This window comes from Mytilus galloprovincialis, chromosome 6, assembly GCF_965363235.1.
Source record: "Mytilus galloprovincialis chromosome 6, xbMytGall1.hap1.1, whole genome shotgun sequence".
In the NCBI taxonomy this organism is placed as follows: Eukaryota; Metazoa; Mollusca; class Bivalvia; order Mytilida; family Mytilidae; genus Mytilus; species Mytilus galloprovincialis.
Genome location: NC_134843.1, coordinates 98,674,574 through 98,799,297, shown reverse-complemented (window position 1 = coordinate 98,799,297; position 124,724 = coordinate 98,674,574). Strand labels below are relative to the sequence as shown.

General features: G+C 32.2%; 6 protein-coding genes across 8 annotated transcripts; 2 read left to right on the top strand and 4 right to left on the bottom strand.

Moving 5' to 3' along the window:
- Window positions 1-6,294: 6,294 nt before the first annotated feature.
- Window positions 6,295-10,949, bottom strand: LOC143080909 (uncharacterized). The gene is made up of 4 exons (XM_076257064.1): window positions 10,562-10,949; window positions 9,974-10,066; window positions 8,027-8,217; window positions 6,295-6,421 (listed from the first exon to the last, which is right to left on the bottom strand). The coding sequence occupies exons 1-4, from the start codon at window positions 10,821-10,823 to the stop codon at window positions 6,341-6,343; spliced, it is 627 nt and encodes a 208-aa protein (XP_076113179.1). The 5' UTR covers window positions 10,824-10,949; the 3' UTR covers window positions 6,295-6,340.
- A 6,714-nt stretch (window positions 10,950-17,663) lies between these two features.
- LOC143080908 (dolichol-phosphate mannosyltransferase subunit 1-like) lies at window positions 17,664-29,623 on the bottom strand. 2 transcript variants are annotated; one of them, XM_076257061.1, is made up of 9 exons: window positions 29,478-29,623; window positions 28,058-28,157; window positions 26,827-26,860; window positions 25,086-25,162; window positions 24,588-24,613; window positions 23,787-23,882; window positions 23,048-23,116; window positions 20,161-20,275; window positions 17,664-17,788 (listed from the first exon to the last, which is right to left on the bottom strand). In XM_076257061.1, the coding sequence occupies exons 1-9, from the start codon at window positions 29,579-29,581 to the stop codon at window positions 17,684-17,686; spliced, it is 726 nt and encodes a 241-aa protein (XP_076113176.1). In that variant the 5' UTR covers window positions 29,582-29,623; the 3' UTR covers window positions 17,664-17,683. The 2 variants fall into 2 exon arrangements, with proteins under 2 accessions (XP_076113176.1, XP_076113177.1); XM_076257062.1 differs by lacking the exons at window positions 28,058-28,157; window positions 29,478-29,623 and adding an exon at window positions 27,380-27,497.
- A 213-nt stretch (window positions 29,624-29,836) lies between these two features.
- LOC143080905 (protein FAN-like) lies at window positions 29,837-60,602 on the top strand. The gene is made up of 32 exons (XM_076257059.1): window positions 29,837-29,920; window positions 35,217-35,315; window positions 36,728-36,806; window positions 37,642-37,697; window positions 38,913-39,006; window positions 39,930-40,043; window positions 40,768-40,820; window positions 41,374-41,506; window positions 41,778-41,849; window positions 42,243-42,351; window positions 43,072-43,165; window positions 43,776-43,858; window positions 44,171-44,250; window positions 44,604-44,694; window positions 46,233-46,296; window positions 49,761-49,866; window positions 50,318-50,387; window positions 50,605-50,736; window positions 52,096-52,138; window positions 52,781-52,983; window positions 53,292-53,382; window positions 53,907-53,965; window positions 54,208-54,275; window positions 54,694-54,761; window positions 55,139-55,200; window positions 55,632-55,693; window positions 56,099-56,155; window positions 56,509-56,644; window positions 57,173-57,211; window positions 57,808-57,910; window positions 58,265-58,374; window positions 58,723-60,602. Exons 1-32 carry the CDS (start codon window positions 29,883-29,885, stop codon window positions 58,803-58,805), a joined length of 2,751 nt encoding a protein of 916 aa, XP_076113174.1. The 5' UTR covers window positions 29,837-29,882; the 3' UTR covers window positions 58,806-60,602.
- A 1,369-nt stretch (window positions 60,603-61,971) lies between these two features.
- Window positions 61,972-75,545, bottom strand: LOC143080907 (organic cation transporter protein-like). The gene is made up of 10 exons (XM_076257060.1): window positions 75,396-75,545; window positions 74,001-74,212; window positions 69,172-69,399; window positions 68,577-68,779; window positions 66,863-67,126; window positions 66,152-66,286; window positions 65,193-65,278; window positions 64,100-64,220; window positions 63,779-63,851; window positions 61,972-62,228 (listed from the first exon to the last, which is right to left on the bottom strand). Exons 1-10 carry the CDS (start codon window positions 75,526-75,528, stop codon window positions 62,067-62,069), a joined length of 1,617 nt encoding a protein of 538 aa, XP_076113175.1. The 5' UTR covers window positions 75,529-75,545; the 3' UTR covers window positions 61,972-62,066.
- Window positions 75,546-81,909: 6,364 nt separating this feature from the next.
- On the bottom strand, window positions 81,910-110,670 carry LOC143080903 (putative D-lactate dehydrogenase, mitochondrial). Of its 2 annotated transcripts, none has more exons than XM_076257056.1 (12): window positions 110,515-110,670; window positions 106,823-106,947; window positions 106,008-106,149; window positions 101,580-101,721; window positions 99,984-100,143; window positions 98,394-98,499; window positions 97,746-97,839; window positions 89,529-89,657; window positions 88,111-88,238; window positions 87,753-87,843; window positions 86,174-86,288; window positions 81,910-84,772 (listed from the first exon to the last, which is right to left on the bottom strand). In XM_076257056.1, exons 1-12 carry the CDS (start codon window positions 110,599-110,601, stop codon window positions 84,604-84,606), a joined length of 1,488 nt encoding a protein of 495 aa, XP_076113171.1. In that variant the 5' UTR covers window positions 110,602-110,670; the 3' UTR covers window positions 81,910-84,603. The 2 variants fall into 2 exon arrangements, with proteins under 2 accessions (XP_076113171.1, XP_076113172.1); XM_076257057.1 differs by lacking the exon at window positions 86,174-86,288 and adding an exon at window positions 86,309-86,420 and having other exon boundaries at window positions 110,515-110,669.
- On the top strand, window positions 110,614-122,171 carry LOC143080904 (large ribosomal subunit protein eL14-like). Its single transcript, XM_076257058.1, has 5 exons — window positions 110,614-110,745; window positions 111,225-111,320; window positions 112,689-112,883; window positions 121,407-121,460; window positions 122,040-122,171. The coding sequence occupies exons 1-5, from the start codon at window positions 110,731-110,733 to the stop codon at window positions 122,139-122,141; spliced, it is 462 nt and encodes a 153-aa protein (XP_076113173.1). The 5' UTR covers window positions 110,614-110,730; the 3' UTR covers window positions 122,142-122,171.
- The last annotated feature ends 2,553 nt before the right edge of the window (window positions 122,172-124,724 follow it).

Here is a 124,724-nt window from a genome sequence, read left to right as displayed (position 1 = left end):
ATCCACTTGCCTTTAAAAACTGATTTTGCTGTTATTGTCATGTCAACCCCGGCCGAATGCTATTGTTAATGGTTGACTGACCACAGATTACATAACTGGTCATCTTCTCTGCTTATTTTACTAGTAGATGCATGCTGCTTAGAAAAGAACTACTGGTATGGTACATCTTGAACAATCTTTATGAAAACGTTTGTATGTTTGAGACACCCTAGTACTCCTGATACTGCACCTTTCTGAACTGAGGTGTCAATATAGTTTTCGACAAGCATGTATATTTTGTAACCAGCTTTGCCAAGATTGCCAGACAAAGTTTTACCATATAGCTGAGAAGTGATATGGTTCTAAACTGTTTCAGCTCTTTCCAAGCTTCCTACTTTGGAATTAAATAACCATCGGATTTTTGTAACCGATTTCTTCTCCATATCACTTAGACAAGTATCCATAGTTGATTTGCGAGGTTTTGACAGTCCTCATAGACACTGTATGGAATGTCGTTTGGTCCTGGTGCTGATGCTGCTCTCGCTTTCTTCAAAATCTCGTAAAATGTGAGTCCGACATATCAAACTCTATTGTTGGCTTATTTGGACTTATCAATCTATGTTGGTCTCCAAGATCTTTTTCTCTGTCCGGATCACTTTAGTAACTCATAATGTCAAATTACTTCATTTGGGCAATACCTGATCTTTCATCTCCGAGAAGTTTCTCTATAAAGCCGTAATAATAAGTTAAAATTTTGATTTCATTCGTAGCCCCTACCTTTTGGTTCTTTCTAAGGTTCTTTGCTCTCCTAAGTGTTTGCATTCTTTCCCAGTTTACATTTCTTAGCTCTTTCAATGCCTCTCGTTTGTGTATGTCTGCTTTCTTTTAGCACTTTGTTAAGTTGCGTTGTTCTCTCGTCAGTTTGTCAATTTTTACTTACTCCTCTGTTCTCCTTCGTGTTCTGGATTTCACCATTTTTGTTTTTCTATTCTAAACCTATAAGGGAGCTACCATTTAATTTTTAATGCATTGATAATGATACACATTGCTTTTTATCTTTCTGTCTACATCTACTCCGAGTGATGAATGTAACACATGTCTACATCTACTCCGATTGATGAATGCAACACTTGTAATACATCCTCATCAAACTGGATTCATTCTTTCTTACAAGCTGATGGTGGTATCGGTGTTGGTGGGTCATTTCTTTCCCATGATGTTTTCCCTCCTTCCTGTTGACTGTTTATATTCATTCGTAACTTATTCATTGCTTTTAAAAATTTTCATCTTGTACATAGAGGTGTTGAAAACTGTGGTATGTTTCCTGCTTCATCTTCTCCTCTGTCTCATCAAGCAATGAGTCCTTTCTCATTATTGCATATCTTTCAACACCTACAAACTCGATATGAGTCCATTGTCTTGTTGTCAGTGTGTAAGTTTTTGTCAAACTGTTGAATGCCTTGGTACCGGTCTTCCTCGATTGCCAAGTCTTTCCTTGTTGACACCATCATATCCATGGTTGTCAATTAGTCTTTCCTAATAGTCACTGGAGTGTGATTACCTTAAATACAGCGGCCACAGAGCTCAGCTGGTTCTATTATCAAGTGGATCCTCTCTTCTTGACTGGTTTGGCGCTTTCCTCGACAATCTCCAAGGGGTGCACCGACTGAGGTGATTAACTTCAGACACGAACCCACTAACTCTTCCACTGTTTTTCTCTCTTCCTCCATACCCATTTAGAAGCTTCCTCTGCTTGTCTCCCACTATTACAAATTCAAAAGTAAAAATCTTGTAAAAGATACAAGTAAGCTTCCGATTTTGTCATAATCTCCAAAAAAAAAAATTATTTTGAAACCAAATGTCGTTATTTAATGATATTTCATCAATTAAAAAAAGTGACAATATAGGTGTTTCATTAAACATTCAAATTGACAATTTATAAATTTTTTATTTTGCCATTTCTTTTTTTGCATGCCGAATCAATGTGCACGCAACTTCGGAGCTACGATCTTTTTCTGAATGAACAGCTTCATCAACACTTGTAACTAGGTTGTCAAACTAATATCCGGGATAGACGGAAAAGACACCAACAGTCTCCGATCCGATTGACCAAATCATCTCTCTCTCTTCTGATTTTTTTTTTTGTGAAAACGACGTGGATGCACGTGCTGTCGTGCCTCCGGGTAGCTACGCCCCTGGTATTACAAATTCAAAAGTAAAAATCTTGTAAAAGATACAAGTAAGCTTCCGATTTTGTCATAATCTCCAAAAAAAAAAAATTATTTTGAAACCAAATGTCGTTATTTAATGATATTTCATCAATTAAAAAAAGTGACAATATAGGTGTTTCATTAAACATTCAAATTGACAATTTATAAATTTTTTATTTTGCCATTTCTTTTTTTGCATGCCGAATCAATGTGCACGCAACTTCGGAGCTACGATCTTTTTCTGAATGAACAGCTTCATCAACACTTGTAACTAGGTTGTCAAACTAATATCCGGGATAGACGGAAAAGACACCAACAGTCTCCGATCCGATTGACCAAATCATCTCTCTCTCTTCTGATTTTTTTTTTTTGTGAAAACGACGTGGATGCACGTGCTGTCGTGCCTCCGGGTAGCTACGCCCCTGCCCTGCTTTTCTAACTAAGCTTCTTCTTACTGGTCCAGTTAGTCCTAGGGACTCCAAGACATCCCTGATTATCAATTGCTGATCAAAGCTTGTTATTGTAAACTGGCTAAATCTTCTTTAATCTGGTGATTTTCCGTGTTAGTTTATGGATTATCTTGTTTTGGAAAATGGTCCCCTATCAGTCATTTATTGTTATTACATAGATCGATGATATGCTCGCCATTTTCATTTCTCATATGGCAATTATGTCTGTCTAGGAATAAGATTTATGCCAGAATTTTTCCGCGACAGACGGTTTTCCTCAATTTCCCCAACTTATATACATGTATAGGCATATTAAAAGCACAAACATAACATAAATAAGACAAGATGTGCAAGGGTACTGGTAGTTACTGAAAACTTATTCAAAGGCCATTGTCGCCAATAACAACATACATGTATAAAAATACCCAGATTTTCAAGACAAATATAAACAATCAGTACACAGAAGTGAAAGAAAACATGTTGTATGATCTTGTATGTATTAGTCTTGGAAAGTGTGACCTTGTATTAGTTTGTTCCATTAATGTTTTATTTCTGGTTTTATAATTTTTTAAGTGAATGAATATTATGTGATGAATGTGTAGATTTTATCTGATAAAAGGTTTAAGATGTGTTTATATATCTTGGGCTTTCCATATACTTCGGACTCGGAGTGTTGCTGATAAAAACTTATCTACAAGTTGGAGTGCTTCATATGCACGTTAGTCGAAATGTAAATATCGGATAAAAGGTACTTAACAATATGTGCAACAACGATCAAACCACATAATCCCGAGCTAGGACTTTTTATATATAGTAAATGGAATCGATGGATTAGTTGATAAATTATGTGTACAATTGTATTAGCATATACTACACGTTAAACATTGAAATTTTGTTTTGTATATTGTCCTATATTTTATGATGGAGAACACTATTGCATATCAGTTATCTTGATAAAAAAAATCTGGTACTAATTGTGTTCAACGTCAAGCGGCAAATATTAAATGTTTATCAGGACAAGAACATGCTATGCATGATCTATTTGCTCAGTCGAATTTTACAAAGTTACAGTCCACAGCCTAGAAGCAATGTTACCCTAACCAGTCACACATCATTCTGCCATCGATTTTTATCATTCTATCGTGCCTCGTAGCAAGTTTTCTGTTATAAACATAGCATGATCTTAGATCTCTCTCTTTTTTAAAATATAGCTACTAATTGCAAGGACCTTTGTGGAGAAGCACCACACACAAGACATCCCCCCTTGAGGCCACCTTGAGGCCAGTGTGCTATCATTCTATCGAGGAGATGAAAATTGGAAGCAACGATACAAGTGAAATCATAATTGAAAATAAAATAATGCGATAAATATGCTTGACTAACGGATATAGTTTCCTTTATAGCGGTATTATAAAAACAGACTCAGTAAGGGACGACATCAAAAGTTCAATGTAGGATGAAAAACTTAATTCATATAGTTTTTTCACTGACCCTCCTCCTCCTCTTAACTTAATTTGGGGAAAAAAGGATTGACCAATAAGGATATATATATATAAGTTGATGTCAATTTAACAAAACTTGCAGCAATTTTGACCCCTACCCCCATCCCCAAAATATTTGAATTAAGTGTTTTTATCCTTCATTGATTTTTTTGATGTCGTCCCTAATAAATAAAAAAATATGTCATCAAAAACATTTCAGACATCAGTTCAAACCAATTACCAGCGCCACAATTCTAACACAAAAGTATGGAAACTGATCACCTCGAATGATGATTATGATCAACATTGAAACTGTTTTAAAATTCATCAACTTGATATTCATCGGTTTTTTAATAACATAAGCAACACGATGGGTGCCACATGTGGTGCAGGATCTTCTTGCCCTTCCGGAGCAACTAGGATCCCCCAGATGTTGATGGGGTTCGTGTTGCTTAGTCTTATGGTTTCTGTGTTGCGTCTTGTGTACTATTATTTGTATGTTTATCTTTTTTCTTTTTTAGCCATGAGGTTGTCAGCTTATATTCTATCTATGAGTTTGAATGTCGCTGTGGTATCTTTCGCCCCTCTTTCATAGCTATTTAGTAGCTACATTTTTGTTCATCAAGTTTGCAATTAAATAGTGTCTGCATTAAGAATTTGTTATGCATTTCATGCAGGCATGTTTGTGATATAACATTGTAGTATATTAGGTTGCGTTAAACAAAAGTTGACCTATGACATTTTATCATTTATTTTGACAGGATGTTGAAAGTCGTATACATATATGTTTACTAAGTACTGCTGTACTATAATCATAATACTATAATCAGAGGGTACATGTACCTATTGCTTTTAAAATGGGGTAGTGGTTTATAAGAGTTATTACCACTTTTCTAAAATAAGTCAACATTGAAGGACTGTCTGTTTGTTAAGTTCACGCATCATTATGTATACATATAATTTAATTTGATGCGACTGTCGTACAAGTGAGAGGTTTAGCGCTATAAAACCAGGTTCAAATCTAGCATTTTCTACATTTGAAAATGCCTGTACCAAGTCAGGTATGACAGTTCTTGTCCATTCGTTTTTATGTGTTTTGTCATTTGATTTTGCCATGTGATTATGGACTTTCCGATTGGATTCTCCTCTGAGTTCATTATTTTTGTGATTTTACTTTTTACTCCTATAAGAAGTAGTTTGACATTTATCGTCGGTATATTCTAAAAAAATTAACATGTTTGCCTCTGTCAGATTCTTCTCTATCTGTGACGGTTTTCAAGATAATAGACATAACTTGCATTTTACCCTATGCTATATTGTCACGTCGATCATGTTGGTTAGCATTCGGAAAAGTTTAACAGACCAAGGAATTGTATATTTAAATTTAAATATACAATTCCTTGAACAGACGGACAACGTACGAAGATGACAAGACAGTGGACGCCAAGTTATGAGAGGTCAGCTGAAAATGAATTAAAAAAAAATGAACACAACATGTATCCCCAACTGTAAAGATTGAATTACAAATCATTAAGTAAAACATCTAATGTCGGGCACAAAATATAAGTGATAAGCCCGGTGATAAAGAATATTTTAATGATTAATATTAACTTTTGAAATTGCGTTGCTATAATAAGACTTATAAAGCTAGTCTCAATAAATAATAATGTAGTATGTTACAATGCTAAGATGACAAATAATATCATATATATTTACGATGTGGCATATATCCAAGGTCATTAGCAATTCATTTAATGTACAAATTCACTTATCTACATCTTTAAGGACATTTATACTTTAGTACACTAATACGACTATTGACACCATCCTCTATCATGGTACTTATTAGAAGTACTAGTTGATATATGTTACTTTCCACTTATGTTTTATATTTGTGTATTGTAATTTACACAGATCTAACTCATCTAAGATTAAGGCGCTTGTTGGAATTATACAGTATCAACCCGAATAAAACTCACGTGAAAATTAGAATAAAATCTCTACAACATATACAACAATAATTTTCAACTCTGCAAGTTTATAATTGAACAAATATACAACTTTGAGAATCTATCCAATAACTTAATAAAAAAAATGGCACTTGTCCATCTCATATTCATTCAAATTTTCTGATTCGCTCACGCTCAGTAACAAAATGTTTGGTTTTGTTAATACAAAACTATATTTCAGATCTCATAAAAACTAGCACTATAATATGTCACTATAGTACAAATTCTGAGAATCCACAGGCAACGAGTTCCCCGTCCCCATCTGTTAACCAAGTCTTCGAGAAATATGTGCCCTAAAAAAGAATTACATAAATATTTATAATCTGTATATCAGAGGTTAACAATTTATTTATCTGACCTCCTATATATACATTTGTAGGAATATTCTTGGTTAAAAGCGACCGCGTTGAGACAGAATAGATGTAATATGGGGTTAGCAGGCTTGGTTTATTTAATCCACGGCTAGTATTTGGGTTACGTGCCTTTATTTGTATGTAAAAAAAAAAACACGACGTTGGAGAGATCTGAAACGTTTCGCCTTGACAACAGATGAAGAAATTGATGATGAACGATTAAAATAAACGCAGAAAGCACATTAAAATGCTAATTCGCTGTTATTGTCGACATTTGTTTTTAGTACTTTTTTGTTCACGGTACTTTTCTATCCCAAATTCATGTATTTGGTTTTGATGTTATATTGGTTATTCTCATCGGATGTTGTCTAATGCTAGTCCGTTGCTGTGTGTGTTACATTTAATGTTGTGTCGTTGTTCTCCTCTAATATTTAATGCGTTTGCCTCAGTTTTAGTTTGTTACCCCGATTTTATTTTTTGTCCATATATTTATATGTTTTGAACAGCGGTATACTACTGTTGCCTTTATTTGTATGCACCAATGGAAGTAGGTTCTGTATAATGAAGACTTGATCACTTGGATAGGCTTCTAGTCTAAAATGCCGCATGTTCGGAAAGTTGATAAGATAAATTCGTAACAGAGTGTCCTAATGACCTACTAGTACTACGATTTACGTGGGGCAGTAAATTCGATAAGGGGTGAGAGCGAATCACGTATGTAATTTTCTTATCCCTCTATATATATTTATATATATGGGATCATATTAGGTCACTAGAACACTGTGAAACTAATAATACCTGGTAAATTGTGTAGGAAACTTTCGACTGTCTATATTATATACTAGTATACTTCGGTTTTAATATTTGGAAGAAACGCATTCATGGTGCTTCTATCTTTGATGGTCGAAATGCAGTGTGATGGCCTGAATTCCGACGATATGCAATGTTGACTTAGCGATGGTTTGAAGCGAATATTGAAAAAGATGCTCCAGTAAATGTATGGTCTCAATGATGATCGTTAGGCGAAAAAGTATGTAAATTATGCCATATGTATAACCCAAAAACACAACAGCAATAAAAGAAGTTATAAATACAAATAAATTCTATGAAGACCTACGAATGATTACCTGGAAAAAGTTAACATAGGTTTCATATTTTGTCCTGTTCATACGTAAACATACGATATTGGTTTTGCTCATTATTGACAATCTCTTTTTCTCTAGTTGTTTAAATCCTCGTCATTTGGTCTCTGGTGGGTACTATAATTTGTCTCGTTTTTAATTATACCACCTTCACCTATTTTTATTTTGGATTGTTTGGCTATCCTGCTTGTTAATTATACTGTTATGTTTAGAAAGGTTAAATTTTGTTTGATATAGTCACCTTTTTGTGTGTAATTTATGCGCAATATAAAAAAAAATCCCATAGGTAATTTGCGTTTCAATATTTGTAATAGTTATCAATATGTATGCGATAAAAATATGCATAAAATATCAACCAATGACAATAATATACGTATAACCTAAGTCCTTTCTATTGTATTACCTTTGGTAGATATTTGGGAACCTTCCTATCTGTGATCCATGCGTGAAATCCCGGTTTGTATGGACAGAACACTTGTCTGTCTTCCTCCTCCTCGTTCTCATCAATACTACAGAAGTCCCATTTATTATCATATAGGTCTTTACCATTATACTTCACAGATATACCTAACTCTCCTCCGTTGTATTCCTCATCTGTAAAAACAAACAGATATTATATGTTACGCTGACATTTTTTTGTGCGGACGAAAATTGGGGAGAACTACGGCAACATTTGCGTATGAGATACTGTCTCGTTGATGTGTGCAGTACGTAGCATGTTTGAAACTACCTAAGAAAATTAATCGAGGGAGGGTTGGAAATTACCTATACAAAGATTACAACTTAGATAGATTTTGTTCTTCTTTCTTGTCTATTAGGTCATATAGATCCTAAAATTTCTACGTTTTTATACGTCATTCCTGACTTTGAAATGTTTGGCTTTGGTATTCGTTATGGAAAGCGCTCCAGACGCACGGAATTTATAAAATGTTATTTTCGTCATCTATATTTATGTTACTGTAAAGTGAATAATGTTACATTTGTCTCAATTTTATGAATATTTTTTTTAATGCCTAAGTCAAATACTAATTTAAGCTGGTTAACGCATATACTATCAAATATTTTCAACATCCAGATAATTCCATTTTATCATTGTTCTTATAAGTACGGTTTATACATCAAATGTAAATTGGGTTTACCATAGATTATATCGATAACGATACAGATTTGATAGCGATAAAAAAAACAACAACATTGGAACGTCCTACCTAGTAATGTGATAGGTTATTTTAAAATAAAATTGCAGGCTTTGAAAACCTCCAATCATTTGCAATCGATTTAAAAATAGCATCTTGAAGAGGACAATGTCACATAAACCTGGTTTTCGATATGTTTTTAGTCATTTACCAAAACCACTCTGATTTTTTTATCCCCAGTGCTTTTCCACTTTGCATTTCATTATTATTTTTTTTAACTTTTTTTTTTTTACTTTTTTTAATTCGAGCGTCACTTACATGTCTGTTGCATAACACAATCTTAAGTATAGTATCTATGATGAGTTTATTTTGAGGACAATGTCAAATATACGTATTCAAACACGCAATTATATTCTGTGCGATTATGTATGTATACTTTCAGTGTTCTTATACTGTTTTGTTGTGTTCTGTCTGCTTAAACGTGTACTATCATTGTGCTTGCACTGTTTTGTTGTATACTGTGCGATTATACATGTATACTTTCAGTGTTCTTGCCCTGTTTTGTCGTGCTCTGTGTGGTTATACGTGTACTATCAGTGTGCTTGCACTGTTTTGTTGTATTCTGTGCGATTATACATCTACGTTCAGTGTGCTAGCCGACTGTTTTATGAGTACTACATATATCAGTATGTGTGCACTGTTTAGTTGCACTTTGTGTGGTTATACATGCACTGAGTACATGCACTATCATTGTGGTTGCACTGTTCTGTGAGTATGTACTATCAGTGTGTTTGTACTATTTTGTTGTATTCTGTGTGGTTAGACATATACTCAGTTTGTTTGCCCTATATTTTGTATTCTGTGTGATTAAATATGTACTTTCGGTTTGTTTGCCCCGTTTTATTCTTTGAGGTTATAAATGTATTATTAGTGTTTATACACTATTTTGTTGTATTTTGTGGTTATAAATGCATTTTCCGTGTTTCTTTGTCTGATTTGTTTGTCATCTGCGAGGTTCGGTGTTTTTGCACTGTTATTTTGTATTATACTTTGCTTTACGTATACAAATAACGTATTTTCACAGTTTTTTGGTAACCTTTGCGGCTGTGCGTGTAATATGAATGATGTTTACACTGTGTTTGTGCATGTAGATAATTATTCAATGTCATTTTATTTGATAACGACACATCACGTAAAATAAGTTATAGCCTTACCAAAAGTTACATTCACAAAAGTTCGAGATTTGATTCCTCCTGATTGTTTATCTGGCAGTAGAATAACTTTACCAATAGTATCTTTGTCGCCATCTGTAATCAAACAAAATTATGACTGAGAAAAAAAGTCGTTTTACTTCATGGTTTAAAGATAGTCATCCATACACATTTTAAACACTTTATTGTTAACTTAATGTTGTTTTTTTTGTTGCTTTTAATAATCAAGAATGCTATGATAATAGCATGTAAATTTACTGATCTGATAGAAGAAAAACTACATTATTGTCTAAACTTGACGCGACATTGTCTTGGATCGCTTACGAAGTTTGCATATTATGAATATCTTTTGCTGTTTTTCGCAAAATCAAAAAAATAACTATAACACAAAGTTGGTCGTCGCACTTGGTCTCACACCCCTAGAGGATCATGTGCACGTGATTATCTATTTTTTTTTAAAGCTTTATTCTAAAATGTAAACTACTGTCGCCTAGGCCTAATGCATAAATAGTCTTCCCTCCAGCATCTTTTTTCTGTACCATAGAAGTCTTGATAAAAAGAACTGTTAAACTTATTATTTTCCATACTCACCACAAGAATCCCACAAGGTTCCTATAGCAACATAGTTATTGTCTTTTATGAACTTTCTCCATGCTATTTCTGAATCAGTTAATTCATCTACATCCTCGTTAACCTTTTTTCCAGCAGACTTTTTAAGATTTGTTTTTAAAATTTCCTCTGGTGGACCATGATTGAAAAAGATCATATAAAGACTGAACACAGAACACATCAATATCAGCAAAATAATTAGCGGAATTTTACGGCAGTTCATTTTTATTCCAAATATGCGCATTCCTTTAAAAAGCACAAACGGTACTAATTTTAATGTACCAATTCAAAGTTTCAAACAATTATAAAAATCCGTCGTTGCAAAAGTTATTCATGACAGTCCCACTATTTATGATACTATTAATTGCACTGATAAGTTTTTAACAACACAATTACATTTAGAGTTTGACCCTGTATTTAATCACATGATAAACTTATGTATACATGTACAAATGAGTGACATAATAATGACTGTTCCATGAACTAGTTTCTTCATTTGGAGTTGAGTTTTCCGGTTTTAGCGTCAATGTATCGTCTTTCAAGAGTCGTACCAAACTAAGTGCAACACAACTATCCAAAATTGTCAAGATCTCTTTAAAAGAGATTGTGTATGAAAGCTAATAAAGGAAGCTTTTCGACACCTTTTATAGTTTTTATCTACCTATTAGGGAAAAATTTATCTGTTCTGTTGCCATTAACTGCAGTGGCGGATCCAGTGGGGGTTCCGGGGGTTGGAACCCCCCTTTTTTTTGGCCGATCAATGCATTTGAATGGGAGCATATAGTTGGAATCCCAAGATAAGTTATTGGAGGGCTGTCGAGATTAATTTTGCATATTTGGGATAAAAAAAAATAACTGCCGTAAAATCCACTGATTATTTTGCTGATATTGATGTGTTCTGTTTCACTGAAAGGTCGTTATTTTTAATAAGTATAATAGAACACTTTTATAATCGCCGACTAAACCTAAATGTTATGCCGACGCCGACGAGATGTATGATCGCTATGTCTCGCTTCATAGACTAAATATCAGACTCGACAAAAATCTAAAATATATTGAACTAACTACATCTAACCATTATCTAATTCCTCAAACATACTTGTGGTAAAAACTAACCTAAGCCATACATGTGTGAAGTCTAGGTAAAGAATACCTAAATTAAGTGTGGAACTTCTTACTAAAACTCCGTGTTTCAACTGACGAAAGTAAAGATTTCTATGATTTGAAACTGCTTTGGTCTTGACCTTAATGTAAAACCGAATCAATGGCATGCAATCATACTTAATACAACAACAACAACAACAATTTTTATTTGTCAATCAAGACGCCCCGAGGAGCAGTACAATTACAGTTTAAATTAAAGTGTACAAATAATTGTGGTGATTTTTTTCATTGAAATTACAATATAAAGGCCAAGGTCACATACAGGTTAGTGTTGACCTTAACATTCCATTCCTCTATGATTGGTACTAGCTCATATCTCGACCTCGAAAGACGGGCAAAATGTTATATCCCTACCCTGGTTAGTTTGGTAAGAAAATAATGAATGACAGGTTTTACAGTCACATACTTTTGAAAGGATACTATGTCACAGTGCGATGTAGAATATTTACTCAAAATAGTAAGAATATATAAATTATAAATGATTTTGATTTAGACAAAACAAAGCAATTTAATTAAGGTGCCAGCTGAAGGACGCCTCCGGGTGCGGGATTTTCTCGCTACATTGAAGACCCATTGGTGGCCTTCGGCTGTTGTCTGCTCTATGGTCGGGTTGTTGTCGCTTTGACACATTCCCCATTTCCTTTCTCAATTTTAATAATGAAATTTATAAAGAAATTTTTTAAATCATAATTCTAATAAGTATATATGTATTTACCAGTGGCGGATCCAGAAATTTTCATATGTGGGGGCCCACTGACTGACCTAAGAGGGGGCCCGGCCCGCTCCAGTCACGCTTCAGTGATTCCCTATATAAGCAACCAAATTTTTTCCCAAAAAAGGGGGGGGGCCGGGCCTCCTGCCCCCCCCCCCCCTAACTCCGCCTCTGCTTATTTATCTGTATTAATCAAATTCAATATAACGTAAAGTCTGGCGCAAGCACTGCTGTCAAGTTAGTAACACAAAACGTTTTGAGAAAAGTACAATTAATGGGGTTAATGAATATCAAAAATTATGTGCAGGTGTCCTATCTACATAAACAACTTCAAGAGTGTTAAATACTATATTATGTAACAGGAAATTTGATAAAACTTTACTTAATAATAAACATGTCAACCTTGAGCCTTGTTTTTTCAGACAGGTAATTCTTATCAATTATAGTAGATAGCGTAGCAAAGAAGACAAAGCGATTATATATTAAAAGTAATCCTTATTCCTGATATCAAAAATTTGCACAGAAAGCTAAAAATTGAACAGAAAAAATACATTGTCGGCAACAAATGAGAAAACAATGAATTATTTAGCTTTCGTGGATTCTCATTAATCCACGAGTGTATACTGGTACAATTGGGACTGGGGAGTGTAGACTGGGACTAGTGGTCTAGTGGTTAAGACCGATGGCTACAGTGCTGAAGGTCCTGAGTTCGATTCTCACTCGGGGTGCTAAAAATATCAGTACATCAGAAGGGTAATTTTCACCCTCTCACACACATCTCTGGTACACAGACCGGAGTTCAAACTAGAATGGGTACTTTGGGGGCCTCGGTTGGTCAAAGTTGTCCCCTACTTTGACCTGGAGATCAATCTTCTGATATCTCTCTGGTTTGTCTGTTTCCACCAAGTGGCCCGGTGGTTCTCTCCGAGTACTTCGGCTTCCTCCGCCATAATAACAGACTTCCCGGTGTCCTACACGTTCCCTTGGGCGGTGTTGGGTGGGGATTGTTCTGGTGGTGGGATAATATTGTAAAGGACACCATTAATCCTTAGGGAGTGTACATGGATCCGGTGTACCCTTGCAGTCATTCAAGGGGTGCGTCTTAATTGGCGGAATCTCAGTACATACATACATATACCCGTACAATTGGGACTTTGGGGAGTGTATACTGGTACAATTGGGACTTTGGGGAGTGTATACTAGTACAATTGGGACTTTGGGCGAGTGTATACTGATACATTTGGGACTTTGGGGAGTGTATACTGGTACAATTGGGACTTTGGGGATTGTATACTGGTACAATTGGGACTTTGGGGATTGTATACTGGTACAATTGGGACTTTAGTGAGTGTATCCTGATACAATTGGGACTTTGGGAGTGTATACTGATACAATTGAGACTTTTGGGAGTGTATACTGGTACAATTGGGACTTTAAGGAGTGTATACTGGTACAATTGGGACTGGGGATTGTATACTGGTACAATTGGGACTTTAGGGAGTGTAAACTGATACAATTGCGACTTTGGGAGTGTATACTGATACAATTGAGACTTTTGGGAGTGTATACTGGTACAATTGGGACTTTAGGTAGTGTATACTAATGCAATTGGGACTTTTGGAAGTGTATACTGATACAATTGGGTATTTGGGGGAGTGTATACTGATGCAATTGTGTATAATGATGCAATTAGGACGTTAGATTTCGTATACTGATGTAATTGGGACTTTGGGGAGTGTATACCGGTACAATTGTGACTTTGGGGAGTGTATACTGGTACAATTGGGACTTTGGAGAGTGTATACTAATACGATTGGGACTTTGGGGAGTATATACTGATGCAATAGGGACTTTGGGAGTGTATACTGATACGATTGGGACTTTGGGGAGTGTATACTGATACGGTTGGGACTTTGGGGAGTGTATACTGATACGGTTGGGACTTTGGGGAGTGTATACTGATACGGTTGGGACTTTGGGGAGTGTATACTGATACGGTTGGGACTTTAGGGAGTGTATACTGATACGGTTGGGACTTTGGGGAGTGTATACTGATACGGTTGGGACTTTAGGGAGTGTATACTGGTACAATTGGGACTTTATGTAGTGTATACTGGTACAATTGGGACTTTAGGTAGTGTATACTAATGCAATTGGGACTTTTGGGAGTGTATACTGATACAATTGGGTATTTGGGGGAGTGTATACTGATGCAATTTGGACTATAGGGAGTGTATAATGATGCAATTAGGCCGTTATATTTCGTATACTGATGTAATTGGGACTTTGGGGAGTGTATACCGGTACAATTGTGACTTTGGGGAGTGTAGACTGGTACAATTTGGACATTGGGGAGAGTATACTAATACGGTTGGGACTTTGGGGAGTGTATACTGATACTGTTGGGACTTTGGGGAGTGTATACTGATACGGTTGGGACTTTAGGGAGTGTATACTGATACGATTGGGACTTTGGGGGAGTGTATACTGATACGGTTGGGACTTTGGGGAGTGTATACTGATACGGTTGGGACTTTGGGGAGTGTATACTGATACGTTTGGGACTTTTGGGAGTGCATACTGATACGGTTGGGACTTTAGGGAGTGTATACTGATACAATTGGGACTTTGGGGTGTATACTGAAACGGTTGGGACTTTGGGGAGTGTATACTGATAAGGTTGGGACTTTAGGGAGTGTATACTGACACAATTGGGACTTTTGGGGTGTATACTGATACGATTGGGACTTTGGGGGAGTGTATACTGATACGATTGGGACTTTGGGGAGTGTATACTGATATGGTTGGGACTTTAAGGAGTGTATACTGATACAATTGGGACTTTGGGGGTGTATACTGATACGATTGGGACTTTGGGGGAGTGTTTATTGATACGGTTAGGACTTTTGGGAGTGTATACTGATACGGTTGGGACTTAAGGGAGTGTATACTGATACAATTGGGACTTTGGGGAGTGTATACTGTTACAATTGGGACTTTGGGGAGTGTATACTGGTACAATAGGGACTTTGGGAAGTGTATACTGGTACAATTGGGACTTTGGGGAGTGTATACTGATACAAATGGGACTTTGTGGTGTATACAGGTACAATTGGGAGGTACACTTGGGACTTTGTTGAGTGTTTACCAGTACAATTTGGACTTTGGGTGTATACAGGTACAATAAGGACTTTGGGGGTATATACAGGAACAATTAGGAGTATATACTGGTACAATTGGGACTTTGGGGAGTGTATACTGTTACAATTTGGACTTTGGGTTGTATACATATACAATTGGGACTTTGGGGAGTGTATACTTGTACAATTGGGACTGATGGGGAGTGTATACTGTTACAATTGGGACTTTGGGGAATGTATACTGGTACAATTGGGACTTTGGGGAGTGAATACTGGTACAATTGGGATTGGGGAGTGTATACTGGTATAATTCGGACTTTAGTTAGTGTATACTGGTGCAATTGGGACTTTTGTGAGTGTATACTGATGCAATTGGGTCTTTGGGGGACTATACGGAGTGTATAATGATGCAATTAGGATGTTAGATTGCATATACTGATGTAATTTAGACTTTGGGGAGAGTATACCAGTACAATTGTGACTTTGGGAAGTGTATACTGGTACGATTGTGACTTTGGGAGTGTATACTGATGCAATTGGGACTTTGGGAGTGTATACTGATACAATTGGGACTTTGGGGAGTGCATACTGATACGAGTGTGACTTTGGGGAGTGTATACTGATACAGTTGAGACTTTAGGGAGTGTATACTGATACAATTGGGACTTTGGGGGAGTGTATACTGATACAATTGGGACTTTTGGGAGTGTATACTGATGCAATTGGGTCTTTGGGGGAGTGTATACTGATGGAATTGCGACTATAGGGAGTGTATAATAATGCAATTAGGACGTTATATTGTGTATACTGATGTTATTGAGACTTTGGGGAGTGTATTCTGGTACAATTGTGACTTTGGTTAGTGTATACCTGTACAATTGTGACTTTTGGTGGTGTATAGTACTGATACGATTGGGACTTTGGGAGTATATACTGATGCAATTGAGACTTTGGGGAGTGTATACTTGTACAATTGGGACCTGGGGGAGTGTATACTGATGCAATTGGGATTTGAGGGGGGTGTAAATTGATACAATTGGTGAGTGTAAACTGATACAATTGGGACATGGGGAGTGTATACTGATGCAATTGGGATTTGGGGGAGTGTAAATTGATACAATTGGGGAGTGTATACTGATACAATTGGGACTTTGTGGAGTGTATACCTGTACAATTTTGACTTTAGGTGTGTGTATTCTGATATGTATGGACTTTGGGGAGTGTAGACTGATGCAATTGGGACTTTGGTGAGTGCAAACTGATGCAATTGGGACTTTAGGGAGTGTATACTGATGCAATTGGGATTTGGGGGAGTGTAAATTGATACAATTGGGGAGTGTATACTGATACAATTTGGACTTTGGGGAGTGTATACCTGTACAATTGGGACTTTGGATGTGTGTATTCTGATATATATGTATGAACTTTCATGAGTGCATACTGATGCAATTGGGTGTTTAGGGAGTATATACTGATGCAATTGGAATTTATGGGAGTGTAAATTGATACAATTGGGGAGTGTATACTGATACAATATGGACTTTGGGGAGTGTATACCTGTACAATTGGGACTTTGGGTGTGTGTATTCTGATATGTATGGACTTTGGTGAGTGCAGACTGATGCAATTGGGACTTTAATGAGTGTATACTGATACAATTGGGTCTTTGGGGAGTCAGACAGACATATCATCACTATAAACCACCTACTTCTGAAAGCTTGAGTATTTTTGAAATTAAATAAAAGCTGTTCTAAAACATAATAAAACAAAAATGTGTCCCCAGTACACGGATGCCCCATCTGCACTATCATTTTCTATGTTCAGTGGACCGTGAAAATGGGGGAAAATCTCTAATTTGGCATTGAAATTAGAAAAATCATATCATAAGGAACATGTGTACTAAGTTTCAAGTTGATTGGACTTCAACTTCTTCAAAAACTACCTCGACCAAAAACTTCAACCTGAAGCGGGACGAAAGGACGAACAGAATAACGGACAAACAAATGGACGAACGGACGCACAGACCAGAAAACATAATGCCCATAAATGGGTCATAAAAACCAACGAATAAATAATATTTTTATTGGATTAAGTTGTAGCAAATAAATATAAGAGTCCTTTAAGAAAGTAAAATATTTCAGATCCTCCCAGCTTAGATGTTCCGTACACTCGGTCAACAAATGATATTGGAACCTGTAAAATACAAAACAACAGTAATTATACATTTAGAATACATAAGTCAAATTGTACCTATAAATAGCATCTGTTATTATGTAAATCACAGTACCATAAACTGCTGAATCTGCTAATATTTGAATTCATTTTATATGGTAAATGTCAACAATGATGGGTAATATGTGGTATTTAAAATTGTACAAATTTGCCTAGGACAAATACACCTTAAACCTTCTTTACTTCTTTATTTTTATTGGCATTTTGAGACAGCAACCAAACAAAACAAAAGAAAACCAGACATCATTAACTAATGTATAACAAGGCCAAACCAATAGCTAATTGTCTATACATGTACAATAAGTTGAGCTCTCAATATCATAAGTCTAAAATAAATATAAATAAATCCACTTGAATGGTGAGTTGTCTCATTGGCACTCATACCACATCTTCTTATATCTATTAGTATATATTCCTAACCAGGTGCTCCACAGGGCACAGCTTTATACGACTGCAGAGGTCGAACCCTGAACAGTCCGGGCAAGTATGGGCAAAACATTCAAGCTTGATACAGCTCTGAATTTGGATTGTGATCAAATTTTTGACATAATATGGGTTTATTACACAAAACAAATGTTAAGATCTTACAAATTTATTGCACAATATTTTGTAATTAAAGATTTCTTCTTCAAACTTTTCACAATTTGAAATTTGAAAAATTTGGAAAAAAAAAATGAAAACTACCACCACCACCTTTTTTTTCAATTAGTCCAAAGCCTTAAATTTCTTTAAAGATTATTTACTAGTAGTGTAAGGGAGGTAAAGACGAACATACCCAACATGGTATGTTAAATGTTTTTGAATTACCTCCCTTACACTGCTTTTAAATTGTCTTAATTGTCCATTGTCCTCTTTTTTTTGCCCCTTATTCCAAAATATTTTGAGCCATAACCCCCCAAAGTCAGAACTAACTATCCCTTCATGGTTTGGAAAGTTGTGGTATAATTTCAGAGAGATTCATACACTTAAACACAAGTTATTGTTTGAAAATTACAAAAATGCTTATTTTAGGCCCCCTTTTTGGCCCCTAATTCCTGAACTATTGGGACCATATCCCCTAAAATCAATCCCAACCTTCCTTTAGTAGTAATGAACCTTCTGGTAAAAATTTATAAAGATCCATTCACTAAAACTAAAGTTATTGTCCGGAAACTAAATGCGTCTTCTGACGACGCAGACGACGACATGATAGCATTATAAGACGCCAAAAAAAATTTGTGGTTGTATAAAAATATTTAAACCTCTCTGCTTCTAAAATAACATATTCTGATAATTAAATCAAGTAAATGTTCTACACACCAGTGTAATAAAGCAAATATCATAATCAGATATCACATATCAAATCAAATACAAAGTAATGGTGATATCTCTGCCTTGATAGCAGTCAAGTCATTTTTAATCTTTACATTTGAAAATGTGGAGAAAACCAAATACAAGGTATTCACAAAGAATCAGTGGCGGATCCAGAAATTTTCATAAGTGAGGGTCCACTGACTGCCTAAGAGGGTGCACGCTCCAGTAGTTCTTCTGTTATTCCCTAAATAATCAACAAAAGTTTTACCACAAAAAAAAAGGGTTTGGTATATCAGGTCCCCTAGGCCCCATCCTAAATTCACCTCTGATTTAGAACAAAATATACAAACATGCTACATTTTCAAACCTAAAAAAAAACCAAAATCACAAATTCCTCCAAATATGTCATAAAGTTAATAAATAGATGCATAAATAAAAATTCCTGAATTTAATCTATATGACAATTGTTATCTTTTATTTGTACACTACTGTGTTATCTAATATTGTACACATTTACACCTATCTATTACTTGATAACTGTTGACATATACTGATAACCTATAATATTCAGGATTCTGACAGCGTAAATTCTGTGACCTTGAGCTTAGATGACCCTTGTCCTTTTGTAGAACATTTTACTATAGTTTTACTTTTTAATCACCTCTTATAACTAAAACAAGTTAAATACTAATCTAAATGGTACAGTAAATATGATAATCAGACATTTTTACAACACTTATATATGTACTTGATTACTTTGTGCTATTCTTATATTCACTCTTTCTTATATTGTATCCAATCCTTGCATGAATCAGAACAGAGCAGGAAAATGTGTTCAAATGACACCAAACTCGTTCTCATAATGCACTAATAGTTTCCTTGTTCAGTGCACATTAAATTTCCGTAACTTTACATATATTTAACAGTTCTATCTCCCCTGTAACTGTATCATATGCCCATAAAGAAATTCAATTGACAATTAATAAAATTGTACCTCTCCTATAGTACTGAAATTAAATTCACAATAAATAAAAGCATACCTCTCCTATACTGCAACCAAACTGTGTAGCTCTTACAATCATCTCCATTTGGAAGACATATCCTTTAGACACACAGGCATTTATTAATTTCTCTAAAATTTCTTTTTTATAAAGCCTGTAATAAAAAAAGTATTTACTCTTACAACATAATATTAAACATGGTAAAATGGAATCGTTTTCAGACAACTGATCTAACTTGTTTTGCAGTTTGAGAGCTTTCTCATATTTTAAAAACCAATTAGAATTCAATAATCCATTTCTTTCTGCTACTTATGCAACTAAACTGTACAGAAAAGCATCATAGATTCTGTTACAATTAATCAAATATTTTTTCAACAGGACAGTATTGAGAAAAGGTGCAGTTTAGTCATAATTGAATTAAAGTGCTAATTGATCGTTGTTTTAAATTCAGTCAGTTAGACTAAACTCCTTGAGATATGTAACTTATTAAGCTAATCTAATATTTCCCCCGAGGCAAACACTGAGCTGTTTAGGAAATTGTTTGCTTATACTGGAACATTCCTATGGAATGGACTAACATTTGTTATTCATCATTGCTATTTCAGGAAGGACTGCATGCAGATGAATTTATCTGATATCAGAATGTGACTTCTTGTCATTGAGTAGCTCACCATGCCACATTATTCACATTAATTAAAAAATTGTATTTATTTCTGAATTCATAGCACTTGAAGAAAATATAAAGAAAAAACATTCAAAAGCTATAAGCTTTATAATTTTTTTTTTTAGAAAGTATTAAGTTGATTTATATAATTTTTATAAATTTTATCACATATACCTCTTGAACTGTTTTATCTTTACATGTGACACATTGAACTACAAATGTATATATTGCTAACTGTTAACATTTATTTTCATAATTATTAGTCAGCAGAATATAAATAATACACAGTCAGAATGATAAGCTGTTAATAAATACTACTATTACTAGTTGGGATTCCAACGAGTACTTGAGTATCACTTCTTGGTACAGAGTATTGAATACCAAAATGATACTCGACTAATCAGTTTTCTATTAGAATGTTATTGTTAAGTGAAAAAGATAATATTTTAAATAAGAACACAATTTTTGCACCCTGTGTCCTTTCCTCAGAAAATGATTATAGCTATCAGAAAGTTCTAATCATCACCCCTTTTTATTAATAAATGTGTTTTTTTACGATTCCCAAATACTGTTGTTTGAGTAATAATTTTTCTAAGGACATCAATTAATAATTCTTATATGATTTGCATATCTATAAATAATTGAATTGGATTGGTCAATCAGAATTTTTCTCTTGGTTTACACTTTGAAAAGCCATATTCCGAAACTACTTTCATAAACATCACTGTGATCTATTCATGCGCAATACACATACATAAAGGGATCCTGGGATTTCAGTCAGCAAATTGAAATTGAAGAACAAAAAACATAACAGTAGACTTGTTTCTATTTTAAGGCATATATAACAGAAAAGAAATAATGCATTAAAGCTTTGAAAATGTATAAAATGTAGATTCATATAAAATTTCGGGAAATTCACAAATGATTTTGCCAATTTACGTCATGACAAAACACGACGTCATAAGATTGAAAACTTTCAAAGGAAAGATTATTTCGTTACTTGTACGCTTCAAATTCGGATAATTTTTAATTAAACTGAAGTTTTTGAGGTAGGTGCTATTTCATTTTAGATTCTGTTGCATTTATCAGACATTTATAGTTTTTAGAAAGTCAAGATGGCGGCGTAATCCTTAGTTACGACATGCCATATTTTGCTTTCGATGGTAATTGTAGTAGCCATCAAACAAAACATGTTAATAAATAATCATGTATGTTTGGCTGAAAAATTATAAGGATTAAAACACATTTTTTCTAGATGTTATTGATGTGTAAACCGGGTCTCTTACTCTCAAAATTGACATAAAAGTCCAAAAGTTTGTGAGTTAATCGCCCCTGTTTACACATCAATAACCTCTAGAAGATGTGTTTAATTCTATAATAACATGATTATATTATTGACAATTTACATAATTAGTACATGCATGTAGTAAAGGAACCATTGATTTTGGTATATAATTCCTTGGACTATCATCTAATCTTTAGTAGGTAATAAATTGTTGAGGGTTTTACACTTATAAGACAACAACCCAAATTACATAAAATGGGTGTAATTTTGTGTTTCCATTTTGTAAATGGTTTACAGAGAGAGTACTCGTTCTGTAAATCCAACGAGTACTCGATTCGAAAATCTTCACAGACTTGACATCCCTTATAAATACATAAATTTGACAGTTAGTCATATAAAAACTTATATTTCTCATGGAAATAAATTTGTTATAGTAACACTTTTGCCATCATACAACTATAGGTGTTGTCGAGATATTGTCCATGCAGTTACATTCATTCTCATTAAGAACACATACAAAAAAGAAATGGTTTCTTTCATTTTCTACTTCATTTACATAAAAATTTAATGTAATATAAGATAAACAGCAGTGCCAAGAGTGCATAATTCACTCTTATTGTCTTGGGGATATACCACTTTCTTGTGGTAGTTTTATTATTTGCGACTAAGATTGACCAAAGCACCCTCAGATAACAGAAATTGTGGCAAGAATAAAAAATTATTTCTAAGGCATTAAATTATAAGCAAATAAAATGATTTTTATGTTGGCATAAAAACATAAGAAATCAGATGGAATTATATTAAAAGTTACTTCCAAAAAAGCTAAATATTTTAAATTTGCAGTATTTTCAACAAAAGCAGCTAGTCTAGATTAGTTGTTAAATTTTTTTGATGATATATTTGACCTAAAATAAAATTTATGCTGACTCAACAACAATAAAAATAAGTAAAGTCAGTAACAAGGTAATTAGACTTACCTGAAGCTTCCTGTGACATCTGATGCACCTGGTCTAAGTAATACTTGTGTAATATAATTAGCTGTTCGACTGAAACAAACAAAAAACAACTGGTTTGTTCTTTATTTTAAGATTAGACAGCAACTCAACACAAAAAAAAATCTAAAGATCAACATAATGTTTTCAATAATAGACAAGAGTTTTAACTATATAGCAAGCTCCAAATCACCATTAATTTAGTCAAAATAAGAATAAATGTAATAGAGTTTCAAAGAAATGCCATCAACACCAAATTCTGATAAGGACAAATTGCACTATGTAAAAAAGAAAACCACATATATCTCTACACCTATTTCATTTCAATAGATATTAATCTTGGAATATTTACCACTTGTACAAATTTAGTGTAAGACGTGATAAACAATCTGAGAAAAGCATGACCTTCTTCGTGAATAAATTTTTATTGTCGCTATTTTGTGCATTTTTCCTTTGATCTTTTTTTGTGATAATTTTTCAAATTATGCTACTCGCTTCAGATGGAAAATTATCGCTAGAAACTAAGCAGGCACGTGGCGTTGCTAACGAAATTGACATGAAATTGACAACGTCGTCATAGGAAAAATAGCGATAAACAGATTACCATTGGTCATCTCAACTCGGCTCAAGCGAGAAAATCAATCCCATTGAGATGATCAACAATAATCTATAATTATACAATAGAATACTCAATAATTTCAGACCATCTTGATATGACTATTACCTCACTACTTTTCTTTTTATATCCCATCCATACACTCCACCATCTCCACTATATCTGGTCCCTGATACTACATCATAATCTCCTTCTTTTTGTTTTCTAAAAGATAAACATAGCAAATGTTGATAGTGTAACAAATACAAAACTGCATAAATAACTCTTCATTTCAGGGGAGATAATTAAACTGGAAGCAAAAAGCAACAAAGTTTACTCCATTTTGTGAAATAGCATATTGTGAATAATTGTTGCAAGGTTATGATAAGGAAACTGACCAAATATTTGGTAATTACTATACCATGGTGTAAACCTACACAATATCTTAAGAGGGACTAATTTAAAAAAAATTAATGTTTAAATCTTACCTCAGATGGTTTTATCCATTTAAAAAGATAATCAACATTTTAATTTTATTTTGAGAACCAATTTACAATACTTTCTTTATCATTTTGTTAAATAACTATACAGAAAATAAATCCCTAAACTACAAAGTTCCATACGAGAGCACTGTAACAACAATACTCAAAATGTGTTCATGAACCTTTTTAATATAAGACAATGCAACTGTATAGTAATTATATAAATATAAGACAATGCTACTGTATAGTAATTATATAAATATAAGACAATGCTACTGTATAGTAATTATACTGTAGGTCTGTTCATGCTACTGTATAGTAATTATACTGTAGGTTTGTTCATGCTACTGTATAGTAATTATACTGTAGGTTTGTTCATGCTACTGTATAGTAATTATACTGTAGGTTTGTTGATAAAGTGTTATGTTTATAGATACAATGTACTTACTTTATAAATTCTGGTATAAACTTTGGCTGAAAAACAAAAAAAATAGACTGATACCATTGCCATAAAATCCTAGGTACAATTTGACTTCTTATTTGCAAAGATATTTGTGCTTTACTGTTCTCTTTAATCCAATATCTTTTAAATAATTTAGATGCTCCTAATGTGTCTCTAGTGTCTATAAATTGTAGTAGTCAATTTGGAACTCAAATGGTTGATGTGGATTTTACTAGTAACTATTATAAAAATGCAATTCATGAGTATATTTTCATAAAACTTTTGTTTGTCACAAATGTTTACAAAATTTTATAAATAAGGGGAGGCAACTCAGATGACTTAATTTCAGAATGAACTGTACTGAAATTTGCAAATTTTGTTGTACCGGTAAATCAGAATAATCAAAACAAAATGAACCCTTTTATATTGTCATTTTCTAAAATTATCATTTATTAATAGCACGATATACACAGTTGACCACTTATCTACATGATCTAAACTTACATGATGGGACAGATCAGCATCCATTATGACAATAAAATTTCCAGTAGCATGTTTCATTCCATGAATGTAGGCAGTCCCTGAAGTATAGCAATATTCAATACTTTTAGAATGATTCAATAGTCTATTTGCCAATTCCCGTTATTGATCCTGTAATTAGAAATCCCTTTTTTTGTTGTCTTCCTTAGGGGAAAGAGCAAATTTACCTGTGCATAATGTGAGTAACCTTTAAGTTTTTCAAATCTTTTAATAACATTAATTTGTTGTTTAGCTAAATACTTTTGTCACCCAAAGTTATTTTCATGAAAAATTAAAGAACCTTAGTGAGCACGCTCACATACCCCACGTCCCCACATTGTCATTGGAGAAATTAAATAAGTATAAGAAAAAAAAATTGTATAAGAAAAAATATTGAATAATAATTTCCTGTCAATAAACATAGTATGTCCTTATTATCTACAAAATTTCATGAAATTCTGTTGTGTGTTTTCAGAGGAGTTGAGATGACAAACTGTTGCAGAAGTACATTGAAGCAAATAAGTTCAAAGGGGCATAACTCCTAGAAAAAAAATTGAACCGTAATTTCCTGTTGATATGCACATCTACATAGTATGTCCTTATTATCTACAAAGTTTCATGAAATTCTGTTGTGTGGTTTGAGAGGAGTTGCGATGACAAACTGTTGCAGAAGTACATTAAAGTAAATAAGTTCAAAGGGGCGTAACTCCTAGAAAAAAAATTGAATCGCAATTTCCCGTCGATATGCACAACTACATAGTATGTCCTTATTATCTAAAAAGGTTTCGTGAAATTCTGTTGTGTGGTTTGAGAGGAGTTGCGATGACAAACTGTTGCAGTAGTACATTAAAGTAAATAAGTTCAAAGGGGCGTAACTCCTAGAAAAAAAATTTAATTGCAATTTCCCGTCGATATGCACAACTACATAGTATGTCCTTATTATCTGAAAAGGTTTCGTGAAATTCATTTGTGTGGTTTGAGAGGAGTTGCGATGACAAACTGTTGCAGTAGTACATTAAAGTAAATAAGTTCAAAGGGGCGTAACTCCTAGAAAAAAAATTGAATCGCAATTTCCCGTCGATATGCACAACTACATAGTATGTCCTTATTATCTGAAAAGGTTTCGTGAAATTCTGTTGTGTGGTTTGAGAGGAGTTGCGATGACAAGAAACAGGACTGACGGACTGACGGACGGACGGACGGACTGACGGACGGACGGACGGGTCAAAAACATTATACCCTCCGCAACCCGTTGCGTGGGGTATAATTAGTTGAACGGCCAAAACATCACTTTGAACTTATTATGCTTTGCATTGACAAAAGCCAATTTATTACGGTATAGAACCAGTCTCAACTGATAAAGGGAAGTAATTTGTTTAAAAAGTGCGTAATAATAGAATCAAATCGGTAATTGGCAAATGGACTTTTATGTTTACAAAGAATAGCATAATTCTATGTGCTTACAAATTAAAGCGCACAACATTCCCAAGTAAATTGAATTTATGGGACATCCATAAAATTAGTACAGAAATTATTTCATGAATTTTGAAGTTATTGAGAATTTGCTTAAATGAAGTTACATCACTTAAAGTTGAAACATGTGACTTATATTCTGGATGACTAAATTTATAATTCTGTGCATGGAACATTTGATTTTACTAAGGCTTGACAACACAGTGATGATCAATAAGTAGTAATAGTTAAAAATAACAGATTCTATATTTACCTAATCCTAGTTTTTTCTCTCTTGGTCTCAATACCTGTAAACAATGATCAAAGTTATACACAAGTCTACAGGATCTGAAATATGGACCTGGCTGCATATGCGAACAAGAAGGAACAAGGAGAAATGGTAAAAGTACAAGTCTTTTCATAACATGAATTTTACCAAAATGTGCACTCAAATCTAAATTATGATTAAAAAACAGATTTTCTTATAGGAAAGGTTTATTTTTGATTAATAATGATTGACCTATAAAAATTAAAGTTATCCATACATGTATAAACAATCATATTGACATGATTGATGGTTTTTCAAAAGTCTTAGAAATTAAAGATACTTTTTTTCAAATTTTGCAATTTATCTAAAATGACGTTGCAGGTTATTCTCTTTTCTATAATTCAAAAAGAATAATATGGTCAACAAATCTTTATAAAAGAAGTTTCTTTATGGAACGATTGGATAACACTGGTTGAAATGCATCTGAAGTTATAAATTACAATTTTTTCTTTGCCATATATTTTCTCAAGTTGTATTGCCACCTCTAAGGATAACTTACAATTTTGTCTTTGCCATATATTTTCTCTAGTTGTTTTGCCAACTCTAAGGATAACTTACAATTTTGTCTTTGCCATATATTTTCTCTAGTCATGCTAGTTGTTTTGCCACCTCTAATGATAACTTACAATTTTGTCTTTGCCATATATTTTCTCTAGTTGTTTTGCCACCTCTAAGGATAACTTACAATTTTGTCTTTCCCATATATTTCCTCTAGTTGTTTTGCCACCTCTAAGGATAACTTACAATTTTGTCTTTGCCATATATTTTCTCTAGTCATGCTAGTTGTTTTGCCACCTCTAATGATAACTTACAATTTTGTCTTTCCCATATATTTTCTCTAGTTGTTTTGCCACCTCTAAGGATAACTTACAATTTTGTCTTTGCCATATATTTTCTCTAGTTGTTTGGCCACCTCTAAGGATAACTTACAATTTTGTCTTTGCCATATATTTTCTCTAGTTGTTTTGCCACCTCTAAGGATAACTTACAATTTTGTCTTTGCCATATATTTTCTCTAGTTGTTTTGCCAAATCTAAGGATAACTTACAAATGACTTACAATTTTGTCTTTGCCATATATTTTCTCTAGTTGTTTTGCCACCTCTAAGGATAACTTACAATTTTGTCTTTGCCATATATTTTCTCTAGTTGTTTGGCCACCTCTAAGGATAACTTACAATTTTGTCTTTGCCATATATTTTCTCTAGTTGTTTTGCCACTTCTAATGTTCCATCAGGACTGCCATCATCAATTACAATGATTTCAAAATCATATTTACTGCAATCAAACAAAATTTTGGTGTGCTACTTTGAGAAGTTGGATATATATTTATAAACATTATAGATATAAAAGATAGAGAGGTGTGGCAGTGCAGTTAAGAATGGGTTAACCACATATCATTCTGCATGATCTGTGCATGTACTAAATTTGGCTACCGGTATCTCTAATTTAATGTTGTTTGTCTTTTACATTGTATGTCAGTTAACTTTTGTGAGAGTTGGTATTTGCTGTTTGTACTGTACATGTACATTAGTTTTTGTGCTTCAAGTTATACTTGTACTAATCAACAGCATCATTACCATTTGAACAGGTACAAAATGTATATGTACAAATTATTCAACTGATCATGATGATATTTATTTTCAAAAGATTTGTCATACTTTTAAATCAGCTACATTTGTTTCTTCTTATCTATAGTCCAGAAATTCATTCTTTTTATATATATACATATGTAAGAAGATTTGGTATGAGTGCCAATGAGACATCTCTCCATTCAAGTCACAATTTGTAAAGTAAACCCTTATAGATGTTTGTAGAGAACAATTATATAACATTTATATTAGATATACTTGTATGTGGTTCAGAAACTGACAAGTGCAGTACATTTTACTACATCTTTAAGTACCAGTTTTTAATATTGTTGAAGGCTAAAGTGAATATTCAAATTATTGATTGTTGGTTGCTACATGTACATGTATATGATGTAGTTAACATCCAGTGTCAAATATTTCATTATTCAAATGAGAATTTAGTGTGCTTTTAAGGTATATATATATAACTATTCTAAATCCTATATGCTCTTTCCAATTTCACTTTTAACAATGATCTGCCCCAATGACTTGAAGACTGTGTTTTCTGATGCAATAATGTGATGGTTGTAGACAATAGACAATATTTTACATATTTATTGGCACAAACGCATTTACAATAAATGGTAATGACCAAATGGATAAACAATTTACAATATATGGTAATAAAATACAAACAATTGTATATAAGTGAATAAAAAATTAAAGGTATAATGAAAATCTATTGCAATAGATCACTTCTTCCAAGTAGATCATAAAAAAAACTTATCATTATGAGAAAGTATTTTTTAAATTCTTTCAATAAATTTTAATAAATTCCTTTTTAGGCAACAATTTTCTAGTCATTTTTTGTTTTGCCTACTAAAAAGTTTCTTCGTAAGAATGCATAGCTTGACATCTACAAGGAAACATTACAGACATAGTAAAGAATATTCATAAAAATGTTTTTTTTACTACAACAATTTATGTAAAATGGATTTATTCATTTCATGACATCATTATTTGTTACCTCTCTGTAAAATATTTCACAATAAGCCACACTATTAGAGGTAGATTGTCCTTTTCGTTGTAAGTTGGAAGGAGAACAGAATATTTGTTTTTCTTCTCAGCCATGTTGGCACTTTTTAGGGACAGGCTATTTCTCAAGAATGATATATTTACTTTTATGTGGATATATCGAACCAAAATATAAAAAAAGTTAAAACATTTGTTTAAAATCTGATAAAATTGAATTGTACAAGCAAATTAACAAGAATTCAAACGTTACAGCATTTAAAAAATATTTGTTTTATTGATAAAATCACTTGTCCCCAAATTTAACCTTCAAACCGGAAGTAGAATAAAACTCTAATCAACCCGGAAACAGACCAAATGGATACAGACTGAATTTTCACATTTATGAATTCTTTGAATAATGTCTTTTCTAGAAAATGACACTGCTTCAAAAGAAAGGTTTATGATTTTTTTATATGTATATATCATGAAGTTTCATAAGAATTTATACACATTCACTTACAAATGACTTAGTTTTTCTTTGTTGGGTTATGTCTTATGATCTCTTATGACTTATAAATCGTCATCGTCTCACTGTCCAGCCTTCATTCGCTTTATCAACCAACATAAATTTAGAAACTGTATCTAACCATATATATACATTCAACATGAAAATCCTTTTCCTTAATACTCAATCTTTTAAAACAGCAACTGGACTCAAAGAAATTTGTGAAAAATATAATGTTGACATCTTATGTATTAATGAATCCTTTGAATCTGAAAAAAATCCACTCTCATTTGGTGATTGGAAACCAATAACATCACCTAGACCAAATAAAGCAAGGGGAGGATCTGCAATATTTTTAAAGCCAAGCAATCATTTCATAGGACAAAGACAGGAACATTTGGAACTAAAAGACATTGAAATGGTCAGTATCGAGGTAAAAGACAGCAAAAACAAAACATTTCATCTTTGGGTTCCGTACATCCCACCAGAAAAACCAGAGTTAATGAAAAAGCTTTGTACACATATTGAACAACAAAATTTAAACAATTTAATATTGGTAGGTGATCTAAATGCTAAATCCTTCGAATGGAACAATGCAGTTGAAAATAAACATGGAGAATTACTAGAACAATGTATGACGACTTCTAAGCTGATTTGTGTTAATGATGATCAGGCTACAAGAAGAGCAAGTAGTTCTGTAATAGACTTATTTCTAATTTCAAGGCAACTATTTAATGATGTTAAAAATTGTATAACCCTAACTCATGAAAAGGTACAATCAGACCATATTGCAGTATTGTTAGATTTTAATGCAGGTAATCCTCACGAAGAAAATACATCAGAAGAGGAATATTGGAATATCAAAAAATGTGATTGGAATGCATGGAAAGAAACAGCAAAAGACTCATTTTCAAAATTATCCTTTCCACAAAATGAAAATATAGAAAATAACTACAACCGATTTGAAGAAACTTTAACAAACTGTATGACAAAATGCATTCCCTTAGTCAAACCAAAGAAAAAGACGATAATACAACACCCCCCATGGTGGAATGATGATATCAGAGAAATGAAAGGAAAACTAAACAAAGCTCAAAAGAAATTTAAATTAAGAAGTACACCAGAAAATTTTGAAAATGTTGCAAAAGCAGAAAATGATTTTGAAATGACAAAAAAAGATGCCCAAAATAAATGGTCTGAAGACTTGTGTGAAAAAATTGGAGAAGCAAAATCTTTAAGGGAAAAATGGTCAAATTTCAAAAAATTAACTAAAAAGAAATCTGAAAATTTAGTACATCCATTGCAAGGAAATAATGGAAATATTCTTTTCACTGAATCAGAAAAATCTAACATCCTGAAAAATACCTTCTTTGGAGGTTACCATTTAAAAGCAAATAATTTTAATCAACAATTCTATGATGACATCACACAGCAATACATCAGCATTAGTACTTCTAATCAAGAAGAAAATACAGATAACATCAAGTACAATGATTATATTACAATGGAAGAGTTAGAAGGATCCATTTTTAAATTAAAAAAAGAATCAGCACCAGGTCCAGACTTCTTTTTTACTGAACTTTTCATCAATGGTGGAAGCGAATTAAAATCCAAACTTTTGGACATCATTAACCAGTCATGGGAAGAAGGAATTATACCATTAAATTGGAGAAATATAGATTCTTACACTGCAACAAGTGTATTACGATATTTCTCCACTCGAGACAGTTAAATTTTATTATTTAAAGAGCGAGGCTTGCCGAGCCCTTTAAATAATAAAATTTAACTGTCGAGAGTGGAGAAATATCGTAATACACGAGTTATAGTGTCTGAATCTGTTTCTCTAATGCTTTTTATCGTTCTTTTTCAAAGATTTTCAGAAAATTGTGCTCTTTATATGCGACGTCATCAGGCAAGGTCGCCTTTTTCCATGACGTCACAATAGGAAAATTGAGAAGAAAACAAAACATTTTGACGTCATAATCAAATTTCGACTAATCATTTGCCGAGAACAGATTTTTCACTAGTGAGGAGAAATATTTTTCTCACACCGGTCAGGAAATGTGAAAATAGCACAAAAATTAGAGAAGAGCAAATGTCAAATTTATTAAAAAATTATATAAACCAAATTACAATTTACCATCATCTTACAGACCTATCAGCTTAACTAGTGTAGTGGCAAAATTAATGGAAAGAATTATAACATACAGGTTAGAAGGATTTGTAGAAATGAACAACATCATGGACCAAGAACAAGAAGGTTTTCGACATTTTAGAGGTACAACAAATGCCTTATTATCTTTAACACAAGCTATTTTTAATGGATTTAACAAAGACAAAACCACTATTGTCATTTTTATCGATTTTGAAAAAGCTTATGATAGCGTTTGGAGAGAGGGTTTAATGGTAAAGTTACACAATGACGGCATCAAAGGGAAAATGTGGATGTGGATTAATGCCTTCCTCAGTCACCGAGAAGCTAGATGCATGGTGAACAATTACAAAAGTCCTTGGTTTCAAACCAGTATTGGTCTGCCACAAGGATCTGTTATCTCCCCAATCCTGTTTAATATTTTTATAAAAGATATTTTTAAATCCGTGTCTGCAGACTGCTGTAAGTTTGCAGATGATGCAACTATTTGGCACTCACATTCAGATCCAAAAGGTATACAAGAAAAATTGCAAAAAGATCTCAATCAAATACAAAAATGGAGCAATGATTGGAGAATGAAACTTAGCATTCAAAAAACAGAGTACAGTATTTTCAGTAAAGAAAAAAATAAAGTCCAAAATATCAAACTAAAGCTTGGAAACACAATTCTAAAATACAACCCTAATCCAGTTATACTTGGATTAAAATTAGATGAACAACTAAATTTCAATAGTCACATAGAATCTACAGTAAAGAAAGCCAAAAGATCTTTAGGAATTATAAGAGAAATCAAGGGAATAGCATTAATACCAACAAAGACACTCATTCAAATATATGACAGCTTAGTATGTTCAATTTTTAATTATGCTAGTAGTATTTGGCAATCCAGCACTTCAAGTCATCTGGACAAATTAAATGAAATACAAAGAAAAGGGTTAGCATTGTGTTTAGATCTACCATCTCAATCATCCCTTGAAGCATTAGAAGTACTTAGTGGAACATTACCAATAGATTTAAGAAGAGAGGAAATGGCCATCAGAGAGTTAGGAAAAATTAATTCTTATAGTAATAATGTCCCAATTAAAAGAAAATTTGAAATTTGGAAAGAGGAGAAAAATCCAGAAAAATTTATATCACCACTAGGAAAAATGTACCAACAAACTGAAGATATGAAAGATACAGAATTGGTTGATATAGACAAGATAGAACCGCAGTATGAATACCAAGGTCTAGTATCAGTCATTAGAGCCCCTGACTACTGGCGTAACATAGGCAGCTCAAAATCCAGAACAACAGCCCAAATAGAGGAAGGAAAACAAATCATTTCGGAACAAGTCCAATCTCAAACACCAAACACAGCAGTTGCTTTTACAGATGGGTCATGTTTAGGAAATCCAGGCCCCTGCGGTGCAGGAGCTATAATTTACATTAATGATAAAGAAGAAAAATTAAAAAGACCTGTCTCTAACAAAGGATCAATCTTGCTAGCTGAACTTATAGCAATAAAAATGGTTCTGGACTACATAGAATCTATTTCAAAAGAGCAAATTAATACTTTAACTTTATTTTCGGACAGTCAGACAGCATTAGGTATCTTAACTCTCAATTGGAAAAGTGACAGCTATCATCAAACCATTAACGAAATCAAAGGGAAAATAAAAAATTTAAACGAACATGGATTTTTAATAAACTTAAACTGGACACCAGGACATGCCAACATAAAAGGAAATGACGAGGCAGACTCCTTGGCAAAAGAAGCTGCTAAAGAAGCAGAAACGCTAGCCAGTGATGACATAGTGTTTACAAAACAAGATGTAAAAAAAGCAGCTAAAAATTCTGTTACAAAAAAATGGCAACGCAGATGGGAAAATAGTAATACTGGACGTCACTATTTCAGATTTCATCCTGAAGTTAAAGATAAAGTAAAAAAAGACTTCCCGTCAAAAAAAATGTACAACATAATCAACAGTTTACGAACAGGTTATTCTAAATTAAATGCATACCAATTTATAATTAACCAGCACATCAACTCGGAAACCTGTCATCACTGCAAACAAAAAGAAAATGTACAACACTACCTTTTTGAATGTGACCTGTATTCAGATGCCAGAGACAAATTATTTCATCAAATATACTTCATAACAGGACAAATTCCAACAGATCTAGACAATTTATTAACAATCAATTTGCCAAATGCAGAAAATATCAATCAACTATTAGCGGAGTACATAGAGGAAACAAACCGTTTTAGTGGATAATTTGATACAAATTTCTTTAAATTATTTATATTTTTAATTTTTCATGCCATTTCAATAACCTAATAAACCATTTTTTAAATTTATTTCACTTCATACAATAATTCTATAATATTTTTAAAGCGCCACCTACAATATATAAGTACAAAGGAGAAACTACATTTGTGATAATTATTTTACAAGAGAGGATAATTTACAAGAGAGATTACTCTGTCATCACGACAAAGATTGAAGATTGAAGATTGTGTTATTTCTATGAAGATTTTTATGGCTTATAGCTGAGGGAGGTAATGGGGGTACTTTCATAACGAAAAAACTGTAATAATTCTTGCCAAATGACATTAACAGTAATTTTTGGGGCATGACAATAAAAATGTACAAAAGAATCGACCGATTTAGACGAAACACTTTCATTTTTTTCTAAAATGTCAACATGGTCAATAATGATAACTATTTGAGACCTCTGACGAATCATGATAAGCATAATTTGACGAATCATGGTAAAATTTTAACCAATTTGACGCTAATGGTAACCAAAAATTACCATTTGACGCCTGACGGTAAAGGGCATTAGCCAAGAAATCAAACATCCACCCAAAATGCAATTTTCCTGAATCAACAAAAATTGGTATCCACAAAAGCACAAATATCTTACAACTCCAACCAATGCAAAATGTACAACTATGATGGAGAGTAAGATTGGCATACTTAACTATGTTTGTGCTTCTGATTATTAAACTTTATTTTAAAACTAAACATGCTAAATGTCATCATGTGTTATAAATTATTTAACTATGTTTTTATAACTTGTATATTAGAAGGTTATCCATTCTTTTCCAGGTTTAATCTGTTATTACTAGATCCAGGAGAGATCTATTTTGAAGACTACAGTGTTTTCTATTATCCTTGTGGTCTTCCAGAACCAGAAGCTGTCAAAAGGTACACAATGTTTTTATGTTTCCAATTATCATGATTATATTATTCAAATGATTTTACAAAAATATTTGTTCTGACCTTTCTCATTTAAATGAATGTGACTTCTATGATAGATAATGGAGACATCATGAAAACATGTAAGTTGCAATTTAGTCAAGTCAATCTAGCATAAATTAGTCCAGTTAATCCAGCATAAATTAGTCCAGTCAATCTAGCATAAATTTGACCCTAACCTTAATGTAATTTCAACAGAAGATTTTAAAGTTTTAATCTTTAGCATTATACCCCAAATATACACAGAAAAAAGTCCCATACAATATTACTTGAGGAAGACTAAAAAAATCACCATTTAATATTCAATTCATATTGAGATTTGCATTAAAAAGGGAGATAACTCTGCAAAAAGACAGAAATATCAATAAAAATTGATACAAAATTATAACTATACCGCTTCTATTCATCAGAATGTAATGATTCTTGATTTTAAGCCGTCTTTAGAGTATAACAAACAACTCTAAAGGTGTTTTCCCATCTTTTATCATGCTATTATCTAGATTTCGTAATTCATTAGTTGACCATTTATTGAATTTTCAACATATCAAGGTAAAGAATCTCACATTTAATAAAATTAATTAAGCATGTATTCTTCTTTTTGTAGTTTAAAGTTTCTTTAAACAAGTAAGATGCTGAAAAAATATAATATACAGATATAAACAATACCAAATTTTCACATTATTTTTTCAAAATGGTCACAAAGCTACATATTTACAATTTCTTTAATGAAAAATGCACACAAAAAAAAATAAAACTACACATAACACTTCTGTTTTGTACATTTCATTAGCAGAAGGTTATATAATTTAGTCAAATACAAACTTATTACCCCATCAAAGTATCATACTTAACATAAATTATAAGAAAATCAACCAAAAACTGACCCAAAAAAAGACTCATTTTTGCGTATTTATCTCCCCTTCCAATGTTAATTTCCATAGGAAACTAAAAATGCTGATTTTGAGTTTTCCTCAAGTTAGATTTTATTGGACTCTTTTCTATGTATATTAAGGGCTTAAAACTATAGATTAGAACTAAAACATTTTCTGTTGCAATTTGTTTGGGGTTAAATCTTAGTTTGACTGGACTACATTGGTACTTTTTTTTTGCTTGGACAAAAACATTATTTCTCTGATAAAGTATTATTATGAAAGGATTTTTAAAGATTCTTTAGGGATAAAAATCGAACAAAATAATAATTTTGGCTGAACATTCTGTATTCATCTGCATATTTTTAAAAAAAATCTTTTATTCAGTAAAATTGCTTGTTTATGTCAATTTTAATCAAAATATTAGATAGATTTTGCAATTTGTTTTTTATTGTGATAACACAGCACACTATTTGTTCTTTTTTTCTGAAGGAAACAGAGAGGACATTTGAAAATATGTTCCAAGTCAGTTGTGTTTGTTCCAAAGGAAAGTCAGAACCCTATTCTGAAGGTATTATTTAAGTTACACACTAATATAAATCTATTTTATATTATAATTGTACAAACAATTGTCTGATCTTTATTATGGAACTGTATGTGCTATCTATTTATATTTAATACTGAAAGGTACTTTAACATAACAACTTGTCAAGTCAACAGGCAGTATAGAGCTATAAAGATAAGAAGATGTGATAAAATTATCAATTAGACAGTTCTACACCAGAGACCAAATGACATAAAGACTGTATATGTAGTATGAACATTTGTTTATTACTGGACATTTGTTTATTACTGGACATTTTTTTATTACTGGACATTTGTTTATTACTGGACATTTTTTTATTACTGGACATTTGTTTATTACTGGACATTTGTTTATTACTGGACATTTGTTTATTACTGGACATTTGTTTATTACTGGACATTTTTTTATTACTGGACATTTTTTTATTACTGGACATTTGTTTATTACTGGACATTTGTTTATTACTGGACATTTTTTTATTACTGGACATTTGTTTATTACTGGACATTTGTTTATTACTGGACATTTCATGTCCTTTTTGGTTTATTGCATTTTTCTATTAGACTTGCATTGACACATTCCCTACTTCTTTATTTATTCACGTTTAAATAACACAAATACAAAAAGAGTTTACCTTTAATGGGTAGAAGGAACCTTAAAAGAAGGGAGAGAAATGAATTCTGTGATGCAGACATGCATTTCCCTGAACCTTTAAAACAAAATTACTGATATTAACATTTGCATTTTACAAGTATTACTTGACATGTTTCAATTTGTAAGAACCTTTTCATTATAGTTTTCTAATCTGTTTCTATTACAGTTTCCATTAAGATATGTGACAGAAGTAGATGAGTGGTCTGGTGGGTTGTTTTCTAAGTAAGTAACCTTATTTATCTATTGTAACTAAAAAATTAGAATATAACTTGTAACTTTTAATCCTGTTGTTTTTTAGAGTGCAGATGGAGAACAACATTAAGACAAACTCTGCCTTTTTATGTAAACTAAATTGCAATCATGTCTCACTTTTATCTACCATGCCACTTGCTTAACAGAAATGGGTATTTCCTTTCACTTCTTGAAATCTTCTTTTACTTTGTATTAACAGCAATTATATTAAGTCCCTACGGAACAAATATTTATTTCTAGTTGATCCTGCAAAATGACAAACGCCAAGACACTTGATGAACATTGATAGTCCAGGGATATAAGTGATCCCCTCTTTCTGGTAAATGACGTCATAAAGGTCTGCATAATTGACAAATGTTTTCGATAAAGGACATAACTCGAAAGTAATCTATTATATCATGATGTATGATTTACTGTAACAATTCATCCACACTAATCTTCGATTGATTATCTGCCATTTTAACATTCCATACCTATTGTACATTTGTTCATACTAGTGTTTGTAGAAAAATTAAATTGTTGTCTATAGTTAGATTGATGGAATATTAACTTAATTGTTGTCTATAATTAGATTGATGGAATATTAACTTAATTGTTGTCTATAATTAGATTGATGGAATATTAACTTAATTGTTGTCTATCGTTAGATTGATGGAATATTAACTTAATTGTTGTCTATCGTTAGATTGATGGAATATTAACTTAATTGTTGTCTATCGTTAGATTGATGGAATATTAACTTAATTGTTGTCTATCGTTAGATTGATGGAATATTAACTTAATTGTTGTCTATCGTTAGATTGATGGAATATTAACTTAATTGTTGTCTATCGTTAGATTGATGGAATATTAACTTAATTGTTGTCTATCGTTAGATTGATGGAATATTAACTTAATTGTTGTCTATAATTAGATTGATGGAATATTAACTTAATTGTTGTCTATCGTTAGATTGATGGAATATTAACTTAATTGTTGTCTATCGTTAGATTGATGGAATATTAACTTAATTGTTGTCTATCGTTAGATTGATGGAATATTAACTTAATTGTTGTCTATAATTAGATTGATGGAATATTGACTTAATTGTTGTCTATAGTTAGATTAATGGAATATTAACTTAATTGTTGTCTATAGTTAGATTGATGGAATATTAACTTAATGTTTTATCTTTTTTTTCTTCAGGATAGACCATAAAGATAAAATGATAAAAGTGGCCTGCACACAAACTGTAGCAATGAAAGAAAATAACATACTAAGTCCTTATGTCTTCATTAAGGTAATGCAAAGGGTTTAACATATATAATATAAAAATAAATGTGTGTATTTGGTAATAATTTAATTTTGGATGTAACGCGTCTTCTAATTGACTGACTGACTGACGTTATTTTGTTATCAGCCCATAGACATAATTTAGTCATGTGACCGTGACGTCATCAACGTTTTTTCATGGTTTTCCATGGTTTAAAATGGAATTTAGAATTAAATTATAAGAAATGACTGTAATATTTGTTCTGTCTATTCAAAATAACATAAAAAATGTGGTGCACACTGTTAAATAACCTGCTACACGCGTTATTCAGTGTGCACCAAATTTTTTATGTTATTTCTTCATAGACAGAAAAAATATTACAGTCATTTCTTAAATAATGTAATGGAATGTAAATAATAAACATAGAAACTTTGAAGTGTTTGAAATGGCATTCTTTGCAAAAATATATGAATATAATGAATAAACATTTAACCATTTTGTAATTTATACAGTGTGAAATGCTTTGGTTCTTTTAGAACTGATAGAATATAAGGGTGCATAAGACTGATAAGTGACTACTAAATGGAGGTATTGTTTACAAAGATACTTGTATGAAACTAGGATTTCCTGTCAATGCTATTTATATACAGGGAATATCCCCTAGTGTTTTATTCAAAGCTTTTTAAAGTACCCTTAACATCAAGGACTAAGATATTTGCTTAAAATGCTTTTCAACGCTAATCTGAATGAAATGCTATACTGCTCATCTGAGAGTACTGTTGAGCCAAAAACCTAATATTGGTGTCAACTTTGGCGGGAAGAACTGCATGAGAAAACTATTATAGAACTTTAAAATATGTTTTAATATTTGAATTTACTTTGTTCATGAGTACTGAAATTTTGTAATGGAAATTTTCGAGGTATTGATGCTATAAAATATTTTTTTTAAGGAACCAGCAGAACACATTTTTTCACTGAATTATGTTGTTGTTGATGATTGTTTACCACAAATATGTCAATTACACAGAGCCTCTACACTCCCCCCTTCTGAACAGAATGCTATGGTGAGTTTTAAACAATATTTTGATGCTTTTTTGGGTTGTCTAACATTTTAATTTATACATATTAAGGATAAAAAATCAGAATCCTTTAACTGATACAGCTTTCATTGAACTGAAAAATTAAGTGTCCATATGTATTTCATTAAGGGGAAAGATATAAGTTTAAGGTACACAAAAAAATCTACATCAGACTAATATTCTAAATTGTAAATTCAGAAATTATTGTATACATTTAAATTGGTTTTTTTAAGAAAGGACAAAAGTGCAATGTTAATCATTATGATTTCCTGAAAATCTGAATATATTTATTTTATATCAGAATGACTGGTTATTGCAATACTTACCAAGTCTCATTATGGGTATTAATAAAAACCTCCCTTTGATTTCTAAATTTACAGTTATTTTAATCTTCTATACCACTTAGGCAACATGGTTATAGTATTTTGTATTTTTGTAATTTTGTCTCACCTGTTGTAAAGGCCGGACTAAAGATCCTAGATTTCATCATAGTCCTAACAGTGGTTTCATCTACATTTTGGTTCAGTCTGTGATTAAAGGTTTCAAACTTTCATTGAATGTTATGAACCATTTGAATCTTTTTTATTTATTTTTGGTGTATTTTACTAATAAATAACGTTTTTATAATGACAAGCGCAGACAAGAAAGACCCAATGTTGTATGGAATCATATACAATTTTGTTTATAACATTATTTTTATTAATTACAGATTAATGCTATTGTTCTGTCGAGAAGGTCAAGAGTAAAGTTCAATACAAGTTGGTATGTACATACAAGTAATTTGAATACCTAGTACAGATGTTTGACTGTTGTTACCATTTTTATTAATGGTCTATTTAAAGAGATGATATTACTTTGAGGACCTTACATTATTTTCAATTGTGATCTTTCTATGATATTTGAGAAATCCTTCTCAGCTGGTAAGATGTACTGATAACTGAGCCCGTTTTTCTAGCAGGATATTCCTTGATTGAGGATTCCTGATGACAAAAAAAGCTTCTAAAGTAAGGGTTCCTAATTGTAAAGTGCAGTCATCTTTTTCAAAATGTAAGCCATCATGACTTGTTAAACCAATATGAAATATATTTGACAAAAACAGAGATATTTCCAATTTGTAGTACCGGTAGATAAAATTCCTTGACCTTTCGCCGTTCATGACTAATCACCAGATTGTTAAGTGTCATAAATAAAACCATACTTGCCCTTTTATGAAGCATGCATTGATTTCCCATACAAGTCTCTCTCAATCATACAACATATATCACCTTACTTTTTATATAGTGCTTCAATAATGGTTGTCTTTTATTGTCTGCAGGTTGGAAGATTTATATGAAAATATCGTCCTGGAAACACAAGGTGACAGAATCACACCGTTAGTGACCAATCCTGGACGTATTATGTTGACCAATAAAATATTGTACTTCCAACCGTTTAATAATATAGAAAGTGTAAGTACAGGAGTAATATATCAATTTTATAATATAATATAATATTGCTGTTTATATTAACCAAAGAAGTTCATTAGTTATTTTAATTGTTGAAGTCTTCAAGTTTCAAATATTTAAGACGGATTTTCAAAAATGGGGAAAAATACATTCTTCGGACTTAAATATATCATTGGATTGAAATATGACTCTGTAAAAATTCTTCACTTCTCTTGTGTCTCAGCAGTAAATGATTGAAAGCTTATATGTTGATTAAATTATCTCTATATTTCAGATACCAGTAATAAAAATCAGATTAAAAGATATAAATAGACTCATAAAAAGGAGATTTTTATTGAGACAGATAGTAAGTATTTTTAAAGTGAACATTGAATGATTGTTGGTTGCTCAACATCTTTTTGACATAATTGTCATATCTAACTTTCTGGATAATTTTATCAAAGTATGAGTAAAATTTAACCAACTGTTAACCAACTGTCCATATGTTGTAAAAGAAAAGAAGGGTCAACTCTATTAAAACTTGCATGATTAAAAATATTTTGTAAAGAAGGCAATACTTTATTTTACTTTGATACAAAAGTATTGATATTCCTTATAGGTTTACCAAACACATCCTTTCTTTGTAGTTGACCTGACAATGGCCATACGAGTGAATAGATAATATGTGTTGTCATTTGGTCAAAAGGCGGCTGTACAAGAAAGAGCAATTAAAGTAGTACAAATTATATTTATTTTTTAGGGTATAGAAATTTTCTGTAAAGAAGGCAGCTCTTGTACTCATCTGTACTTATCATTATCTAGTCCAGAGTTACGCAACGACCTTTTCTTCAAAATGAAGGAACAAAGTGGTAAGTGTTGAACTGTAAAGATGTATATGTCCTAGATGAGAAATAATTAGATTTAGAATGTTACCGTTCTGTTGATGAGATTTAAAATAATAATAATAGCTACCTTTATATTGGAGTATATTCACTGTTACTTTCATTAAATTTAAAAGTTAAATTATGGATCAATAAAAGACAGTTGTGTCTCTTTCCTCTGTGAGTTGAAATGACGTTTAGTTGTCATCACCTGCCTTCAGTCATCTCTGTCATTAGGGTCCTTTTTGTCACACTTTTATCAGTGGCGGATGCAGGAATTTTCGAAAGGGGGGGTGCTAGCCCAGGGCAAAGGGGGGGGGGGGGGTGCAGGGGGGGTGCAAACATATGTCCCTATTCAAATGCATTGATCGGCCAAAATAAAGGGGGGGTGCGGACCCCCGGAACCCCCCCTCTGGATCCGCCACTGCTTTTATTAATACACAACTTGTGGAGACAAAAAAAACTCAAATAGCACTGAATTAACAAGCACCTTGAGTTGCAAAGCACATTAAACCTGAACACACTTATTTTTAGTACATAGAGAAACACCTAAAAAATCACTTGATATATGATAAAATTTGTTTACCCAAAAGGAAGTTTTTCAACAACTATTCTCACATATGAACGCCAAAATATTTAGTTAAACAAGAAATAACATTATTATTCTATTCTTTTGAATTAAGAAAAGATTTAATAATTCAATTTCAGATTTAGATTTAGAGTCGCCTGGCCAGGAGGATATGACCTTACGGTGGCAGAGTGGCAATATATCTAATTATGATTATCTTATGTATTTGAACAGGTATGGTAGCAAACTTTTATAATTACATTATCAGTTTTAAGGTAGTATTGGGATATAATCAAAATGTGACAGTTTTCCCAGTACATTACCAAAAAAATTATACTGTGCTATTTTAAAAGAATGTCATAACAGTTAAAGGTCACTGAGCTTGTTTACAAACTACAGGTTGTAAAAATGTACAATTTTGTAAAGATATAAAGAAAAGCATTATTTTGTGAATTGAAAGAACTGGAGTCACACCAACATGTCATGTCTGACATAGTAATATTTAAAAATTCAATGAATTCTTTGAATGTATCAAACCTATGATATCAAAGTCAGGTGACAACTGTCTGAAGGATATACACCTTTCAATGCTTCTATGAGAAGGTCAAGTGTCACAGGATGCAAAATATTGATAGAGTCTAAAGTTCTGAGAACATGCAATACATAACTTATTTATAAATGAACAATCAACAGTTTTGGGAAAGGTGTGAACATACTTAAAGGCCATACGGTGACCTATAGTTGTTAATGTCTGTGTCGTTTTGGTCTTTTGTGGATAGTTGTCTTATTGTCAATCATACCACATCTTCTTTTTTATATTAAAGTCATCAAATTTGTATTTCAGTTTAGCAGACAGAAGTTTTAGTGACCTAACACAATACCCAGTGATGCCTTGGGTCTTATCAGATTACTCATCTAGTCACCTTGGTAAGGTTTTCTTAGATTAAGTTAAATAATGATTATGAAGATAAATTTTCCTGTTTGCATGCTCTACCTACATGATTAAAAAGATCTACAGTTTACTCAATTATATCAACGACGGAAATACTGCAAGTTGTGAATTAATTCTGTGCATTTATTATTGCTATTTACCATCAATGACTAAAAACACCAGATCAAAGTGAAAATGTTGCATATAAAAAATGCTATCCAATTTATAATGGAAGTTTCATTCTTGCAAATGCTATCCTGTCAGAATTTTGACATTTATTAAAAAATAATATATTCTGTTTGTTTTAGATTTAAATGACCCATCAGTTTTTAGAGATTTATCCAAACCTATTGGAGCATTAAATGAAGACAGAATTGAGAAAACAAGGGTAACTATCTTAAAACTGATAAATGTTTTTATAAAAATATCATTTGTTTTTACTTTTTAAAAGCACAATTTTAAACCTAACACTTGACAAACCAGTTGAACTTATGTACATTGTTTGGTATTAAACTCACAATTTCCACAAAAAATGTCAACCCATGGATGAGATTATTTTCACATTTGTTCTAGTAAAGTTCAAATCTCTCAATGACTGGATGTTTGCATGTTTAAAATTTATACTCCTTCATTTGCTTATTATCATACATTTGTAGATTGGATCCTCTGTAATGGCTCGGTTAAAGTCTTGTTTTTTTTCTAAAACTTCAATAATTGATATATTTGAACCTTTTTTTTTAGGAAAGATACAGAGAAATGCCAGAACCAAAGTTTTTATATGGATCTCATTATTCAACACCTGGTTATGTTTTGTTTTACCTAGCTAGAATAGGTAAATATATTAAAATTACTAGAATCATTTTGTTACAGTGGTAATATGACAGGTTTTGTCTATTCACAATAAAAATGAATAAAAATTTGTTGGAAGAAAAGTAAATTCAGAAACCAATATGTGAGTGTAGCTAATGCAACAGAAAATATTCTTTTTTTTATGGCCCCACCATGAATTTGTCGGTGCCATATAGTTTTACTCTTGTCTGTCATTCTGTAATCCCTCATTCCCTCATTCCCCAAACCATTATACAGAGTTTTTTTTCAAAACGCCTTCATATATTGGGCTGATTGGTATGTGAGTTAACCATGATGAGTTACAGATCAAGTATAAGTTTCGTTCCGCTCTGCTAATTTTTGCCGAAATTATGGGCTTTGGACTCTGATAAATTGTTGAAAATCACAGTTATACAGACTTTTTTTCTAAATATTTTCAGATATTGGGATGATTTTTGGCATGTGAGTTAACCAAGATGAGTTACAGATCAAATTAAAGTTTTGTTAGGCCCCGCTAATTTTTGCTGAAATTACGGGCTATGGACTTTGATTAATTGTTGAAAATCACAGTTATACAGACTTTTTTTCTAAACATCTTCAGATATTGGGCTGATTTTTGGTATGCCAGTTAGCGATGATGAGTTACAGATCAAGTTTAAGTTTCGTTCTGCTCCGATAATTTTTGCCGAAATTACGGTCTATGGACTTAAATAAATTGTTGAAAATCACAGTTATACAGACCTTTTTTCTAAATGCTTTCAGATACTGGGCTGATTTTTGCTATGTGAGCTAACCATGATGAGTTAAAGATAAAGTTTAAGTTTTGTTCTGCTCCACTAATTTTTGCCAAAATTAAGGCTTTACAACTTTGAAAATTTTTGAAAATCACAGTTATACAAACTTTTTTTCTATACGCCTCCAGATTTTGAGCTGATTTGCGATATGTGAGACTACCATCATGTTTGTGTCCACATGTGTTATTGAAATTATTTTCAACTTTTTGAGACGGGGCCATTCGTGTGGCTTTGACACATTTAGTTCAATCTACATAGAAAATTTCTCTAATTTGGGGTAACAATAACTGATGTTACACTTGTCAAGAAAATAACATAACTTTTGCTGGAATCTAATATATTTTCTAAAAATATAAATGATGTTATTGTTAATGTCATCTTTAAAAACTGGAGTTATCTCCCATTGTCTAGAATTGTACTTGAATTAACTACAACCAATGCTTTATAGACAATGCAATATTTGATTTTACTTCCCACTGATAAATTATCGCAAACTTTACCCTTCAATGGGTACAAGCACTTAGATTAATACTTATTAGCTGATTTGGGTAAGTTGTTTATTGTGAAATTTAAATTTTTCCAGTGATTTATAATGATTGTTTAATTTCTTGAAATTTAGGAATTTAGTGCATGATACATATTTTACCAATACCAATTTACATAGAAGTTAACAACTAACTTTTTATTACTTGAAAAAATGAAAGGAAATAGATTTTTGTTCAGTCAAACACTTATTTATATTTTTCAGCCCCAGAATATGTACTGTGTTTACAGAATGGTAAATTTGATCAGCCAGACAGAATGTTTAACAGGTAAAAATTATATAAAAATACAAATAGTTGTTAAAGTTTAATATCTTGCTATTTAAGTAAAAAGATGTAATATGATTGCCAATGAGACAACTCTCCACAAGAGACCAAATGACACAGAAATTAACAACTATAGGTCAACAATGAGTAGAACCCATACAGATTATTCAGCATGAAAAGTCCCTGATATGACATAAATAACGTCTTCAAAGATCACTTTGAAAAATTAGCCAAAACCAATCCAAATCCTAACTTCAACATTGGTCATGATAATCTTGTCAAGCTAGACATGGAAACCATTGTCAACATCTGTGAAAACCAAGAAATAACAATTCAACCTGTTACCTCAACAGAAATCACCAAGCGTATCTCAATATTAAAAAGTAAAAAGGCTGGGGATGTAGAAGGTTTAACTGCAGAACATCTAATTTATGGTGGAACAGAGTTGACTGAATTCCTAGTTACCTTAATTAACAATATATTCTATACAAAGCATGTTCCTGAGGTCATCAAAAAAGGTCTGCTGACCCCTGTCCACAAAAAGGACAAAGACCCTACTATACCATCCAACTATAGAGGCATCACAGTCATTTCCATCATTTGTAAGATTTTGGAGCTTTGTATTAGAGCTAGAATCGAGGGTACACTAAATAAACATCAAAACAAGCTTCAGAAAGGTTTCACTAAAGGTGCATCATCTATTAATATTGCTCTTCTCATCTCTGAAGCAATTAACGAAGCCAAAGATAAAAACGAGTGTCTCATTCTAATAACTCTGGATGCAGAAAAAGCATTTGATGTGGTAGACCATATACACCTATTTTGGAAATTATATCATCAAGGAATTAATGGAGCTACATGGTTACTAATTAAGGAACTATATAACAAAACAACTACACAAGTTAAATCTCAAGGATATATCTCGGAAACATTTGTGAATGAGCAGGGAGTCAAACAAGGTGGAATTCTCTCTGCCAATTTTTACAAGGCCTATAATAAGAATATCCTCGATACTCTTGAATCCACAAACATAGGAATTAAAATTGGAACCAATTATGTGGGTTGCCCAACGTGCGCAGATGACATAATGCTATGTGCTGGCTCAGAACATGATGCCTCAACCCAACTACGCATCATTGAAAACTGTACCAAAAACGATCGAGTAAAGATAAACAGCAAAAAGACTGAAATTCTAATGATTAACAAGAAGAATAAAGATATAAATCTTCAACTTTTTAATGAAAAAATAGACGAAAAGCAAAACATTAAACATTTAGGAATTGAAAGACAAGAGAAAAATAATCCAAATGTAGAGAATAGAATTTCTGTTGCAAGAGCTACAATGTATTCCCTATTAGGAGCTGGATTACATGGAATAAATGGTATAAACCCACTATTATCGTATAAACTATGGCGGACTTATGTTATACCAAGAATGCTCTATGGAATTGAAATTCTCAACATTACTAAAACCGATATACAAAAATTAGAAGCTTTTCAGAAAAAAACTTTTAAACAAATTCTATCCTTACCACAAAGAACTGCAGATGCTGCTATCTATATCTTACTCGGAGCCGAATCTATTGAGCAACTCGTACATAAAGCTGTCATTTCCCTATTTCTAAGAATATCAAAAGATCCCAACTCAATTGAGTGTAAAATTGGAATTAGACAGCTAGCTACAAAAGATGATAAATCAAATAGTTGGTATATAAATGTGGACAGAACTCTCAAATCTTATGATCTTCCATCCGCACATGAGATTATACTAAATCCTGAGAAAAATTGGAAACGATTGACTCATGAAGTTATAGACAAAACCTGGAAAAACAAATGGACCGAATCTGCTAGAAGCAAATCAACACTCAAATATATGGAAGTAAACAACTGGAACTTTAAAAAACCAAACTTCTGTTGGAGCAGTGTCAGAGATAATAAAAGAGATGTTAGCAAAGGGATAATAAAATCCAGGATACTTACAGGAACTTACAAAACCCAAAGTATTACCAACCGATTTGACGGAACAAAATCTGCAGAATGCAAATTGTGCATGGTAGGACCTGAGGATTATAAACATTTCCTAATCAACTGTGAAAGTCTGAATTGTGTGAGGAAAATTCATCAAGATAGACTAAAATCCCTACTAGAGGATAATCATATCCACTATTGCAGTATAATTGATTCTGATGAGGATCTTCTAGAATTGTTGGTTGACTGTTCTAGGAACGACCTTATAACTGTGCCTCAGCAGAGAGACTTAGAACGAATCTGCAAAGACTGGATCTATGCATTGCATGCTAAAAGAACCCAACTTTTGGAAAACAAATGAACAATCAGTTGAGTTCTGAGCTTAAACTACAAGTGGCTGTCAGTCGTGGGAATGTAACATATAACAAGTATTATACTACTTTGTCTATATACTTAATTAATACTAAGTAATTCATAGTTAAACCATAACTAGAGCATATGTATTAATTACCCCTGTAAAAAATCTTATAGACCCAAATTCTATTGACAAACTCTACTGTTTTACTTAAAACTAATTTTTACAAGTCTCTTGTTTTATTCGTATCCCTTACCATTTTATCTTTTAACTACATATATTTAAACTTATTAAGAAACCATACTAGTCCATAAATTTAACCAATTACTAGTACAGATTAGTAGTTCCTTTCACTTTCCGTTGTTAAGAGAATATAAACAACTGATAAGATTACTTTTATCCATTTTATAATTTTAAATGTATAGTGTACATACAAGTTCCTGTTTTAACTAATTTTTAGTTTTATCCTATTCTAACTGTTAATATTATTTTAAATTTTAACCAGTAGATAAAAATTTTAAACAACGCAATTTTAAAAATAAACAAAATTTAAAAAAAAAAAAAAAAAAAAAAAAAAAAAAAAAAAAAAAAAAAATTTAAATGCGGTGACCCTGCAGATAGGGTGGACTTCCAGAAGAAGAAGAAGAAGAAGACAAATACAAAACAATTAAAACTAGAAAACAAATGGCCTGATTTATTTTAAAAATAATGAACGAAAAACAAATATGGTATACAGCAACAAATGAAGACCATGAATAACAGGCCCCTGACTTGGGATAGGGGCAGGGTTAAACAAGTTTGTAGACCTTGGACAGTGGTGTAACAAACAATAAAGATTAATTGAAAAGGGCTTAGCTCATACATATAGAATACAAAGCAGAAATACATCTTACAAAAACACAGAGTGAGCGTAGCAGGATACTTATGCATCCCATCAACAAAAAGACACAAAGTACAGATCTTAGAGTACTGGCAGTTACTGTCAGCTAAGTCAAAGCCAATAAAAACTAATAAAAAAAAACGTGCATCTTATAGTCACTTTTTTGTTTTCTATACATTTCAAACAGACATTATCTTTTATATCATGTTGTTGTTAAGATGGTACATTTTGAATAATAAATAAATGAAAAATTATACATTTCAGTTTGTTAGATACCTGGCAGAATTGTTTAGAAGGTGCAGCTGATTTTAAAGAATTGATACCAGAGTTTTATTCTCCTGATCATCCTGATTTCCTTTACAACAAAGGGGTAAATATTTTTTTTCTAAATAAGCCATTAATTAGCAGGCTATCATTTTGATCCAAATTATTTATGTTGTTTAAAACTATACTATTTTAAAACTTATGCTTTTTGTTTTTATTTGTATAAAATTGAAGATAAATGCTTATTTTACTTATACATTGAAATATCATGCTTTGCTGCAAAACCACAAATGTTCGTATAACGTAAGTAAAAATAAATCAGTTGTCAATTAGAAACATTTAAACAATTGAGTTATCTTCCCTTGATAAGTCATTTTTTCAACCCACTCCTACAATTGCTTATGGACCTTTTTATGTTGACTCATGTTATACTGAAGCAGAACAAAACTGAAAGTTTTAAATAAATTTCAGAATTTCTATGTTTAAAATTTCTATTTTTCTCAAATACTAAATATTTTGTGCAGTGATCACTTATTGGTAATTTTATTTTGTTGCAGATCACAAACTTTGGTATCAGACAAGATGGTAAACCAATTGGTGACGTAGATCTCCCACCTTGGGCAACTAGTAAGTCTTTATTCAAAATATTTTAAGGACGATAATAAGTTTTTCCTTTTGCATTATAAATTTTTCATTAATGATTCTTCTAAAAGCATTGCACCTTGATGAATGTTAAGTTTCAAGGGTATAACTTCTCATGATTTTGTTCAGAATTTGATAACTAGGAGGATAGTGAATCAAATACAATTCTTATAACAACAACAAAAAATGTTTTCAATTTTAGGTCCAGAGGATTTTAAAGAGTCCCTGAGAAGGGCTTTAGAGTCAGATTATGTATCATCACACCTTCATCATTGGATAGATTTAATATTTGGATATAAACAAAGAGGGGAAGAGGCAGAGAAAGCAGATAATGGTAAAGTCTAGAATTATATCATTTTGTTATGTATGAAATGCAATAAGATAGAAAAAGACAATTTATTTAGGAATAGTATCATTATTAATTGAATGAAATCATTTGAATTTGAATTTAAAAAATCAAACCACAATGCACAAAGAAACAAATCATCTTTATTGTGACTTTTGTCCTATGAACTACCTTGCAAATCGACCCATGTTATTTGTGTTAACAGTATCAGAGAATCGGAAACAAAGTGGATTAGATTCAAAATTAAAAGGCTATACCACACAATGCAAAATTCATATAGTCCATGAATTTTAGATGTACACAAAAATCATTGTTGTAGTACAAAAGCAACCACCAATTATTATAACCCCCAAATCAGTTTGTTTTTTAGAGGTAAATAGAAATTGTCCTGTTTGTTTTGACTATCTGTTGCTCTGTCTATCCATCCATGTGCCATGTAAGTGTTACTCCCTCAGTTGTAGAACACTATCCATCCATGTGCCATGTAAGTGTTACTCCCTCAGTTGTAGAACACTATCCATCCATGTGCCATGTAAATGTTACTCCCTCAGTTGTAGAACACTATCCATCCATGTGCCATGTAAGTGTTACTCCCTCAGTTGTAGAACACTATCCATCCATGTGCCATGTAAGTGTTACTCCCTCAGTTGTAGAACACTATCCATCCATGTGCCATGTTAGTGTTACTCCCTCAGTTGTAGAACACTATCCATGGACTTCCAGACACGAAAATAAACCTAGTTCTTGATGTTGAAATTGAAAAAATCTAATTTACAGCATGGAAAGGGGTATTTTTTTATGAAATAATAAACAGTTTAAGTTAAGCTGCATTTTTCTCAATATCTCTTCACTCAGACATTCTGGAGGTTGAAATATAACTTAAAAGCTGTTTCATTATTGAAAATTACATATTTAACTCTATTGTGTTATTTTGGTGGATCTATCTTATTGGCATGTCCTCACAACTCCTTCTAGTCAGTATAAGTAGAAATCTTATTGGCATGTCCTCACAACTCCTTCTAGTCAGTATAAGTAGAAATCTTATTGGCATGTCCTCACAACTCCTTCTAGTCAGTATAAGTAGAAATCTTATTGGCATGTCCTCACAACTCCTTCTAGTCAGTATAAGTAGAAATCTTATTGGCATGTCCTCACAACTCCTTCTAGTCAGTATAAGTAGAAATCTTATTGGCACGTCCTCACAACTCCTTCTAGTCAGTATAAGTAGAAATCTTATTGGCATTTCCTTACAACTCCTTCTAGTCAGTATAAGTAGAAATCAAAATAATAACAAATACATTTAGATTGTATTTTGTATTTTAATCATCTATAATTATATCATTGCAGTTTTTTACTACATGACTTATGAAGGTGCAGTGGATTTAGACAGGTAGGTTCATATGAGAATTTTTTACTTAGAATTGTTTGATATTAATTGACAGTGGAATTTAATTCATTGTAAAAAAAAAAACATGATGGGTGACATAAAAATATTTTTAGCATTTAGTTGTACATTTAAAAAACATAACTTTCCTAATAAATTCATTAAATCAATTTTACCTATGGAGTTTCAATATTATTCATGATGATAAGAACCTTTTGGTGTTAAAAAAGTTATTAAGATTAGAATATAGAATGGAAGTAATAATATCTTTTTAAATAGGAGGAAAAGCAGATACATTTCAGTATATATTAAAGGAGACCCTGCTAAGCAGTAATGAGACAGTAATCCTGCCGTATAACAAAGGCAAAATGAAGTCATAGGCCAATATAGGTCTTAAGCAACATGCAAATGTCTACACAATATGTCAAGCTTTTATTAGCCCAGATCATTGGAAAGAAGACAATTTATTTATAAGATAAGACAAAAAATCTCCAACCTTGTATTCCTTGAAATGAAAAAAACCCAAAAAAACACATAAGACATTCAAAAAAGATAACTCTAGACAAAGATCATGGATATTTGTGTAAACATTTGAAGGGATTAAATGTCGTATTAAAGAAATGTTTTTTTTTTTTTTCAAATTGTCAGTATATCAGATCCAAACGAGAGAGCTCGCATGGAGATCCAGATTATGGAGTTCGGTCAAACACCAAAACAGTTGTTTAAAACACAGCACCCACAGAAGTTCCAACATCCTAGTCCACAGGGTACTGTACAGTTTATGCAGGACACCAAAGAGACAAATAGTCCTACACCAGAAAACTCTGATGATATGCTGTCTACAGACACAGGTACTTATAATATAAATATTATAGTAAATATATTTATTCACTTATTTATAATACATTGTATATTATAAAATAAATCAGTTCAACCATCAAAGGAAGAAAATAAGAAAAAGAGATGTTTCTTATTCAGCTCAAATACAAATTCTATGCATGCAAAGAATTCAGATTTTTTTTATTCAAGATATATGCTGAATTTTATCAGCTCATAGTTGATATAACTAAAGCAGGAAACATTGATATAATTGTATTTGTAAAACTTGAAATATATCATATACTTCTATTTGCCTTTTCATATTTCATATGTCTTACAGATGAGGACCAGACTCACTCTACTACAACAGTTTTTGATGTGCAGGAGTTAAACAATTTAGAATTATTTCACCAGTATACTCTACATAAAGAGTAAGTTTGGTTTTATGAATTTAGATTTTTACAGTAAACAACTTGAAATACATACTAGTAAGAAGCATCACAATATTAACAGTTTTTAAACAACTTCTTCAAGAAACTATTTTGTTAAATATTTCAGATATCATAGACCTCAGAAATTCATGTGGATTTTTTATTATTGAAATAACCTTGTTTTACATTGTTTTATTTTGCAACAACATAAAAAAAGTCCCTAGGTATTTTCATCACAGTGTATATTGAAATCCTTAAGCCATCCTATACTTTATTTCAGACATATAGTCCATTGGTTTTTATCGCAATTTCTTATCATAAGTTTTGTATGGAGCAATTTAGGTACAAGAAAGGACAAAACATAATTATTTGCCAAAAAACTGATTGTATGTATGTGAAACTCACGGTTGTTGTCATGAAAATTGAATGTCCCAAAAAGCATTTCTTTAATGATAATCAAAGCAACACAATTCTGTTATTGTACTCTTCACATAGCTTAGAGATTTATTACTTTTTATTCACAGTTCAGTGACAGATCTTTGTTTAGCCAGAGATGGCAGAAATATTTTCTCTGTTTCTCAAGGTAAATTTTTGATATAGATTTTGAATGTTTGTATGATATAATGATAAAGATGCAGCTTTGGAATGGAGGTCAAATTTTGAACTGGTATTTCCATATAGGCAATTACCTCTTAAATTCTCAGTGAAAATGGAAGTTTCATTGCAATGGACATGATCAATGAAACTGCTAAGAGTTTAAGTGATAAGTGATGCTGTACACTAACAGAAATTTTTAATACCTGTATATATTTATATATTTTATAGACAGTTTCTTGAAGATGTATTCATTAGAAGAACAGAGACAATTAAGAAGTGTAAATGTATCTAGCATGGTGAGTGAGTTATGCATGTGTGAAGTAAAAATATATAGTTTACCAACTGTCACCTTATAGTAAATAATTAACAAAGAAGCATGGATATTTAGCACATTTATTACATGTGCAATCAGACATTAATTCACGCTAAGGTAACTTTGCATAGGAAAATATGTCGGTGAATTGCTTCCTGGAAGTAAGCAATTAAAAAAGTAATATTCTTCTAAATGTGGAAAAATTAAAGAATGTTCTTCAGAAAAAATATATGTACACACGTTTAATAATAAAAACTATCCTTTTTGTTATAAAAACATATGCCTAAATTTTTTTTTAAATTGAGGTTTCATATGACCTTAAAGAAGACAATAATTATAATATGAGGATTTTTTGTCAGACTTTAAAAATATAATAAGACAATTTATTAATTCCATTACAGGCTTTATCCTCATGTCAGCTGTTACCAGATAATTTAACCATAGTTGTTGGATCCTGGGACAATAATGTGTGAGTATATAACTTGCCAATCAAATAATGGACGGGCAACAAAAGCCTTTTGACCAGAATGTTTCAATATTTACCATAGCTATTAACGATTCTTATTGCACATGCCTAAAAGTATATTAAATTTCAATCACTTGGAATTATAACATCACAAATTGTATGAAAATTTAGTGATTTTTTTTGGCATCCTGAAGTGTGAAAAAAAAATGCAATTATATGATTGCTACTTATTCAGTTGGCTAATTGTCAAAGTTACAAAGGAAACATAAGTGAAAAGACGACCACCTTTATATCTATAAATGAAGTATAATTGAGAAACACACTGTTTGATGTGTACTTTAGTAATTATTTTTTAAAGTGATGTATTATTTTTTTTGTAGATATTTTTACAGTATTGAGTTTGGCAGAATTTTAGAAACTTTAATAGCACATGATGATGCAGGTTAGACACATATTCTTTGGATAGCATAGAGTTCAAAACAATTTCATTTGGATAAGGCATTTTGTAAGAAATAATCTTGAATATTTATAGCTGAAAATGTTATGGTAAATGCTCATCGCAGAATAACAAAGTGTATGACTATGTGGTATGGACTGTGCTCATTGTTGAAGGCTGTTGGAAAACCTATAGCTCTTAATTTCTGTGTCATTTGTTCTCTTTTGGAGAGTTGTCGTATTGGCAATCATACCACATCTTCTTTTTTATGGATGTTTTTCAGTCATCTGCATATGTATCTTAGTTATATTTGGATAGATCAGTTTATTCAGATTTTGTCATTTCTGTATTTATATAATCAATGAAATTAGAATATTTATGGATGGATAAACTTGATGAAACTTTCATTAAATATCTCCCCTAAATTTGTATTTCAGTTTCTGATGTATTTTGGATAAACAACATTTTATTTACATCTTCTTGGGATTCCACAGTAAAGGTAATGCTATAAATAGTTCTACAAACACAGCCGACGTTGATGAAATTAAAAATTAAACAAATTACACTCTTTTTTAAATTTTAATACTAATGGATGAACCATTAAAAAATATAACTTGTTACTGTATGCAGTATTTGCTTAGTTGACACATAATGATTTATGAAGTTTTTCCATTTAAATCTTCATTTCAACATTTCAAATAAATAGTTATATGTAGTTAAAGTTGAGGTGAATTATTATATACAGCTTTAAACCACTGCTACCATACAATCAACTATTTTATATGTATTTATCATGTTTATAGATGTTCCAGTCAAATTATGAATTATGAACTATTCCATATTTGTTTATAGATTTGGAGTATTACAAAACCATCCAAACAAATTATTTTATATCTATTTATAGATGTGGAGTTTTACACCGCCATCACCATCCAATCCTTTTGTTCCAGCTCAGTTTGTGGTAAGTTTCACAATGTTGGTTATTTATAAGGGAATCTAATGAACTAATTGTGTGTGTGATTTATTTGCATATAACATGACATATTAGTTACAAAAAAGTACAAATTATAAAAATAACATGCAAAGACATAAATATTTGGGTATGTGTTTATTTCTGTTTTTCCTTATAAGTTGTGTATTGACAAGGTATTTTCTTACTGATGATGATTAAAACTTGCTTTCTTGTCCAATATGTTTGGTAATCCTTGTTGTCTTTTGAATATATCTGATGTTTTGACCAAATGATTTATTTATAAATTAAGCAAGGATTTGATAAAATGGGATTAGTCTGTGACTGTTTAATCAATTTTACAGGGACAACTTGATCATGAATCTGGTGTGAACTGTCAATGTGTTGATAGTAACTGTCAGATACTGGTTACTGGTTCAAAGGAAGGGCAAATAGTAATATGGGATATTAGATCTATGTACCAGTTAACAGAACACAATCGTAAGTTTTACTAGTTATTTTTAGAAGAATAAAAAAAAAATATGGAAATAAGCCTGTTTATACCAGTTATTTTTTCGAACACAATCTTAATTCTAATGCAACATTGTTGTAAAGTTAATTTTGATTAAATAACATCACCAATTTTCATGGCATCAAATCACATTTGATGCTATGAACACAAACATTCAAGTGCAGACAACATATGACAATGACAATTTTAAATGTATGATTTGACTTAGCTCTCACTGATTGACCTTCAACAATGATTGATAGTTATAACATATCAATTTAAAAAAACATAATTGAAAGCTTGTATTGAAATAAAAAAATATATGTAAAAACAATTACAGCATTCATCTTCATTGAATTCTTTTAAGATCTCATAGTTTACTAAATTCTCTAGAGAGAATAATGCAATACATTCAGATCATTTCAAAGTTGTACATAACTACTCTCCGGATGTTTTAGCAGTAGAGACTATAATGTAACTTATGTCATGTTTAATTAAATTATTTGTCTTCCTTTCAGTTCATTCATCCAAGGTCAATGCTGTAACCTTGAGTCAAGGTAAATATGACCTTGATTAGTACTAATGAAATAAATCATTTACTAGTGCAGTTTAGACGTTGATATTATATGAATATACAAAGTACTGTGATGGTTAATTTTCACTGATTTTCATACAATTATCCATTTATTGTACGACAAAATGTGTTTGTGTATTTTTTTTGCTGCCATATACATTATCAATTTGAAGAAATTTGTGATATATATCCCTTTATCATATAGACATAATTATTTTATTTGCCAGTCTGTTTTAGTTTGTTAAAACATAGAATATCACTTGCAAGCCATTTTATGCAATATTTTTTTTAGCAAAATTGTGCAAAGAATGATTCTTATTACTTTAAGCAACTAACAATTGTCTACATCTATATAACAACCATCTGATTTTATTTATTAAAGTGTGTTAGTGTGATTTTAGAATTGAAACTTCTTTGCTTCTTGGAAGAAGACTTGACAGGTTATAAATATTACTTGAAAATGTTATGTCAAACATTATGCCAACTATAGAAAGCATTCAGGAAAGATTTTACCCCTAATGGATGGAATTCTATATTGTAAAAGACTTTGTACTATAGCTCAAAATTATTTGATTTTAGATAATAAGAGAATTTTATCCAGTGGGGAAGATTGTTACCTGAAAGTGCTGGATATTGAGACGGGAACTGAAATATTTGTCAAAGATTTACAAGACCAAATTATGTAAGTCTGTTATACATATATATCTAGATGTCCTTGTTTGTTGATTGAGTTACATGTTTAACAGATTTGAATATTTGATCACTTTTTTATATTTGTTTTATCTGTATATCTTGTCTGGATGGGGGTTAAAATGGGTCATGTTTAGGCCATTTAATGTGTTGCTAAATTTTCTGGTTCAAGACATAGACTATCATTAATACGGTAATTTTAATCAACACAATTTTTTGTCATAGATTTAAAATTTATTTGGAACAAACTGGATTACACATTTAACAGAGATGATAAATTGATAGGATGAAGATTAACCTCATTTCCTAATGTTTACATATAAGATAAGAAAATTTTCTTTTTTAGGTGTTTTATGTGGTGTGGAGATTTGTTACTGACAGGAAGTTATTCTGGTGACCTTCAAGTGTGGGATATGGATAGAGGTCAAGTAGTTGTCAAGAAATCTTTACATTCAGGTAAATATTATTGGTGTAATATATTGTCTGAGTGATATTGCTTTCTTTGGTAGACAGGGGTCTGGATGGAGTTTACAAAATTAAAAATAATGAACAGAAAAAATAGGACTGCTGGAAAATGGTACAAAAAATAGAGAACAGAGAAAAATGACCTTAAATATTTGAAATATAAAAATGGAGACTTCTAAGGATTTGTGAAAAATGCAAATGGTATATTTTCAGAGATTCATAAGAACTATAAGTTGTACAATTTGAGGAACTAAATTATGGTCATGTCAAAATTCTTTTTTGTAAAAATCATCTGAATAATCACTATAGTATAAATGAACTTTTCACTATTTATTGTAGATGCTATAACTTGTATAGACATTGGTAATAATACCATAGTAACTGGAGGTCAAGACAAGGTCATCAGTTTGTGGAAACCATAGAAATGACCTTAGATCTGTGAGGTGGAAGTCCTGTCTATTAATGCAGCAGCAAAAACAATACAGATCTATTTTAGTTTGGATGCCAAAAATATGCAGTGGTTGAAATTCACTTCCAATTCTAATAATAGAGGTCGTTTTAATGTCAAGGTTTACAGAAAGTTGTATAAGATATGTGTATTTCTGTTTCAAGGGAACACTTTCTTGTATTAGGACAAAGCAGTCACAGGGTATTTTAATTAAACATGAACAGTGTAGGTATTGAGTGAATAACATCTATTGTTAGGGTTTAAATACCCTAGAAAAGGCACGAGAAATATTGAAATGCATCTGTTAAATAGAAGTGATATTAAAATTGAACATATGACTGTGATATCATTTTGTTAATTCATATAGTTATTGTTATTGTTATAAGTATGAATGTAATGTTTGGTTGTATTAACTTGAAAAAAGATTTGAATAGCAGTCGTTTTCATCATATTACATATCATCTGTTATAAATGCTTTATCATCTTCGTCATTTGGTGTTAAGGTGAAGATTTGTCCCATTGTCAATCTTACATCTTCTTCATTTGGTCTTAGGTGAAGATTTGTCCCATTGTCAATCATACATCTTCTTACTTTTATATTTAAATATGTACTTGATTTATTTGTATTTTGTCAAAGTTATATTTTTCTTCTTGTTACGATAAGTCATGAAATACGAAGGAATTCATTTACAGAGGGTTGTCGAGTCTTGTGATAAAGAATCTTTCTACTTAAATTCAATATAATGGCATTTTCATTACTCAAGTATTATTTCCATAGATATAATGTATATTACATGTACATCAAAATTTGATAGAAAAAAAAACAAACAGTAGAAAGGTCCTTATGTTACGTTTTAAGATACACGTTAATTATTATAAGCATATAAAAAGTTTGAATCTAATGATGTCTGAATTCATCTTTATTACATGTATAGATCAACTGTGTTAATAAAATATAGGTTCAAAAATATAAATATTTTACCAGATACAAGAAATATAGGTGTTGCTAGTCAAAACATTTTAATGAATAAAATAGGAAAATAACAGGAGTTACTCATAGAGAGTAAAAAGGAAAATTGGAAACCATGACTAACATCCGTTTTTTATAGTAGATTGTAAAGAATTGATCAAAACCAAGTTGAATATACCAACTTTGAAACTTTTTCCTGAATTAACCTTTCTTATCAAATAATGTCACACTAATATATCTTTGGCTTCATCATTTTTAGTTCCTAAAAAAGATATATTAAGGAAAAAGTTTCAAAGTTGGTATATTTAACTTAAATTTAACAAATACTTATAAATAAAGGATGTTAGCCAATCATATTAATTCCAAGTTTATTTCTTTAAATCAGCTTTAACATAGAGAGTGGCAACAATATTTTTAAAACTCTGGTAAACAAATGGAGAAAGTTTCCAAAAGGTACATGCATGTAATACTTATAAGTTGTGGCCAGTGCAAAAACAATGATTACTGTACCAATGATAGATTAGGATAACATGTATGCAGTGGTTATGGACGAGGTTACCAGACAATTAATATAGATAATATGTTATACATCGAATTATAAATTCTTATAATTAAAACATGTTGATTAAATTATATATTTGCATGATTATTTAATGTTAATGTTTATTTATATTGTTTATTTAATATCTACAACCATCAATGTGCAATCAAATGCAAATTATTCTTTTTAGTAGTTATGCCAAAATTTGACTGTTATCATTAAATATTTACTGTTTGATATTATTAAAATATACAATATTATTTTGTTGAAATTAGTTTGTGCATGCATATCAAGAGGAGCTTACCAGGTAGACACACCTGGTCTTGCTTCTTACAGAGTTGATGCAATTTTTCTCAGTTTTTGTTTGTTACCTTAATTTGTGACCGTTTAATCAATTTATGAGATTGATTATCGGTAAAAGAGGGACGAAAGATACCAAAGGGATAGTCAACTGTAGGTAAAGGTAAACTACTGTTCCCTTAGTTTGTACCTCTAAAACAAATAGCAATTTGCCATGCCTAACCAATTTCAAATCACATCCCTGAATAAAAATTGATTCAAAGTCAGAGAGATTATCATAAAACATCTGTATGTGAAAACTTCAAAAAAGTACAAAAGTGTCCTTACAAACAATGTTAAATTGTTGGGTCTTCTAAGTGTCTCACCGAAACCTCTGTCTAATCATTAACATCAATTAAATCATTGATCAATACTTGGCTTCAAACTTATTGTGAAACTGCCTAATCTAGAGGTGGCATGAATCAGATGTGGATACTAAAAGATTCCTAAGATCTTTTACAGAACATACAATCTAAGATACTTTCCTCTTGCAATAGTATTAAAACATTTGACTTTCCTACACTTTACACAACTATTCCAAAAGAAAGACAATAAGTTAGCAGTATCTATTATCTGTTGTTTGTCTTTTTTTAGACAATCATTGTTATTTATTTTCGACTTGTGAGTTTGAATGCCCCTTTGGTATTATATGTCTCTCTTCAGACACCACTAAACTGTTATGCTTTATACACCATTAAACTATTAAGCAATACTAACACATATAGTAGTTTTGAAGATATTAATTCCCTCAAGATAAGTATACAATAGTATTAGATAAATGATCTAGAAGGCTATTGTTATTTTGCTTTTCATGTCACGATCCCTAACATCTTGTGGTCAAAACTAGTAAATTGTAATGTGATAAGTTAAATCCAGTGTGAGGAGATGACACATTCAAGAAATATTTTCTTCATAGAAAAAGATAGGAGTAAAGTTGTACATAAGGCTATATCTAGCGTTGAAAAAAGTTAAATCACAAAAATACTGAACTCCGAGGAAAATTCAAAACGGAAAGTCCCTAATCAAATGGCAAAATCAAAAGGTCAGACATCAATGAATGGATAACAATTGTCATATTCCTGACTTGGTAGACATTTTCTTATGTAAAAAATAGTGGATAATAAAACCTGGTTTTAATGATAGCTACAGCCTACACCTCTCAATGAAATGATCATTGAATTTGTGTCATTTACAGCAGAGACATGGTATATTTTTTGCTTTTAATTTTTTATCAACAGCCGAACGTCTCAATTTATCAATTTTTTTTGTTATAATAAAAAGATTTCATAATTGTTTTTTTTTTTTTATTAGAACCCAGTAATATTATGGCATATTCTAAGCAGTTAAATGTATAGGAATAAACCACAAAACCTAACCATAATCAATTATTTCGAATTATTTTCCTTCTTTTTGTCCCATTCAACGAGTTCCTCAACTGTCTGGGGTAGGTCTTTCCCACTTGTTTCAGGTAATAGTAGCTGTAACAATGTAACAATACCACAACAAGCGCCGAATATAACTCCTGGTCCCCATTCTATATGTCTTGCCTGAAAATATTGTTATCGCAATATAATGAACATTACAACCGGTACCCTATATATCTAGTGTTGGGTTTATAGGATCTTGTGAATTGAAAACATGGTTCATGTATATATACGTTTCTATATATTTATAAAACGATATGTCCTCTTCTAATTATTATACTTGCCAAGGATACGTTCAAGGTAACCCCTGATCCCTTATCAAATAATAATAATTATAGGCAAGTCTTTTGTACTATTTTCATATCAATGCACCCTTCTTTAAAGAGCTCTACTATACAGGAGACTGATACGCTGAGCCGGATTTTCAACATGTTTACTTGCATTGTTTACAACCAGGAACACATGTACATTATTCCGACTCTAATCGGATGATCACTCTTTTCTCTTACCTCATATGCTTAATGACAAGGATGAGCAGTGAATAAAAATTCTAGTCTTGTTTCATTTAGATAGAAATTTTAATCATTCCCTGCTTCGCCCTCCTACTAGTTAGCTCGAGACCGGCTAAATGGTTCGAGTCCCGAGCTAAAGAAAAGTAATTTCATCAGAAATCAATAATCAAATATTGAGTAGATTAATGCACGGTAATTGTAATCACACTCTCAACAAAATGTTGGAACCGTAACTAATACACCAAATACATGTAACTTACCAGTAGTGATGAATAAGGAGCAAACATTCCATCGACATGATTAAAAAGTAACTTACCAGGATTGATGAATAAGGAGCAAACATTCCACCGATAAAAGCAAAAAGTAACTTTCCAGGAGTGATGAATAAGGAGCAAACATTCCACCGATACGAGCATACAAGTAACTTACCAGGAGTGATGAATGAGGAGCAAACATTCCACCGATAAAAGCAAAAAGTAATTTACCAGGAGTGATGAATAAGGAGCAAACATTCCACCGATACAAGCATACAAGTAACTTACCAGGAGTGATGAATAAGGAGCAAACATTCCGCCGATATGAGCATACAAGTAACTTACCAGGAGTGATGAATGAGGAGCAAACATTCCGCCGATACGAGCAATAGGTAATTTACCAGGAGTGATGAATAAGGAGCAAACATTCCACCGATACGAGCATACAAGTAACTTACCAGGAGAGATGAATAAGGAGCAAACATTCCACCGATACAAGCAAAAGGTAACTTACCAGGAGTGATGAATGATGAGCAAACATTCAACCGATACAAGCAAAAAGTAACTTACCAGGAGTGATGAATAAGAAGCAAACATTCCACAAATACGAGCAAAAGGTAACTTACCAGGAGGAATGAATAAGGAGCAAACATTCCACCGATACAAGCAAAAGGTAACTTACCAGGAGTGATGAATAAGGAGTAAACATTCCACCGATACAAGTATACAAGTAACTTACCAGGAGTGATGAATGAGGAGCAACCATTCCGCCGATACAAGCAAAAAGTAACTTACCAGGAGTGATGAATGAGGAGCAAAAATCCCACCGATACGAGCAATTGGTAATTTACCAGGAGTGATAGATAAAGAGCAAACATTCCACAGATACGAGCAAAAAGTAACTTACCAGTAGTGATGAATAAGGAGCAAACATTCCACCGATACGAGCAAAAACAGATCCGATACCAATACCGGTATTCCTAAAATAAACAACAGCTATTTCAGATTCATACCACATTATGTAATAAAGATCTATAATATATTTCGTAAACCCTTTAGTAATATAGATAAAAAGTCCAGTGCTGAAAATATTAAGTCTAGAGCTGTAGATGAGATATAGGATAACATGTAAAGCTGGAGAAGTAAAACCCAGCGCTTAAGATTTAAAGCCTGTAGACGTAAAACATATTTTGCATCTCCATCTCAACTTAATCCAAGTTCAACTTACCTTAAGTTTGTAGGGAACAGTTCTGGAGTCCATAGAAATATGGTACTGAATGAAATTGTTATTCCATATTTTCCAATAAAACTAAATGCGACAGCAGCCGTGTTCAAACTGCTGCTTCTTGCTGTAAAAAATAAAAACACATACATTTAAGACCAATACAAACAATATGCTGAATAAGGCCGCAAATCAGTGTCTTATTATGATTTTGTAAATGGTAAGTTATTATTTGTTTTAGTTGGCAATGCTTTCTTTCAGTAATAAGGCAAGTTTATGGGGATGATTTGATCCAGGACTTTTGCTGTAATGTTGCAACATAAAAATAAATAGTAGACAATATGATATATGGTATCAGCTCTTTTGACTTAAAGATGATTTCTTAATCGACACTATTCTAATTTCTAGATCACGATAAGAAACATTTTCTTGTTTACATATTATTGTCAATATAATGAAATTTTTGGGGACTGTCATACAATTGAGAGGTTTACCTAGTGGTAAACAAATTTTGTAATTTTACTTCTTACACTGTACCTTTCTTATCCTTTAAATTCACCTCGACGCGCGTTTAACATTATATGATCGTTGAAGTATTTAGTGAAAGGACACCTTATATGAAGCGAACGTGTTTTGGCTTAAATTTATTTCTTGTCAATTAATAAAGGTAACCGTAATATACCGCTATTCGAAATTCATAAATCGATAGAGAAAAAACAAATTCCGGTTACAAACTAAAACTGAGGGAAACGCATCAAATATAAGAGAACTACGACACAACAGAAACACAACATTGAAATCTAACACACACAGAAACGAATTATAATATAACAATGATTTATAAAAATCGAGGTTAAAGTTTTAGTTTCTAGCATCTTTGATGAGATATTAATTTTCGGCATATGTATACAAGTATTACAAAAATACCGAGCTCAAAAGAAAATAGAGCGATAAACCAGGTTTTATATGGCGCATCAAGCCAAGACAATATCGAATAATCCTAATATTACATTAAATTATTCTTGACCATATATTTGAAAGTTAAATGAAGATGCAAAAACATCTTCTATAAGTCATTTAATCAAAACAACCCACTCACTCTTTAAGGTTGTCAAAATAACTGATATTATCAGAGATATACCAGCTATGCTATGACCAATCATGGAAATTTTCTTTCTTCCTAACCTAAATGAGAAAAAAATATTTGTATTGTTTCTATATAAACACTTTGTTTGCTACAGGATTTTGAAACGATGTCTTTTTCTAACCAAAAATAGGCGTGGAATTATTCATTTCTCTGTTTGTCAAGCCTTCGACTTGAGTCGAAAAAGCGAAACATAGCGATCCTACATTCCGTCGTCGTCGGCGTCCACAAATATTCACTAGTTTTTGAAATTTTAATAATGTTCTTAAACTATACTGAATTTCTACCAAACTTAGACAGAAGCTTGTGTATGATTATAAGATAATATCCAGAAGTAAATTTGTAAAAATAAAATTCCATTTTTGCCGTATTTTACTTTTAAATGGACTTAGATTTTCTGCCAGGAAACATTACATTCACTCTGTGGTTAAAGTTTTAATAACTTTCTTACACTATTTTGGATTTGTACCAAACTTGGACAGAAGCTTGTTTATGATCAAACGCTAGTATCTTGATGGAAATTTTGTTAACATTTAGTACCTGTGTATCTGTATTTTACTTACAAATGGACCTTTTCTTCCAGTTAACATTACATACATTCTGCATTAAAGTTTTAAAACATTATAAGATTCATAAACTATCCTGGATTTTTACCAAACTTGGACAGAATCTTCTTACAATCAAAAGATAGTACCAAGAGAAATATTTTTATGGATTTTTCCCTCATTTTTGTTGAGCCTGTGATTAACGGCAAAAGTAGGCGAGACACTGGGTTCCATAGTTTCAAAAGAGATTATAAAACATTAAAAACTTGTGAACCCATGGCATCGGGCAAAAATTCTCAAGAATGACACTGGTTTGAAATATATAGAGAACAAGTCTACGTATTTCATAGTTGCAATATTATGCTATACCTTTTAACAAGAAATATAAAAGTTATCATTGCAGGAAGTTCTACACCAACACTGATAAAGAAATTAAGGTATCGATCTCCTGATAGTTGAACTGATTGTAACGTCAGGCCATAGTATACGACAGAATTTGTAAACCTGAAATACATACAATATCAGAATTAGTTTTGATTTGGAATCCACAGCCCGCAAGTTTGGGAAAAAGGGGGATAACAATTATTTGGAAACATAACAGAATTATAAAAAAAGCATTGACAGACAAAAAAAATCTAAGTAACGATTTTTGGTGATTGTAAATATTTTTTCAGTTAACATATTAACCGCGTATATGACATTCTATATTTTTTCATTGGAGTGTTTACTTTCATTAATGTGTTTACCAGTTTGATGACATTATTATACATTTTTAGAAAGGTGATTACCAGGTTAATGATATAATTGCTGACGTTTTTCAGTTAACAGAAAACAGCGTATATGACATTTTATATTTTTCATTTGAGTGTTTACTTTCATTAATGTGTTTACCAGTTTGATGACATTATTATACATTTTTAGAAAGGTGATTACCAGGTTAATGACATAATTGCTGATGTTTTTCAGTTAACAGAAAACAGCGTATATGACATTTTATATTTTTTCATTGGAGTGTTTACTTTCATTAATGTGTTTGCCAGTTTGATGACATAATTATAAATTTTTCAGAAAGGTGATTACCAGGTTAATGACATAATTGCTGATGTTTTTAGTAATGTTTTGGTTTTTAATATAGTCAGTATACTCTCGTTTGGCTTCTTTGCACTGCTAATATCCTTTTCTAAGTCAGGCTCTTGCAGTAGTCTCATTTCTGCTTCACCTTCCAGTAAAGATAACACCTTTTCCAGGTTCACTTTGTTAACTCTGGCTACCTTTATGACTACAGCCTTTGCCTGCTCCATTTTTTTATTTGCTATAAGCCATCTTAAGGATTCATCTATTATCCTAAAAGAAGATATTTCAACCAATTAACTATTCAACAAAATATTGTTCTAAATTTAAATAATGAATTGAGGGCTTTAAGGTGGTATTTATGAGGATGTAAAACATAATATGAATAGAGATTAAACTATATAAACAAAAAACTAATGTTAAGTTTAAGCGGGGAATTTGCATCTTTTAATATTTGCCGTTTAATCCTTGGATATTTGATGAGTTGTCCCAACCTCTGAGTCAATTCCGCTGATGATGGGCGTTTCGTCAAAGATAATTTCGACAGTCAGGTAGTCAGCATGATTATGTTGACATAAAATATTACCTATTATGTCTGTTTGTTTTGTTCACACACTGTTATGAATATAATAGAATTGTATGCCATTGTCAAACAAATTAGAAGGTAAGAAAATTATAAAACAAGGTTTAATCCAACACCATATTCTACGTAAACAATCCCTATACCAAGTCAGGAATATGACAGTTGTTTTCCATTCCTTTGACGTGTTTGAGCTTTTGAAGTTGCCATTGCATTAATAATTTTTCTTGAAGTTCGGTACTTTTTAATTATAATATTTTTGATTCATTTCACTGGCTTGAGTTTTTTTTTATCTCCATATTCCTCACTATCTATATATCGTCATTTATCAACTTTAATTTATCTCTTTTCACTCTTGGTGAAATTTATTCTTAAGAAAATGCTTAATAACCGGTTTATTTAAATTGATATTTCTTGTAACAAGTGCAAAAGTTTGGGTTCTAAATGTTTCAGAAATCTTTTAACATTTAATCTTGGTTTTCTATATAGTGTTTTAAATTTCCTGTATACAAAACTTTGAATTTTCGAAAAACTAAGGATTTTCTTATCTCAGGCATACATTACCGTAGCCGTATTTGGCACAACTGTTTGGAATTTTTGATCCTCAATGCTCTTCAACTTTGTACTTGTTTGGCTTTATAAATATTTTGATTTGAGCGTCATTGATGAGTCTTATGTAGACGAGACGAAACGCGCGTCTGGCGTACTTAATTATAATCCTGGTACCTTTGATAACTATTTACACTGGGTCGATGCCACTGCTGGTGGACGTTTCGTCCCCGAGGGTATCACCAGCCCAGTAGTCAACACTTCTGTGTTGATATGAATATCAATAATGTGGTCATTTTTTTATAAATGTCCTGTATACAAAACTTTGAATTTTCGAAAAACTAAGGATTTTCTTATCCCAGGCATAGATTACCTTAGCCGTATTTGGCACAACTTTTTGGAATTTTGGATCCTCAATGCTCTTCAACTTGTACTTAGGTCAAGTGAATCAACCTGTGGAATGTTTTGTGAACCGTTGCTTTGTCCCTTTATTACCTATGGTATTGTGTGTAATTTCCTACTTTTGCCATATACATAAATCTATTTATGATCTTTTGTTCAATTTAAAGGTATAAATTAAAACATATACGTTACCAATATGCAAACAGACTATGAAACCCAACCAGACCAGATGCCATTTGTACATATCTCCAATGAATATTTCTCATCAAATATCCAATAGCAGCGACCCCGATAACATTGAATGACCATGTCAACGATCCAAGGGCGCTGACCATTCCTCTATTTTCTTTTGGTACTTGTTCCATTATTCCAATATATATTGTTAAACCATATCCCTAAAAACATATATGTTGCAGTTATAGTGATTTTGCGTACTTAGTCAATACTTAAAATATAAAATCTTTTTTCTCATATTTTGTCTGTAAAAAGGCAAATTGTTTTGTAAGAAAAAGAATATTATCTCATTTACGACTACCCTATACCATTTTCCCATTTTACTATATTTTCAAAATGGCTACCAATATAATCAATCGTTCTGTCGTTACATACTGCTAATTAAGTGCCAGACACCACGAAATCAACTCCCTTTTTCAGTTTGACCAACAGTTATATCTGTATGCAGCTATTGTGGAATAGAATACTATTATTCAGCTTTCTGTATTCTAAGTAACAAATAATTGTCTTAAAGTAAACAGTGGTTGTTTTTATCTTTATGAATCATATATACCTGCTGAAACGCTCCACTTAAAAATCGTAATACTGCATATATATAGTAACTTCCGAAAGAGGCTGAACCTCCACTTATCATCAACAAGATCATGCAACTAACAGTTAACGGTTTTCGTCCATAGCGGTCAGCAATGGATGGAAAAATAAGAGACCCAACTCCTTGTCCTGCTGTCCATATAGTCTGAGTAAGCTCTCCTAAACCTGCTTTATCACATACTAGGTTCCACTGAAAGTATAGATACAAACGTATAAAGTGATAATCATAGACCCTTGCCGAACTGCTTCAAATTAGTAGGGTGCCCAATCAACAAATTTGATCGATTTGCCTTAACGGAATAACACACGGCTATATGTTAAATCATTGGAAGGAGGAGAACAATCCTCGTAGAAATACCGTTGTCGTCGTTGTCTGCCGTGGTCACGTTTTTTTCAGGGTCAAAGGTCAAAGCAAAAATTCCAGAAAAATCCACAGTTAAATTAGGATAGCTTGTTTCTCCTGCATGTATGCGTTTGGAGCCAAATAATTTCTTAAAGTATGTACAAAAGATATTTTTCTATAAAATAACTAATTTATAGAAAAATATCTTTTGTACATACCTTAAGAACTTATTTTATATTCTTATCGCCAAAAACGACTTTAGATTGACTCTTTTGCATACAGGGGGCAAATTTGAAGTTTTCAACTAGCTGTTGAATAACATTGACCTTGACCTATTTCAATTTCTTATTTTGAAATGTTTGTAATCAATTCATTACAAGTAAGATCTAAAGATGATTTTTAGATCTTAACTTTGATAATTTGTCGAAAGAAAATAAAATGTGTTTTTACGTCTTTTGATACAGAAGTGTTCGTCAATTTCTTGGTAAATATCAAATTTCTGTTGTTGGGTGTGGAAGAGTATATATATAAATGATTTGTTTCGAAATTTGTGTAACATTAACGTTGAACTTCGTAGAATATAAAGCTTTGCTTTACAGAAGAAAAAATGACTGCAAACGGAGAAAAAGGGGGTTAAAGTTATGAAAACAAAACGTCTATTAGAAACAGGGAAAAACCCCATCCTACATACACAGAAGACTAAATGAGCAACAATTGGCTATAATGTTCACAAGTATTTCAAAAATATAATAAGGGAGAGGGTTATATACCGATGTATTTTACAAACAATTGCTAACAAAAAAGGCGTGAGAAACCAAAGGGACATTAAAAACTTATAAAATGAAGACAAGCTGACAACAGCATGGCAAAATAAACACGGGGGGGGGGGGGGGAAAGAACAATTGCAAATAGAAAATTTTGATCGAAGCTAATATTACTCACTACATTCTATGGTCTCCTGTAGTTTAAGCCCATCAACCACGTCAAGGTCAGAAACCATATGACAAAGGTCTTGTTTACATATCTTTCCCCACTAGAAGGATCATTACTATGTTTCCCACGATTTCAAAATTGAGTAGATGTTTTATATATTGTTTAGAAAATATTATGGAGTGCTTAATTTTCATTCGATAGCTAAAAATGATTAATAAGGTACAAACATAAAAATGAAATCTTATACATCGTCATCTTCGTCGTCATCAATGTGTTTAACTGCAACCAGACGAGTATTTACATTTGGACATATGCTACTTGCCTGACATGGGCATAAATCTGTACATGTTAGATTACTTTGAAAACACAGATTTTCCCTTACAAGTACAAACTAAATCTCACAGAAATTCAAATGACATCTGACCCTCGAGATAGACAGGAACAAGTCATTCTTCTTTTCCCATGGGAACCGAAGAGGAGAATGTTATGGTAGTTTTGCTATTTTGGGAGATATCAATTTATGTCTGGAGTAAAGCTCTTATAACGTATTGTGTAAAAAAAGATTCACAAGGAGGAAGTTTGACAAGGGAGAAATTTTAAGTTGTAGCCAATTGTACGCTCAATTTGTTTGGGTCATAATGATCTATTTTGAGTTTTGACTTGTGATCATTCAACCTATCAACAAGATCTAGATTCATCGATGTAACAATTAGAAAGGTTTGACAAATCATCTGGGTTGTCCTTTAAGAATTAAAAAAAAACAGTGCGCTTACCGATACTAAACAGGGATGACGTTGTCTCGCATCATGTTACCGCATGTGCAGCTAGTAGAATGTTACAGAGGACAAACCCGAGACTTTTACATATTTCGTGGACAGGTTTAAAGCGACACACATCTTGTGTTCAAGTTATAGTACCAGTGCCTGTTTGAAACCAAAGCTCCTGCGAATGCTGAATGGAGGGGAGTTAATGAACTTGCATAAGATCAGAACATCTGTATCTTGTGAATTATCTTATATTATTCTACCCTTGATTCCTTACACTAAATTCTTTGTCTACATGAATATCATGTAAAATCATGCAAGTATCTATTTCATCGGGCGTACAAAAGAATTTTTAAAAACTGAATATTCCTTCTGAGCAGATTTAGGGTCCTTGGAAGTGCTAGCTAGATAAATGACTTCCTCATGTATCGTAGTAACAGTTGATCTACCATGATGCTGAACAATCGATTCGCCAAGAAATCTGATTAAGTCCAGCTGGTTCTCATTGATTCGAAGAAACTTTTTCCCGTCCCGTCTATATATGACCTGAAACACTTTTACAGACGAACAAAAACTTGATTCAGCTCAAAAAATATTGCAGTTGTGTCTGCTAATGTAAGATTTATAGCAAGAATGGTGGTACAAAATTCTGTAATCATCAGTACAAAGATGGTCTAGGTCTGAAGCATCATGCACTATACTAAAATATACATTATCCTTCCCTGCTCCCATAGCCTCGATATAGCTTTTGTTTGTGCTAATTCCTCGCATATTAATAAACAATTCAGTAGAAGAACCCTGACATAATACACACTTATCCCATTGTATTTCATTCCTACTTCGTTTAGGGCTTGACGGGCATAGTTTAATAGGAGTGGGAATGAGTGATAAATTCCGGATCTAAAACATGACCGAAGGATTTGATTAGTATATTACAATTCTAACAAAACTGTCAATTTGAAGAAAAAAAAACAATTAAAGTTATAAAAACCACAAACATCACGACAAAATAATCACAAAATTTGTGATTTAAATTGCTATTTTTTTTCTCACCGATTAACATTACACGAGTGATATTAGGCTCACATATATATGAACCATGTCTTACTGATATAATCAAAGTAAAAATCCCGTAAAAGTAACACGCAATAAATTTTCTTTCATTCAAAATGTGGTAAATTTCAACTTAAAAAATAGTCTTATTAAAATCATGAAAATACTTATACTTAAACGATATAAATCTTTTCAGCTTTCGTAATATGATAAATTTAATTTTTAAGCTAAATGATAAATAACACAGAAAGCAGTAATTTTATATTTTTCGTGTTAAAGATGGCCTGTATGATGAGGTATCTTTGGGTACCCTAAGAAACCACAAAATTTTGAAAAACGTGACCACGGGAGGATACGATTTTCTAGTTTAATAACTAATCAAGTTCTTGTTTTACTTTTCTCTTTAGGCAACCGTAGTGTAAAGATGTTCAAAACTAGACATTTCCTGTTTAAGGTAACGAAAAGTTTTATATTATTTAAGGCTTGCTTGCATCTCAAAGGTTTGAGTGAACTTGAGATAAAGAATGCTACCAATCTAGGAGGTATGTATAAAAGCAACAGTAGTATATCGCTATTCAAAAGTCATAAATTAATTAAGAGTTGCCGGTTAAAAACATATATGCTTCATATCGGGATGTTTTCATTGACACAGATGGACAGCATCCGTTCTGTTGTTTTCCTCTTGATGTGTTTCCCCTAGGTTTTAGTTTGGAACCCGAATTTGTTTTCGCTTAAATGAAAGTAGTATACCGATGTTCAATAGTCAAAAGTCGACTAAGCGAAAGCAAATCTGGGCCACGAAACAAAACCGAGAGAAACACAACTAACAGAAGAAAACAACGAAACAACAAAAACATTGACCAGCAACAAAAACAAACACCAGCAACAAAAACATTGACCAGCAACAAAAACATTGACCAGCAACAAAAACAAACACCAGCAACAAAAACATTGACCAGCAACAAAAACATTGACCAGCAACAAAAACAAACACCAGCAACAAAAACATTGACCAGCAACAAAAACATTGACCAGCAACAAAAACAAACACCAGCAACAAAAACATTGACCAGCAACAAAAACATTGACCAGCAACAAAAACAAACAGCAGCATTCAAGAAACAGACTATCTGATATAGTCCTGCCTTGGTACAGGACATCTTAACAAAAAAAGGTGGGTTGAACCTGGTTTTATGGCAACCCGAACCTCCCGCTTATATAGCAATGTTAAAAACACCAATACAGTAACAACATTTTGTAACAGTAATAGAAAACAAATAAGCACTCAAGACAGAGAAATCCATAAATGAATAATATAATAGTACATTACAATATGTTAACCACAGAATAACAACGGACACCTCCCGTGAATTTAAGACACCACAACACTTCATAAACGTGAAGTATCGATTTGTGACACTACTGTTGTCTTTATCTATAATTAAGTTAGTATTTTTCTTACCAAATGCTTGTATTTCTAATTTACTACTTAATTTATTTTTTTCTTGTTTCGACTAACATGGTTACAAAATAAAGATGCTTAAAATTTTATCAAGACATAAAATTACTTTTTTAAAAGTATAAACCCTTCAGTTTGCATTCAGATGAAAAAGGCCATTTCAATATAAATCATGTAATTCTAAATGTTAAAAGCTTTGCTTCATGTTATTTTCACATCATGCTAGGGCATTTCCTTACCTCAGAAACAAAAGTGTCAACTTCAATATCATACTGATACCCTTCAACACATGGTATGTTGATAACTTCTGTGGAATTTGATATATTGCGGGATATTATGGTATCACATGAGTCGTACTTCACCACTGTATACGTTGTATTATACTGTTCTGTGTATCCATATTCATATAGATCCTTGGTAAATGGTTTACATCTGTGACTTGGGGCATATCCTACAAATGTTAACTTGTTTAAAATTTAAAAAAAAACCACATTAGAATATTGGAAAGAGTGATGCAGCCACTATTATAAAACTCTTTAAATTGCTTATTTGAACTATATACAATGCTACTAACTTGTAATTACACGATTCCTTATCACCGATCATGTGTCATGAAATTATAACATGAATGGCATAAAGTAAACCAGTAGTGTAGCAGAAATTATTTTCCCTTTCGAGAATCTGATATACATCAGCATTTAGCCTTGTTTGTATTAGTCAAATGTTCGTTTTGTATTGATTTTTTTATGGACTATTGTCTAACTCTTCAACTTTTTCTTGTCGTGAAGGTTTCAATCTTTTCATAAACTTATGATTTTAATTCCCTATAGCATGTGTTTTTGTTGTCTCTTTTTTTCTTCTTATCTTGTTACCAAATTATTGCATCATAACATATATTCAACATTTGAACTCAGTTATGCTATTTAAAAGTTTACCACTGCTAAATATCTGTAAAAAGTATAATCACAAAAATACTGTACTCCAAGGAAAATTCAAAACAGAAAGTCTCCAGTCAAATGTCAAAATCAAAAGCTCAAACACTTCAAACACATCAAACGAAAGGAGAAACATATGGCAGATCTTTGACTTCAACGTTTCCATCCATGCACACATTCGATAACATTCCTATTTGATTGTTGACTTATTTGGAGCATTACTAACCCGGTAACCAACAATTATAGACAATTTAAGAGCATTACTATTCCGGTGTATGGACAAAAAAAATAATGGTGTCTTGGTTCTGGATATGAAGTGTATGGAGTGTGAATTTTCCAGAAAACTCATATATATTATCAATGTTTTAGTGACTTAATAAATTTCTAAGTGATTCCAACACATTGGATATGATATAGCTAATGCATGGCTGCTATGTGCATTATACAATAGTATCTGCAATTGGCAAAAGAAAGTAAAATTTAACAAAAATCTGTCTCTGTTGATCAGTTAGTTTAAAAGTCGAAATAAAACGCAGCTTTAATTTTTATACTACAATGTAGTGGGTTTCAAGAAATAAACATTACCAAGTGTTCATTAAAAACATGACAACTCTTGCTCTTCTTGAGAAACATCATCATTGCGATAGAATATAAAACGTCGTTTGAAAAGAAAACTTATGTACTTATACATATACTCACCAACAAAGACGTAAACTAGCATGGGAAAGCCTGCCATATATACTGCTATAAAGAAAGCGTAAATAATCTGTAGAACTGTGTATCGTTTACCCAAAATCCTCCAAATATTGTCTACATCAATATTTTCAGCCATATTGAGATGTTGAAATATTGTCTTAAATGTTTGTACTAATCATATACAGTATAAGTATTTAGATTCGTGTTGTGAAATATATTACTTGCATATCTACAAATGAAAGGTATACAGTTAAATAACGTGAAAGAAGAATATTATTATTACAATGCACACAACCTATTGGTCAAGAATGACCTTCATCAGATGTGTTCGTGACCAAATCATTTGAACAACGAACAATATTGAAACGTCAAAAATATGTAAAAATTGTGATGGACATTGATAGAACAGCAATAGTTGCCTTAGGTCACAACAAAAACGAATTTTACCATGTGTAACACGCCGGGAGTCACATATTAACTGATTACCAATCTGGAGCATGCGATATATAATTAATTTCTGTATTTATTTTGATTTTTTTTGGTTACTTTTTGTTCAGTTTTAAGAAACCAAAAACCAGATCTTAGGGATCCAAAAGATTGTTTACACTACTGAATAGATAAACGTGTCTTTTAAGGACATACGATACAATTTTGACACCGCAGTGATTTCAAAAAAGAAGATGTGGTATGATTGCCAATGAGACAACTGTCCACAAGAGACTAAAACAACACACACATTAACAACTATAGGTCACCGTACGGCCTTCAACAATGAGCAAAGCCCATACCGGATATTCAGCTTTAAAGGGCCCCGATATGACTATGTAAAACTAAAATAACACATACATTAACAACTATATGTCACCGTACGGCCTTCAACAATGAGCAAAGCCCATACCGCATAGTCAGCTATAAAGGGCCCCGATATGACTATGTAAAACAATTCAAACGAGAAAACTAACAGCCTCATTTATATAAAACAAGAATGTGTCCATAGTACACGGATGCCCACTCGCACTATCATTTTCTAGCTTTAGTGGACTGTAAATCTGAGGTAAAAACTCAAATTTGGCATTAAAATTAGAAAGGTCATATCATAGGGAACATGTATACTAAGTTTCAACTTTTGAATTTTTCGAAAAACTAAGGATTTTCTTACCCCAGGAGTAGATTACCTTAGCCGTATTTGGCACAACTTTTGGGAATTTTGGGTCCTCAATGCTCTTCAACTTTGTATTTGTTTGGCTTTTTAACTATTTTGATCTGAGCGTCACTGATGAGTCTTATGTAGACGAAACGCGCGTCTGGCGTATAAAATTATAATCCTGGTACCTTTGATAACTATCAACTACATCAAAAACTACCTTGACCAAAAACTTTAACCTGAAATTTGCACTAACATTTTCTATGTTCAGTGAACGGTAAAATTGGGGTCAAACCTCTAATTTGGCATTAAAATTAGAAAGATCATATCATTGGGCACATGTGTACTAAGTTTCAAGTTATTTGGAATTCAACTTCATCATAAACTACCTTGACCAAAAACTTTAACCTGAAGCGGGACAGACGGACGAACGGACGGACGAACGAACGGACGCACAGACCAGAAACATAATGCCCCTCTACTATCGTAGGTGGGTCATAAAAATGAACGAAAAACAAGTATTTAACACATAAACAACCGGACAACCACTGAATTACAGGCTCCTGACTTGGGACAGGCACATACATAAATAATGTGGCGGGGTTAAACATGTTAGCGGGATTCCAATCCTCCCCTAACCTGGGACAGTGGTATAACAGTACAACATAAAAAAAAATCTAAAATTTGCATACAAGCTATAATTAACCTTGTCAATTCAACTTTATTTAAAATAAGTATACCTTCATGTACACTTTCTAAGATAAATGGAGTCTAAATTATAAACATTTCCTAAAAATGTGTATTTCTTGATAATTTCTATCCTTTGGATAGACAAACATAACTTTTTTGTTTTATAATATAGACGCTAGCAGATTTTTGTAATAACATATTGAATATCTTTTTTACATAAGTATGCTATATTAAACAAGTGTATCAAGTCTTTGAAAATATATTTATTTTTATTTGTTTACGTTTTCCTAATTTTAGAGAAAAACCGACATTTCTGCTGCACATTTAACATTTAAGAAATATGCATATGTGATTTCATAGATACCTTTACCCTTACCAATACTTTGATCATTAACATCCATGTGAGCAGCAACTTGTTATCATTGAAAACATCACTGAAAACGCTACGCATCGATTGATAGATGTATTCTCTTTATAAAACATTGCGGGAATGCTTCAACAGAGAAATGGACAATTCACAATTGGAAAAAATAATTCTCTCTCTTTGTCAATGGTATATATGATATCAACATATTCAACAATGATTGAATAGCCAGAAAATATATCATCTGTGAATAATAAAAGCAACAATAGTTAAACGATTGTCACATCTCATACATTGATTGAGATGGAGCAAATCGTTCTACTATGCATGCATCAATCGCCATTCTAGTCCACTGGTATATAAAGATTTGAGACTGCGAAAATATATAGTTTAGTTTAAACATATTTTATTTGCTGAATTAAAGCAAAATGGATTAGACCCAAGTAAATCATACTTATGAAGTCTTCTCCATAATACAATATAAAGTTACAATAATAGTATAATATAATGGACATGCATATAAAACAAACAATTTATGCAATATAATACTAGCTTTGATAGGTGAACAAAGAGGATAGAAAGTAAAAAGAGAAAAAGAAAGTTTGAAAAGTCGTATAATTCTGTGACGATGACTTGTGAATTGATGACAATGATGACGTTCCGTGTCAATAATAATAACGCTCTATCAAGGTATAAAAAATCTGTTTGACCTTTTTATGAAATTTTGAACATGTTTGAAAATATTTTGTTCGTTCGAAAGTTCTAGGTGTCCGCAAATTAATAGTTTTGTATCTAAAATAAAGTTTTCAGATAGCCAGTTAAGGTTATGGAATAAGATTTTTCTACATAATGTGTATTTTGGGCAAACAAAGAAGTAATGGTAGACATCCTCAATATCGGACCCACAATGGCAAGAAGGATCATCTATAATATTAGCTCTAAATAGGTCATTGTTTAAGAATGAAGCGGAACATCGCAATTGCGTTAAGATTATATTTAATTTCCTTGGGCCGTACAAATAAAATGTTTCAATTTTACATAATAGACTATCGTTTTTTAATTCTTTCTTAAATTTAGAAATAGAGTCGACACTGCGAATTTTTGGATCAAGTTTATTCCATTCACGTATAGTAGAGGGAATAAACGATTCAGTAGTAAGGGAAAGTCTACAAAATGGAACAATAATATCATGACCATTTCGCAACGGGTAGTTGGTTGTACTTTGTACACAAGGAGGTACAAGATTACATAAATATTCTGGTGCATGCTTTTGGTTCATGTTATAAAACATCTGTAATTTTCTTCTCCTTCTTCTTTCAAAAAGAGATTCCCAGCCAACCTCAGAATATAAAGTTTCAGTTTTTGTAAATATTGGTAGACCTGTTACTATTCTTGCGGCCTCTGATTGCAAATTTTCTAATTTATGTGAGTAGCCTATTCCACAATTATCCCACACTTCCGTGGCATATTCAAAAATGGGTCGAATAAAAACTAAGTATAGTTTTTCTAAATTATTTCGAGATAATCGGTATTTAAGTTTACGTAGAACATTTAAGTGTTTCTTTACACTTGTAATTATACTTTCAATATGATTGTTCCATTTTGCGTCACTGAAATTAACTCCCAGGTGCTTATGAGATGTACTTATAGGTATATTTTTACCGTTCAAGGAAAAGCTAAGGTCTGGAGTCTCAATATTTGAAAATATCATAATTTCGGTTTTATCTGGGTTAAATGACATAAGCCATTTAGAAGACCAAACATTCAGCTCTTTCAAGTCGCGATCGATATATATCGGTAGTGAGTTCGATTAATCTGGATGCATTTATACTTTTCGTACGCTTCTGAATGGTTTCAATTATTAACAATAAGAATATTTTGAGACACAAACTGTGTCTTTTTTGTTTATGTTCTGAGAAATTACATTCCAAAACAATTCGAAAAGGCGACTTTGCGAAGTCACAGACTGGTAAACTTAGAATGAATTTTTTTTTTCAATGTCCAATCAAAATTATCGGTCTGAACAAATCGCATTTGAATACCCGTTTTCCAAAAAAAGAAACTAATTTAATAACACTTTCTTTATATTCAAATACATGTTACTGTTAAAAGCAATGTGAATAACATTGATTTGGTTTACTCAATTTAACAATTTAAAAATTTAACTATTTCTTTTCAAGCAATCACTGATAATTTTAACCTATGATGTTAAATCATTGAATGATAACACATTTTTACTCGACTGATTTTACAAGCAAAATGAAGACGCCACTTCATAATCTTTAAATATGTAGATTAAATATCGTGTCTTTTATTGAAAATCAACAATTTTTAATCATTAATCATTCATTTTCGGACTTGATTTATAGAATTATTTAATGTTATGTAGATAAAAAGTAATAGGACTTATTTAGTATATAATTTCAAAACTGTCTTAACATTATATCACCAGTCCAGTAGTCCGCACTTCGGTTTTTTTTCTCATGAATATCGATTGTATGGTCAATTTTTATAAAGTTTGTTAAAGTATGATTTATACGAAATGCTAAGGATTTTCTAATCCCAGGCATAGATTATTACCTCAGCCGTATTTGGCAAAATCTTTTGTAATTTTGGGTCCTCAATGCTCTTCACTTTGTACTTGTTTGGCATTATAACTTTTTTGATCTGAGCCTCACTGGTGAGTCTAACGTAGACGGAACGCGCGTCTGGCATATCAAATTATAAGCCTGGTACCTTTTGATAACTATTTAAACCACTGGGTAGATGCCACTGCTGATGGAAGTTTCATCCCCTAGGGTATCACCAGCTCAGTAGTCAGCACTTCGGTGTTGACGTGCATATCAAATATATGATCATTTTTTATAAATTTACTGTTTGCATACGTATGACTTATTCAAAATACTAAGGATTGTCTAATCCCAGGCATATATTACCTTAGCCTTATTTCGCAAAAGATCTTGTAATGTTTGGTCCTCAATGCTCTTCAACTTTGTACTTGTTTAACATTATAACTATTTTGATCTGAGCCTCACTGGTGAGTCTAACGTAGACGAAACGCGCAACTGGCGTATCAAATTATAAGCCTAGTACCTTTGATAAATATTTACATCACTGGGTCGATACCACTGCTGGTCGAAGTTTCGTTCCATAGGGTATCACCAGCTCAGTAGTCAGCACTTCGGTGTTGACATGAATATCAATTATATGGTCATTTTTATAAATTTACTGTTTGCAAAAATATGAATTATTCAGAATACTAAGGATCGTCTTATCCCAGGCATATATAATCTTAGTCGTATTTGGCAAAATATCTTGTAATTTTGGGTCCTCGGTGTTCTTCAACTTTGTAACGTTTTTGATCTGAGCTGAATTGTGTTAGACTAAAGTTAGTTTTTGGACCGTATCATTGTCTTTGAGATGATGGGACATTCCACTTAAGGTTCCATCATATCTCCGATTGTGTTTTAATAAAGACAGATCATATTGTATCAGTTCTCTTAACCTACTATATTCTCAAGCTAGTCAGACAGTTGACAAATTTACATTTACATACTTGAATATAAAAAGATGTACAGTAAATTTTCACACTTCATTGGTGCATACTAGTATATAAACAAACATGAGAATTATTGGGAACCATATCTCAGTGTGTATAGATTTTGTTGCTATTACCTGGTTACATCCTGTTTGGTGAAGCAGGTGCATAGGCAATAAATAGAAGAATATTACCTATCATAAGCTCTACAACAACCCTTGTAATAGCTAAACAATAAGCATATGGCACAAGGGAGGAGACAGTGGTTTTAGAAGCATACTTTTAAGTCAATGACATATAAATGTACTGTGAGCAAAAGAGATCATCAATGGTTTATTCCAGTGTTCTATATGAAATGTTGATTGCTTACTAAAGAGAACTTTTGATAGGATTGTCAAAAAGATTGTCACTGACCAACTGGACATTCATACTTACTAAGGTTTAGACTTAAGTATGTCTTTTATGAGACTTTGGTATTAAACAAGAATGTGTCCCCAGTACACAGATGCCCCATCCGCACTATCATTTTCTATGTTCAGTGGACGGTGAAAATGGGGTAAAATTTGGTATTAAAATCAGAAAGATCATATCAAAGGGAACATGTGTACTAAGTTTCAAGTTGATTGGACTTCAACTTCATCAAAAATTATCTCGACCAAAAACTTTTACCTGAAGCGGGACGGACGGATGGACGAACGAACAGATGGACAGTTTTGAAAATATATGGGAGAGCTCCAAACAGAGCCAATATAAGAGTATCTTTTAAAAGAGGGACAACCAATTTAACAATTTATAATAAATTTTATTAAAATCAATAGCATATATTTTTTTCAGCAACTAATGTTCTATGACTTTAAACACAGTTGTAAACAATCATTGTAGGAAAACAATATATAACAAAATCATCAACAATATTACAATAAACAATTATTAATTAACAAAGATTAATCAAAATCTTCAGCACTAACATATTTAATACCACTGTAAATATTTTAATAGTAGTTATATCCCTTGGGAACATTAATCATATTCACCATTTCAATTTTAAAGGATATTACTTTCACAACCCCGAAAAGAAATTCCCATGATATAAAAATCAAAGACAAAACCATAAAATTTTTCTCCCACTAAAATAATGTTCTTCATGATGGCGTTTATTTTGCAACTTGTCACAGTAATGCACTATAGATATATTTTTTATAAAAATATGACACAAATTGTTTACATGAGAGCACTAATAATTTTGCATAATATTAAATTCCCAAGGTCATTAGTCTTTTAAAATGGTTGATCTCCACTGATTTTCGAACTTGTCCAAGACATTGCTAATTTAAATCTATGATATAGACTTGATTGAAATATGGCAAGAATTATACACATGACAGCTCTAACAAGACTTAAAAGGAAGCCTGGTATGTCTATGCCCTCTTAACCACATTGCAAGGGGACAAATACAATGGAAATCAGGTTTAATGAATTTCACCTACATTTATTATGTCACAAATGCATCACTTGTGATGCAATTTGTAAAAATCTTCTTTAACTGAAACAATTTAACATTAAAACATACATTTTCATCAAATTTTCAAGATTATCATAGTTAAGATTTTTCAGATGAAAAGGGCAAAAATAATGAGTTAATAAATTAACTCTGGTAAATAACCATCCGTGGGAATAAACAAATTCATTTATGCTGTATATATATACTAAAGGGAAATAACTATGGATGTAAATTTTTTAAGGTACTCAAGTACTTGCTAGGACAACTGTGCAATACTGCAGAACTAACCTCAGAACCAGAATGATAGAAAATTCACTTTTATAAAAAGTCAATTAATTGCAAAACTGTCTTATAGTTCTTTATAGAAATAGCACAATTTTATCTATTTTCAAATGAAGAAACAAAACAAAGCACACAATTTAAATTCAAATATATATATATATATATATATATATATATATAACCATTTTTCTATGTTAGTTGTAATAAAGCATCATTAAAAATGCATATATACAAAGCAGTGAATGAACAGAGCAAATCAATGTATAAAAATAGAAAAATGTTTCTGCAGCTTCTTTTTTAATAAAATATATATAATATAAATAGTATAAATATAAAGTAATCATTAACATTCCTCAGTTATGCATAGTTTAAATGCAATCATACAATACACGTAAAGAAAGACAATATAATTTTAAAAAAAAAATGAAAAATTTGTGTTAAAAATATAGAAATACACATAAATGTTATAAAGTTGTACTAAACATGAGAGCTTCAATGCTTTACTTTTTCTAAATAGAGATCTGAATAAAAGAAAAAGAATGTGACAATTTGGCATGTGCATGAAATTAATCTCAACAAAATAAGATGGATCAGCATTGTGGGTAACATGAGAACGTGTTTTTACTTACTTAGGCTCTTGGCTCATTCTGAATGAAGGTGAAATAAAGCATATTGCTAAAATTTCTGAAGAAATGGACACACAAATTAGAAAGACGGACATATTTGGGAAATACCATTGATATCTTAATCAAAAATTTCTGAAAAAGTAATTGTATGCAAATCTAGCAAAATGGAAAGGGAGCTTACTTTAACAAACTAAACACTAAAAGTCTGTAAAAGGGCTAACAATAACAAGCCCTTATTTGTGGTTGTAAAAATCATTCAAACCAACACATCTTCTTTGGAAATTGAGTAATCATTGTGTTTAAAGATATCTTAGAATTTCAGACAATTTGCCGAAACTTTTCCATTTTCAAATTTTACTACATGTATTTACAAATTATACATTTAAAAAAACAAATAATATTGCACTTTCAACTATAACTTTTAACCATAGTGACCTTATCTTATAAAAGTTATCATAAGAGGATAGACTTAACAATAATCCTTTTTGATTGGTCCAAAGCGGTCTCATTTGCATAAAATTAACATAAGTTTTTGATCACAATGAGATTAACCAAGATACCCTGATAGATATACATTGATTATTTTATACATCAGACTTTGATTCAACTAGATAGCATTAAATACATTTAATAAAATTAATAATTTATTTCTGTAAAAAAATATCTGTTCATCCATTTTTGGAATCATCTCCACATTTTGTATTAAATCTATATACTATCTACAATTCATAATTACATTTGATTGGTTTTGATTAAGTAATTATTTACTCTATTCACATATTTCCATATACCCATTTTTGAGTCAAGACATCTATGAAATACTTTTCCAAATATAAATATAAATATTAAACTACTACATCAGTCCTCAATCAAATGTTTGTTCAATTAATCATCAATGATTAAAACAATTACTCTGATTAACATTTGACGTTTTTTACATTACAGATTCTGATCATCATTACCAAAATTCTGATAGTATGTGATTTGGTCTTTAAATTCTTCAAAGGATTTTTGTTGAAGCTCTTCACCCCTTTTGGCCTCTATCACAGGTTACTTTGGTTACTGATTAATAGAAGACTTTAGCTGGGTTCATAATGCCCTTGGGATCTAATGTTTGTTTTATCTGTTTCATCACCTGGATACCAGTTTCTCCTATCTCCTGTACCAGTAACTCTCTCTTTCCCTGTCCTATGCCATGCTCTCCTGTGCAGGTTCCATTCATTTCCAATGACATCCTGAAAAAAGTAAGGGTATCAGACAAATAAATAGTGCATTCTAACTTTATTGGTAGGTGTTATAAAAAAAAAAACCTAATTGCAATTTTCATGGGACTGAAAATTAACATTGAATCTAGAAAATTCTCCTCCCCTCCTTAAGCTATTTAACCCTTAGGCTGCTGCATTGATTTCTATTGTACTTTTGTGTAATGCTGAGTAAAATTTTAATCACTGATGAAATAAACATGTTCACTTACAATTGCTGTATCTTTGTAAATATTGAATATTCATCAATAAAAGTTATTTAAAAAAGTATTGTTAGATTCTGTATTTTTTATTTATTTTATTTTTGTGTGAATCTCGGGTCATTTTTTACCTGTACAGGTGCAAATAGAGGTAAACAAAGGTAAACTTATTTTTTCATGTTTTATTAACGAATCCATCAATGTAAAAGTATCCATGACTTCAGAATTGAACCAATATAGTTAAAAATCTCTTTTAAGAACTAAGTTCCATTGTGATTATTAAAAAATAAAAGTTTCTTCTCAGACCAACGGCCTTTTTATGCAAATATTTTCCGGTATTTTCCTGCAAGTTTCACTGTGCCGACTTTTACTTCCATGTACAAATATATTTATACGACAAGTTCATTGTTAAAGCTTTCATCAATATATAATCTTGACAAACTTAAAGTTCGGGTCTATCGATGTCAGTCAATATTGATTCACATTTGAAAGGCGAAATGATAAACATCGCGAATCCTGTTTCATGTCATCTATTTTGAACAAGGTCTGGGAATCCCCGTAATTCTCGCTTTAAAAGTCTCCTGTTTGCAGTTTTGATAGAATGTTTCTATTTCTGTCTATTATATCTTCGGTTCTCGTCAAAATCCTTTTAATCGGCTGCCGTTGTTAAATAGTTATCATTGAAATACTTCTGAACGTGTTGGCCATTTCTCCAAATAATGTCCGCCATTTTGTCACTTTTTTCATCAAAAATTTTCACTTTCGGTTTTATCGCATATACCTGATTAAAAGTCAAGAGACACTCGAAAGAACGCAGATTTTTAACCAATCAGAATCCATACAAGTCGAAACTGCCGCAATCTCATGAATATTGACTCCGCCCATTCCATGGTAACTGTGTAAACCAAGGAGTTACGGAAAACGACTATAGTCGCGAGTAGCAGTAGCGGACTGTCTTATCGGAACGACAATAGTCGCGCGTAGCAGTCTAAGGGTTAAGATATTCTAAAAGGAAAATACATGTTACAAAAGAGAAATTAGGTAGTAAAAGGGTATTAACGATCGTCATAGTACAACACACATGTGTTTGCAGATCCATCAGTACAGGATATAAAACAATGATGTTTGATTATTCTTATTTCTTATTTGTTAGTACAAAAGAAAGTGAACTTACTCAGCAATTTTATTAGACACATCTTTAACTATTTGTACTTCTTTTGGATTATTTGGATCAGCCAAAAACAGTGTGTGGAAATTGCCATCTCCCACATGACCCAACATGAAGGAATCTACAAAATAAACAACTTACAATGCCATTTTCTTTGAAACTTCTTGGATCTTTTGTAATTCTTCAGGGTTATTTTGATCCACAGGAAAGAAAACATGGAAATTCCCATCACCAACATGGCCAACTATAGGTCCTATGGAAAATATAATGCAAATTGTCAAGTCTTGACCACATCTTTAAGGCAAACTTTTGTCAGTTAATAAATAAAGGTATAACTTTCTGCTATACATATCTGGAGATCGAATATAAATCTTGAAAGATCATTTGTTAAACAATTTCTTTTTATTCATGACACATATTTCTAAATATTTACAGTGACTTGACTGTTAGTGTTGCTATCCACCAATTGCAACTCATTCAAAATTTTGACCAAATTGCAATTTGTTTTATAAAATCAATTTGTTCAACTGGTCAGAATATTGAACAAATTGTTCAGTCAAAATGTGAAAGTGCAAGGTGATAAAATAAAATATACTTACAATCCTATAAGACTTTAACTCCACTTTAATGATGTTAGTACTAAATTTGTCTATCAATCTGTATAGTTATATTATAGCCATTACCATACTAAAGGTAAAATGTTTTATTTTGAATTGCTATAAAAATGTCCAAACTAAGCTTTTATATAGTTTTTCTTTCGAAAAGGATTTTATATTAATAAGAATCATATATCATTTAAAATAATACATCATATATTCAGTAAAATACGTGTGAAATAACAATATGCTATTGATAAATTTCCTTGGGGAGATAAAAACCTAAAATACTATTCTTTTGAATAAAGATTTTTTGAAACCAAAAAAGATTATCTCCCCTTCCTACAAACATATTGCAATTTCACAAATATCTTACTGAATATGAAATGTTTTTATTCACATAATGTGTGATTCTTATAAATATAGAATACTTTTCGAAAGAAAAACTATATAAAAGCTTAGTTTGGACATTTTTATAGCAATTAAAAATAAAACCGTTCACCTTTAGTATGGTAATGGCTATAATATAACTATACAGATTGGTAGACTGATTTAGTAATACCATCAATAAAGTGGAGTTAAAGTCTTTTAGGATTGTAAGTATGTTTTATTTTATCACCTTGCACTTACACGACTTGACTGTGGTTTTCTACAGCAGTTGGTTCAAATTTCTGACCAGTTGAACAATTTGGTTTAAAAAAACAAATTGCAATTTGGTCAAAATTTTGAATGAATTGCAATTGGTGGATAGCAACACTTACAGTCAAGTCACTGTAAGTACCATATAGAATATACGAGCTTTTATTTAAATAGTGGTAAAAACTGACCAAAACAAATCTTTTTAATTGTTTTCAACCTTGAAGGACTGATAAAGATTTCCCTAATGCAGGAGACACCCATACCAACAAAAGAAGCTAATAGGGTCTCATTGGAAGCAAAATTACTTTCCATATAAATTATATAAGATGAGATGGACTTTGATAACTTACCACATACACCTGCCTTAGTAATTTCTTCTTTAGATCTTTTTATAATTTCTGGTAGTTTAGAGACAGGAACACAAACATCGGTGGAATATGGCTGAAAATAATGTTAATAGAGAAGTTCTGAGTTGGACATTTGAATATTGCTTTATGATAAAACATTTTATGTGCATGCATTACCTCAAACTTTAATAAACAGTATAATATAATATTTCAACAGAATAGAAGAAAAATGTTTGTGCAATACTTTATTATATTGCTCTAACGCAAATAATATAACTTCAAATTATTGAGGTCATCAATGACAAAATGATAAAAAGTATTTATAAAAAACAAGTCTGTCAAGTATTTGACAATCACCTACCTTACTACCAGGTTTTAAAGCCATACAGGCATATAGAATATCATGTCTAGCTTTCCATAAATGACTTCTTTCCTCTGGATCTTTAGCCCATTTGAAATCTGAGCCATTATTCATGCTGCATAAATCAGCTGGAAGGACAAATGTTATAAATGTGGTAAGTTTTTCTATTAATTACAGTTCTTTTAATTTTTCAAAAGTACTAAGGTTTGGTACCATTAAAACGTTTAATCCCGCTGCAAATGTTTCCACCTGTCCTAAGTCAGGAATCTGATGTACAGTAGTTGTTGTTTGTTTATGTAATTTATTTGTGTTTCTCAATTCTCGTTTTTTATATAGACTAGACTGTTGGTTTTCCCATTTGAATGGTTTTACACTGGTAATTTTGGGGCCCTTTATAGCCTGTTGTTCGGTATGAGCCAAGGCTCCGTGTTGGAGGTTTATTTTCTTAAATTGTTATTTGGATGGAGTCTCATTGGCACTCACACCACATCTTCCTATATCTAAGTATTACATTTCCATATCTCACTTTTATATAAATAATCAGTTTGCTTACGATCATATGATTCTCTTATCTTATGTACATAGAATTTGGTAAGAAAGACATGCCTAGAAATTTCATATGTACCAGATAACTTAAGGGAGTTTGCTTCTCAGTTACAAAATAATTAGCTTTTCAAAACACTAGTATATATTGTTAAGGAACTAATAAAGAAATCAAAAGAGCCAAAAAATATATAGGTCAATGTGCTTATTTTTCGAGATATAAGCCAGTGAAATTTCAGTCGGGAATGTTCTCTCTTGCCTTTTATAGCTTTATCATTGACAATTCTATATTCTCAAAAACTATTAAAACATAATTAAAATTTTCTAAGTCTTTTACAAATGGCTTATCATTATACATGTAAAAGATTTATAAAACAAAAAATGGGGGTCAATGGGCAATTTTTTTTAAAGCATTCAAATTGATAAAACCAGGATTCTCAAAATGTGACAAAAATTCCAAAACATGACAAGCGAACATCCTTAAAACAGACTGTACTGAGCAGATTAGGATTTTTTTTTAAAGATGTCTTTACCATTTACATATATTTACTTATATAAGATGGTCATAAATGAAGAGAATCAGTGGTGGATCCAGAAATTTTCATAAGTAGGGTCCCACTGACTGCCCTAAGAGGGGGCCCGCTCAGGTCATGCTTCAGTGATTCCCTATATAAGCAACCAAATGTTCGACGGAAAAGGGGACCCCCTCTAAATCTGCCTCTGAGAATGTTATAAGAACAAAGAGAGAAGAGCTTTTCAAACAGACAAACCCTGTGGCTAATTACCATAATAGCGGGTTTATGAGTTTAATTTAAATTGCTGGATGAAAAAACTGTGTTATAATATTTTTATATCCCTTATGTTTCAATAGTTACCAACTAATGCTGCTTGTTCATCCAGAGATGAAGGAGTTCCAGTGAATTCTAAAAATAGTGATGGTGCAACTTTCATGTCCATTTTACTATACTTGTTTACTGCATCTATTGATACCTCATCTAAAAACTCTGAAATAAAACAAATTAAAACGTTATTGAAAACAAATGATTCTGTTTTATTTTGTGAAAAGCCTTTGGCCAAAGGATTGATTCAAAGCCGAGGACATAAATAAATTTTAGTATTTTTTGTTAAAAAAAAAACCTTATTTGTGAATTATAATTTTTCAGATATATATTATAATTGCAATTATCCATCACTTAATATTTTTTAAATGTATAAAATAGAGAATGGAAATGGGGAATGTGTCAAAGAGACAACAACCCGACCAAAGAGCAGAAAATGATACTATTTCATAAGCCATAATGATAAGGTGATGCGGTTAACAAATTTTATCTAGCAGATACTTTCTGTTCCATTCTTGTAGCTTGATCAAGTCAAATTGCAGAAAAGGACTTTAATTATTACTTTGTTTATTCATATAAGAAAAGGTTGTAGAATGAAATAGTCACATTTTAAAAGGCAATAGATACTGGTAGTTGGTTTTTAAATGTAAAAACGTCTGATGTTGATTGTAATTCAATGTTATCATTAAATCAAAGTGCTGGATAGCACCTCTGGAAAGTTTGCAACTGTAGCTGTGTATTATTCCAAAAAGGTTATAGACGTGTATTATTTCAAAAATGTATTTCATCACAGCTTGGATGTTTTAAACTAAAACCATTGTCTTGTCAGTAATTATCAAAAATCACTTTTTTCATGTTTGTTATAAAAAGTTTTGATATTTTCTATTGCAACCTAAAACTGTAGATCTAAAATATTGAAATATACAGAAAGCTCTGATAATTTCTTTTTAAGTACCCATGCCATGTCAACATCAAGGGCCTGTGAATTAGTATTTTTCTATTGGTTTAGATCCTTCATATTTGTTTTTAGTAAATTAACACGTAAGTTTTTTTGTTTGAATTGCTCCACATGTTTCCTATCGGGGCCTTTTATAGCTTTCTGCATGTATATGGTACAGATATTTCTCATTATTGACGAGCATATGGTGGCCTATAGTTATTAATACATTTTCCTCCTTTGAACTCTTTTGGATAGCATTGATTCTTTACAAAAAATACCACATCCTTTTTTTATAAATAAGACAGTTACAGTAACTTAAATCAATACAAATGTAATGAAAGTGAATTTATATTAAAGGCTTTTATCTAAAATAGGGAACGTGTCCATGGGACACAAATGATGCCCCCGCTAGCATTAATGTTATAAAGGGTCACAACTCAAGAACTGTAAATGTGCATGACGCTACCAAAATGTGTACTTGATCTGAGTTATGGGGTAATAAGCATTGTGTATACATTCTAATTACACAGTATTGCGCAATAAATTTGTTAGATCTTGACATTTGTTTTGTGTCAGAAACCTATATATTATGTCAAAAATTTGATCGCAATCCAAATTCAGAGCTATATCAAGCTTGAATGTTGTGTCCATACTTGCCCCAACTGTTCAGGGTTTCGACCTCTGTGGTCGTATAAAGATGTGCCCAGCGGAGCATCTGGTTCCATTTGTAACGAGGCTAAACCCTAGAGCAGTAAAAATTACTCCACCAAAATTCAAGATTGATCTTTGTTTTATTGTTAAAAGTATTACAACAACGAGGAACAACGATCCCTTACATGGTCAGATATATGGCGATATCCGCAATACCAACTGCAGTTCCTTCTGAGATCAGTGTATGATGTGTTACCGACACCTTCAAATCTGCACAGGTGGAAACTATCAGAAACACCAGACTGTCCCTTGTGCGGAAACAGAGGAACTCTACAACATGTTCTTTCAGGGTGCAATATCGCTCTTACACAGGGGAGATTTACATGGCGACACAACCAAGTACTCCGGGAACTTGCTGAAGTTATAGAGAAACAGAGGAAAGATGCGAAACACATTAGAGACAAACCTATCAAGATCCAGTTTGTGAAGGAGGGTGAAGTAGGCCAGAAAAGTAAAAAGAACATATCGGGAATGCTTAATCAGGCAAAGGATTGGCAGTTAGAAGTTGATCTAGGAAAGAAGATGCAATTTCCTGATATTGTACCAACTAACCTAAGACCAGACATGGTACTTTGGTCTACAAGCAGTAAAAAAGTAGTAATCATAGAGTTGACAGTTCCCTGGGAGGAGAGATGTGGCGAAGCAAATGAAAGAAAGAGGGCAAAATATGATGGACTGTTGGCAGAGTGCAGAGATAGAGGATGGCAGACATGGAACTTTCCTGTTGAGGTTGGCTGCAGAGGCTTCCCTGCACAGTCGGTGTGGAGAATGTTTTCTGCAGTTGGAGTGACTGGCCAGAATAGAAGAGCAGCAATCAAGAAACTAGGCCAAGCAGCAGAGAAAGCATCTTGCTGGATATGGATGAAGAGAGATAGTAGTAGCTGGAAACCCACCACCAATGCGCAGTGATTGATCACCACTGTGGACCCCCCATCCTGAGAGTGTACCGAGCTAGGGGTCGAAACACATGATGATGGATGGCCTCGGCTGAGGACATTGGCGGTGTTTGCAGTAATTCCACCAGTACTGTATGTAAGTAACTTGTAATCTGGACCTACCAGTGACTGCTGGGAAAGACTAGCTGACAACCAAGAATAGAATGGTGACGTCTGGAGAGACAGATGGCATTCAGGGAAGACTGAAATCAGGGTGTGAAGGGTTGGCATCCCAACACACTGTTCCTGTGAAGGAACACCATACCAAGCTACAGAACAGAATAAAGAGCAATACCCCCAGGGTCTTCCGAGAGGGGGGGAGGATGAGAGACCCATTGAGCAGGACAAAACGGTAACAACTCGGCTAATCCAACGGACTTTGACTGGAACAACGGCAGAAACCAAGTGTCATTGTGGGAAGGTTTGCAAGAACTTAAAAGGTTTGAAGATACACCAGGCAAGAACTAAGTGTGGATCTGGGAAGCAGCAAAGGGAACGCACAGTTAACACTGATGAGACGACGGAGGACCACAGCCAGGAAGCACACCATAGTGCTGAGGACCTCTTACCTAATGAAGCTACTCAGATCAACATTGAGGAGGAGCAAGGGAATCAAAACCAGCAGAGAACATCGACACCTTCAGCAGACAGCAGGAAAGAAAAGATACAATGGCCACCAACAGATGATAGGAGATGGGAGTTCTTTGATGAAGACCTAGACAAGATCTTGGATAACACACTTACTGGAGACGTTCAAAGAAAGATATCAGCATTGTCAACTATTGTATATGCAGTAGGACAAGATAGATTCGGAGTTAGTAACACCAAAACCAGAGAAGGCACTCAGGGTAACATGAAACATAACAGACGTCAACAAGAAATACAAACACTCAGAACCGAAATAAATGATGTAACAAAGCAGTATAAAAGAGCAAATGAGGAGGAAAAAGAAGGATTGAATGAGTTAAGATCAATACTGAGGGAAAGAAGAAACAATCTACAAAGAGCAGAAAGAATCAGAAAAGCAAGGAGAGAAAGAGGGAAGAAGAGAGCAATGTTTGTTGCCAACCCCTACAAGTTTACCAAAGCCACACTGGACGGAACAAAGGCGGGCTCAGTAAAAAGCACAAAAGAGGAAGTGGAAAAACATCTATCAGAGACACACAGCGATGAAAGGCAGTGGGAACATCTAGGTAACTGCGATAGGATAGAAAATGTACCAGAACCAGAAATACCAATGAACACTAAGGAACCATCATGGAAAGAAGTGTCAGATGTAGTGAAGAAAGCCAGGTCAGCATCATCACCAGGACCAAATGGCATCCCATACAAGGTATATAAGAAGTGCCCAAAAATTTTGAAACACCTGTGGAGGCTACTGAAAGTAGTTTGGAGGAAAGGGAAGATACCATCATGTTGGCAGAAAGCAGAGGGGTGTTTTATTCCAAAAGAAGAAAAATCAGAGGACATCACACAATTCCGGACAATTTCCCTCCTAAATGTAGAAGGAAAGATCTTCTTCTCTATTATGGCTAGAAGGATGACATCATATATGACAGATAACAACTATGTAGACACTTCAGTACAGAAGGGCGGAATACCAGGATTCTCAGGATGTATTGAACATACAAGCATCATTTCACAACTTATTCAAGAGGCCAAAGTGAACAAGAAAGATCTGACAGTAGTATGGCTAGATTTGGCCAATGCCTATGGTACTGTTCCTCACATGCTGATACAACAATCACTAGATCATTACCATATTCCCGACCACTTTAAGAAAGTGATAAGAAGTTATCTCAGTGGGATTGAGCTGCGATTTACAACAAGCACTTTTACAACAACATGGCAGAAACTACAAAAAGGAATAGTTACTGGATGTACCATCTCAGTTATATTGTTTGTCATGGGAATGAATATGATTATTAAATCTGGTGAGAGAGAAACTAGAGGCCCGAAAACATCAACTGACATCAGGCAACCACCAAATAGAGGTTTCATGGACGACTTAACCATCACTACAGATACCCATATACAGGCTAGATGGGTATTAAAGGCCTTGGAAGAGACAGTAACATGGGCAAGGATGTCTTTCAAGCCAAAGAAGTCTAGAGCTCTAATTATAAGGAAAGGGAAGAGAACACACCAAGTCGAACTGAAGGTGCAAGGAGAAGTCATTCCATCAATAATAGACAATCCAATCAAGTGCTTAGGAAAATGGTATGATGACTCTCTTAGTGACAAAAACAATATCAAGAGAATTGAACAACAGGTTTCAGAGGGAATGAGGAACATCGACAAGACAGGTCTACCAGGAAAATTGAAGGCATGGATATACCAACATGGACTCCTGCCAAGAATATCATGGCCACTTATGCTGTACGAAATAACGTTAACAACAGTTGAGAAGCTTGAAAGAACCATCAACAGACATCTAAGGAAATGGTTAGGTGTCCCTCCAAGTTTTACAACTGTAGGACTATACAGCAGAACCGCAAAGTTGCAGCTACCATTTACATCTCTAGTGGAAGAATTTAAAGTTAGCAAAAGTCGCCTTGTGATGACACTGAAAGAATCTAGAGATCACAAAGTAAGAACAGCAGGTGTCCAAGTAAGAACAGGACGGAAATGGTCAGCATCAAAAGCAGTTTCAGAGGCAGAGAGTAGATTGAGGCATAAAGATATTGTTGGAACAGTGGCAGTAGGACGACAGGGCCTTGGTACATCAAAAAGTTGCTACTGGAAGAACGCTAACACACAAGAAAGACGAAGTCTTGTCCAAAGAGAGATAAAGTCTAGAGAAGAAGAAAACAGACAAGCAAAGACAGTAGAATTAGGGAGCCAAGGTGCTTGGTCGAGATGGGATTTGGAACAACCATCCCTTACATGGTCAGATATATGGCGATATCCGCAATACCAACTGCAGTTCCTTCTGAGATCAGTGTATGATGTGTTACCGACACCTTCAAATCTGCACAGGTGGAAACTATCAGAAACACCAGACTGTCCCTTGTGCGGAAACAGAGGAACTCTACAACATGTTCTTTCAGGGTGCAATATCGCTCTTACACAGGGGAGATTTACATGGCGACACAACCAAGTACTCCGGGAACTTGCTGAAGTTATAGAGAAACAGAGGAAAGATGCGAAACACATTAGAGACAAACCTATCAAGATCCAGTTTGTGAAGGAGGGTGAAGTAGGCCAGAAAAGTAAAAAGAACATATCGGGAATGCTTAATCAGGCAAAGGATTGGCAGTTAGAAGTTGATCTAGGAAAGAAGATGCAATTTCCTGATATTGTACCAACTAACCTAAGACCAGACATGGTACTTTGGTCTACAAGCAGTAAAAAAGTAGTAATCATAGAGTTGACAGTTCCCTGGGAGGAGAGATGTGGCGAAGCAAATGAAAGAAAGAGGGCAAAATATGATGGACTGTTGGCAGAGTGCAGAGATAGAGGATGGCAGACATGGAACTTTCCTGTTGAGGTTGGCTGCAGAGGCTTCCCTGCACAGTCGGTGTGGAGAATGTTTTCTGCAGTTGGAGTGACTGGCCAGAATAGAAGAGCAGCAATCAAGAAACTAGGCCAAGCAGCAGAGAAAGCATCTTGCTGGATATGGATGAAGAGAGATAGTAGTAGCTGGAAACCCACCACCAATGCGCAGTGATTGATCACCACTGTGGACCCCCCATCCTGAGAGTGTACCGAGCTAGGGGTCGAAACACATGATGATGGATGGCCTCGGCTGAGGACATTGGCGGTGTTTGCAGTAATTCCACCAGTACTGTATGTAAGTAACACTGTATAAATTTCATAACATTTGGTTGAGCGAACTGAAGTTAGATAACTAAAACGAAAATAGTCAGCAATTTTTTACATATGTAAAGGGGCATAACTCTAAAATGGTATAACTATCGCCACCAAAATTCAAACTTGATCAGTGTTTGTGGTAATGAGCATTGTGTATAAGATTCATAGCATTTGGTTAAGACAAACTAAAGTTAGAGAACAGAAACTAAAATTGCAAGCAACTTTCCTTTTTGTAAAGTAGCATAAAATGCTAGAATGGTAAGTGACGCAACTAAAATTCAAACTTGACTTGTGAATTGTGGTTATAAGCATTGCGTATAAGTTTCATACAATTTGGTTCAGGCAAACTAAAGTAAGAGAACAGAAATGAATTTTTCGATGTACGGAGGTACATGTACGTACAAGTAAGGGAAGGACATACATACTTACAGCAGAACAAGGATAAAACTCAATACGGTGGGAGCATAACAACAGCAGTATGAACACAGGAATAAAAAGTTTATATACACTAGATTCATAGAGGTGCTTATAACCTGTAACACATTTAGTTACTGTTGTGAAATTAAGCATTGTCTTATGAGTTAAGAACATTTGAGAATTTTTGTTTTAAGCCATTCATTTGATATATTACGGTAATCATTGCCTCTGTGTTTGGGTGACAAAGCAATTGAAATCTATTAATATAGGGCATGGTATGCCTTAAAACTTTTCCAGATGCACAGGCCGCTGTTTGTCTGTAATCTATCTAAATTTTGAGGTGAAAATGCAGCCATTTTAGCCAAAGGGTACATACACATCATGAACCTTATAATCATTTCTATAGAACTTGTCTTGATACCCTGAGCTATAATATTCGAAGAAGTGGATGCTGACTCGGTTGCTTTTAATACGGATGCTATATGATACGAATTTACAATAACACACCAGATGTGGTATGATGTAAATTATTGGAAGAAGACCGTGAAGAAGAACTGACGTTGGGTCAATGTTTTTCTGCTGTCAGTTTGATCAACTTGAGCATGCTGAACGAGTAAAGTTCCTTATATCCACATTGGAATGTGAAACAATTAGTATTTAAATAACGGAATTAAGTTTTCAAATGATTTTTGGCATCAAAATCTTCCGATCGATGTTAAGACAAAAACAATGCATTTTTTTAAAATTTTTTTTTTATTAAAGCCGGTCATTTTTACCTTTACTCAACCTTGGCGTGAGACGTTAGACATATAATATAATTATCGAGTATTTTATATTCTTTCACCTGTGTTTTGTTTAAACAAACCATTATCACTTTTCCATTATCCGATGGCTTGGTCAAAATGTCAACTTGTTCTCGCATTTTAAACAGTCATTCCCGATTCTTTCGATACACTCGGGATTTTACCACGTTTACGTACATACATATAGTAAACAGGTAAAAGTAGAGCGGGGAAATGTTCATTCATGAAATATTCATGAATGAATGAAAACGCAATCTCGCGTAGATTTCTTGTGATTTTCTCTACAGCGCATGGCAGATCCGTGAAGTAGAGTTTGTAATACTCATTTTTAAAATGAAGTTAAATTCATCTGAATCGTCGGTGAATATTCATTTCTTTTTATTCAAGCTGTAATCTTTTCAGTCAAAACAGTAGTTACTCAAAATTTCAAAAGAATCTTCCAAGAATCAGAACTCAAACACTAGTACTACACTATCTCGGAGCAGAATATATTGCGATAATCTGTCAACCGGAAGTTTGAGACCGACGTCTAAGGAAAGTAGCAATAGCAAGCTATAGCAAACTTTCCAAAAATACACTGTTAGATTTTCAGTCGTTTAAGATTGTTACAAAGATAAATGTAGAGAAAAATTACCTATCCTGGCAATAGGAATACCACACTGTAATACCTGAACAGTTGTATCTACAGCACCTTGTACATCTGGGAAATGGCATACTGCTGACACAGTCTGAAATATATATATATATATATATTCAATATAATCAGGTATGTGAAGCTCATGAGTTGATGAGTTATGTGCCCTGTAGGTAAAATCATCAAACTACTAGTAATCTTCTTAAAATCTTTTAAATCTTTCTCCCGTTAAAAGAAAGTATATGAAATGGACCATAGAACTTTGATTGAACTCACAAAATAATATTTCCAGCCACAATACTATTAGTAAATTTGAATTTCTCCTCTCCACCTGTCGTGCCACGCTTAAATTATTTTTCTCACATTAGTGAAGGAAGGGTTTCATCATCTTTCATGTTGACTGGTTTTTTTTCAATTTGTAGGTGATGCTTTTCAATATATTTCATGAATACCAAAAATTCTGGCAGTACTTATCAGTAGCATAGAAGGATTAAAGTAATGATTACTGTCTCCTTAATGAAGAGTTTGCTAACAAAGTTCATGGACAGACAGAATGCGTGGTTCCTTTCTTCTTCTAAAAATATGTTTGCAAGTAATATAAAGATATAATACAGACTTGAGAGGATATGTATTAGTAGGTGTACTCACTGCTTCTGGTATGCCAAACAGTTTCAATGAAGCCTTGGTTATAATACCTAATGTACCTTCTGATCCTACAAATAAGTTTGTAAGATTGTATCCGGCAGAAGTTTTCCTAGAATGAAAAGATTTTAATACTATAGCAACTACACATCAATAGCATAGGAGTGCAAAACTCCTTCCTATAACTATTAAAGATAATATTCAGACTATCATAACCAAAAATAACACCCTGAGTAACATCCTGTTGATCTTTAAACGTCATTTTTTTTTATATTGTTGGGTTGCTATTACTGGCATTCACCTTAAATCTCCTTTCTACTCATATTTAATGGCCAATTTGAGAACTAGTTTGACTTTTTGTATTTAGCTTAGATGTTGTAAGGTATTGATAGGTTCAAAGCATTTCAAGAGTGCTGTAAAGAAGAAATGAAAAAAAAAGGCTTGAAAAAATCTGAGCCTTTTCAGTGTTAAACTTCAGTATGACATACCCTGGCTTATACTGGGGATTAATTTTTTCATGGATACAAATTTATTGAAATAAAAAACATATTTCATGGTAATTTAAAATTGTAGGATGCCAATTACTTCATGCAACAGAAAATTTTTCATATGGGCAGACATTATGAGTAAAAAACATGAGTGTATAAAAAAAATTTATGTAAGGAAGACATTTTCTGAGTATAATGCAGAACATTTGTGTATCATTACAGACTATGTTGATAATAGTACTTCAGTTGTCAATACTGTTACGTCTAAAATGTTTAGTAAATAAGTCGAACAGTGGCAAGGCAATTTACAATCAGAGAAAGCTTTATCTGGTAAAGATGGTAACAAACTTCGTACATTTAATCTATTCAAGAACAGTTTTGAAACGGAAACTTATTGTAAAATTCCAATGCCATTTTCGCAAAGGAGTTCTTTTGCCAAATTTTGGTGTGGTGTAGCACCACTAAGAATAGAAAAAGGGAGATTTAAAAAATTAATTTTAAAAGATCGAGTCTGTGATAATTGTATGAATATTTTAGAAGCCCATGTTATTTTATCGTGTCCTTTATATGACGATTTTAGGAAAAAATTATTTGATGAAGCAACACATTTTAATAGTCATTTTATGTCTTTTGATGATAAACAGAAATTAGTGTTTTTATTTACAGATAATAATATGATTCGTAGCTGTGCCAAAGCCTGTAATCTTATTTTAAATAGACGTAGAAATGTTTTTGGTGGGGTTCGTGTTGTTTATTCTTTAGTTTTCTATGTTGTGTCATGTGTACTATTGTTTTTCTGTTTGTCTTTTTCATTTTTAGCCATGGCGTTGTCAGTTTGTTTTAGATTTATGAGTTTGACTGTCCCTTTGGTATCTTTCGTCCCTCTTTTATACTGTAAATAATGTTATTGTCAATATGTTTTGTAATAGATGTATTCTTTATATAATTTTTAATGTTATAGTCACTTGTAATTCTGTTCAGAATGGCTCTCTTTTTATATTTATATATTTTTACAATTAATTTAATGTTGTTTTATATATTATTGAGAGATGAGACTTATATAAAACATTGAATTGAATTGCATTAGATTTTGATTATAAACACTAACTTTGTCCTTCTTCCTTTCCCAGCAGTGTTTATGACACGTCCATCAGCTAAAACTACTTCTAAATTTAGAACATTTTCTCTCATGGTACCATATCTGACAGCATTCGTTCCTGATGCACTGGTAGAACACATTCCACACAGGGATGCATCTGCTCCTGGATCTGTAAACAGACAGTAGCTGACAAATACTATCATTACAATGTTTTATTATTACAATCAAATAATAATAGTTATAAGAAATACTTAAGAGTACTTTAATGTATTTTTGTTATTAATGCCTATTATAATATCTGTCAGTTATATACTGTACAATGTCTCATGTTTGTTGCTTTTCATAATTGTTAATTGGAAATGCCCCTTTACACCAGTTTCAAATCTCCTCAAACATGAAAAGAAATCAGTACATGTGTATCTAAAAATGCAGCTTTATTATAAGATAATGAAAATATATCATAAAATCAGTTATGTATCAAGGATTTTGTTGAGTCTTACATTAACAACATTTAGACCCCGTTCACACTAGCACTTTTTTTAATCGATCTAATTTGAATCGAATTAAATAAAACCAGTTAGCGTTCTAAACCGATCCTATGCGTTCACACTACAATTAAAAACGCAATCAATCTAACCTTTTTACCCATAAAACTGTAAACATTGTGTATAAATAGAACTGATTTATTAAATTCATCTATTGATACTCTGACACACACACTAGAAGAAAAAAAATGGACAAAGTTATTGTTTCTCCGGAATCAGAAGTTAACATTTTGGTACAAATGTTATTGCTGTTTTCTTTAATTTTGAAAAATATATTTGTAGTAACGAAGTTACAACACGACGAAATATTGCGGTTCCTGAAAAGAAAAAAAATCATCATAAGAAAAGAAGACACAGATTTCACAAAATGTTTTCAGTTTGTTCTAAATATCTGTAAACAGAGAAATATGGGTTAAACAATGAACCTCTGAGATAGTTTTGGCGCTGTACATGCGCATACGTTATTTTCGATTCAATCGTACTAGTTTAAATCGATCTCTGCGTTCACATTTAAAGTAAGATCGGTTTTCTTTAGATCGATTCAAACTAAACTACCTCTTTTGGTGTTTTAGTTTAGACTGATTGAAGATCGATTCAAAGCGTTCACATTGGCCCTTAAATCGATATAAAGTGAACCGGTCTAGTTTAAATCGATAAAAATGTCCTAGTGTGAACAGGGTCTTAGTTAGTATCACCAAATTTTCAAACTAAAAAAATTCTTACAATGGTGAAAACAATAAAGCAATGTACTGTTGATGTGGGTTTGTAGATATCATGTGTTATAATAATGGGTCAAGAATAAAATCACCATATCCTTTCTTTCCCCAAATTGTGAACATTGATTGCCAAGTGTAAAGTTAATGGGTTAAGATGTCATGGAGAACAGAAAAAAAATACTGACTTGAATTGAATGTTACAGTGAAACCTGTACAAACCAGACTCCTTAACCTTGAAGAATTTGTTCAGTTTAAACAGGTGTTTAGTTTGTACAGTTTCAAAACAAATATTGATGTTGATTTAATTGGACTTTGTAGCCAGTCTGGTTTAGACAAGTATTTACCAATAGGAAACCATAACCCAGTGTCCCTCAGGTAATTGTTTAACTGCATTCTAGTCACTCCTGATTGTACAGTACAGTCAAAGTCTTCTGGATTAACAGACAGAATCTCATTCATGTGAGTCAGATCAACACACACTCCTCCCTAAAATAGAAAGATTGATTAAATACCCGTCTATGGACATGTTTTTTTAATTTTTAGATTAATTTGAAAAACTTTAAATATTAATTTTTAAAGAGGACAATTCTTTATGTTTCAAATCTTTTTCTGTAATGTACACATTTTTACTTAAGTTCATTATTAATATATCTATGTTATTAAAACATTCATATAAGCTGATAAAACATACAGTCATGGATGACAGTTTAATAATTGTGAGACATAAACAAGGGTGATGATTAATGCATATAATCAAATTATCTTAAAAAAAACCATTTAAGCCATTGTCTATGTACTATAATTAAATTGAATCAATGGTTTCTAACGAATAATGCACAGCAATGATAGCAAATAAAATGTATTTTAATGAAATGGAATGAGGGGTACATACTTATTTTTAGACTACTGACTATCAGTTCTGATTATTAGTATAAGGGAGATAACTAACACCTTAAATGATATATCTCCGAACAATTACTTGACTTTAAACTACCGGATAGTTAAATAATTTTATACCTTAACAGCATTAATGCCACCTTCTGATTTGACACCAAATGATATCAGTGGTTTCTCATTTTCATAACACTGTAATACAGTGTATAGTTTCTAACATGAAACAAGGGAGGTAATTAATACCTTAACAGCACCAATGCCACCTTCTAATCCTGAACCTCAGTGACATGTTATTCTTACTGCACTGTATAGACTGTATACCAAATGGAATCAGTAGTATCTCATTTAGTATGGTGCCCAGTATCGAAAAAGACGTCTAATTAACAGATAACACACGGCTATATTTATATGACAACTATTGGAAAATCATTATATGTTCCAATCACGAATGTCGTCATAAGCTCCCATGGTCACGTTTTTCAAAATTTTGTGGTTTCTTATGGTACCCAAAGATACCTCATCATACAGGTCATCTTCAACACGAAAAATAAAGTTATTTCTTTCTGTGTTATTTGTTCAAATGATCATTTAGCCTAAAAATTAAATTTAGCATATGACGAAATCTGAAAAGATTTATATAATTTAAGTATAAGTATTTCATGAATTCTGAAAGACTATTTTTTTAGCTGAAATTTACCACATTTTGAACGGAAGAAAATTTATGGTGAGTTACTTTCCCAGGATTTTAACTCTGATTACATCAATAAGACATGGTTCATATGTGTGCTAAATATCTTTCGTGTAATGTTTATCGGTGCAAAGAAAATAGCAATTTAAAACACAAATTTAGTGATAATTCTGCCTTAATTCGACCACGCCTTTCTCCTGCCTTAATCGTTTTGTAGCTTACACTATCAGGTCATTAACTAGGACAATTGTCACTAACTTCATTTCTCTTTTTTGCTTGTTGTACGGTCAATTTGTATGTTTTGATTAGGCCAATTAGTTTGAAATCGTTGTTTTGTCTTAGGAAATATTTTTTTTGTTTGTTTTTATTGCTTTTATTGTTTTTTTTGAATTGATAGTTTAGTCATAATTGTAATATACAAAACAAATCCTTCAGTAACGTTTCAGACCCGGAATATGGCACACATTCACAGTGCTGTTAGACTATGCCAATCAAGCCCTAAACGAAGTAGGAATGAAATACAATGGGATAAGTGTGATATATGTCAGGGTTCTTCTAATGAATCGCTTATTAATATGCGAGGAATTAGCAAAAACAAAAGCTTTATCGAGGCTATGGGAGCACAGAAAGATCATGTATATTTTAGTATAATGCATGATGCTTCAGACCTAGACCATCCTCGTACTGATGATTACAAATTATTGTACCACCATTTTTGCTATACATACACTAGCAGACACAACTGCAGTTATTTTAAATCTGAATCAAGTTCTTGCTCATCTGTAAAAGTGATTCAGGTCATATATAGAAGGTTGTCAAATTCCTGACTCGAAAAAGTTTCTTTGAGTTAGTGAGAACCAGCAGGCCTTTAAGTTAATCAGATTTCTTGGCGAATCGATTTTCAGAATCATGATAGATCAACAGTTACTATATAATGAAGTCATTTATTTATAGCTAGCACTTCCAAGAACCATAAATCTGCTCAGGAGTATTCAGGTTTTTTAGAATTATTTTGTACGCCGATGAAGTAGATACTAGTACTCACATGATTTTACATGCTATTCATGTAGACAAAAAGTTCAGTGTGAAAGGAATCAAGGATAGGATAATAATAAAGTCACAAGATACAGATGTTCTGATCTTATGCATTCATTATTTCCCCTCCATGCAGCATACACATGAGATATGGTTTCAAACAGGCACTATAACTTGCACACAAGATTTGAACGCTATATACTTGTCCACGAAATATGTAAAAGTCTCAGGTTTGCCTTCTGTAACATTCTACCAGCCGCACATGCTGTAACATGATGTGATACAACGTCATTCATGTTTAGGATCGGTAAGCGCATTGTTTTTTAGTCTTAAAGGACAACAAAGCCATGATGATTTCAACGATTTGTCAAATCTTTCTAATTGTGACATCCATGAATCTGTAAATGCAGCTCAAGATCTTGTTGTTAGGTTGAATGATCTCAAGTCAAAGCTCAAAATAGATCATTGTGACCTAAACAAATTAAGAGTAAAATTGGCTACAATTTAAAATTTCTCCCTTGTCAAACTTCCTCCTTGTGAATCTACTTTTAAACAATAAGTAATAAGAGCTTCACTCCAGACATAAATTTGATGTCTTCCCATGTAGCAAAACTACCCTTATATTCTCCTCTTCAGTTTGGATGGGAAAAGAGGAATGACTTGTTCCTGTCTATGTCGAAGGTATGATGTCATATTAATATCTGCAATATTTAGTTTGTACTTGTAAGGTGAAATCTGTGTTTTCAAAGGGTTGCATTTGCTTGGAACAAAATCTATCATGTACAGATTTATGCCCATGCAAGGCAAATAACATGTCAAAATGTGAATACTCGTCTGTTTGCAATTAGAAACAGTGATGACGCAAAGATGACGATGTATAAGATTTCATTTTTCTGTTTGTACCTTATAAATCATTGTTAGCTATCGAATAAAAATTAAGCAGTCCATAATAAGTTCTGAGCATTAAATAAAACATCTACTCAATTTTGAAATCGTGGGAAATATAGTAATAATCTATCTAGTGGGGAAAGATTTGTAAAAATAAACAAACAAAAAAACCCTGACATATTGTATCTGACTTTGACATGGTTGGTTGGCTTAAACTACATGAGACCATAGAACGTAGTAGGTAATACTAGCTTCGATCAGAATTTTCTATTTGCATTTGTTGCGTTTTTTTGGTGTTTTTGCCATGCTGTTGTCAGCTTGTTTTCATGCTATAAGTTTTTAACGCCCTTTGGTTTCTCACGCCTTTTTTGCAATTGTTTGTCAAATACATCGGTGCTGTACATAACCATCTTCCTTATTATATATATATTTTGAATTCTCGTAATCATTATAGCCAATTGTTGCTCATTTAGTCACCTGTTTCTAATAGACGTTTTGTTTTCATAACCTCAACCCCCCCCTTTTTCTCCGTTTGCAGTAATTGGTTGCTTCTGTAAAGCAAAGCTATACACAGAGCTTTGAATTCAACCAAGTTCGACATTAATGTTACACAAATTTTGAAACAAATCCTTTATATATACTCTTTCACACCCAATAACAGAAATTTGATATTTACCTAAAAATTGACGAACACCTTACTACCAAAAGAGGTGAAAAACACATTTTGTTTTCGACAAATTATTGAAGTTAAGATCTAAAAAAACATCTTCTGATCTTACTTGTAATGAATTGAATACAAAAATTTCAAATTTAGAAATTAAAATAGGTCAAGGTTGCTGTTATTTAACAGCTGTTTGAAAATTTCAAATTTGCACCCTATATGCAAAAAAAGTCAATCTAAAGTCATTTTCGACAACAAAATAAAAAATAAGCTCTAAATGTAGATACAAAAAATATTTCTCTATAAATTAGTTGTTTTTATTTTCCTCGAAACGCATATACAGCAAGCTATCTAAAGGTGACTGTGCATTATCTGGAATATTTGCTTTGACCTTTCACCCTGATTTAAAAAAAAAATAACATGACCACGACAGACAACAACGACAACAGTATTTCGATGAGGCTTGTTCTCCTCTTTCCAATGATATCAAATATAGTCATGTGTTATTCTGTTAAGGCAAATCGATCAAATTTGTTGACTGGGCAGCCTACTAATTATTATTACATTGTAAAGCATTCTAACATAAACAAGGGAGGTAATTAATACCTTAACAGCATTAATGCCACCTTCTAATCCTGTGCCACTACCAAATGGAATCAGAGGTATCTCATTATCATTACACAGAATTGCAATCTCACTGACTTGTTCAACATTCTGTGGGAAAGTGACTACTTCTGGTGGACAGCAACTGAATAAAAACAATGAGAACATGTTATTAAATATGATACGTTGAAATACAACTTTTCATGAGGAAAATGCATGAGATTTGGCAAAAATGGAAAAGATCAAAGTGAAAAAACAATGCCGCCGAAAAAGCATAAACATGCGTGAGTCTCACGCTAAATGTGTGAGAGCAGCCCTGTACATGTAACTTTCCTGTACTTATAAAAAATTAAAATATCAGCTGTGTGTTTTGAGATTTGAAGCATATTTGGAAAGTGAGATACAGAAAACTTTATTATGTGTCAAGCAAATGCCATTTGGCAATAATAAACATGGAAAATGTATAATCAATTTCTGTATGTATGTGCCTGTCCCAAGTCAGGAGCCTATAATTCAGTGGTTGTCGTTTATTGCTGTGTTACATATTTGTTTTTCATTCATTTTTTTAACATTAATTAGACTGTTATTTAATTTCCCATTTGGATTGTTTTACATTTGTGATATTAGGGCCTTTAATAGCTGACTATGTAGTCATAATGGGCTTTGCTTATTGTTGAAGACCATATGGTGACCTATAGCTGTTAATTTCTGTGTCATTCGGTATCTTGTGGAGAGTTGTTTCATTGGCAATCATACCATATCTTCATTTTTATATAGTATGTACATTTTGATATCCATTAAAATATTGGTAATATTACCTATGGTATGACTCATCTCTACCATGCTGCTCTCTAACAACCATTGCAGTTGACACATTTTTCTTGCCAACAATATCAGATAAAGCTATTATTAGCCTGTCTGGCACTTTAATTATCTCGGTAGCCTGAAAAACAAAATATGTTTGTTCCAAATATATATTTTAAAACTATTTTGCTAGATCCACTGAAGGATCAATCATGAAAAACCTTAATTGTGACTTTGGTCTATTATTCAATTTCCTGTAAGTTGATGAACTCTTTTAGAAATCTTCTTTAATATGGAACAAAACCATTAATTTGGCCCAGAAAGAGAGAACATATGAGACTGATCCATTAATAACACTCATTTCACTAATTAGCTATTTAATGGCAGCAAGAATTCACAGGTGAAGGAAGCCAAACTAATTGTTTTTTTTTTTATCATGGTTCATCAAATATTAAATTTGCTGACCACAATTCACAGGAAATACATTTTTGTACAACAAAATGTTCAGGAAAAACAACACTGTACGGTTATAAAATGCCTTCATTATGATTTAAAACCTTTGATTATCACTGAGATCTGTTATCAAATTGAATTGAAAACAAGTCACAAAAATGTACAATTCAAGAGCAGACTTGCTAACTTTTGAAAATATCCATGTGAGATTTAGTGCACGACCAGATTTAAGGGTTACATTTTTATTGTGGTATTTCTGTGTGCACTGTGTTTTACTCTTGAAATTGTCTTATTATCTCCTCTTGTTTTCTTTTGGTCTTATTATCTCCTCTTGTTTTCTTTTGGTCTTATTGTCTCCTCTTGTTTTCTTTTGGTCTTATATCTCCTCTTGTTTTCTTTTGGTCTTATATCTCCTCTTGTTTTCTTTTGGTCTTATTATCTCTTCTTGTTTTCTTTTGGTCTTATATCTCCTCTTGTTTTCTTTTGGTCTTATTATCTCCTCTTGTTTTCTTTTGGTCTTATTATCTCCTCTTGTTTTCTTTTGGTCTTATTATCTCCTCTTGTTTTCTTTTGGTCTTATATCTCCTCTTGTTTTCTTTTGGTCTTATATCTCCTCTTGTTTTCTTTTGGTCTTATTATCTTCTCTTGTTTTCTTTTGGTCTTATTATCTCCTCTTGTTTTCTTTTGGTCTTATATCTCCTCTTGTTTTCTTTTGGTCTTATTATCTCCTCTTGTTTTCTTTTGGTCTTATTATCTCCTCTTGTTTTCTTTTGGTCTTATATCTCCTCTTGTTTTCTTTTGGTCTTATATCTCCTCTTGTTTTCTTTTGGTCTTATATCTCCTCTTGTTTTCTTTTGGTCTTATTATCTCCTCTTGTTTTCTTTTGGTCTTATATCTCCTCTTGTTTTCTTTTGGTATACTGATGATTAGCAAATAAGCCTTGATTTCTTTTATGATTTATATTGTACTTATTTATTGGCAAAATAACTTAAAAATAGAGAAAAATGGCATTAAAAATCAAAGAATATATAGTGAAGACCTCCCCCCCTCCAACTCCCAACCCCAAACAACAAATTATGGCACCTTTTGTGATCTTTGATAAATTTAGGGTTGTAACCTTGTCATAAATATGATGCCAGGCAAAATCAAAGATTTGTAAAAATTTATCAGAAAAATTCTTCTACTAAATGTTACCAACTATCCTTGTAAGACATAAAATCTAGACCAACATCTAAGAACTTTAAAGTGTCAACAAAAAGATCTAAAAATGTTGTTTTGGGGCTTTTTGTAAGTTGAATAATGACATTGAAGGTTAAACGTTGTAGAGTGCCTTTTGATCAATTATTTTAGTGTTTTTCAACACAGGGCATTGAAAATGTACTTTTTCAAAGTAAACAAATTAAAAATCTTATTTTATTGGAATTTGGATTCTTCCTTGATTGCAAAAAACATATTCAATTCTAATAAAAATGCAAATGACTAAAATAGACATAACTATTGATGGGGAATAAACTAATAAACAATGGTTTGTTATATTTAAAAGTTTTAAAATTTTAAAACTGTCTCAAGCCAATTCCTGATAAAAAAAAAGTGAACTAATCTAAATTGTTGATTAATTACAGATGGTTATTGGAAATTTATCAAGTAAATTATAGGCCTTACTTGAATACCTTGCATATATTCATATTTATATTCATATTTCACTTTTTTTTTTAAAGATCTTGTTAATCCATTAATCATTTATCTTTCAGATATAATTTACAAAATCACTTTATGTAATGTAGATCAAAAGTAATAGGCAATAAATAAATCTATCATCCTTATATAAATCAAACATCTAATATATACATTGTGTATTCAGTTATGAGGTTAAATATTTGTATATTAAGATCTAAATGTATATTACATTGTTTGTATAATTATGTAAGACTGAGGTTGATAAGTAATGTGGTCAATTTGATTGACTGTTTAGGAGGTGGGGCGTTGTAATAAAAGGTCTACCTTGTCTCTGATTGTTTCTAAGTGATAATGACAGGTGTCAATCATACTACTATTGTATCAATACCCAATTACCTAATCAAAATGTTTTTTCAAAAGCCTGCACATCAACACACATTAATGACATACATTCTTGAATGAACTGCTCCAATAATATACCCATTTTTTTTCAGTTTAGATGTATATTATGTGCAAATACATGAGAACAATAGGGAACTATATTTCAGTGTGAATACATTTACTAACAGTAGCTAACCTGTCATGTTGTTAGGGAGGACGGTGCCTTAGTAAAGATTTAGAACAAGTTTTAATCTTTCCAAAAACTACACATTTGGTAACAAAAAATTTTTTCTGGCCTATTTTGTGAAAATCAGTATTTAAACTTGTTTTATGATCCTGATATCAGGATTTAGGTTGAGGCATGAAAATTGTGATGATATCGGCAAAATCAGGATAGTTGGCAGGTTTGCATGAGTCACAGATAATAAATTCATGAAAAAAACGAATCATTTAAAGCAACAAGATATGTACATGATGTATGCTCCAACTACAAATATACTGAAAGTGTAACAAACATGATTAACACACTTCACTGGCCAACATTACAAGAAAGGAGACTCAAAAGCAGATTAAATATGTTCCATAGAATAACAAACAACAAAATTGCCATACCACATACTGACATACTAATTAAAAGCAAATCAAACACCAGGTCTAGCCACAAACAAACATACAGACAAATTTGATGCAGCAAAGACAGTTACAAATTTTCATTTTTCTGCTAAACTATAAAAGACTAACACATTATCTGAACCAATAGCCTGCAGCACCACTACTGAGTGCTTCAAGGAGAAACTCAATAGAGAGATGCTGCTTGACACTTACAAACACCTTCATGTTTAATATGTATCTTGTTTTTATCTTATACCAATTAAGAATAAATAATAAAAATTGAAAAAATATTACTTACATATACATTTGTATATATAAAAATCGAAAAATTATTATGAAATAAAAAATATTTTTTAATCATTTAAAACAATATTGTTAAACCAGGCATGTGCCGGAAAGTAATCATCAACCAGTTGATGTTTTTTCTGTTTGTACAGTTTAATGAAGTTTCACATATTTTAAGATCATAAATTTCTGTATCCTATTGGAGTGCTCCATTGATAGGAGGAAATTATGGTCAACATTAACATGCAGTTACAACAGAGTACTCTGGGAATCTGGAAAATTGTCAATCATCAATTACCTGTGCAAGTCCTTTCCTATCTACTGACTTATGATATGCACGTGTCAAACAACGGAGAGAGCTGTTCCATACTCTATTACAAAACATTTTTTTTCGTCCCAAGGCCAGCTGATTTGTGATAAATAAGATACTGGTTCCAAATAGTGCAAAAGGAAACCAGTTTAAACGGAAGTCAGGGTTAACTTCCTCCAAATAGCCTCTTTTTCACGACGAATCATGGTTGTCGGCCAGGTGCTTATTCTCTCCTAATAAAATAGCCTTTTCAACATGTTATTTATAATGAAATAGCATTAGATCACTTAAAGATAATTTCATATAACAGAAATAACCACTCAAGTTAAAAATAAACGTTACAAACTAGTAAAATTGTTATAAATTAGAGGTATTTTCGTTCAAATTTTAAACACGTGGTTTCACTCAAAGATGTATTTGTGTAAATAAATACAAACGAAATGGAACTTATGTAATATTATAATCATGAATATTACTTTCTTTATCCATATGTTCTTTAAGCAATTCCCAACACTAGAAAAATGGGCGAATAGTTCTTTTCAGAGAGAGCAAAGTCGTCCCCTACCAACTCGTCCTTAAACCTTGAAATGGTTTGCTGTTATATTAGACAGGGCATTTCTTGATTTAAATATAAAGTGATCAGGACTTGAATGTATACACTTTTGCATATTTTCAAATTAATTATTGCTCTTTTTCAGTTAAGATTTGTTGAAATAGGCCGTGTGGCCTACATTGCCTATGGACCAGACCAAGGAAAACTATGTGCTATAGTTGATGTTATTGATCAGAACAGGGTGAGTTTATTGTCATTCTGATTACTTCAAACTTGAGCCTGTTGGCACAAATTGTCTCGATGTGTTTTCTCTTTCATGTATTTTGCTCAACATATTTTCCTCTCTGCTGTAAAAGGGTTAGTCCAAATAATTATGACGTCTTGAAAGGCTATTATAATTTTTTTCATTGACGCCTTACATCGACGTCATAACGCCAAACTCATATATTCAGTTGGACTTCCAGAAGGAATTTACTGCTTTATTAAAACGTTTAGCTGATTTCTCCTAAAGATGCTTCATTTTAGGTGTATAAAATATATTTTTTAACCAAACTCGGTACATTTTCACCGACCTGAATTTCCGGATAATGTAAAACAATGGTTCCGGAAATTCGGGTTTTACCGAGTTTGGTGTGAAAATTATTTTATAATCTTCTTAAAGGAAATCAGACAAACGTTTTAAAAAATGCAGTCGACATGTTCCCGCCTCGGATGGAATTGTTCCTTATATTATTATTTCTGTAGGGATTAATTGGAAATATTTTGCACAAACAAACACATAAAAGGTAAGAATTTTTGTTTATGCATTTTGTTTTAGCCTTCAATGAAAATTTGATGGCTAAATTGGGTCTCAAAGTTGAGAGCAAAATATGCTCTCAAAGTCCAACCGAAAATGGCGGCTTCAGCATTATGACGTCGATGTAAGGCGTCAAAGAAAAAAATTATAATAGCCTTTCAAGACGTCATAATTATTTGGACTATAAAAGGGTATGCTTTTGGATTGAGGATCAGCAGTATCAAATCTGACAGTTCTGTTAATGTAATGTGCCACTGTTTGTAGTTTGGCTTTTGTCTCTTGATGTTCATGCCATCTAGTCTGGTAACTACTTGACTAGTCCAAGTAATTATCATCTCTGGCAAGGCTATTTTAATTATTTTCTGGAATGCCTTCCTACGGCATAACGCTGAAGCCAAGGTGTCCCCCCAAAAAAATTAAAAAGCCTTTTCAGACGACATAATTATTTGGTCTCTACTTGACTTCCAGTTTCTGACTTTGTTGTACATTAACAAAAGATTTGGAGTATATATTGGTGAGATATAAACCCAACAACACTTTAAACCAGAAAGACATTAAGAGATCAACAAAATGAATGTCAAGCTCTTGTCTAGCTTTTCTCAGTGTATTGCAAAAAAAAAAACACATTCCAATTAAAATATTGTAAAATTTAATCAGTTTGCAGAATTCTCTTATTTATAAGTATAAATTGGAGTATTTTCAGTTTATCATTCATAAAGTTTATGATGTGGAAATTTTTTTATTTCTTATGACAAGCATAATTTTTTTATGAAGCCAAAGTAAAACCATAAATTGTTTGAATTATGATTACAGGCCTTGATCGATGGACCATGCACTGGTGTGTCCAGGAAACAGATTAATTTCAAAAACATTCATTTGACTGGTATCAGAATATCAATGCCAAGATCCCTCCGTACTGGTCTCCTGAAGAAAAAATGGGAAAGTGAGAAAGTACAAGAACAATGGGGAAAAACCACATGGGCCAAGAAAATAGCTAACAGAGAACTGGTATACATTTAGTTTTGTTTGGGTAAAGATTGCATAAAAAGCAATGGAAAGCCTTTGATACTGACTTGATATATTTATCTTCTCCAGTTTTATCGCTACATTCATTGACATTTGATAGTTCAAACAAATAAGTAAAGTGAAGTTATCCTTTATTGATGAAATCATGTTATATTTTAAAAAAAAAGTAGATATTGTAGTAACTGATGTGTATTTGAATTACCATACTTGTCAAGAATAGTCAAAAGAACTTGATTAGAATTAAATTAAAAATTTAATTGCATGTTCCAATCTTAAACAAGAAAGATTCATGTAGCTCCATTTCTAATTTATAATTTTCCTAGCTAAATGTAATTAAATGTTGTTTTGTGTTAAATTCTCAAAATTGCAAAATAAATGCAACCTTTATTCTTTAGTGCTTAAAAGCACTTCGATTAAAAATAAAAAAAATCAGTTTAAACAGTATAATAAGATCTTTAAATTGATGTAGATAATTGTACCAATATGCTCACATGTTTATTTCAAACTAACTTATAACAGATATTTCCTAAACGCCTTAATGGTGACAATGGTTGATTTTAATCCAAATACCATGGGGCCCGGGGAAAGAACATCCGTTCTGTTTGAATATTTCTTTGAATGTAAACAAAAAAATATTTAGTTTTGTAAATTTTAATTGGTTAATTATCATTCTTATCATTCTCTCCATTTATATCTTATATTTCCTTATTTCCTTGATTGGAAGAGGGTTGTATGACTATATCAATGAAGAGCCTTACTTTCTTGATAGGAATTGCCGTCATACTGGCAGTGCTGATAACAACATGTCAGAGATTTAGTCATTCATCAGACCTCAGGTCATCATTCCCTAATCTGTCAATTATTTCAAAAGATTAGTAAAAAATGCTTTAATTCTTTAAAAAGTTCAAAATCATATCGATTAACTTTTTCAAAAACATTATTCACCCAAAAGGTCTTTCCAATGTTTTAAATAAGACAGAGTCTTTTGAAACTATGGTGGATTAATAAGTTACTTAAGCTTGGTTCCATATAATCACTAGGAAAAAGTCAACACAATTTTTTTTGGGCCGTAGAAAGAAATTAACATTTCAAAATTTATCAGTAAAATTTCAACAATTATAATTTTCATGGCATTGGTTTAAATTTAAATTGATATAAACAAATCATTCATCAGTTTGTAATTATCTTTTCAGTATTAACTTTCTTTTAATTCTGTGGTAATTTACTCCCCTGATTTGAAGGTTGTTGAGATGACTAGATCAATGAAGAGCCTTACTTTCTTGATAGGAATTGCCGTCATACTGGCAGTGCTGATAACAACATGTCAGAGATTTAGTCATTCATCAGACCTCAATTTAGTCGTTCCTAAATTTGTCAATTTATATATAAGATGTGTGCTAAAGATTAGTTAAAATATTTTTATCTAACAAGAAGTTCTGCTTTTCATTACTTAGGGTCTAATGAAAAGTCCCATTCAATCAAAATCTTGAACTTTTTCAATTTTATTTCATCCAAATGGTCATGTGGCGTGTCTGAATTTAAAAAAAGACTTGAAAGTATTTATATGGACAAATAAGTTAGTTGGTTCCATATAATTGCCAGAATAGACACAAAATTGTTTTGGGCTCAGAAACTTCCAATTTTTTTAAGGATATAAGTAAAATATCTCCAATAAAAATTTATAAACTTTCTTTTAATTCTGTGGTAATTTATTTCAATGATAATGAACAGTGTTGAGATGACTAGATCAATAAAGAGCCTTACTTTCTTGATAGGAATTGCCGTCATAATGACAGTGCTGATAACAACATGTCAGAGATTTGGTCATTCATCACACCTCAATTCAATAAAAGATTCAATCCTAAATCTTTTCAGATGTTTGCTAAAAACCAGTACAAATTCTGTGATCTAATAAAAAGTTTTCCGTTAAGTACAAAGTATTCAACAAAAAGTCACAATTTATCAAAATTTAAATAAACTAAATGCAAAAATCATATTCACTCAAATGGTCTTCTTAGTTTAAAATTTATATAAAAAAGGGCATTTTGAAACTATGGTTGATAATGAAATGTCTTGGTTCCAAATAATCAACAGGATAGACCCAAAGTTGTTTTGGGCTCAGAAACTTAACATGCTTCCAAGGATATTGGTAAAATTGGACAGTTTCAAATTACCATTGATATAAATTACTTCCCTTATTTGAAGAGACTTGAGATGAATAATATCAATTTTCCAAATAATCTGATGATATAAACATGACTAGATCAATGAAGAGCCTTACTTTCTTGATAGGAATTGCCGTCATACTGGCAGTGCTGATAACAACATGTCAGAGATTTAGTCATGTATCAGACCTGGATTAAGTCAACCCTTAATCTGCTAGATACGGGCTAAAGACCAGTAAAAATCTTCTGATTTAATAAAAAAAATAAATCTGCTTTTCATTACTTAGTGTTGAACTTTTTCAATCTGGTTTTGGTGCAGGTCTAAAATTAAAAAAAACAAACTTATGAAACTATGGTGAATAAATAAGCAGGTGGGTTGGTTTTAAATAATCACCAGGATAGACACACAATTGTTTTGGGCTCAGAAATTAAATGTTTATAAGGATATAAGTAAAATGTCTCCATGATATAGATTTCCTAAAATATAAGCAAGTTATTCAACCTCTTTGTTAATCTTCATACAAAAATGAATTTCTTTTTATTCTATTGTAATTTATTTCAATGATTGGAAAAGTGTTGAGATGACTATATCAATGAAGAGCCTTACTTTCTTGATAGGAATTGCCGTCATACTGGCAGTGCTGATAACAACATGTCAGAGATTTAGTCATTTATCAGACCTCAATTTAATCATTCTCGAAGTGTTTTTTAAAACCCAGTTAAGAATAAATTTGTTTCAATTAAAAACAAATCTTTTCTGTTTGAAAAGTCCAAAAAGTAAAACTCATTCAGAATCTAACCGCCAAAAAAAATGATTAGAATCACATGTCCTGCAATAGGAAGCCCTTTGGAACTGACGAGGATTACTTAGAAAATCATCTGATCTATACTTTTCAAATTCTTTTAAATCTTAGTTAGCCAAATGAGATTAAACACGTTAGGCCAGACTTTTTATTTTATCTGTTTAACGAGAAAATTTGTAAAAAATTAGGGTCGAGGGGGCGAAATAAAAAAAAAATAAAAGTGCAAAATTGGTCCAGTCGACACTTAAAATAAAAATAAAACCATTGATTTTTTTTTTTTTTTTTTTTTTAGAATTTATCAAAATACAAGACTTATGAAATGAAAACAGACCAGCATATTAACCCAGAGAAATATAAATAAATACATATAGTTTATATATGTCTCTGGTTAACCCTTCTATTAATATAAACTTAAAAACTATGTTTTGATTCTGTATTTCCACTAATATAGATCCATGGCACCACTCAAATATATCAACCTCGCTGCATATACACTATATATGTATATACCAGTCACCCAGTCAGGAACCTCTTAGTGTATGCAGAGACATATATAATGTGTATATATATATGTCTCTGGTGTAATAGTCCCAGAGTTGAGCAACTTTAACCTATAAATTGAAACAATGCTTATACATGGAAATATATACATAAATCAAGAAGATCTAACCAAAAGTATGTTAATGCGTGTGGAATGTGTAATTTTCCCTTTTGGGATCAATTTGTCTGTCAGCAGTGCCATTCATGCGTCTGTAGTCATTATCGCAAGAATCCGGATTTCGGTCATAGCGGGTCCGATTCCGATGAAATCCCGATTCCGATCCGTAGTTCTACAAATTTAAATGTCGGACGAAGAAAAATTTACAAAAATAAATGATGTTTGATACGCTATTTGGAAAGGAATATGACGTTCCTAATGCAATACATGGATGACAAGTTTACTTGAAGCTAATTTCATCAAGTTCTAATGAAGTAATAACTGATTTTGCCGAAAGTTAGAATGATTTGATGTACGCTCTCGTGTAACTTGACAAGCATGAAAAGCATGCCACCAGCTTAAAAATCTTTTAGAAGAAAATATATCGTTTATGCCTTGAATTTCTTTACTTTTAAATGAAAATTGCTGTTTCATTGACTTTGTAAAAATTAAATATTACCGATAACGAAAGATGACTGAAAGCAAGTATCGTGAACAACACATTTTATTTGTTTCTGAGGATTTCGTAACAGTCGGCGGGAAAAATAATAATAAAAGTAAGAAGCACTACTTTTATTTTTATTCTAAAATCGGGAAAGGTGGAGTCGGTGGATCTCGTTAAACAGATAATAAAAAAAGTCTGGCCTTATGAAATGATGTCGATTAGGTGGAATTTTCACTTAGTTTTACTTTGTTTTGCTTTTTCTGAAAGACTGTTACCATTGATAGACTTAAAATAGCCATTCAAGGATTTTCTTTGTGGTTTGAATCAAGTTCGATAAATGCACATAATTTTATGACATCAGATCATGACTATATCAATGAAGAGCCTTACTTTCTTGATAGGAATTGCCGTCATAATGACAGTGCTGATAACAACACGTCAGAGATTTAGTCTTGTATCATCTGATCTCAATTTAACTGTCATTCCTCAAATAAATGTAAAAGCCCACTAAAAATTGTGTTGATACGATAAAAATAATTCTTTTCTATTCCAAATCTCACCTAAAAAGTTAATATTATCATTCATTTTTTTTCTGAAACTTATAAAAAAAATCTGTCCTGTAAATTTGGAAGACCTTTGGAACAGATCAGGTTAACCGAGTTATTTAGAAAATCATCTGTATATATGCCTTTAAAATACCTTTAAATTTATGTTAGCCAAATGAGATCTGATAATTACCAGGGAGATTAAACATGTCAAAAAATATTGTTGATAAGGTTTAGTTTTCACTTCATTTTACCTTGTTTGGCTTGATCTGGAAATGTTAGATAATTTATTTTTAATTTCATCAGAACAAGACTAGATCAATGAAGAGCCTTACTTTCTTGATAGGAATTGCCGTCATACTGGCAGTGCTGATAACAACATGTCAGAGATTTTGTCTTGTATCATCAATATGTTCAAATTCATAACAAAAAATACATTTAGCCAAGATGTTGCATTGGTAGGCATAAAAACTTGAAAGAAACCCTATATATAAATTTGAATTTTTCTGAGTTTAAAACCTTATTTTATTGTTCAATAGAAACATGAAAAAATCCTCTTTCACAAGAAAAAAACAAAGTCTGATAAAAATGTACAACATTTTTTTACCACATTTTCCATTCAGCATTGAGAATAGGATAATTTCTATTACCATTTTGTGTGAATTTAGAAACATGTGTTTGCATCATATTATTTAAGTGATAGCCTTGTACTAAATTACAAAGTCATTGTACATAAGAGAAGAGCCTCTTTTGTTTTAGAAGGATCTCTCAGATTTACATGACATATAAAAAAGAAGATGTGGTATGATTGCCAATGAGACAACTGTCCACAAGAGACCAAAATGACACAGACATTAACAGCTATAGGTCACTGTATGGCCTTCAACAATGAGCAAAGCCCATATCGCATAGTCAGCTATAAAAGGCCCCGATATGACAATGTAAAACAATTCAAACGAGAAAACTAACGGCCTTATTTATATAAAAAAAATACCCTGTATGTTATGTAAAATAAATCCTTTTTATACGACCGCAAAATTTGAAAAATTTTTCGTCGTATATTGCTATCACGTTGGCGTCGTCGTCGTCCGAATACTTTTAGTTTTCGCACTCTAACTTTAGTAAAAGTGAATGGAAATCTATGAAATTTTAACACAAGGTTTATGACCACAAAAGGAAGGTTGGTATTGATTTTGGGAGTTTTGGTCCCAACATTTTAGGAATTACGGGCCAAAAAGGGCCCAAATAAGCATTTTCTTGGTTTTCGCACTATAACTTTAGTTTAAGTTAATAGAAATCTATGAAATTTTGACACAAGGTTTATGACCACAAAAGAACGGTTGGGATTGATTTTGGGAGTTTTGGTTTCAACAGTTTAGGAATTAGGGGCCAAAAAAGGGCCCAAATAAGCATTATTCTTGGTTTTCGCACAATAACTTAAGTTTAAGTAAATAGAAATCAATGAAATTTAAACACAATGTTAATGACTACAAAAGGAAGGTTTGTATTGATTTTGGGAGTTTAGGTCCCAACAGTTTAGGAATTAGGGGCCAAAAAGGGATCCAAAAAAGCATTTTTCTTGGTTTTCGCACCATAACGTTAGTATAAGTAAATAGAAATCTATGAAATTTAAACACAAGGTTTATGACCATAAAAGGAAGGTTGGTATTGATTTTGGGAGTTTTGGTCCCAACAGAATATTATAAGGGGCCCAAAGGGTCCAAAATTAAACTTTGTTTGATTTCATCAAAATTGAATAATTGGGGTTCTTTGATATGCCGAATCTAACTGTCATGACTGTGTATGTAGATTCTTAATTTTTGGTCACGTTTTCAAATTGGTCTACATTAAGGTCGAAAGGGTCCAAAATTAAACTTAGATTGATTTTGACAAAAAATGAATCAGTTAGGTTCTTTGATATGCCAAATCTAAATGTGTATGTAGATTCTTAATTTTTGGTCCAGTTTTCAAATTGGTCTACATTAAGGTCCAAAAATTAAAGGGTCCAAAATTAAACTAAGTTTGATTTTAACAAAAATTAAATTCTTGGGCTTATTTGATATGCTTTATCTAAATATGTACTTTGATTTTTGATTATGGGCCCAGTTTTCAAGTTGGTCCAAATCAGGATTCCATATCAAGTATTGTGCAATAGCAATTAATTTTCAATTGCACAGTATTGCACAACAGCAAGAAATATCTAATTGCACAATATTGTGCAATAGCAATTAATTTTTAATTGGAGTTATCTTTCTTTGTATAGAATAGTAGTTGATAATATATGTTGGAAATTTGCCAGACATGACTATGATGTCATTTTCTATTTTTATTTGCCAATAACTTTATGTAAATAACTTCATTGGAAATTTGCCAATATAAAATGTTGCTGATGAAGCTTTTTTCCTTATCTTATCTAAAATGTTTTTAGATAATGTATGTTGGACATTTGCCAGACATGACTATGATGTCATTTTCTATTTTTATTTGCCAATAACTTTATGTAAATAACTTCATTGGAAATTTGCCAATATAAAATGTTGCTGATGAAGTTTTTTTTATTGTTTTATACAATAAACAATGTATATTCACTTTTACTACCAACCAATCTTTACCATTCAGTGATAACAAGCACTTTATTTTACATTTTAATATTTTATGATGTATTTAAAAGAGTAGTTATTGTTGCAAACTCCATTAGAAATTTGAATTGATATCAGTTTTGGAAAAAGGGAAACAGGGATGTGAAAAAAAAGGGGGGGGGGGTTAAATTTTTCTCATTTCAGATTTCATAAATAAAAAGAAAATTTCTTCAAACATTTTTTTGAGAGGATTAATATTCAACAGCATAGTGAATTGCTCAAAGGCAAAAAAAAACTTTTAAGTTCATTAGACCACATTCGTTCTGTGTCAGAAACCTATGCTGTGTCATGATCAACTATTTAATTTTAGATTTAAAAAGTTTGAAGAAGAAATCTTTAATTGATTTGTAAAATCTTGACATTTGTTTTGTGTAAAAAAAAACCATGTAATGTCAAAAATTTGATCACAATCCAAATTCAGAGCTGTATCACGCTTGAATGTTTTGTCCATACTTGCCCCAACTGTTCAGGGTTCGACCTCTGCGGTCGTATAAAGCTGTGCCCTGCGGAGCACCTGGTTAGCAAATCTTGCCATTGAAAGTAAATTTAAGGTGAACAATCTGTAAATATCATCAAAAAAAATTTCTGAGTTAATGTTGCTACAAGAATTGACCAAATAATGAGCAAAATGTAAATAAATGACTTTAATTTCCATTTTAATATACCAAAGTATCAGATGATATAACAAGACTATATCAATGAAGAGCCTTACTTTCTTGATAGGAATTGCCGTCATACTGGCAGTGCTGATAACAACATGTCAGAGATTTAGTCTTGTTATACCTTAATTTGTTTTTAGGAACTCAAGCATTTTCACCGGTCAATATCTGTTTCATTAAGCCCATGTGCTTGAGGTGTTGCATGATATTAGATAATTCATTTAAACATTATATTCAAGAAAAAGGAGCTTTAACTTTTGAAGTTTAAATTGGTGAATTTGATTAGTTTATATCGTCAATTTTACAGATATTATGTTTGTGTTTGCTTGTGGCAATGTGTGTTCAACTCGATTGTTATTCAACTAGGATTGCCAGTTGTCCTTGCCGAAGGTCATGGTTCTTCCTGGGTCCTAGAACAAAATGTGGCCACGATGATATAGCGTAGAGTGCTGAAATTGGCATTTAGACATTTTAAAACATTCAAATACTCAATATTAGTCCAATATCATAGAATAAAAACAGATTTGATAACTATTAATTGTATATTTTCAGAGGAGTAAGCTCTCAGATTTTGACAGATTTAAACTGATGAAGGCCAAGCAAGCTGTAAGTTTATTTTAGTTTCTGCAATAAACACTGAAGTCATTTTTAAAATAAATCGGAAGTAACAACAAAGAAAGTTGATGAAGATGTGGACTGTTACTTGTATAAAAATTCAGAATTTTATATGTAAAAAGTTATCAAAAGTCCAGGATTATAGTTTAGTACACCGTTCAGTGACGCTTATATCAAAACCTAATGAAAATTTCAGCTGTGTTTGAAGTCCTTTTGGTTTGTGCTGATGTCATATGTTTCCAAACAATTTCATTTACATGCTGTGAAATAGAATAATGGAGTTGATAAAACATTAAAAACACATTTTTCTTTAAAGTGAAAAAAATATTTATATGGAATGATTGGTTAATGTTTGATTAATGTCCAGTTAAGATATTTCATTCATGTTCAGGACAATATTTAAGTTCTGCTACAACATGTTAAGACTGTTTCCTGTTACTACAGAAAATGTTAATAAACAAAAAATCAAGGATTATTTGATGCATTTTGCACATTATGCTTGACGTACATGTATTTGTATACATGGTATAAAGTTGGTTTTTTTTAAATATATTCTCCTTTTCTTTCCAGAGAAACAGATTGATAAATGTTGAATATGGTAAACTGAGACTTCAGGCCAAGAAGGCTCCAGCTAAACCCAAGAGGATTAGGAAGCGTCCAAGCAAAAAATAAACACTCACTATTAAAGGGTTTAGAAATAAACTTCTGTTTTCTCTAATAAATCTTCAGTGGTAAAATCCAATTTTGCAAAGAAAGTAATCATGTGAAAAGTCAGACACTTTGAAGCTACATTCATGCCCCTGCCAAAGGCAACAGGGATATTAAGTGTAACCCACAACAAGCCATCTTTCAGTCTGCCCAATTGTGTTTCCACACTCTCAACTTCAGTTATACTCATTTAAATTTTATGAAGCTTACAACCAAAACTTGCAGACTCAGTTAAAATTTGGGCAGTGAGTCACTCAACTGTACTAGAGTAATCTCCCTTTAAAACATGGAAAATTGCTTATTTTTCAGGTTCCGCACAATTAGATGTCTCATCCAAATTTGGTCAAATTGTCACCTCTTACACTTTAAAATCTGTCTTGTCAGGTTGTCAAAGTAAAGATGCTTATCCAGATGTCTCGATAATCTTGGCGTGACACAAACCTTATATTTTTGAAGGTAGAACTTCATGTGTACATATGCATTATGTTTTGAAGTTTCTTTCTGGAATGGACTGATTGAAAAATGAATCTTCCAGTTATCCTGGAAAGGACAATATAATCATTGCAATGTGTACAAGTCTGTCGAAAAGTGGTTACCTGACCGTGACTGGAGTTTTTAAATCTTTGGTCAAGGTACAAAATGTATGTTTATTTCTCTGATACTATTTTAAAAGCAATAGGTCAGCTTTTGGTGCATATAATGATTGTGAAAGGTACATGGGTCCATCCCTCCGATACTGTTAGGAAGAAGTCGACTATATTTGTTGTTTAGAAAGAGTGAAAGATGAATTTGTCCATGTGACCGGGTTCATTGGTAATGTTAAATTAAATGTGAAACATTTGCCACTGGACTTGCATCAATAAAAAGTATAATAACCATGAACTCCAAGGAAAATGCAGAACGGAAATTCCCATATCAAATGGCTAAACCAATATCTTGAGCACATCAAATGATTGGAAATAAGTAATTTCACTAACATATCGAACTCAGAGGGAAATTCAAACAGGAAAGTCCGTAATCAAAAGAATGAACTAATGGATAACAACTGTCACATTCTTGACTTGGTGCTGGCATTTAAAAAATGGGTGATTAAACCTGGTTTTAAAACTTACTTAACCTCTCACTTGATGTTGTACGACAGTCCTGTCAAATTCCGTTTTGACGACGACGTGTGAACAAAATAAACAATAGGTAACAAGAGTGCACACGCTGAAATGTCTCGCCTTCTTTACTAATTGATATGTTGATAGTCCTAAGCTTTATTACAACTGTCACAAACTTGACTTTAACCAACATTAACTAATGAACCATGAAAATGAGGTCAAGGTCAGATGAACCATGCCAGGCAGACATGTACAGTTGACAATTCTTCCATACAACAAATAAAGTTGACCTATTGCTTATAGTTTAAGAAAAACACAAAAACTTAACACTGAGCAATGAACCGTGAAAATGAGGTCATGGTCAAATAAAACCTACGCGACTGACATATAGATCATAAAATATATCCGTACACTAAATATAGTTGACCTGTTGCATATAGAATTAGAAAAAGACAAAAACTTAACTTTGACCATTGAACCATGAAATTGAGGTCAAGGTCAGATGATGCCTGCCAGCTAGACGTGTACACCTTGCAATCATTCCATACACCAAATATAGAATACCTATTGCATATAGTATAAGAAAAACTTCACTGAACCACGAAAATGAGGTCAAGGTCAGATGACACCTGCCAGTTGGACATGTACACCTTACAGTCCTTCCATACAAGAACTATTGCTTACAGTATCTGAGATTTGGACTTGACCACCAAAACTTAACCTTATAAAAAAGATGATGTGGTATGATTGTCAATGAGACAACTATCCACAAAAGACCAAAATGACACAGACATTAACAACTATAGGTCACTGTACGGCCTTCAACAATGAGCAGAGCCCATACCGCATAGCGAGCTATAAAAGGCCCCGATAAGACCATGTAAAACAATTCAAATGAGAAAACTGATGGCCTTATTCATGTAAAAAAATGAATGAACAACAAATATGTAACACACAAACAAACGACAACTACTGAGTTACAGGCACATACATAAATAATGTGGCGGGGTTAAACATGTTGGCGGAATCCCAACCCTCCCCCTAACCTGGGGCAGTGGTATAACAGTACAACATAAGAACGAACTATAAAAATGTTCACTGATCCGTGAAATGAGGTCGAGGTCTAGTGAAAACAAGGTTAGGTTTTGATAGTCAAGTCCATATCTCAGATACTATAAGCAATAGGTCTACTAGATTCTGCGTATGGAAGGACTGTAAGGTGTACGTGTCCAACTGGCAGGTGTCATCTGACCTTGACCTCATTTTCATGAATTGTCGTTATAAATGGACTTGATATTCTGTCAGTTATAACTTTCTTGAACTATACTGGATTTCTACCAATCTTGGATAGGAGCTTGTTTTTATACGACCGCGAAAATTAAAAAAAAAAATGGTCGTATTTTGCTATCACGTCGTCAGCGTCGTCCGAAGACAGATGGTTTCC

Coding starts and splice junctions, on each gene's coding strand:
- LOC143080909 (XM_076257064.1), bottom strand. CDS start 10,823: ATGCGCATATTTGGAATAAAAATGAACTGCCGTAAAATTCCGCTAATT. Junction 10,067..10,561: donor AACCTTGTGGGATTCTTGTG/GTGAGTATGGAA, acceptor GTTTGATTACAG/ATGGCGACAAAGATACTATT. Junction 6,422..8,026: donor TTCCCAAATATCTACCAAAG/GTAATACAATAG, acceptor ATTCTTTTTTAG/GGCACATATTTCTCGAAGAC.
- LOC143080908 (XM_076257061.1), bottom strand. CDS start 29,581: ATGGCTGAGAAGAAAAACAAATATTCTGTTCTCCTTCCAACTTACAAC. Junction 26,861..28,057: donor TATATGGCAAAGACAAAATT/GTAAGTTATCCT, acceptor CATTGTTTACAG/GTATTGAGACCAAGAGAGAA. Junction 20,276..23,047: donor GATGTCACAGGAAGCTTCAG/GTAAGTCTAATT, acceptor TTTTTATTACAG/GCTTTATAAAAAAGAAATTT.
- LOC143080904 (XM_076257058.1), top strand. Junction 111,321..112,688: donor ATGTTATTGATCAGAACAGG/GTGAGTTTATTG, acceptor TTATGATTACAG/GCCTTGATCGATGGACCATG. Junction 121,461..122,039: donor TGATGAAGGCCAAGCAAGCT/GTAAGTTTATTT, acceptor TTTTCTTTCCAG/AGAAACAGATTGATAAATGT.
- LOC143080905 (XM_076257059.1), top strand. CDS start 29,883: ATGTCTTTTCTAGAAAATGACACTGCTTCAAAAGAAAG. Junction 43,166..43,775: donor TATCTTATGTATTTGAACAG/GTATGGTAGCAA, acceptor TTTGTATTTCAG/TTTAGCAGACAGAAGTTTTA. Junction 52,984..53,291: donor TATGCTGTCTACAGACACAG/GTACTTATAATA, acceptor TATGTCTTACAG/ATGAGGACCAGACTCACTCT.
- LOC143080903 (XM_076257056.1), bottom strand. CDS start 110,601: ATGTTTTGTAATAGAGTATGGAACAGCTCTCTCCGTTGTTTGACACGT. Junction 101,722..106,007: donor GTGGCATTAATGCTGTTAAG/GTATTAATTACC, acceptor TTTCTATTTTAG/GGAGGAGTGTGTGTTGATCT. Junction 86,289..87,752: donor TACTAAGGCAGGTGTATGTG/GTAAGTTATCAA, acceptor TTTATTTTGTAG/ATTCCTTCATGTTGGGTCAT.
- LOC143080907 (XM_076257060.1), bottom strand. CDS start 75,528: ATGGCTGAAAATATTGATGTAGACAATATTTGGAGGATTTTGGGTAAA. Junction 67,127..68,576: donor CATAGTCTGTTTGCATATTG/GTAACGTATATG, acceptor ATCTTCTTTTAG/GATAATAGATGAATCCTTAA. Junction 62,229..63,778: donor CTCCTTATTCATCACTACTG/GTAAGTTACTTT, acceptor CAATATTTTCAG/GCAAGACATATAGAATGGGG.